The sequence below is a fragment of the Esox lucius genome, chromosome 12, assembly GCF_011004845.1.
Source record: "Esox lucius isolate fEsoLuc1 chromosome 12, fEsoLuc1.pri, whole genome shotgun sequence".
NCBI classification, from domain to species: Eukaryota; Metazoa; Chordata; class Actinopteri; order Esociformes; family Esocidae; genus Esox; species Esox lucius.
The window spans coordinates 12,456,658-12,597,385 of NC_047580.1; the positions used below are offsets into that span (position 1 = coordinate 12,456,658).

The 140,728-nt window shown below is 42.3% G+C and overlaps 2 protein-coding genes across 4 annotated transcripts; both read right to left on the reverse strand.

Moving 5' to 3' along the window:
* Positions 1–7,866: 7,866 nt before the first annotated feature.
* LOC105008888 (deoxynucleoside triphosphate triphosphohydrolase SAMHD1) lies at positions 7,867–70,702 on the reverse strand. 2 transcript variants are annotated; one of them, XM_034296154.1, is made up of 15 exons: positions 70,482–70,702; positions 69,168–69,202; positions 68,211–68,371; positions 67,868–67,983; positions 67,245–67,315; positions 66,279–66,434; positions 65,736–65,836; positions 64,088–64,196; positions 63,838–63,929; positions 63,256–63,371; positions 62,883–63,013; positions 62,711–62,770; positions 62,448–62,552; positions 8,442–8,555; positions 7,867–8,244 (listed from the first exon to the last, which is right to left on the reverse strand). In XM_034296154.1, the coding sequence occupies exons 1-14, from the start codon at positions 70,486–70,488 to the stop codon at positions 8,460–8,462; spliced, it is 1,356 nt and encodes a 451-aa protein (XP_034152045.1). In that variant the 5' UTR covers positions 70,489–70,702; the 3' UTR covers positions 7,867–8,244; positions 8,442–8,459. The 2 variants fall into 2 exon arrangements, with proteins under 2 accessions (XP_034152045.1, XP_034152046.1); XM_034296155.1 differs by lacking the exons at positions 7,867–8,244; positions 8,442–8,555 and adding exons at positions 61,964–62,052; positions 62,250–62,363.
* A 41,593-nt stretch (positions 70,703–112,295) lies between these two features.
* LOC105013927 (deoxynucleoside triphosphate triphosphohydrolase SAMHD1) lies at positions 112,296–129,684 on the reverse strand. Of its 2 annotated transcripts, none has more exons than XM_029124063.2 (16): positions 129,348–129,684; positions 125,448–125,514; positions 125,134–125,206; positions 124,438–124,598; positions 124,085–124,200; positions 123,461–123,531; positions 121,476–121,664; positions 121,067–121,167; positions 116,457–116,565; positions 116,247–116,338; positions 115,984–116,099; positions 115,094–115,233; positions 114,888–114,983; positions 113,859–113,963; positions 113,625–113,762; positions 112,296–113,430 (listed from the first exon to the last, which is right to left on the reverse strand). In XM_029124063.2, exons 1-16 carry the CDS (start codon positions 129,529–129,531, stop codon positions 113,275–113,277), a joined length of 1,914 nt encoding a protein of 637 aa, XP_028979896.2. In that variant the 5' UTR covers positions 129,532–129,684; the 3' UTR covers positions 112,296–113,274. The 2 variants fall into 2 exon arrangements, with proteins under 2 accessions (XP_028979896.2, XP_028979895.2); XM_029124062.2 differs by having other exon boundaries at positions 121,470–121,664.
* Positions 129,685–140,728: the final 11,044 nt, after the last annotated feature.

Here is a 140,728-nt window from a genome sequence, read left to right on the forward strand (position 1 = left end):
ACATTCTGATTACTTTGGGTTAGATTACTTTTAGATTAATTTCATATTAAAAGGCATTGGAAAAAAAAATAGGAATAGCCTATTACCAGTTTTACACCTTTTGAGGGATCAATCAATGATGGAGTTTATATAGCTGGCAAAAGCATAATTTGCATTCCATCTTATGGGTTGTGTACAGTACCTTTGGAAAGGGTTTCTAAACCATTGCTTCCTACTTCAGTATGATTGGGCAACATCTCTACATTACACTCTAATGGTCTGTCAGATATTCAGTCATTCCAATTAATCCAATAACCCTCTGTCTTCCAGAATCTGACTTTTTATCTGAACATAACACAAAATCTAAGGATATGTTAGCCTATTATGTTATTGGTGTTCCAACCAATTCTTATTTCTGTTAAAATAATTATATTAAAAATAACATCAAACATGCCTCATGTCATAATTATTTCACACACCTATTATTTTTCAATTTTAATAGTCCAAAAGTTAACATAAATCAGCAATCCAAATACAATACTGTGGCATGCCTGCATGAAAAAATAGAGCATTAGACAGAGACTGGTACTTTATGCAATTCCTGTGTTCCTTACACTGCACAACCCCAGGCAAAATGACACTTTATAACACAATTCAACAAGGAACATGAACCCCAGCCATGTAACGCTCGGTCACGGTAACCACAGTTTTGATTCTCACTCTGTCCCAATCCCTTGAACACAACCAACCCATAACTTCAATAACCACATATATTAACTAGAATAACTAAGCATGAACACACCACATTGCTGTTTTAGAGCTGATTTCTGTTTGTCCCATAATTCTTTGCAACAATGAATAATTAGCACTTGCCCCTTCAGATCGCCCCACATAGACACCACCTGAGGGTTCAGTCGTCCCTGACAATCCCATCACTCAACACATGGTCCCTCAAATGTCCAGGCTGCCAACGCTGCCAAAAGTCCAGGCTGCCAAATGTCCAGGGGCTCACGGAAGGAGGAGAGTCACCCTGATTAGCACATGGGGTGCTGCTGTCACCCTCCTCCCCGACAGGTGGGGCAAGGGTGCAGCACCACCGTACGCCCTCGACCAGGCATGCGCACCCGGTACACCACCACTGACAGCTGGACCAATATCTCGCTGGGCCCCTGCCAATGGCTGTGAAGCTTTGGGGACACCCCCTTCTTGCTGACGGGACAATAAACCCAGACCTTGTCCCATGGCACGAATGCCTGCCCCCAGCCCCGGGTGTCATAGGCCCTTTTCTGCCACACTCCAGCATTGGCCTGGGACTTCAAGTGTAGTCATGGACCAACTGTAGGTTGATCCCTCAGTCAACAGTAGTAGTCAATCGCCGTTCCCCCACCCATCTCTGGCTCGGGTGGGGCCCCAAACACCAAGTCCATTGGTGTCCGGAGTTCATGTCCGAACATGAGGGCAGCAGGCATGCACTGACTGGACTCCTGGACGGTAGTCTGGTAGGACCACAGGACCAAGGGCAGGTGGCGGTCTTAGTCCCGCTGGTGTTGACTGGTGAGGATGGCAAGCTGGGTGGCCAGTGTACGGTTGAACTGCTTCACCAACCCGTTGCTCTGGGGGTGGAGTGGTGTCGTCTTCACTTATTCACCCGAGTCCCCGGCAAACTTCACCAAAGACCTGGGAATAAAATTTCCGCCCCTGGTCGCTGTGAAGCTCAGAGGGGACCCCAAAGTGGGCAAACATCTCCTCTTCCAGTGCACTCAGATCCGGCACTGAGTAGCCCTCTGGCCACTTTGTGAAGTTTTCCATGGCCACGAGGACATAACGATTGCCAGAGTCTGTGACCGGGAAGGGCCTGAGAATGTCCACCCCAACTCGCTCCATTGGAGCCCCCACCAAGTACTGCTGCAGTGGGGAATGGGAGCTTTGCGTTAGTCCCTTCTGAGAGGTACAGGAGTCGCAGCAGTGCACATCTAGCTCCATGTCTCATTGACAGCCAGGTCAGTAGAACCACCCCCTGAGGCGGTGGAGGGTCTTGGCATTTCTGTAGTGCCCCGACCCACTGAACCATGGACGAACTGGAGGACCTGGGAACGGAGCACACAGCACTGACACTCCTCCACCTCGGGCACCAGCGCTGACACCCCTGTCCACTCGGGGCGCCGCCCCGTCTCCAACTAGCTTTTCACCAACACCAGGGTCTCGTCTGCCTCCTGCTGTTGTCCCATCTGCTGAGGGGTCATCGGGGACCACCCCTCCTCACTGCTTGCAGTCTGGATTGCTGCCACCATTGGCGTTGAGTGGGCTCGTTCCTCTTGCCGCTGACAGTCACGCCACCTGATGCTGGATTTCAAAGTCACTCTCTTGTAGATCCTCCAGCCATCGAGCTACCTGGCCTTCCGGAATTTTTAAGTTCAGGAGCCATGTGAGTGAGGCATGGTCGGTGCGGATGAGGAAATGTCGTAGGGCCTGAACCCCAACCAGCAACTCACGTCGGGTCACACAGTAGTTATTTTCCGCCTGGCTTAAGGCGCGGCTGAAGTAGGTCATGGCATGCTCCCCCTCCCCTCCCCGCTGGGAAAGGACCGCCCCGACCCCCACATTGCTGGTGTCGGTGTCCACTATGAAGGACTGGTGGGTGGCAGGGTAGGCCAGGACTGGGGCTTCAGTAAGGGTGACCTTCAGTTGGTTGAAGGCTACACCTTAGCAGGGTCGGTGGCTATGCCGCGAGAACTGACCACATGGCCCAGGAATGTTGTCTCCCTCGTCAGCAGCCGGCACTTTGCAGGAATTAGCCGCAACCCGGCATGATGGATGGCAGTGAAGACCTCTCGCAGGTTGAAAAGGGCTCTGTTGAAGTCATTGGCGTGTACCAGCAGGTCATCAAGGTACACAACACAACGACTCCGGGGAACGTCCACCAGCACCCTCTCCATCAGCCACTCAAATGTAGCTGGTGCGTTGCAGAGTCCAAATGGCATGACGCGGAACTGCCACAGCCCTTGCCCGATAGTGAAGGCGGTCTTTGGCCTCGCTTCGGGGGCCAGCTCCACCTGCCAGTAACCGTTGCGCAGGTCGAGGGAGCTGAACCAGCTGGATCCCACGATGTAGTCGAGGGCATCATCAATTCGAGGGAGAGGGTAAGTCTTTCTTTGTGACTTTATTAAGATGTTGATAGTCCACACAGAACCGCCAGCTGCCGTCCTTCTTCCTCACCAACATGGCCGGAGCAGCCCACGGGCTGTCGGAGGGCTCAATCACTCCAGGAGCAGCCATCTTACGAACCTTATCCTCCTCCGCCTGCTGTTTACAGTGGGCCAGCCGGTGGGGGCGCAGACGGATGGGCTGGGTGGGGCCGGTCTCAATGCAATGTTGAACCAACCCTGTCGGTCTACAGTCTTTGTCTCTAACAGCAAATATATCTGTGTAATCATCGAGGAGATGTTTCAGCTGGAGCTGCCGCTGCGGGTTGAGGCCGTCGCTGCTGCGTTGCCGTAAGTCACATATGGCTTTGGTCGTCTCAGCGGAGGGAAGGACGGCAGGCACCGTGGTTGGGGCTGAGCCAGGCCGGGACTGTGCATGATCACTGGCAGTGGATGGCTTGGACGGTTGTCTGGCCTGCTGGAGCAGGGAAGCACTGTGGTTCGGAGCTTCTGGAGAGGCTGCTGTTTGACGACTGGCTCGCTGGTCTTTGGGCCTGTTCTTCTTTCCCGGACCAGACTGGAGCACCACGGCTACATGGCTACAATAATTTGTTGGTAACGTAAAGGATTACAGATACTGTTTTTACATGTAATGGATTATTTGTTACTTGTAATCCGTTAATCTATGACAGTCATATGGACATTTCCTAGGAGGAGGTGTGGACAGGGTGTGTGGGGCCTTTCAGTAATTGTCCGTTGTTCAGCATTAGTCAGCACATATGCGTTGTGTTAAGTTTCTCATGCCTATTTCCTCTCACCTACAATATTTTGCATTAAAGTGTTCATCGTTGTCTGGGGCGGCGTCACGGGCCGGTTTTGGTGTGGATGGTCAAAGGCTGGACTGCTGCTGCTCCCTTCGTCTCCTGGCTGTCAATTTGGTTTGATGTCACTCTATTGTCCTTGTACTACTGCTTTTTCTCCTCTTCCTGCCACAGCTTCTCCCTCGGCCCAGACCTGCTGTTCTGGGGCATTTATATACCCACCCTGGTAAGGGCTCGCAGCCTCAGGGATGCTTTTATGTTGTCAATGTCAATTTGCAGTGTCATAGCAAAGGATCACAGATCACAGACTGTTGTTTTGTTATTTTTTGCCCTTACCAGTTTCTCTAATCACTGTCCCTATTTTTGTTCCTTTTTGCTGAACCGTGTAAACGGAGGTGCAGTGGTCTCTTAAAAAAGAAAGGGTCAGTAAAATGTTGTATTTGTTGCCATGGAGTTTCAGAGGTTTGACTGTTCATATAGAGTCACATCTCTCGAAAACACGAAAGTGGGCTACGTGAACATGCTGGGAAGACAGCAAAAGGTTAGCAAATTGAATACTTAACTTGTAACAAAGTTTAAATTAAATATAGTGTAATATTCAAACAAATTTGTTTTGTCATTCAAGTAGGCCTAACGGTTCGTTTTATTTAATTTGTGTCGTCCGTGAATTTGTATTTAATAGAGCGAGAGGAGGAGCAGCAGAAACCAAAGAAAACGGTTGAGGAATTCAAAAGTTTCTTCACTGTGCGCAAAGGCACAACAATAACAAAGGAGAGAAAAAGGTTTTTTAAAGGTTGTGGTCTGAGCTAAAAGTGAAATCTACATGTAGATTCTTTCCTTTTTTGGTGCGAGCGGGGGGCGATTTGAGTGGAGCACGAACCAAATGCGTTGAGCGCTGAGCGATAATGAGCAGAGTGGCCTGATGTGGCTTTGAGCAGGGGAGCGGAGGGGTGAACAGTTTCGTGAGCGATGAGCTGAGATTCTCACCGCTCCACTCCGCTCATGTGCTCTGGTGTCTGCACACTGTCTCCGCTAGATCCTGGCCATAAATTCAGGACAGGGCATCTGCCTTGCTGTTTTTGGAGGCTGGACAATAGGACATAGTATAAAAAACAGGGTCCATCTGGCTTGGCACAGGTTAAGACAGATGTATGCTACAGTCCGATGGTCAGAGTAGTAAAGGATTAGCTGCTTTGCGCCCTCCTCCCAGTCTCTTCACTGTTTCTCCAAGGCAAGTTTTACCACCATCGGTTTCCTGTCACCCATGTTGTAGTTGCACTCTGCTGAGGACCTCTTCCTAGAGAAATTGGCTTGGGGGAACCGTTTAGGAGGGTTACCTTGGCGTTGGGGAGTATGGTACCCACTCCAACCTCAGAGGCCTCCACCTCCACGATGGATGGCATTAGTAGGCCTGGGTGTCGGGGCAGGGGGGCCGTGGTGACCCTTTCCTTTAACTTCCGGGAGGTGTCCATGGCTTGGGGGTTGCAGGACAACCTCAGGGCTCCACACATGAGGAGCGACTTGAGTGAGTCTGCTATTGCGCTGTAGATTCTGATGAAACGTAGATAGAAATTAACTGAGCGTGTCCCTGTTTTGCCTCGTCCCTTGCTTCGTTTGCTCTGTATCACTACGAGTGGGTGACACCCATAATGTTGCTGGTGGTGCCCTCACTCCTCATCACTTCTTTGAGACACTCATCACATACCCCCTCTTCCTCTTGTCCTGCCTACAACCCTGTGTTCCTCCTTCAGTCATGGCCTGGCAACCAATCCTGACAGGTGGTGAGTATGAACAGTACCTACGTGGAGGCTCCAGCTGCTACACCCCTGTTGGACTTTTCCAGGTCTGATTTATTTTTGTTTTTGAGGATATGTTTGATTCATGCATGTTCCCCATAGTGACAAATGATTTAATCCTTCAGGGAACAAAAGTTACAGACATCCCAATGTTTTATCATCTATCTTTTTTATATAATGTGTCTTGATAACCCACCTGTTTAAATGAAGGTAAATCAAATTATACAAATTAAAGATACATTATGACCTTCGACATTTATCATTCCTGCTTTTGATAGTGAGAACTTCTCCTTCGCCCCTTCTGTCTTTGATAATATCTTTGAGAGATGAAGACCAGAGAATTGTTATGGTAGGGCATTGAAACAGATAAGGAGCCATTGACTTGCTGATGAAAATGTATGACCTTCCCAATTTTTATTTCATATAGCTACAGATTAAACATTTTTATAAAGCTTATAGTGAATGACTGGGAGTTTCATTGAGATCAAGTCTGTAAGACCAAGTTTGTAAGATGGAGTCTGTAACAACATGAACAATCGTCTATCGAATGCTGCAATAAATCATTGATTTACTCTCACTTGAATACCGGGCAGGCATTCACTCCCTTTACTATGACATACCTAAATGAACTGTGGTTCAACCAATTGTATTTAGAAGTCACATCATTTTTGAGGTGGTGTATCTCTGAACCTAAACCGGGTCAGTCCAGGTGGGTCTCTGTTCTAGGACCATTAGGGGGCACCCTTCCTTCTGTTCTTAACATAATATCCTAAAGCCCCAGAACGTGAAGGGTATATTGCCCTGTGTAATTTTCCCTACTTTCAGGTGACATTAAACAGGCCGACTGACTCTGTCATCCCTGAAGTTCCCATAGCAGGTATTGGAACAGTAGGGTTGTTCACCCCAGAGTCCTGGCTACATTTCTAATCTGGCTCTCATATCGTTATGGCCAATCATCCCCAGGTGGTTTGTAATTGAACTGCATTTAACCCTTGTGTTATGTTAACATTTTGGCTACACTCATGATGTTAGCAGGTCAAATTGACCCAGGATATTTAATCACAAACCCATACTCACTATTGATATTTGAGCCCCCAACAAATGTGTTTGACATCCATACCCAACTCATTACTCATATAAATTATAACATTTACAAATTGTATTTTATAGTCCATTTATACCACATTTACCTCATGATGATCACTCGTTTTTTACCCCAAATATAGAAATGTATCTCTATTTGTAATGATGGACAAAATAAACCAATACTTTTTTAATGTTGTAGACAATGTTTTGCTTAATAATGTCTAGATAGTATGATCATAGTGACAACATCAATGTTTCGGGTCAAAACATGTTACACACAAATGGAAAGTTAGGGAATCATATGGAGCAGAGCTGAAAAAGTGATGATACGTCGGTTTTATGTAATTCTGCTCTGGACACATTCTAAAATCATGCTGTATTTATCACATGCTTCACCAGTGGCTTAATCTCACTGATGGAAGTATCCAATTCGCTTGGTTGTACTTTAGTCAACTCCATCCCAGCTCCATCACTGGTGCTATTTATAGTGGTACCACATTGACCTCTGCTGGACAAATAAAGTATTGCACTTGTACTGTATTAGAACAAAACACGTTTACAAAATCCCACTCAAAAGTCCTATTTTAGACATGTGACATATATACTAGCGATTGCTGCCTTAAAGATCACATCACATGTTGGCCTGAGTAGAATATATTTACATGAAATTATCAGTTTACATTGAATTATCAACCATCAATACTCAAAAGTGTCATTCTCAACTCCAACCCTCTGATCTCCTCAGATCAGTCCATCACTCACACTATTTCACTACATTGTTATTGTTTCCTTATAATAGCAATGATGGACCATGCAGACGTGGGACAGTCTGGGACTGAGCTCAAATGTGAGATATCAAACTGGACAGAGCCTGATAATGTTTTAGGTATGAAAAAGCCAAAGTAGAAGTTGTTACCCTGTCTCATAATACATTAGATGTGAAGATTAACAATGAATCTCTCTAAGAGGGAGAAAAATAACCATGAAACCAAAAAGACAACGACTGAAAACTAGCAACTGGTTATTTAGCACAATACACTCTTCAGATTCACTTTTTTTATTTAGTATTGTTTTGTTTATTGGATAATTTTTATTTCACACCATGATCAAAGAACAATTACAGTACACTCTGCACATGCAATATCTATATTCAGATTAAAATACTGTCTACCCCTACCACCAACACCTTTAATGCTTAAATCTACTTAACAAATAAAGGATAATTTCGTGCTTGTTATGAAGAACTGCATTATTCGCAGTGTTGAAAACCAAACTGTATGTACCAGATGGAACCATATTACTTAGTTCTCTAGGATTAAGTTAATGTTTAGGGCATTTTTAACATTCATCATCACTATCTAGTCGCTCGAATGGTAAATAACACAACTGCCATTCTCCTGGAGCGTTCTCATCTTCACCCTAAACAAACATACATAAACACACAAGGACGCCACAGTCAATGTTAAAGTCAGGGAAGGTTCTGCATGGCAGGTGCAGAGGATCACAGCTGGCTGGTTTAGTCTTGCCCTCTCATGTCAGCACTCAGTATAACATCACAGTTAAACAGCTGGATGTGTAAGGCAACTAAAAGAGAACAAAGTCTCAGGCTACCTGACCTGTAGTATAGGGGATTGTTAAACATCTCCTCCATCCACAATCTCTGCATCAGTCTTCTTACAGTAGACTCTGATCCACTGCTCTGAAAACCGGGCTGGCAGCAGACTGGACACCTACAGGAACAACAATGAAGTGATGTTTCCAATCCTAGATACATTCATTCATGAAAAGATGTGTAAATGCATGACAATGATGACCTGATGCTGTTGGATCGGGATGGCATGGTCTGGTTTTTTTTTACTGTAGAATCGGACATGGTCAATGGGGTTGTCATCATTCATACCCCAGTCCATCTTGAATTTCTGATGGAAACAAAGAAAGAAAAAGACATATGGATAATTTCAGTGAAGCAAGTGAAACTGTTATCTAGGCAGTGGGGAAGACTAGTACAGTAGTGTGAAGTAGAAACTCTATATGCCATCAATTAGTTCCTTTATTGAAGTGAGAAGACTGGAAACTCACATTCAAAATAAGGTCCTCTCTGACACAATCTTTTTCCTAGGGGAGAGAGGAGGAAGATGGAGGAGAGCCACATAAAATGGATCTCATTAAAAGGTCAACTAGTAAGACTTGGAAGGATGTTCTCCCTCCATACCACTGATACACACACCTCTGAGAAACTTTCAGCCTGAGTCTTTTCCAACAACTTGTAGAGGCGTCGTTTGGTGATGTTCTGCAGGATCTCTCTTGCATCTTTCAGATCATCGCTTGTTGAGTGCAGGATCTGCTCAAAAACGTGGTCTACAGGAAAGGGAAAATCGGAAATAAACAAAAGAGTGGTAAATGAGATACAAGGGATGTGGAAAGAGTTTATAAGGGAAAATTGTGCCACAATGGGCCAGACAGAACAGGCAAACACATTGTTTTGACAGCCATGACACCTGGCATAAAACCCTTACAACAAGAGGCCTGAATCATAGAACAACAGCAAGTAGACCAGAACAATAATACATGCTTTTCTATTGGGTTGAACTGACCAGTGAGTTTAGTGTAGGCTTCCATGTCCTCTATTGCTTCGGACATCTTGAATGTCCTGCCCCCTGAACCTTCAAAATGGATGTAATTGTCTGCCTTGACTAAGGCATCTGTAATCCTAATAAAAAAATATTTAACTTATAACATACAGCAGAAAAAAATAATCAGAGAAACTGTATGTGATAACATATTGTAGTGATCCGAAGAGGCGAGTGCTGATGACACATTGTTCTACACTGAAGGGGTGAAAGGATTATGGGACGATCAGAAACCAGCTCTAAAGCAGTATTGTGGTGAGTTTAATGATTCTAGTAGATACATGTGGTTATTGAAGTTATGGGTTGGTTGAGTTCAGGGGATTGGAACTGCGTGAGTTTGAAAAATGTGGTTATCGTGACAGAGCCTTACACGGCCGGGGTTCATGTTCCTTGTTGAATTGTGAAATATAGTGTGACTTTTCCTGGGGTTGTGTGGTGTGTGGAACACAGGAATTGCATAAAACACTAGTCTCTGTCTGTCTATTCTTTCGAGCAACTCACCACAATATAAAATGGAGACAATAAGCTATAAATTTAACTGTACATTAGTTCTATGGCCATGGTCACTGGGTGCTTGTAGGCTCTTCTATGGAGACAGTTGCGGGTCTGGAACATGTCGTATAGATTTGTCACTTCCTGTGAACAGAAAACATACCGGGATATCACTGTTCAGAATCAGCTTTATTTGGCAGATATGTGTACACATATGAGGAATTTGACTAGCTTACGTTCAACTATCTTACGTATATGACCAATCATAAAGTTGAATGAGATTTTGTAAAATATAGTTGTTTTTTTAATTTTTTTTTACTTTTTCTCGGTAGCAGATCTGATTCCTCCCCTCCACCTCACACACACGGGTGAACTTGAGGGAGCGATGGTAGTCAAAGTTGTTCTGGATGCCCAGGTGGTAGCTGTCCCTATGGTGAGAGGAAGAATCTGTTGATTATGTCCATTACATTTCTGATGTATACATTTTGCTTAACCAAACATAATCCTAATGACAAGACCAAGCACACTTATACTGAACTTAACATTAAATTACAGGCACTTTTATTGTTTGAGTCTAAACCTGGGGGTGGTACCATGAAGCTCCTGGGGTCAGTTTCAGACTTGCCCCCACAATAAAGGATTAGCACCCAGACAACCCAATGACAACTTCTGCTTGAACAAAGGTCTTTCCACTCTGCTGACAGGTTCTCTATCCATTACTCCAAACAATAACTTTCTGTTACAGGAGGCGAGTAGTGATATCACAACATAAATATGTTACAAGAGATTTTCTTTTTAACCCAAACATTAACCCCAGTGCTGTTTTACCTAACCTTAACCCAAACCCTAACCTGAACCCCAGTCCTGTCATACCTTACCCTAACCAAACTTTAATCTAACATTTTTAGTTTTCTTACCTTAACCCTAACCTTAACCCCAGTGCTTAACCCTAACCTTAACCTAACGTTAACCTACCTGCAACATTAAAATGCATTTATTACATACTGTAGCAACCTTGGTAAGGCCATTACTCATCCACTGATATCAGTGAACCCTGTGTGGAGCAGTGGGTAAGGCACCCCACTTTTGTCAGTAAAATGTTTGTGACATAACAGCACAGGTTTCGTTCAATAACACATGACAGTGTTTCAGCACCCAGCGTCACGTGACCAGACATGTTTCATGACAAGTGTCGGAACATTGTGTCGAACAGATCGGAACAGTATTGAGTGTGAGTGTCGAGCAGCCCATCACTTCCTGGCAGCAGTATGTTGGGGTAAGCTCTTAAGTAGGAAGGTAGGCTTTGATTTCTTTTGTTCACATTGTTTCTGTGTTTATTGAGAAGCCTGGTTTGTTAAATGAAAGCCTGGGCCCTTGTCCAGAGGGAACACGTTCTACTGTCTTCCAGTGGTTGTTTGATACAACCAAACCCCATTCAAAACCAAGCTGTTACGCAGTTATCTATAATAAATAAATGAAGCATCAACATTGTGTTTGTTCACTTAGCTTACCATTTTTTGAAATTATAATTTTTTTGTTAAATATCTGATCAGATTGAGTGACAAAAATGTGCAAAAAATTTGACATACTTTTACAGCACTGTCATAAAGTTGCACTTTATTTGAAAGTATATTACAAATAAAGTGTATTACAAAAATACCTTTATTTGATAATATCTTCATTTAACACAAATCATTATGAAAGTATTTTTTTTTATTCACTTTTACCAAGTAGGCTACTTTCATGGATAGTTTGGTAAACTTAAATAAAATCAGCAACAAAATATTGAAGTATCAATAGTGTTAAAATTGTCTAGAAGAGACATGCCTATTCTATTTTTATTCTAACTCGTATAATTTTTTTTAGGAATGCAGGAAATTAGCATAATTTAATGAAACAATTTTGGCACTGTACTGTTAAACTAACGCCAGGCTGTGTGTTGTTCAGGTCTCTGATTATAATGCGATCAACTCTTTACTCAAGGACAAACCTGGCAAAGTAGTCCCACTTGTCCACATCAATGCCGTTCCTTTTGTTGGAAACAATTTCATAGAGGAAGGACTTCTCCTCTGACCTTCCCATATATGGCCACTGTGGAGAAGAAACAGATGAATCCTTAAGTATTTATTCAAACCTTAGGCAACACACATTTGATCATATTTTCTAAATCATTTTGAAAATGTCAGTTGAACCCTGAGTAATGATTGTGCTCTTTTAATTGAATATTTAGTGTTGTTTGTACATTCTGTATGCCCAGCTATGTCACTACTAGTTTTTACCCTGTGGTCTGTGATTGGCATCTTTAGCTAGCTGCAAGAATCTGAACTTCACCAACAAAATTAGACTTGCTTAATTCATACGGGCCATACTTTTGTCTGTACTGATTGGGCTGAAATATTCTACGTTTAGCCAGGTAGAATATTCATAAGGGGCTCAGCCAAATTATCGGTATTGGCAGGTGGTTGCAAAATCATTCTGCATGGTAGATTCAAAGCTAACAGACATTCAGACCAGTATACCTTAACCAACTTAATGGCTGGCTGGCTAATTGACTGACTCTCCTCCTGGTTGAGCGGATCAGGGTCCAGGGGTCCATAAATCTGCTCCTTGATGAAGACCATGTCATCAGGAAGGACCAGGCCATGTTCTACCATCACTGGCTCCAAATTGTTCACATGCACCAGGTGGTCAAACATTTTCAAGGACGCTTTCTCATGCTGCAACACACACACACAGACACACAAACGATGGACCTACGCACATACACACCTGGCCAGGCACATTATTATGCAAAACACTGAAAGAAATATCTAAGTACATACAATGAGGGTAACAATTATTTGATCCCTTGTTGATTTTATACCTTTGCCCACTGACAAAGAAATGATCAGTCTGTAATTTTAATGGTAGGTTTATTTGAACAGTGAGAGACTGTTCAAAAATGTTATGAATTGATTTGCATTTTAATGAGTGAAATAAGTATTTGATCCCCTCTCAATCAGAAAGATTTTATACAGGTAACGAGCTGAGATTAGGAGCACACTCTTAAAGGGAGTGATCCTAATCTCAGCTTGTTACCTGTATAAAAGACACCTGTAAACAGAAGCAATTAATGAATCAGATTACAAACTCTCCACCATGACCAAAGAGCTGTCCAAAGATGTCAGGGACAAGATTGTAGACCTACACAAGGCTGGAATGGGCTACAAGACTATCGCCAAGCAGCTTGGTCTAGAAGGTGACAACAGTTGGTGCGATTATTCACAAATGGAAGAAACAGAAAAGAACTGTCAATCTCCCTTGGTCTGGGGCATCATGCATGATCTCACCTCATGGAGTTGCAATGATCATGAGATCAGTGAGGAATCAGCCCAGAACTACACAGGAGCATCTTGTCAATGATATCAAGGCAGCTGGGACCATAGTCACCAAGAAAACAATTGGTAACACACTACGCCGTGAAGGACTGAAATCCTGCAGCGCCCGCAAGGTCCCCCTGCTCAAGAAGCACATGTACAGGCCCTTCTGAATTTTGCCAATGAACATCTGAATGATTCAGAGGAGAACTAGGTGAAAGTGTTGTGGTCAGATGACACTAAATTTAAACTCTTTGGCATCAACTCAACTCGCCATGTTTTGAGGAGGAGGAATGCTGCCTATCACCCCGAGAACACCATCCCCACCCTCAAACATGGAGGTGGAAACATTATGTTTTGGAGGTGTTTTTTCTGTTAAAGGGACAAGAAAACGTCACCTGCATCAGAGGGAGGTTTGACGTGGCCATTTACCGTCAAATCTTGGGTGAGAACCTCCTTCCCTCAGCCAGGGCATTGGAAATGGGTTATGGATGGGTATTCCAGCATGACAATGACCCAAAACACACGGCCAAGGCAACAAAGGAGTGGCTCAAGAAGAAGCACATCAAGGTCCTGGAGTAGCCTAGCCTGTCTCCAGACCTTAATCCCATAGAAAATCTTTGGAGGGAGCTGAAGGTTCGAATTGCCAAACGTCAGCCTCGAAACCTTAATGACTTGGAGAAGATCTGCAAAAAGGAGTGGGACAAAATCCCTCCGGAGATGTCTCCAAACCTTGTGGCCAACTACAAGAAATATCTGTGATTGCAAACAAGGGTTTTGCCACCAAGTACTAAATCATGTTTTGCAGAGGGGTCGAATACATATTTTATTCATTAAAATGCAAATCAATAAATGTGTTTTTTTGGAATTTTTTCACTGTTCAAATGAACCTACAATTAAAATTATAGACTGATAATTTCTTTATCAGTGGGCAAATGTACAAAATCAGCAGGGGATCAAAAACATTTTCCCTCACCGTAGAGGAAAAAGGAGAGAACAGTCTTACCCTCCACTTTGATCCTGGAATAATTCTTGGGATGAACATCCCGTCAAACAAATGAGAGAAAGGACCATGACCTGGAGATTGAGAAAGGAAGATTCAAAAAGTGATAGAGGTTTGTATGTATACTGTATTGTGTGGGTCAGCTGGAATTAAAAGCATTCAATTCTGGAAGTAAGCCAAATTACAATTTATATTAAATAACTCAAACTGAATCAATTAAATTTCTAAGTAAAAGTCAAAGCGATTCATTTTAAATTGTAAATGCAGTGGTATTTTAATGCAACTACTGAACTCAATTTCAAGGAGTCAGAATCTAATTTTGCATTAAGGATTGTAAAATCAGCATAACCAATTTTACTTGGTGTAAAGATGCTGCTTGTGGTAGAACATACAGGGCCAGAACACTAAATCAGGAATTATCTTGAATGCGTGTTTTGACTCATTTAAGACCTCACTTAAGCATTGGGTACACTCAAACCAAAAAGATTCTGGACAGAAATGTCTTACCCTTATATAAATGAGCTTATTCCAGGGGAAAGAAATCCACATTTTTGTTGCATTCAGAAATGTGGGTGTGTTTGCGTGTGCGTCTCACCCAGGTCGTGACAGAGCCCAGCGATCTGAACACACAGTATTTCTCTACGGGTGATGAGGAGCTCCGGTTGTCTTTCATTCAACTCCTGGACCAGCCGACCTGCCAGGTGTCCAACCCTGAATCACACCAACACAATACCAAACAATTCAAATTATTTCACAACCTAAGAAACCTGATCAACAAAAACGGTGAAAACTTAAAACAACTGTGCCTTTTGAAAATTGGTGCAGGCTCTTCTAACCACACGAGATACATCCCAATTTCCCACAAGTGTCCTTTTGCAAAGTCCACATCATGGATTTAAAACAACACACACATGCACCTTTTCGCTACATTGTACTCAGACACCCACACTGGTTCCGTATGAGGGATACACACACCCTGCTACGTACCCTATGGAGTGTTCAAAGCGGTTGTGGGAGGCTCCAGGGAAGACAAAGTATGTTCCTCCCAGCTGCTTAATGTGGCGGAGCCTCTGGAACTGAGGGGTGTCGATGATACGGACCAGCAGAGGATGCATCTCTATGTGGCCATGGATGGAGTCATTAAACACCTATCGGAGAATAATGTGATTACTGATACTACAACTGAGTTTTCCACCTCTCTCCAATAGAAATGGTTACAACTCTATGGTTATGTGGATTGTGGAGGTCATTACACTTACATGTTAAGTATTTAAGATTTTGAAGTGGAAAGTAAATTTTTGTTACACAATATCATGATATCCAATATATGATTAATTGTGTAGAGTTTATTGAAATACATTTGCCTATGCATTTAGCCTCCAGCTGGGTCGCCTGCAATTTAGGCAGCCGCAGGAAATAACAACTGTCAATGAGTTGTGACTGTCGTAGTGACTGTCAGTGTGACTGTCAAACAACTGCAGGAAGCTGCTATAACACCTTGTTATTTCTAAAAACAATAATAATGGGAAGAAGTGCCAATAAGATGGAGGAGTGCCACTAAGATGTGTGCTCTATAATTCCATCCTCAGCAATTTCTGGGAACATGGCACGAAGTGAAACATGACATCCTTCTGCAAATGTTTGTACAGGATTCATAATTATTTATGTCATTTAAACCATCACACCTCAGGCTCCACACGTCTGAGTCATATGCACGTACCTTACAGCAATTATTCCCTTGAAATATCCGGGATTCGGTGTGGGGAGAAAACAAAAAAGAACAGGTCATTTTTTCTGTGTGTGTATTTGTCCCATACATCTACTTGAGAAAGAAGAAACTCTAATTTAACCGGAATATCCTTGATGCTGGGAATTAGTAGATCAAAAAAAGGAGTGTAGGTTGTGTTGTTGGATGGAAGGGTGATTCATGTGCTTGTGATACATACAATGAATAACAACATAAGTCACAGGCCAACTACTTCATGACATGAAAAAAGTATTGTGTAAAAATAATTATATTTATCATAATTAGGCATCAGTCATCCAAAATATTATTTTAGAGCAAGAGTAAATGGGAAGAAATGGGCTCTAAAATTCCTACACAATTATTGGCATCCATAAGTATTAGATATATTATTTGTTTTTACAGAACTTTGTTGCATTTTGGTGTCAACAAGTCTCCAAATCTACATATAGACACACATCCTCAATGCCTATAGCCAATTTGTACCTATTTTCAGGTATGGTCAAATTAAATGAAAATGGAGATCTTTGGCCACATTTGAGAGCAAAAAGTTTTGGGTCAAAAGAAGAATGTTTAAACAGACAAGATCCTTATGCTGTCTGTAAAAATGATGGCTGAGCTTTGATGTTATGAGGCTGATTTGTTACCACTCGACATTTTGGACATTGTAACACTTACCCTAATGCACTCTGAGGAGACATTTGTATTCAAGCCGGTGGATGTTGATTTATACTTTATATAAGAAGAACAATTCAGAACCCGACTCCATGCCTGCTTCTTGCTTAATATTTTGGATGTAGGTGCGCTTGACTGCCTGACAGACTAGCTAGGGTCCAGAAGTCCAAATGTCAATCAATTCATTAGTGCTTTATACATTTTACATTAAAGAGAATCTCAAAATCCTGACATTAAAATAGGAATAATATAAAATAATGTATGGGAAAAACCTACTTGATAAAAATTTACTGCAAAATACCCTGTACTTACCTGAATAATATCATGACTATTTGTATCAATCCAGTCAGTATTTGTTTTGCAGCATCATATGTGCCACACCCCAAAAATTGCATGTTCTATTAAAAATTTGATTTTGACAGAATTAACAAAATACTTGTAAAAGCAGAAACCTAAAAAATACGGAAAATGTGTACTGAATTTCAGAAATGCTGGAAAGTGCTCCGACTGGGGACTCTATTGTTCTACTGGGGGACTTCAACGCCCACGTGGGCAACGACAGTGACACCTGGAGGGGCGTGATTGGGAGGAACGGCCCCCCTGATTTGAACCTGAGCGGTGTTCAGTTATTGGACTTCTGTGCTAGTCACAGACCATGTTCAAGCATAAGGGTGTCCATCAGTGCACGTGGCACCAGGACACCCTAGGCCGTAGGTCGATGATCGACTTTGTTGTCGTTTCATCTGACCTGCGGCCGTATGTCTTGGACACTCGGGTGAAGAGAGGGGCGGAGCTGTCAAATGATCACCACCTGGTGGTGAGTTGGATCCGATGGCGGGGGAGGAAGCTGGACAGACTCGGCAGGCCCAAGAGTACTGTAAGGGTCTCCTGTCAGAGAGATCTTTAACTCCCACCACATTTTCCGTATTTTTCTGGAACGCTTTCCTGGGAAGGTGTTCCAGTCTTGTCCCACCAGGAGGGGACCCCGGGGAAGACCTAGGACACACTGGAGGGACTATGTCTCCCGGCTGGCCTGGGAACGCCTCCGTGTCCCCCCGGGAAGAGCTGGAGGAAGTGTCTGGGGAGAGGGAAGTCTGGGCATCTCTGCTTAGACAGCTGCCCCCGCGACCCGGCCCCGGATGTTGCGGAAGAAGATGTATGTATGTATGTATGTATGTATGTATGTACAGCAGTGATAAACCTAATGTAGCCACTGCCAGGAATTGATCTTTCTCCTATAGTTTTAAGACTTAAGATAATGTCAATCCAATGTCCTAAACATGCATAATATTGACCGGAACAATCATACCTTCCATTTCTCCTCGTCCTGGTCTAGATCCAATGCCAGCGGGTGTTGATTGCTAGGAGTCTTGACAAGTCACTTTTATTGTGACAGAACAGCCTTGGTAACAAAATAAAGACGTTAAAGGTGTGGGTAACACTAATGCAAAGTATTATAAAGCTGCTGGGCATTCAAGTATGTTGTCTATTAAACTGGTAACATAACTACTGCAGTTTATTGGATTTATAGGGATTACTAACAGGAAGGAGGAGTGATAAAAGACTATATGAGAGATACAGATTCCAATTTGACTAAGCTATACTTGTCACGACTCCCTCCCCTGGGGCTCCCCCTGCTGTTGCACTTGGGCTCCGGCGTTCGGCATCACCGGCCTTCTGAAGCCACTGCCCCCCCTTCCCCTCTGCATCACCAGGCACACCTGTTCATTGTTGTGTGATTAGTGTAGGACATGCATGTGTGTGAGTTAGGAGGGTTAGAGTGGTGGGTTATTGTTTGTTGGCACTGTTCTGTTTGTCGTATATTTATATATTACCTGGGAATCTTGTTTTGCCCAACATTGATTGTGCCTGCCTGATTTAGGCATCCTGCTACGCTTGCTTAGCCTTTAAATAAAGGGTCGCAAACTAGCTCCCAGAGTTCGACTACTACTTCCTCAGAAAGAATGTGACATTACTAGAATATTAGCTAGGTGTTTCCCAACTCCTGACCTCGAGTAACCTAAACAGTGCACAATTTCTGTGTAGCCCCTTAAAAGCAAACAAATGCCAAATGTCTATGCATGGATGCCTGTGAGGACAGGGAAAATGAAAGCACAAAAGGGCTGATCAGCTGATGTCTGATGAGGTGACATGCATGTACATGGATGTTTCATTTTGTGTGGCACCACATTCTCTCCTACAGGTAACTATGTTTATATATACTTTGCTGAAAAAAAGTAAGGGAACACGTAATCATCACAGTGTAACACCATGTCAATTAACCATCAGGGATATCAATCTGTCCAGTTAGGAAACATAAGCAATTGTGAATCAATGTCACCTGTTTTGGTGCAAACGAAAATGACAACACGTGCACTGGAATGGCAAAGGCAAGACAACCCCAAAAGAGGGAATGGTTTTGCAGGTGGTGGCCCCAGGCAATTGCTCTCTCCTTATCCTTCCTGACTGATTCTTCTCTAGTTTTTCATTTTGCTAGTGTCCTTGTCACTACTGGTAGCATGAAGAAGTACCTACAGCCTATTCAGGTTGCACAGGGAGTCCAGCTCCTCCAGGATGGTGCATACATACGTGCTGTTGCAAGAAAGTTTGCTGTGTCTCCCACTAAGAGCATGGAGGAGATACCAGGAGATGGGCCGTTACACAAGGAACCCTGAACAGGGGAGTAAAAGGGCATCAACCCGATAGCAGGACTGGTATCTGCTGCTTTGTATGAGGAAGAACAGGAGGAGCACTGCCAGAGCCCTACAAAATGACCTCCAGCGGGCTACTGGCGTGCATGTTTCTAACCAAATTGTCAGAAACAGACTCTATGAGGGTAGCATGAGGGCCCGACGTCCTCTAGTGGAACCTGTGCTCACTGCCCAGCACCGTGCAGCTCGATTGGCATTCACCAGAGAACACCTGAATTGGCAGGTCCGCCGTTGGTGCCGTGTTCTCTTCACAGATTAGAGCAGGTTCACACTGAGCACATGTGACAGACATGAATAAGTCTGGAGACGCTGTTGTGAACGTTATGCTGCCTGCAACATCATCCAGCATGACTGGTTTGGTGCTGGGTCAGTGATGGTCTGGGGAGCCACATCCTAGCCAACGGTACCCTGACTGCTGTTAGGTACCGAAATGAAATTCTCAGACCCATCGTTAGAACTTACACTGGTGCAGTTTGCCCTGGGTTCCTCCTGGTGCAGGAACATTTCCGGCCTCATGTGGCCAGAGTGTGTTGGCAGTTCCAGGATGACAAAGGCATTGATGCCATTAACTGGCCCTCACATTCTACAGACATGAATTCAATTGAGAACCTCTGGGACTTCATGTATCAGTGCATCTGACACGGCCAAGTAGCGCCACAGACTGTCCAGGAGCTCAGAGATGCCCTGATCCAGGTATGGGAGGAGATCTCCCAGGACGCCATCCGCTATCTCATCAGGAGCATGCCCAGACCTTGTCGGGAGTGCACACAGTCACGTGGTGGGCAAAATTCACCTGAGCCTTCTCGAAAACCGTTGCTCTCCAATGATGGGTCGTTCGCCAAAGAATGTCTCTTTTTGGTGAACGATGGGAGCCGATTCGCGAATGAAAAAGAGACGTTCATTTGAGGAGGATATATATGCAGACCGCAAGTCGGGGGCATAACTTAATATGGGGGTTCCTTAATATTATGTTACGCCCATTGGCGGTTTTCATTGTTGTGGTGTTTTTGATTTAGTGTACGCGTTTATGAAGGAAGAATTACAGGGTCAATGACGAAGATTTCGGTAAGTGCTTCCATATGACAACCTCTAGCTATAGATTTAGGGCTATTTAACGTGTTCGCTAAGATCGCTGATGCTACTAAATTCTTTGAATCTGAGATTCGAATAGCTTGCTAGTTTTAACAGAACACAGAAAACACGACAACCCTTATAGCTACGTGTAAAATTAGCTAGCTAGCTAGCTACGCGACGAGGTAGGCTGCTTGTTAGCCAGCTCTAGTCAATTAGGGCACGTTATAACTAACTAAAGATGCATGATGCACCTGTCACTATATGTAAGCAGGCAAGATCCATTCATTTTTTAGCTTCATTTACACTATGTTGTCATTATTTAGAAATGTAAACAAAATAATAATTAGTCATGGCAATCTTCTATGCAGTGGTGTAAAAAGTATTTGGCTGTGTTCAGCAGTTTTGGGAACCATGAGCTAATTTACCTAAACAGTTCATAACTAACCAATGACCTTAATTGATCATTAACACTTACATTTTAATTTTATTGATCACTGGTTAGTTTTGAACTCCCTTTACCTGGTTACCTAGATCTTAATTGGATACTTCCCTAAAGTGGTGAACTCAGCCGAACCCAGGTGAGTACTTGTACTTCGTACACCTCTACTTCGATGTGATTTTTGTGATCTTCCGTTTCAGATGCCAAGATGCGTTGTTGACGTGGGGTATGCTGTTGCCTGGGTAAATGCCAACGTAGGCTTTTCTGAGGCCTTTCTGAGACCGAGTACAAGTTGACACCCCTGAATGATGAGGAAATACAGGGTGCTTTGCAGGTGCTCAAAGAGGCCTGAAGTCTAGAGGAAGAACAAGAAGCTCTCTCCCATTCATGTTTTTGTTTAATAATTTTGAATACACTGAAACATTCATGGATGAAATAGACAAAAGAGGACTTAGTGATACTTTTGAACTTCTCTGTTAATAATCTTTGTTGATTAGGATACCTATTTGCTGTCTTTAACCCATCAGCTAATGCTGGTTTCCACACAACAAAACTTACAAGATTCAGAAAACACAATATAGTTTGATGAGGCAAAGAGACAAGAAACATTGGTTGTTTAGCAAGAGTAAACTGGAGAGTGTTTTGGAAGTGTTCACCTCGCCACACAACATAATAGGATGAAACCAAAGCCTACAGGATCTGGGCAAAGCTGAATATACAGTACACAAAGAAACATTTTAGTTTTGTCAGTGTTGGAATTTAATGTTTTGAATACAGATTTGAAAGGAGATTAAATATTTAATTGTCTAACTGGCATTTCATTTAGTATTTTTAGGTTATGCCATTAACTTCATGCTTTTGGACTACAATAATTGACTTTTAGTAATATCTGTTGTCCTCTTTAATTTGGACCTGTTCTACTTGTAATTTATGTTATTGAATCAACTTTTAGGATAAGGGTTAAATTAGACCTAAGATAATCATTTCCAAGACATGTAACACTTATATTTCTCCCAACAATGTTTTAAGTCCACAGCCACATCATTACTCGAGAATAAAAAAGTTGCTTGTTCCAGGCACCCCTGGAAAAATTTATATTTCTGTAAACAGATGTTGACCTGAACTCTATATGATGCAAATTGAAACTTGCCACCTTTCTGCAACAGGCTATAGAAAATTCAACTCTGAGATAAAGCTGTAACCTTAGTTAACTCTTCTTCCTACATTAGCACACTCAATGTAATGACATCATACCCATTTATGACATCTAGCGTCAAACTGTGTGTCAAACCAGGATGTCCCCAAACTAACCAATGGTGAACATCAGTGGGTGTAACTTAATATTCAGGAACCTGCATTTAAACTGACCAATGGCAAACATCAGTGGGCGTAACTTAATATTCAGTGAGCGTAACTATTCAGGAGCCCCCATATTAAGTAACGCCCCTGACTTGCGGTCTGCAGATATACCTTATTGGTTCATTGGGCTCTTAAATACGTTTGAGTCAATTTTTGTTAAAAGAAGACATTACAAAAGGCTTTTGCCGTAAACCCCAATTATTAAAATAAACTTGTTGTACAAAATGTAGCCCACTGTTAATTAAAAATGTTGAACAAAAATATAATTCCAAAGGAATAGCCTGAACCGTGAACCCATTAAGACATAACCCTTGACTGATATTGTAATTGGCCAATGACGAACTTCGATAAGATATTCGTAAATGTACATATAAACTTAATAATAATATTAATAATAAACTCAAAAACTTGTGAAACACTTTTGTAAAATGTTAATTCATATTACCATTTTGTAATATACACTATCTGTGAATGCGTTCAATTGTCGATTTTTTATATAGCCTAAAGACTCAGTAGCTAGGATGCCAACATGAGTGACACTCCTAAAAGATCTCACATTTTTTACAAAGAAACTAGGAAAATTCCGTATGCAGTATTTGCAAAGCAAAACTTTCAATTCGTTCTGGCTCCACCAACAATCTCCAAAAACGAAACAACTAACAGTCCTGTTGCCACAGCTGAAAGTTGCTGTTAGTGTGGTACCTGATGCTAGCAAATGCCTCTACCACAGATGAGTCAGGTACCACTGCTACAACCTCTGCAACTACATCCAGTGCATACAGTTACCAGACAAAAAAAAATAAAACTGCCACCCAGACCTCCATATGCCAGTACATGCCAAAGGCCATTACCTCATCAAAGAACAAGATGATAGATAACTAAATGGTTGCCAGAGATTTCCAACCACATCATTGTTGAGGACAAGGGATTTAGAAAATACTGTCATGTTTTAAATCCAGCTTATGTTCTTCCAAGCAGGACAACCCTATCTAACGCAATAGTTCCTCATCTGTTGATCCTTGAGCCATGTTTATAGTTTGGACAATTAGAACAAATGCCATGTTGAACTGGTAATAATAATATTACTTAGTAATTCTTCCCTTTAACCATTTACATTAAGTTAATGTGTGTTACAATATTTTGTTATTGTGTTCTATTGTGATCTGTTCAACTGTTCTTTCATTATAAAAAAATTTTCAATGGAGAGTGAAACATTTCAGTCTCCATTTCACTCTTCAGCATAATGAAGAGTTATTAACAAGATTTCTCCCTTATTTCTTTTAATGCATGGAACCTGCTAGGATTAAAGTGCATAATTTCAGTGAAAAATAAATTAACAAATATAAGTGTTATTTTCCACATCTTTACTAAGACCAACACATGTTAATATGGCCGTTTGATAATTTGGGCTGATTAGAAAAATGTGCATAATAATATTTGCAATAAAGGGTGATTAAAAAAAAGAAATATTGAACGAAGAGCCGTTTTCAGAGACAAAATGAACCATCTCTTTTAAATGAACTGGTCCAAGTGAGCTGGATCACTAAAAAGACTTGAAATTCCAATCACTATATTGCACTAATTGCCAATGATAGCTTTGTCACGTTGTATTGATCCTGGGCTTTTAATTTAGCCAATCAACGGCATTGTAACAAAAAGAAAACGTGATTATGCAATAAGTCTACCAATCATATTTGAGGTACCATGTACTGTTTCGTGAGTGCATAGGCAGAAATCCCGGGGGGGACATGACCCCCATCCTGGGGAAAACTATGATTTGTCCCCCCAGTACATAAATGTAAACATAACTATGTAATTTAAAAAAAAAAATAATAGGATGCAATGAATGCACTTGTGCTGGTTATTGACGCGTTTAAGTTGAAAAAAAATTCGCCCCGCCATTTGCCTCACAGTGGTTTGATCCACTGCCTCCCAGCACTCAGCAGTGTCACAGCCGATAGTTACTTTCATAACTCCAGTTCTATGTGTGGAACGTCGCCCATAGGGGCTTCACTCCTATTGGTTTACCCCTCTGCCAATAGGCAGTCACTGAAAATTGAAATATGCAAATCACACCTCTCATGGCCATCTGCCCCATGGCTAGAAAAGAGGTTGTCATACTCTGCTCTGTCTCCCGACATACCTTTCTTTGCAAGAAAAACAGTCAGTGACCAGTCAGGGTATGAACCCTACGCTTCACTCATAGAACTGGAGTAAAAGTAACTATCGTTCTATATCGTGAAGCTTTGCCCATAGGGGCTTCGCTCCTATTGGTTTTGGGTAAAGCAAGTGAGCCCAAGATGTACTCCCTGCTGGTCTCCTACCTTACCAACGAGAGAAGTGCCCAACAGGATGGCTCAGACGTGGAAAAACCACAACCCCGAGCCGCTTCCAACTAACTCACACGAGGCAAATACGTTTGTGCACTGATAAACAGCCCCAAATGAATGCACACACGGCACCAACCCAACCCAACTCAATCAGTTTAGAGTCAATCGGAACGACCGAGGCCAGCCAAAAGAACGTGCCGAGACCTGGACTCTACGCACAAGCAGACGCTCAAGCACACATAATACAAGCGTCTCACTAAAAACTGCATAGGCACACCGGAGCATCGGACGGAACCATGTCAAATGCAGCGTCCCAGTAGCTCAACGGACCCAACTCACACCCCAGTCTCAGCCACATTGAGCACAGAGTGAGCCAGCGTACCCGCCGCCATGTCATGCAAGTAAAACCCCCAAGACGCAGCAGCACAGATGTCCTCAACCCCACTAGGCATAGGAGTGCCACGTGACTTGTAGGCCAGATCAATCGCCTCACACAACCAGTGAGACAGACACAGTTTTGACAACGGCTGGCCCACCTTGGAGCCACTGTGACACACAAAGAGACGGTGATGGAAGAGCTCAGGATGGACTCTATGATGGCAGCGTAGAAGTGCATCATCACAGTCATTGGCAGGTTGAAAATGTTCAGCTGCTGCAGGAAGTACATCCTCTGTAGTGCTTTCTGTGTAAGAGAGGTGATGTTCTGCTCCCACTTGATGTCCGGGGCAATGCTGGTGCCCAGAAAGCAAAATGACTCCATAGAGTTGTCTGGGGAGCCACTCAGGGCGATTGGGGTGGAGGGCAGCTGGGTTTCTCCTGATCATCTCCACTGCCTTTAGGGCATTGAGCTCCAAGTTGTTCTGACTGCACTAGGACACAAGATGTTCTATCTCCCACCTGTAGGCGCACTGTCAATGAGTTGTGACTGCCGTTGTGACTGTCAAACAACTACAGGAAGCTGCTATAAGACCTCACTATTTCTAAAAACAATAATAATGGTAAGAAGTGTCAATAAGATGGAGGAGTTCCACTAAGTTGTGGGCTCTATAATTTCATCCTCAGCAATTTCTGTGAACATGGCATGAAGTGAAACATGTTGTCTTTCTGCAAATGTTTTCACAGGATTCATATTTGTTTATGTAATTTAAACTACCATACTTCAGGCTCATCATAAAACCACCACACGTCTGGGTCATATGATTTTTGCCTTCTATAATCCTTTACTCTATTTCTGTGTAGGGAGAAAACAAAAAAGAACAGGTAATTTTTTCTGTGTGCGTATTTTTCCCATACATCTACTTGAGAAAGAAGAAACTGTAATTTCACCTGAAAATCCTTGATGCTGGGAGTTAGCAGATCAAAAAAAGGAGTTAGGTTGTGTTGTTAAATGGGAAGAAATGAGCTCTAAAATTCCTACATGGATTGGCATCCATAAGCATCAGATTATTTTATTTTTTTACAGAACTTTCTTGCATTTTGGTGTCATGTACATTTAGACACACATCCTCAATGCCTATCATCCTCAGTGCCTATAGCCAATTTGTAATTATTTTCAGGTATGGTTAGATTAAATGAAAATGGAGATCTTTGGCCTCATTTGAGAGCAGAAAGTTTTGGGTCTAAAGAAGAATGTATATACTGTGGTGGATCCACCGGGTGCCAGTGAACCACCTGAGCACCGTGGCCGAGGTATCGTAGGTACTCTGATGGGGGCAAAGTGAGAACACCTGTTGTCCCTGCTGATTGCCTTTTTCCCAATATAAGAAGGTAGCCGGTCACATGCGCGGCAGGGAGGGTGAAACACTTCAGGAGGCAGATGGCAACAGCAGGACGGAGGTGGATAACTCATTGGAGGGACGGTGACAAGAAGACGTTAGAAAAGGTAGCTTAACAGTGTCTAGAGAAGACAGCTGGGCAGAGGAGCGCCCTCAAGCCTATTTCTTGTATGGTAACAGACTTTGGTTGTTTATTTTTCCTTTGCAATGGGTCCTTAATACAAAGTGCTACTGTGGTCTCTTCATTCACTTGGACATTTTGGACATTTTAACACTTAGCCTAATGCACAGTGAGGAGAAAATTGTATTCAAGCTGATGGATGTTGATTTATACTTTATATAAGAACAATTCAGGACCCCTGCTTTATGCCTGTTTCTTGCTTAATTTTTTTGTGGTGGATTTACAGTGGATAAAAAGTCTACACACCCCTGTTAAAATGCCAGGTTCTTGTGATGTAAAAGAATGAGACAAAGAAATCATGTCAGAACTTTTTCCACCTTTAATGTGAACAATTCAATTGAAAAACAAACTGAAATCTTTGAGGGGGAAATTAAAAACTTCCAATAACCTGGTTGCATAAGTGTGCACATCCTTAAACTAATACTTTGTTGAAGCACCTTTTGACTTTATTACAGCACTCAGTCTTTTTGGGTAGGAGTCTATTAGCATCGCACATCTTGACGTGGCAATATTTGCCCACTCTTTTTTGCAAAAGTGCTCCAAATCCGTCAGATTGCAAGGATATCTCATGTGCACAGCCCTCTTCAGATCACCCCACAGATGTTCAATTGGATTCAGGTCTGGGCTCTGGCTGGGTCATTCCAAAATGTTAATCCCCTTCTGGTGAAGCCATGCTTTTGTGGATTTGGATATGTGTTTTGGGTTGTTGTCGTGCTGAAAGGTAAACTTCATCTTCAGCTTTCTAACGGACACCTGAATATTCTTTGCCAAAATTGCCTGGTATTTGGAACTGTTCATAATTCCCTCCACCCTGACTAAGGCCCTGGTTCCACCTGAAGTAAAACAGCCCCTAAGCATGATGCTGCAACCACCATGCTTCACTGTGGGTATTGTGTTCTTTGGGTGATGTGCAGTGTTGTTCTTGCGCCAAACATACCTTTTGGAATTATGGCTAAAAAGTTCAATCTTGGTTTCATCAGACCATAACACATTTTCCCACATGCTTTTTGGGGGACTTGATGTTTGGTTTTGTAAACTTCAGACAGGCTTGGATGTTTTTCTTTATAAGAAAAGGCTTCCGTCTTGCTCCCCTACTCCATAGCCCATTCATATAAAGAATATGGGAGATTGCTGTCACATGTAGCACACAGCCAGTACTTGCCAGAAATTCCTGTAGTTCCTCTGAGATACAACTAAGAACATGTCAGAAAAATCCTACAAGAAAAGCTGAACTTTATTTGTGATTAATCAGAGTCACTATGATGGCAGGTGTGTAATGACTTCTATTTAACATGAGTTTGAATGTGATTGATTTCAGAACACAGCCACATCCCCAGTTATAAGAGTGTGTGCACACATATGCAACCAAGTTATTGTAAGGTTTTTATTCTTCATTTTTTCCCCTTGAAGATTTCAGTTTGTTTTTCAATTGAATTGTTCACATTATAGGTGACATTAAGAGTGGAAAAAGTTCTGACATCATTTATCTTTGTCTCATTCTTTTACATCACAAGAGCCTGACATTTTAACAGGGGTGTGTAGACCTTTTATATCCATTGTAGGTGCGCTGGACTGCCTGATAGACTAGCTAGGGTACAGAAGTCCAAAGGTCAATTATTATAAATTGTGCATTGAAGAGAATGAGGAATCCCAAAATCCTGACCGTAAAATAGGGATAATATTAAATAATGTATGGATCCACTGCCACAGGGTGTTGGTTGGGTCTGTGTACATGAGTATAATTCCTTGTCTGGTAAAAACGAAACAAGCAGAATCAAGAAACACGTTTGTTTATCCGTTATTTCGTTTCATTGACTTATTTTATTATCTTGTTTTTTACACATATACCATAAACCGACTTGATATTTAGATTTCTCTCACGTGGGTGGAGCGAAATGTAAAATGCCTGTCATTGGCCAAATGGGTCCAGGTGCAAATGGACATGGACACATGTCTTGGACACTCTGGTGAAGAGAGGGGCGGAGCTGTCAACTGATCACCACCTGGTGGTGAGTTGGATCCGATGGCGGGGGAGAAAGCTGGACAGACTCGGCAGGCCCAAGCATACTGTAAGGGTCTGCTGGGAACTTCTGGCCAAGTCTCCTGTCTCCTGTCAGATCTTTAACTCCCACCTTCGGCAGAGCGTCGACTGGATGCTCCCGAGGGAGGCTGAAGATATTGAGTCCGAGTGGACCATGTTCTCCACCGCCATTGTCGAAGAGGCCGCACGGAGCTATGGCCGTAAGGTCTCCGGTGCCTGTCGAAGCGGCAATCCCCGAACCCGGTGGTGGACACCGGAAGTAAGGGATGCCATCAAGCTGAAGAAGGAGTCCTATCAGGCCTGGTTGGCTTGTGGGACTCCTGAGGCAGCTGACGGGTACCGACAGGCCAAGTGGACTGCAGCCCGGGTGGTTGTGGAGGCAAAAACCTGGGCCTGGGAGGAGTTCGGTGAGGCCATGGAGAAGGACTGGCCTCGAAGAGATTCTGGCAAACCGTCCGGCGCCTCAGGAGATAGAAACAGTGCTCTACCAACGCTGTTTACAGTAGAGGTGGGCAGCGATTGACCTCAACTGGGGATGTCGTCAGGTGGTGGAAGGAGTACTTCAAGGATCTCAATCCCGCCGTCACGTCTTCCATTGAGGAAGCAGAGGATGAGGGCTCAGAGGTGGACTCGTCCATCACCCGGGCTGAAGTCACCGAGGTAGTCAAGAAACTCCTCGGTGGCAAGGCACCAGGGGTGGATGAGAACCGCCCTGAGTACCTCAAGTCTCTGGATGTTGTGGGGCTGTCTTGGTTGACACGCCTGTGCAACATCGCGTGGCGGTTGGGGGCAGTGCCTCTGGGATGGCAGACCGGGGTGGTGGTCCCTCTTTTTAAGAAGGGGGACCGGAGGGTGTGTTCCAACTATAGGGGGATCACATTTCTCAGCCTCCCCGGGAAAGTCTAAGCCAGGGTACTGTAGAGGAGAATACGGCCAATAGTAGAACCTCGGATTCAGGAGGAACAGTGTGGTTTCCGTCCGGGCCGTGGAACACTGGACCAGCTCTATACCCTCTACGGGGTGTTGGAGGGTTCATGGGAGTTTGCCCAACCAATCCACGTGTGTTTTGTGGATTTGGAGAAGGCATTCGACTGTGTCCCTTGCGGCATCCTGTGGAGAGTGCTTCGGGAATATGGGGTCCTGGGTCCTTTGCTAAGGGCAGTCAGGTCCCTGTACGACCGAAGCAGGAGCTTGGTCCGCATTACCGGCAGTAAGTCAGACTTGTTCCCAGTGCATGTTGGACTCTGGCAGGTCTGCCCTTTGTCGCCGGTTCTGTTCGTAATTTTTATGGACAGAATTTCTAGGCGCAGCCAGGGGCCGGAGGGTGTCAGGTTTGGGGACCACACGATTTTGTCTCTGCTCTTTGCGGATGATGTTGTCATGTTGGCCCCTTCAAGCCAGGACCTTCAGCATGCACTGGGACGGTTTGCAGCCAAGTGTGAAGCGGTGGGGATGAAAATTAGTACCTCCAAATCCGAGGCCATGGTCCTCAGTCGGAAAAGGGTGGCTTGCCCACTTCAGGTTGGTGGAGAGTGCCTGCCTCAAGTGGAGGAGTTTAAGTATCTAGGGATCTTGTTCACGAGTGAGGGAAGGATGGAACGGGAGATTGACAGACAGATCGGTGCAGCTTCTACAGTAATGCGGTCGATGTATCGGTCTGTCGTGGTGAAGAAAGAGCTGAGCCGCAACGTGAAGCTCTCGATTTACCTGTCAATCTACGTTCCTACTCTCACCTATGGTCATGAGCTTTGGGTCATGACCGAAAGGACAAGATCCCGGATACAGGCGGCCGAAATGAGCTTTCTCCGCAGGGTGGGGGGGCAATCCCTTAGGGTGAAAAGCTCGGTCACCCGGGAGGAGCTCAGATTAGAGCCGCTGCTCCTCCATATCGAGAGGGGTCAGCTGAGGTGCCTTGGGCATCTGTTTCGGATGCCTCCGGAACGCCTTCCTGGGAAGGTGTTCCGGGCCTGTCACACCGGGAGGAGACCCCGGGGAAGACTTAGGACACGCTGGAGGGACTATGTCTCCCGGCTGGCCTTGGAACGCCTCGGTGTCCCCCCGGAAGAGCTGGAGGAAGTGTCTGGGGAGAGGGAAGTCTGGGCATCTCTGCTTAGACTGCTGCCCTCGCGACCCGGCCCCAGATAAGCAGAAGAAAATGATGATGATGATGATGATTTATTTTCATATGTAGATAACAACCAAAAGAGTTTGGTTTATAGCCGTTATGACCCAAAATCCAATGTAAAATTGTTTCTCGTTTATTGTGTCAAAACAAAAAATTTATTAACAGAAAACAAGTTTTTCTGTACGTGTGAATAAATACATACTTTGATTTAATGTTTATTCAAATTGCAATGTATGTTTATACTGATTAAGATCATAGGACTGCTGGCAATATACACTGATCAGCCATAATATTATGACCACCAACAGGTGGATAAAACTGATAATCTCATTATAATGGCACCTGTCAGTGGGTGGAATATATTAGGCAGCAAGAGAACATTCTGTCCTCAAAGTAAACCCCTTCAATGTAAATGGACTAATAGAATTTCAGCCATATCTGTCCTCCCACCACAACTGAACTGTACTGACTGTCAGTTTAACCATTGCATGCAAAATCCAGCCAAGCTCCCCTTATCCCCCCAAAAAAACAAATAATATTAATACAGAAACTACAGCACATTGAAAGAGTATGGTAATAACTGTGGTTTGGGATTGTTTCTGTTTTTTATGGAGGGGGTATATCCATTGTAAAATACAGGGCCCTGGTGAAACAAAACCCTCATCTACTATTTTAATGATTCAGAGGTATACTGTACACACAATAATCCCAATTAATCATGTAATATGTTATGTGTAATAACAGTAGATTTCTATGTTAGCGAGTCACACTAAAGACTGGAAGGCACAGCTGGAAAGACAAGACTCAGCTTTCAGCAGACACCCTGGATACCCAGATAGGGCCTTCCGTTCTTGTATAAGACTGAATTTAATTAAGTAACTGAAGTACCCCAGATATAGAGTACTTCCATTCATGGAGTTGATGTGTTAAAAGCAGGAAAAATGGGCAAGTGTAAGGATCTGAGCAACTTTGATAAGGGCCAAATTGTGAAGGCCAGATGTCTGGGTCAGGGCATCTCCAAAACTGCAGCCCTTGTGGGGTGTTCCTGGTCTGCAGTGGTCAGTACCTACCAAAAGGTGGTCCAAGGAAGGAAAATGGTGAACCGGCATTAGGGTCATGGGCGGCCAAGACTCATTGATGCACGTGGGGAGCGAAAGCTGGCCCATGTGGTCTGAGACAAGCTACTATGGCTCTAATTGCTCAAAAGGTTAAAGCTGGTACTAAAAGAAAGGTGTCAGAAAACACTGTGCATCGCAATTTGTTGCGTATGGGGCCGTGTAGCCACAGAGCACTCAGGGTGCCCATGCTGACCCTTGTCCACTGCTGAAAGCGCCTAAATGGTTCAGGAATGGTTTTGAGGACCTTCAGGTGGTCTAGTGGAGTGCATGCCTTGACAGGACAGGGCTGGTTTCAGGGCAAAAGGGGGAGCTACACAATATAAGGCAGGTGATATGTTACTAAGTTATTGGTTATCGGTGCGACAATGAAACAATCACTAACTATCAGAATGTAATGAGTGTCTCCCCTCAAAGTCTGGTTCCTTTATAGGTTTCTTCCTAGATTCCAACCACACTAGGGAGTTTTACAGTGCATCAACCTTTTTGTTTGCTCTTTGGGTTTAGGCCAGGTATCTGTAACCAGGATAAATCCGGGACAGTTAAAACGAGCCCAGGTACAGCAATAGATTTGATCTCTGGATTACACATGAGCAATCAGTCAGATAGAACTAAGCAGGTAAGGGTTGGGGTAATGGTATGTGAAGGAAATATCACTGCATGCTACAAGGCAACTGCAGTACTGAGCAGAAGCAAATAAAATGATCCCTTTTGCTCACAGATTTAATAGGGCTCAATAGGTAAAGTAGTCCTTTTTAGGAAAATATGTTTGATTTGGTCTAACTGAGAGGGGAGGGTAGTACACATGTCTGTAGTAAAGCACTAGGATAAGACCTCAATTGGCAGCATAGATATTAAAGAACAAGTAGGATTTATTTGTGTTGGTATTGGTTGGAAGCACTTTTAGCTATCAAATCACTTTTATTCAAGTACAGCTGGTAAGACTAAGTAAAGAAAGAGAAAATCATCTGAACTACGTCTAAGCTTTAAAGTTGGCCAATGACAGGCATTTCACATTGAAACCCACTCTCTTTACAGAAACGAAACATTAAACCGATTAATGTTATTAGAAAAAGGCAGATATAATGAAAATCTATTTGTTTTCTCGTTATTCCGTTTTTGTAGTAAAACGAATAACGAGAATACAGAAATGCATCAGGTTGGTGACAGATCCGTTAAAATCGGAAATATAAACAATGAAACATCTCCAGAAAAACGTGTTTTCTGCTAATTCATTTTTCGTTTCGATACAATAAATGAGAAACGATTTGACATTGGACATATCCGCTATAAACCAAACTATTTTGGTTGTTATCTACATGAAAAAATAAATCGAAAAAGGAATTATCCTTTTGCACCTGGACCCAACTGAATAGTCAGAACTACTCGTTCCTTCAAAGTCGTTTCCCTCTTCTTAATTCGATTAAAATATTATCTATCAATTACATTTTATTCAAATGTATAAACTTACAATAAACTTACTTTTTATTGACCTATCAAGCAAAGGTGAACTGACGAGGAGTTCACCCTTCTACCTTGATTCATCTACTTTTTAATAATTGATCTACTGATATCTATGAATATGTTAATGCAAAAATTCTGTAATGTATGGAAATTAAGGAACGAAAATAATACATAATTAATTTGTCAAAATGTATCATAAAACAATTTGCTATTAGCAATTATGCTACTGTAAAAATAAAGGCTTTGCTAAAAACCAACTTGATATAATTGAACTGCCAAATCTCCTGTACTTACCTGAATAATATCATTACTATTTATATCAATCCAATCAGTATTTGTTTTGCAGCATCACGTGTGCCACACCCCAAAAATGCCTGTCATCCGCCAAATGTATAGTCAGCACTACTCGTTCCTTCAAAGTCGCAGTTTCCCCCTTTTTAATTCGATTAAAATATTATCTATCAATTACATTTAATTCAAATGTATAAACTTACAATAAACGTACTTTTTATTGACCTAGCAAGAAAAGGGTGTTACTTTAAACAGAACTGTCGAGTTCACCATTCTAACTTGATTCATCTACTTTTTAATAGTTGATCTACTGATATCTATGAATATGTTAATACAAAAATGCTGTAATGTATGGAAATTAAGGAACGAAATAAATAATTAATTTGCCCAAATGTATCATACATCAATTTGCTTTTAGCAATTATGCTACTGTAAAAAAAAGGCTTTGCTAAAAACCTACTTGTTAAAATGTAACTGCAAAATACCCTGTACTTACCTGAATAATATCATTACTATTTTTATCAATCCAGTCAGTATTTGTTTTGCAGCATCACGTGTGCCACACCCCAAAAATGCCTGTCATCCGCCAAATGTATAGTCAGCACTACTCGTTCCTTCAAAGTCGCAGTTTCCCCCTTTTTAATTCGATTAAAATATTATCTATCAATTACATTTTATTCAAATGTATAAACTTACAATAAACTTACTGTTTATTGACCTATCAAGCAAAGGGTGAACTGACGAGGAGTTCACACATCTACCTTGATTCATCTACTTTTTAATAATTGATCTACTGATATCTATGAATATGTTAATGCAAAAATTCTGTAATGTATGGAAATTAAGGAACGAAAATAATACATAATTAATTTGTCAAAATGTATCATAAAACAATTTGCTATTAGCAATTATGCTACTGTAAAAATAAAGGCTTTGCTAAAAACCTACTTGTTAAAATGTAACTGCAAAATACCCTGTACTTACCTGAATAATATCATTACTATTTTTATCAATCCAGTCAGTATTTGTTTTGCAGCATCACGTGTGCCACACCCCAAAAATGCCTGTCATCCGCCAAATGTATAGTCAGCACTACTCGTTCCTTCAAAGTCGCAGTTTCCCCCTTTTTAATTCGATTAAAATATTATTTATCAATTACATTTTATTCAAATAAACTTACAACAAACTTACTTTTTATTGACCTAGCAAGAAAAGGGTGTTACTTTAAACAGAACTGTCGAGTTCACCATTCTAACTTGATTAATCTACTTTTTAATAGTTGATCTACTGATATCTATGAATATGTTAATACAAAAATGCTGTAATGTATGGAAATTAAGGAACGAAATGAATAAATAATTGATTTGCCCAAATCTATCATACATCAATTTGCTTTTAGCAATTATGCTACTGTAAAAATAAAGGCTTTTCTAAAAACCTACTTGATAAAATGTAACTGCAAAATACCCTGTCCTTACCTGAATAATATCATTACTATTTTTATCAATCCAGTCAGTATTTGTTTTGCCGCATCATATGTGCCACACCCCAAAAATCGCATGTTCTATTAAAAATTAGATTTTGACAGCATTAACAAAATACTTGTAAAAACAGAAACCTAAAATAATATGGAAAATGTGTACTGAATTTCAGAAATAATAAAACAGAATAAAGCAGTGATAAACCTAAAAAAGCGACTACCAGCAATTGATCTTTCTCCTATAGTTATAAGACTTCTTAAGATAATGTCCATCAAATGTCCTAAATCAAGCATAACATTGACCAGAACAATCATACCTTCCTTTTCTCCTCGTCCCGGTCTGGATCCACTGCCACTATAAGTTAGAAAATCCATCAGTACATTGGTATGATCGTAAAAAAAAGTAATACGCAAAACATGAAACGCATGCGTGAAATAAGATCTGTGAACGTACAAACACTCGTTTGTTACGATGACAGCATCTAAAATACAGCATCACAATCTGTAACCGAAACCTTTCCGGGAAGAGTGCTTGTATAGCAAGCAGAGGCAGAAAATCAGGGTAACTGGAAATATGTATCCAGAAAGATTTCAATTTAAAAGTCTCTTATTTTTTCATGAATGCATAGTGAATACTGATTTTCATGTGCGTAACTGCTCTTAGTGCATAGGTTTCATGTGTAATAAAAATCACTCAAACTTTTAGAAATGTTATTATTGTGTAGGCCTACAAACTTGTTGTGGTCCCAAATACTCAAACAGCATTGGTTTATTCGGTCTTGTTTTTCCCCCTGGGTTGTTGCTGTAAAATGAAAATTTAAAATACTGCATAACTAAAACGAAATGTTAAGCAATTACTACAGAAGTTCCAGGCCACAAACAGCCATCTTAAATAGTATGGACAGAACACAGCAATTAAACAGCACATGCCAGACTAATATTTAAAGAATATCTTGACCTAAATAACTTCATTATATTTTGCAGCTCTGAAGGATATTCTATGCAGTGGTATACTGTGTCCTTGTCATTTTCACACAATTATTTTTACCGAACGCCTGAATGCTTGATAGCCTACTGGTGTAAGGTTGTTAAGCAGTCTTAAAAAAACAGCTATGGACTTTTATTTTGAACATGATATCCGGAATGGCAAGCTATGGTTGAACACTGGGCTAGCGGTCCAACTAAAATGTTGCTATCTCTACAGTTTCGAATAGGTCTTATCTTTACGGATGCCAGATTACTGAAAAAAGTTTGTAAACGACGTAAAGTAAGAATTTCACGTGTGGAAAGTCTTAAAAGGGTGTTTGTACGTTCACAGATTTAATTTCACGCTTACGTTTCATGTTTTACGTCTGACATTTTTTACGATCATACCAATTTACGAATGTATTTTCTTACCATCCTAACAATACGTATGCTTAACCTTTTGGCAGATATCTAACTCCGTATGCCACAGGGTGTTGGTTGGGTCCGTGTTCGTGAGTATAATTCCTTGTCCCGTCAAAACGAAACAAGCAGAATCAAGAAACACCTTTGTTTATCCGTTATTTCGTTTTTTTACAAAAACGGAAAAACTAATTTTGACTTGTTATTTTATTATCTTGTTTTTTACACCTAAACCATATAACGACTTGATATTTCAATTTTTTTTCACGTGGGTGGAGCGAAATGTGAAATGCCTGTCATTGGCCAAGTGTATAGTCAGCACTACTTGTTCCTTCAAAGTCGCAGTTTCCCCCTCACATCATACTTTGTCAGTACCACAGAGTTTCATGTATCAAAATAGTTTTTTCCCACTCACCTACACACCATCCCCCACACATTTAAGGGGACATTTTAATAGGAAAAAAGCAATACACACTACATAAAAAATATAATATCTCTGTCAAGTTCCATAGGTAGTGTCAATGGAGAGCATTCTTCAAGTCATTCCACACATATTCAATTGGATTTAGGACCACTCAAGGATATTTAACTTTTTATTCCTTTTAACTTTGAGTCCCGGTGGTCACCAATCCTGTTCCTGGAGGAGAGCATGGAGGTGAAACTATAGGAGATGGGCCGTTACACAAGGAGAGTTGGACAGAGCTGGAGAAGGGCATCAACCCATTAGCAGGACCGGTATCTGCTCCATTGTGTGAGGAGGAACAGGAGGAGCACTGTCAGAGCCCTACAAAATGACCTCCAGCAGGCTACTTGTGTGCATCTTTCTGACCACCATGACCGGTTTGGCGATGTGTCAGTAATGGTTTGGGGAGGCATATAATTGGAGGGTCGCACAGGCAACGGGACCCTGACTGTTGTTAGGTACCGGGATGATATCCTCAGACCCATCGTCAGACCTTACACTGGTGCAGTTTGCCCTGGGTTTCTCCTGGTGCAGGACAATACCCCGTCTCATGTGGCCAGTTTTGCCTTATATTGTTGATTTTTGTCCTCTAAATATTCGTCCTCTAAATTACTATGCAGTGCAACACTGTAAACCCGCAAACTGATGAATTAAAAAAACATTTGATACAAACAAATGACAAAAGTAATTCAGTTGTATATTATTAGACCAAATACACATTAATTTAAGCTGATTGTAACTTAATTCACAGCTATGTCTCCTATAAATGAAACAGAGAACATTTAAATAAAATAATATAGACAGCATCTCACCATTCCCCCCAAAGAAGGAAAATTGAAGGAGTAAGGTAGCATGTGCAACCGGGATGCAGACATAGCAGCAATGAGGTCCCTGAGGTAGACGTGTATATGTAACAACTGAAAAATACAAGTACAACAGCAATTCTAATTCTAAAAACTAAATAAAATCAAATGAAACCAGTGGACTGAAAATAAACAGTAGACTGAAAATGTATAAATTACTACGTTGTGTGTGGACAAGATTTGTCCAGTTGAGGGTTGTGTGTGTATGTGGGGAGGGGTTATACATTTGTCCACTTTAGGGTTGTGTGTGAGCGGGCTATAGTCAGTTTGTTTCCGGGGGCATGTTCATGAGGCCTACTGCTGTAGGAAAGAAACAGTTCTTGTGGCGAGAGGTTTTGTTCCCTGATAGACCTCAACCTTCTGCCAGAGGGGAGAGTTCTGAACAGTCCATTTCCAGAGTGAGAGGGATCAGCCCCAATCTTTGCCACTCAGCTGCTGCAGGAAGTACATCCTCTGCAATGCTTTTTGTGTAACAGAGGTGATGTTCAGCTCCAAGTTGTTCTGACTGCACCAGGACACCAGATGGTCTATCTCCCATCTGAAGGCGCACTCATCTCCATCAGAAATAAGTCTGATGAAGGTGGTGTCATCCGCCTACTTCAGGAGCTTGACAGAGTGGTGACTGGAGGTGCAGCTGTTGGTGTACAGGGAGAAGAGTAATTGCAGTTGCTCTAGTAGTGGATTGGTGATGGTTTTGAGGTGAGACAGCACAAGGCGCTCAAATGACTTCATGACCACAGAGGTCAGGGCGACAGGTCTGTAGTCATAAAGTCCTGTGATCCTTGACTTTTTGGGGACTCGGATGATGATGGAGGATTTGAAACAGGCCGGAATGCAGCATGTCTCCAGTGAGGTGTAAAAATGCTGGGTGGATGGAGAGATACCGTCAGGCCCAGCTGCTTTGCAACGGTTCTGTCTCTGGAGTCAACTGTTAACGTCCCTCTCCAGGATTGAAAGTGCCACTGTAGTGGCAGAGGTGGGGATGATTGAGATGGGTGATTGTGTAAGGGCCCTGAAGGTGGGGAGGCAGGTGTTGATGGCTGGACACACAGGAAGAAGATATATTCTCAGAACTGCCCTTTTATCTTCCAAAGCTGCAGTACACTAATCATTTTGGTCGTTGGCAAGTTGCAGGTGATTAATGGTGTAGTGGGATTTAGACTTCTAGTTGGTAATCTGTTGAATGTCTATCCAAACAGAAGCAGAGTTTTTGGCTGAGAACTGTTTTAATAGCTCTCCACACAGGCACATGACTTCCTTCACTGCCTTACCAAAGCTGTATTTTGCCTCTCTATACCTGTCTCTGTCCCCGCTCCTGAACGCCTATTCTTTTTCCAAACGGAGTCTTCTGAGTTTGGCAGTGAACCAGGGTTGGTCATTGTTGTAACTCACCCTGGTTCATGTTGGTACACAGCTGTCGTCATAGAAGCTGATGTATGAAGTAACAGCATCAGTGTACTCATCCAGACTTTTAGTGGCAGACCTAAAAATGTCTCAGTCAGTGCATGCCAGACATGCACACAGATCCTATATTGCTTCACTGCTCCACTTCTTTGACTTTGCACTACAGGCTTAGAAAGTTTTAGTTTTTGCCTGTATTAGATAGATCATGACTGATCTGAGAGTCCCAGCACAGCGTAATAGGCATTGTTGATTGTAGTGTAGCAGTGATCCAAAGAGTTCGTTTCTCTGGTAGGGATTTTAATAAACTTTATATTTTGGGTGTCTCCTTGAACTGCCACCTTAACGTGGTGGAGGGGTTTGAGTACCTGAGTGACCCTAGGAGCTATGTTGTCTGGGGCTATATGCCCCTGGTAGGGTCTCCCAGGGCAAACAGGTCCTAGGCGACGGGTCAGACTAAGAGCGGTTCAAAACACCCCTTAATGATGAAAATTTTCTTGAGTTCCGTGACGTCGCCCGGTATGACGCAGCCGGGGCCCCACCCTGGAGCCAGGCCCGGGGTTGGGGCTCGTACGCGAGCGCCTGGTGGCCGGGCCTTTCCCCATGGGGCCCGGCCGGGCTCAGCCCGAACGAGCGACGGGGGGCCGCCTTCCCGTGGGCTCACCACCCACAAGATTGACCATAAGGGGTCGGTGCAGAGAGGATCGGGCGGCAGTCGAAGGCGGGGGCCTAGACGACCCAATCTCTGGACACGGAAACTAGCTCTAGGGACGTGGAACGTCACCTCGCTGGCGGGGAAGGAGCCTGAGATCGTGCGTGAGGTTGAGAGGTTCCGACTAGAGGTGGTCGGGATCACCTCTACGCACGGCTTGGGCTCTGGAACCACACTCCTTGAGAGAGGATGGACTCTTCACCACTCTGGAGTTGCCCATGGTGAGAGGCGGCGGGCTGGTGTGGGTTTGCTTATAGCTCCCCAGCTCTGCCGCCATGTGTTGGAGTTTACCCCGGTGAACGAGAGGGTCGTTTCCCTGCGCCTACGGATCGGGGATAGGTCTCTCACTGTTGTTTGTGCCTACGGGCCGAACGGCAGTGCAGAGTACCCAACCTTCTTGGAGTCTCTGGGAGGGGTGCTGGAAAGTGCTCCGACTGGGGACTCTATCGTTCTACTGGGGGACTTCAACGCCCACGTGGGCAACGACAGTGACACCTGGAGGTGTGTGATTGGGAGGAACGGCCCCCCTGATCTGAACCCGAGCGGTGTTCAGTTATTGGACTTCTGTGCTAGTCACAGTTTGTCCATAACGAACACCATGTTCAAGCATAAGGGTGTCCATCAGTGCACATGGCACCAGGACACCCTAGGCCGCAGGTCGATGATTGACTTTGTTGTCGTTTCATCTGACCTGCGGCCGTATGTCTTGGACACTCGGGTGAAGGTAAGGCCCGGTACTACCTTAATGGACAAAAATGAATGGGCATGCATTGTACATTGACGCTCTACCCTCCCAAAAAAAAAGCTGCCTGTTTAGGCTAGTTTTACTAACTTGGTGTACAGCCCTCCTGCCAAAACTGCAGTTCATGAAAATTCCACTAGAGGGACTCTAGCTCCACCGAACTCAAACTGGAGGAGAATCAGGGTTTCTAGAGTTGGGCAGCTGAGGTGACCGTCGTTTATATTGCCCGTGTACAGTTGTACTGCCCAATTGTACGCCCAATGGGTCTGCCCATTCTATTCGGTCATGGACCCCCGAAGTCAAAAATTTTGACATTTACTAGGCAAATGTACAAATTATACCGCCCAATTGTACATCTTATGAGAACACCCATAGACTTCGGTCAGAGAACCCTGGAGTCAAAATTTTGACTTTTACTAGGCAAATGTACAAATTATACCGCCCAAATGTACATCCTATTAAAACATCCATAGACTTCGGTCAGATGACCCTGGAGTCAAAATTTTGACTTTTACTAGGCAAATGTACAAATTATACCGCCCAAATGTACATCCTATTAAAACACCCATAGACTTCGGTCAGATGACCCTGGAGTCAAAATTTTGACTTTTACTAGGCAAATGTACAAATTATACCGCCCAAATGTACATCCTATGAAAACATCCATAGACTTCGGTCAGATGACCCCGGGGTCAAAATTTTGACTTTTACTAGGCAAATGTACAAATTATACTGCCCAAATGTACAACATATCAGACCACCCATATGCTGTTGTCCGAGACCCCCAAAGTCAAAATTTTGACTTTTACTAGGCAAATGTACAAGTTATACGTCCCAATTGTACAACATATCAGACCACCCATATGCTGTTGTCCGAGACCCCCAAAGTCAAAATTTTGACTTTTACTAGGCAAATGTACAAGTTATACTGCCCAATTGTACAACATATCAGACCACCCATATGCTGTTGTCCGAGACCCCCAAAGTCAAAATTTTGACTTTTACTAGGCAAATGTACAAGTTATACTGCCCAATTGTACAACTAATGAGACTACCCATACGCTTTGGTCCGAGACCCCCGGAGTCAACATTTTTACATTTACTGTGCAAATGTACCTATAATACTTCTCAATTGTGTGCCCGATGGGATCACCCATAATACTCTTCACTCCATACTCCCCCATTCCAAATTATGACATTTACTGGGCAAATGTACTTAGAATACTTCCCAATTGTACACCCAATTGTACTTATAATACCGCCTAATTGTACATGAGAAGGAGACATCTTAAAGACATGGGAGTTGGATTTTACAAGTGTACATGAAGAAGCAAATGTATTACACATTATTATTAAGCATTTTAAGCCTTTTCTACATTGTACAATTGGGCAGTATTTCCTACCCATTCATTTACATTGCAAATGTACACGAGTCAGTAAGGATAAGTCCTGTACATTTGCAATGTATTTGAATGGGTAGGAAATACTACCCAACTGTACATGAGAAGGAGACAGTCTGGACAGGGTGCAGAGTGATAAAGGAGGCACTGTGTCATAGAGGGAGGCATGGACTGATGGAAGAGGGGTAGAGAGAGATATTGGAAGCACAGGGTCATAGAGGAGGTGTGGAATGATGGAGGTGGTCCCCATGGATATAGGAGGCGCAGTGTTATTGAGGAGGCATGGACTGATGGAGGGGTGGAGATCAGGAGGATGGGCAGAGTGATATAGTAGGCGCATGGTCATAGAGGAGGTGCGGTATGGTGGGGAGATCAGGAGGAGGTATGTAGTGCTATAGGAAGAGCGGAGTCACAGAATGATGGAGGACTAATGAAGTGATGGATGAGGGGCAGAGGCGAGCAGCAATAGAGGTGTAGACAAGAGGTAGAGTAGATGAAGAGCAAAGTTAGAGTTCCCCTGATGCACCACATCGAAAATGGCTTGTCTGTGAGGGATAAAGGTCAAAATAGGTTTGGGGGACGGGGTCACACATGACATCTGGTGGACGCAGGACGAGGCCACCCTGTGATAAACATATCCGAAGGACAGCTCTTTACGACACTCGGAAACACTTTAAAGGCTGTGTTGAGTAGCCAATGTATTGTCAATGGGATGACCTGTAACACATTTCGGGGGTCAGAGGTGACTTCCTGTGGACGCAGGAGGCTACAGATCGTACCAGGTAGACTAGGCCCACCCCCGATGAACATATCCGAAGCACAGCTCTTTACGACACTCGGAAACCCGTTAAAGCTTGAGTTGAAATTTGAGGAGTAGGCAATGTATTGTCAATGGGAGAGAGCAAAGTGTACAATTGCTGAATACAAATTGTACAATTGCAGAATGAAAAACTGCACACAGCTGGCATAACTGTGTGGATGATTCATCACCCCATTCCCCCGATGGAGCACGTCGAAAACGGTGTGTCTATGAGCGTCCTACGGGCCGCAATATGTCAAAAACACATAAATCACTACTACACAGGATGTGTTTCGGGCCTAGTCTACGTCCATTGCCTGCGTATTACATTGCCGGTGGCAATGTATTATACATGGGAGGCCTGTAACACATTTCGGGGGTCACAAACGGCTTCCTGTGGACGCAGGAGGCTACAGATCGTACCAGGTAGACTAGGCACACCCCCGATGAACATATCCGAAGCACAGCTCTTTACGACACTCGGAAACCCGTTAAAGCTTGAGGTGAAATTTGAGGAGTAGGCAATGTATTGTCTATGGGATGACTTGCAAAAAGTTTCGGGGGTCAGAGGTGACTTCCTGTGGACGCAGGAGGCTACAGATCGTACCAGGTAGACTAGGCCCACCCCCGATGAACATATCCGAAGCACAGCTCTTTACGACACTCGGAAACCCGTTAAAGCTTGAGGTGAAATTTGAGGAGTAGGCAATGTATTGTCAATGGGAGAGAGCAAAGTGTACAATTGCTGAATACAAATTGTACAATTGCAGAATGAAAAACTGCACACAGCTGGCATAACTGTGTGGATGATTCATCACCCCATTCCCCGATGGAGCACGTCGAAAACGGTGTGTCTATGAGCGTCCTACGGGCCGCAATATGTCAAAAACACATAAATCACTACTACACAGGATGTGTTTCGGGCCTAGTCTACGTCCATTGCCTGCGTATTACATTGCCGGTGGCAATGTATTATACATGGGAGGCCTGTAACACATTTCGGGGGTCACAAACGGCTTCCTGTGGACGCAGGAGGCTACAGATCGTACCAGGTAGACTAGGCACACCCCCGATGAACATATCCGAAGCACAGCTCTTTCCGACACTCGGAAACCCGTTAAAGCTTGAGGTGAAATTTGAGGAGTAGGCAATGTATTGTCTATGGGATGACTTGCAAAAAGTTTCGGGGGTCAGAGGTGACTTCCTGTGGACGCAGGAGGCTACAGATCGTACCAGGTAGACTAGGCCCACCCCCGATGAACATATCCGAAGCACAGCTCTTTACGACACTCGGAAACCCGTTAAAGCTTGAGGTGAAATTTGAGGAGTAGGCAATGTATTGTCAATGGGAGAGAGCAAAGTGTACAATTGCTGAATACAAATTGTACAATTGCAGAATGAAAAACTGCACACAGCTGGCATAACTGTGTGGATGATTCATCACCCCATTCCCCCGATGGAGCACGTCGAAAACGGTGTGTCTATGAGCGTCCTACGGGCCGCAATATGTCAAAAACACATAAATCACTACTACACAGGATGTGTTTCGGGCCTAGTCTACGTCCATTGCCTGCGTATTACATTGCCGGTGGCAATGTATTATACATGGGAGGCCTGTAACACATTTCGGGGGTCACAAACGGCTTCCTGTGGACGCAGGAGGCTACAGATCGTACCAGGTAGACTAGGCACACCCCCGATGAACATATCCGAAGCACAGCTCTTTCCGACACTCGGAAACCCGTTAAAGCTTGAGGTGAAATTTGAGGAGTAGGCAATGTATTGTCTATGGGATGACTTGCAAAAAGTTTCGGGGGTCAGAGGTGACTTCCTGTGGACGCAGGAGGCTACAGATCGTACCAGGTAGACTAGGCCCACCCCCGATGAACATATCCGAAGCACAGCTCTTTACGACACTCGGAAACCCGTTAAAGCTTGAGGTGAAATTTGAGGAGTAGGCAATGTATTGTCAATGGGAGAGAGCAAAGTGTACAATTGCTGAATACAAATTGTACAATTGCAGAATGAAAAACTGCACACAGCTGGCATAACTGTGTGGATGATTCATCACCCCATTCCCCCGATGGAGCACGTCGAAAACGGTGTGTCTATGAGCGACCTACAGGCCGCAATATGTCAAAAACACATAAATCACTACTACACAGGATGTGTTTCGGGCCTTGTTTACATCCAGGGCCTGCGTAATACATTGCCAGTGGCAATGTATTACACAGCAAATGTACAGTCCAAGAAAAACACAACAAGAGTACACCGTCCACAAGCAATGTTCATAAAAGGGGAGAACATACCTCATACCTGTTAGGGGTTCCCCTCTGTGCATTGCAAATGTACAGGAGTTACCTTAACTGACTCTTGTACATTTGCAATGTATTTGAATGGGTAAGAAATACTGCCCAATTGTACATTTAAGAAAAGGCTTAAAATGCTTAATAATAATGTGCAACACATTTGTTTCTTGATGTACACTTGGAAAATCCAACTCCCATGCCTTTAAGATGTCTCCTTCAAATGTACAATTGGGCAGTATTTCCTACCCATTCATTTACATTGCAAATGTACAAGTGTCAGTAAGGACAAGTCCTGTACATTTGCAATGTAAATGAATGGGTAGGAAATACTGCCCAATTGTACATTGAAGAAAAGCCTTAAAATGCATAATAATAATGTGCAACACATTTGTTTCTTGATGTACACTTGGAAAATCCAACTCCCATGCCTTTAAGATGTTTCCTTCAAATGTACAATTGGGCAGTATTTCCTACCCATTCATTTACATTGCAAATGTACACGAGTAGGTAAGGACAAGTCCTGTACATTTGCAATGTAAATGAATGGGTAGGAAATACTGCCCAATTGTACATTGAAGAAAAGGCTTAAAATGCTTAATAATTATGTGCAACACATTTGTTTCTTGATGTACACTTGGAAAATCCAACTCCCATGCCTTTAAGATGTTTCCTTCAAATGTACAATTGGGCAGTATTTCCTACCCATTCATTTACATTGCAAATGTACACGAGTAGGTAAGGACATGTCCTGTACATTTGCAATGTAAATGAATGGGTAGGAAATACTGCCCAATTGTACATTGAAGAAAAGGCTTAAAATGCTTAATAATTATGTTCAACACATTTGTTTCTTGATGTACACTTGGAAAATCCAACTCCCATGCCTTTAAGATGTTTCCTTCAAATGTACAATTGGGCAGTATTTCCTACCCATTCATTTACATTGCAAATGTACACGAGTAGGTAAGGACATGTCCTGTACATTTGCAATGTAAATGAATGGGTAGGAAATACTGCCCAATTGTACATTGAAAAAAAGCCTTAAAATGCATAATAATAATGTGCAACACATTTGTTTCTTGATGTACACTTGGAAAATCCAACTCCCTTGCCTTTAAGATGTTTCCTTCAAATGTACAATTGGGCAGTATTTCCTACCCATTCATTTACATTGCAAATGTACACGAGTAGGTAAGGACATGTCCTGTACATTTGCAATGTAAATGAATGGGTAGGAAATACTGCCCAATTGTACATTGAAAAAAAGCCTTAAAATGGATAATAATAATGTGCAACACATTTGTTTCTTGATGTACACTTGGAAAATCCAACTCCCATGCCTTTAAGATGTTTCCTTCAAATGTACAATTGGGCAGTATTTCCTACCCATTCATTTACATTGCAAATGTACAGGAGTTGGCCTACCTGAGTTTTTTTCTATGTAAATTTGTCCTGTTAATGTCAAGAAATGGACAGGGGAAGTATGTACAAATGTGTTCTATGGGGTAATCACATTAGGTGCACAATTGGGAAGTATTCTAAGTACATTTGCCCAGTACATTTCAAAATTTGGACAGGGGGAGTATGGAGTGAAGTGTATTATGGGTATATCCATTGGGCATACAATTGGGATGTATTGCATGTACATTTGCCCAGTAATAATCACAAATTTTGACTGGGGAAGTATGTCCTGATGTGTATTATGGGGAATCCCATTGGGCGTACAATTGGGAAGTATTGCGTGTACATTTGCCCATTAAATTACAAATTTGGACTGGGGGAGTATGGAGTGAAGTGTATTATGGGTAATTCCATTGGGCGTACATTTGGCAAGTATATTATGTACATTTGCCATGTATTGTTCAAAATTTGGACTGGGGGAGTATGTTCCCATGTGTTCTATTGATAATCCAATTTTGTGTACATTTGCAATGTATTACACTGCCACCGGCAATGTAATACACTGAAAATGTACATTTCCCCAGTAAATTTCAAAATTTGGACTGGGGGAGTATGGAGTGAAGTGTATTATGGGTAATTCCATTAGGCGTACATTTGGCAAGTATATTATGTACATTTGCCAAGTATTGTTCAAAATTTGGACTGGGGGAGTATGTTCCCATGTGTTCTATTGATAATCCAATTTTGTGTACATTTGCAATGTATTACACAGCCACCGGCAATGTAATACACTGGATATGTACATTTGCCCAGTAAATGTCAAAATTTGGACTGGGGGAAGTATGGAGTGAAGTGTATTATGGGTAATTCCATTAGGCGTACATTTGGCAAGTATATTATGTACATTTGCCAAGTATTGTTCAAAATTTGGACTGGGGGAGTATGTTCCCATGTGTTCTATTGATAATCCAATTTTGTGTACGTTTGCAATGTATTACACTGCCACCGGCAATGTAATACACTGAAAATGTACATTTGCCCGGTAAATTTCAAAATTTGGACTGGGGGAGTATGCAGTGAAGTGTATTATGGGTAATTCCATTAGGCGTACATTTGGCAAGTATATTATGTACATTTGCCAAGTATTGTTCAAAATTTGGACTGGGGGAGTATGTTCCCATGTGTTCTATTGATAATCCAATTTTGTGTACATTTGCAATGTATTACACAGCCACCGGCAATGTAATACACTGGATATGTACATTTGCCCAGTAAATTTCAAAATTTGGACTGGGGGAGTATGGAGTGAAGTGTATTATGGGTAATTCCATTAGGCGTACATTTGGCAAGTATATTATGTACATTTGCCAAGTATTGTTCAAAATTTGGACTGGGGGAGTATGTGTACATTTGCAATGTATTACACTGCCACCGGCAATGTAATACACTGCATATGGACAGTTGTCATACCATGTATCTGGTTATCTATTTCACTGTTTCTGGATGTACCCCTGTACTGAGAAACATCCTGTGTAGCAGTGATTGTAGTGTAAACCTCCTAATTTGCACTTGGGGGAGTTTGGACCTAAGTGTATGGGTAATCCCATTGGGCGTACAATTGGGAAGTACAGCATGTACATTTGCCCAGTATTGTTCAAAATATGGACCGGGGGGGCATGTTCCCATGTGTTCTATTGATAATCCCATTGTGCGTACAATTGGGAAGTATTACATGTACATTTGCCCAGTAAATTACAAAATTGGACCGGGGGAGTATGTCCTAATATGTAGTATGGGGAATCCCATTGGGCGTACAATTGGAAAGTATCGCGTGTACATTTGGCAAGTAAATTACAAATTTCGACCGGTGGGAGTATGCACCGATGTGTATTATGGGGATTCCCATTGGGCGTACAATTGAGAAGTATCGCGTGTACACTTGGCCAGTATTTTACAAATTTGGACCCTCGGAGCATGTACTGACGCGTATCATGGGGAATCCCATCGGGCGTACATTTGCAATGTATTACATTGGCGCCGGCAATGCATTGCGCGGCTCAGGCCGGCGTACATTTGCCACGCAATCCCGGCATTAGGCTAGTACGGTCGCACGCCACCTGGTGGAATTGTCCGGTAGCGCGGTTTTTGGCACTTTTCGGAAAAAAAATCATATCTCGGGCCCCGGGGGCCCCAGAGACGCGCCGTTTCGACTTTGGCGGACTGGAAGACCGTACGGATTTTACCAGGGGGGCGGCCTATTTTTAGCGCGAAAAAAAAGGGGGGGTACACCAAGTACGGGAGGCTAGTATTTTTTCAGGCCTTTTGCGCGGCTGGCGCCGACGACGTCCCTTCGTGTAGAGAGGGGCGGAGCTGTCAACTGATCACCACCTGGTGGTGAGTTGGATCCGATGGCGGGGGAGGAAGCTGGACAGACTCGGCAGGCCCAAGCGTACTGTAAGGGTCTGCTGGGAACATCTGGCCGAGTCTCCTGTCAGAGAGATCTTTAACTCCCACCTCCGGCAGAGCTTCAACTGGATCCCGAGGGAGGCTGGAGATATTGAGTCCGAGTGGACCATGTTCTCCACCGCCATTGTCGAAGCGGCCGCTCGGAGCTGTGGCCGCAAGGTCTCCGGTGCCTGTCGAGGCGGCAATCCCCGAACCCGGTGGTGGACACCGGAAGTAAGGGATGCCGTCAAGCTGAAGAAGGAGTCCTATCAGGCCTGGTTGGCTTGTGGGACTCCTGAGGCAGCTGACGGGTACCGTATGGACAGAATTTCTAGGCGCAGCCAGGGGCCGGAGGGTGTCAGGTTTGGGGACCACACGATTTCGTCTTTGCTCTTTGCGGATGATGTTGTCGTGTTGGCCCCTTCAAACCAGGACCTTCAGCATGCGCTGGGACGGTTTGCAGCCGAGTGTGAAGTGGTGGGGATGAGAATCAGTACCTCCAAATCCGAGGCCATGGTCCTCAGTCGGAAAAGGGTGGCTTGCCCACTTCAGGTTGGTGGAGAGTGCTTGCCTCAAGTGGAGGAGTTTAAGTATCTAGGGATCTTGTTCACGAGTGAGGGAAGGATGGAACGGGAGATTGACAGACGGATCGGTGCAGCTTCTGCAGTAATGTGGTCGATGTATCGGTCTGTCGTGGTGAAGAAAGAGCTGAGCCTTCAAGGCGAAGCTCTCGATTTACCGGTCAATCTACGTTCCTACTCTCACCTATGGTCATGAGCTTTGGGTCATGACCGAAAGGACAAGATCCCGGATACAGGCGGCCGAAATGAGCTTTCTCCGCATTGTGGCTTGGCGATCCCTTAGAGATAGGGTGAGAAGCTCGGTCACCCGGGAGGAGCTTGGAGTAGAGCCGCTGCTCCTCCACATCGAGAGGGGTCAGCTGAGGTGCCTTGGGCATCTGTTTCGGATGCCTCCGGAACGCCTTCCTGGGAAGGTGTTCCGGTCCCGTCCCACCGGGAGGAGACCCCGGGGAAGACCTAGGACACGCTGGAGGGACTATGTCTCCCGGCTGGCCTGGGAACGCCTCGGTGTCCCCCCGGAAGAGCTGGAGGAAGTGTCTGGGGAGAGGGAAGTCTGGGCATCTCTGCTTAGACTGCTGCCCCCGCAACCCGGCCCCCGATGAAGCGGAAGAAGATGGCTTCCATGGCTTAGGCAGGGTTGGGTAGGTAACTTTTTAACTGTAAACTATTACAGTTACAAGTTACCTCGCCACATTCGTAATCAGTAATGTAACTTTTTGATTACTCAAACTCAGTAACAATCTGATTACTTTGGATTAGATTACTTTTAGATTAATTTCATATTAAAAGGCATTGGAAAAAAAATAGGAATAGCCTATTAACAGTTTTACACTTTTTGAGGGATCAATCAATGTTGGAGTTTATATAGCTGGCCAAAAACATAATTTGCATTCCATCTTATGGGTTGTGTACAGTACCTTTGGAAAGGGTTTCTAATCCATTGCTTCCTACTTCAGTATGATTGGGCAACATCTCTACATTACACTCTAACGGTCTGTCATTCCAATAAATCCAATAACCCTCGGTCTTCCAGAATCTGACTTTTTATCTGAACATAACACTAAATCTAAGGATATGTTAGCCTATTATGTTATTGGTGTTCCAACCAACCAAAACTGGAGAAAATTAAACTAGCGCTTCTTCTGTCAATCATCTGGTTATAAGGGCACCCTTTGTGCGCATGATGATCACACAACTCAGGCACACAATTCTTATTTCTGTTAAAATAATGAATTTTAAAAATAACATCAAACAAGCCAAAATTATTTCACACACCTATTATTTTTAAATTTTAGTAGTCCAAAAGTTAACATAAATCAGTAAACCCAATACAATATTGTGGCAAGCCTGCATTAAAAAATAGATATTTAGACAGAGACAGGTACTTTATGCAATTCCTGTGTTCCTTACACTGCACAACCCCAGGCAAAGTGCCACTTTATTACCCAATTCAACAAGGAACATGAACCCCGGCCATGTAAGGCTCGGTCACGGTAACCACAGTTTTAATTCTCACTCTGTCCCAATCCCCTGAACACAACCAACCAATAACTTCAATAACCACATATATTAACTAGAATAACTAAGCATGAACACACCACATTGCTGTTTTAGAGCTGATTTCTGTTTGTCCCATAATCCTTTGCAACAATGAATAATTAGCACTTGCCCCTTCAGATCGCCCCACATAGCCACCACCTGAGGGTTCAGTCGTCCCCGACAACCCCATCCCTCAACACATGGTCCCTCAAATATCCAGGCTGCCGACGCTGGCGAGCAGGCCGCTTGGGGCTCACGGAAGGAGAAGAGTCACCCTGATTAGCACATGGGGTGCTGCTGTCACCCTCCTCCCCGACAGGTGGGGCAAGGGTGCAGCACCACCGTACGCCCTCGACCAGGCATGCGCACCCGGTTCACCACCACTGACAGCCGGACCAATATCTCGCTGGGCCCCTGCCAATGGCTGTGAAGCTTTGGGGACACCCCCTTCTTGCTGACGGGACAATAAACCCAGACCTTGTCCCATGGCACGCATGCCTGCCCGCAGCCCCGGGTGTCATAGGCCCTTTTCTGCCACACTCCAGCGTTGGCCTGGGACTTCAAGTGTAGTCATGGACCAACTGTAGGCGATCCCTCAGTCAACAGTAGTAGTCAATCGCCGTTCCCCCACCAATCTCTGGCTCGGGTGGGGCCCCAAACACCAAGTCCATTGGTGTCCGGAGTTCATGTCCGAACATGAGGGCAGCAGGCATGCACTGACTGGACTCCTGGACGGTAGTCTGGTAGGACCACAGGACCAAGGGCAGGTGGCGGTCTTAGTCCCGCTGGTGTTGACTGGTGAGGATGGCAAGCTGGGTGGCCAGCGTACGGTTGAAGTGCTCCACCAACCCGTCGCTCTGGGGGTGGAGTGGTGTCGTCTTCACTTATTCACCCGAGTCCCCGGCAAACTTCACCGAAGACCTGGGAATAAAATTTCCGTCGCTGTGAAGCTCAGAGGGGTCCCCAAAGTGGGCGAACATCTCCTCTTCCAGTGCACTCAGATCCGGCACTGAGTAGCCCTCTGGCCACTTTGTGAAGTTTTCCATGGCCACGAGGACATAACGGTTGCCAGAGTCTGTGACCGGGAAGGGCCCAAGAATGTCCACCCCAACTCGCTCCATTGGAGCCCCCACCAAGTACTGCTGCAGTGGGGCATGGGAGCTTTGCGTTAGTCCCTTCTGAGAGGTGCAGGAGTCGCAGCAGTGCACATCTAGCTCCATGTCTCGTTGACAGCCAGGTCAGTAGAACCGCCCCCTGAGGCGGTGGAGGGTCTTGGCATTTCTGTAGTGCCCCGCCCCCACTGAGCCATGGATGAACTGGAGGACCTGGGAATGTCACAAATGGCTTTGGTCGTCACAGCGGAGGGAAGGACGGCAGGCACCGTGGTTGGGGCTGAGGCAGGCTGGGACTGTGCAGGGTCACTGGCAGTGGATGGCTTGGACGGTTGTCTGGCCTGCTGGAGCAGTGAAGCACAGTGGTTTGGTAATTGTCCGTTGTTCAGCATTAGTCAGCACATATGCGTTGTGTTAAGTTTCTCATGCCTATTTCCTCTCACCTCCAATATTTTGCATTAAAGTATTCATCATTGTCTGGGACGATGTTGTTTGAGGCGGCGTCACAGGGCCGGTTTTGGAGGTTTTTGTCCGGACGGTCAACAGCTGGACTGCTGCTGCACCCTTCGTCTCCTGGCTGTCAATTTGGTTTGATGTCACTCTATTGTCCTTGTACTACTGCTTTTTCTCCTCTTCCTGCCACAGCTTCTCCTTCGGCCCAGAGCTGCTGTTCTGGGGCATTTATATACCCACCTGGTAAGGGCTCGCAGCCTCAGGGAGGCTTTTATGTTGTCAATGTCAATTTGCAGTGTCATAGCAAAGGATCACAGATCACAGACTGTTGTTTTGTTATTTTTTGCCCTTACCAGTTTCTCTTATCACTGTCCCTATTTTTGTTCCTTTTTCCTGAACCGTGTAAATAGAGGTGCAGTGGTCTTTTAAAAAGAAAGGGTCAGTAAAATGTTTTATTTGTTGCCATGGAGTTTCAGAGGTTTGACTGTTCATAGAGAGGCTATATAAACATTTTAAAATGTAGAACAATGTAAATGATTAGGGGTACTGGATAAGGTACAGATAATGTAATTTAGTATTCCCACCTCCTCATACCCATTTATGTTTGCTTGGTTCCCTGCTTGCTCCCTTTTGTTTCACCAGTTCTCCTAAGACTGTCAAGGCCTCATCTTTATTGCTATCCTCAATTTTAGATCTTACATTGTGTTCATTAATACTCAAGGCTAGTACTATAGCTAGAATTGCACATGTGGTCCGAGGACACTGAGCTGCCTGAATGTTTTCAAACCTGTCTTGTCCATGACACGTGTTTTCTCCTCCTGTTCAGCTTACTTAATTATTAAAGGCCACATGATTTTCTTAGGTCTTGAACACAGACAATAACTAAAGGCTAAATGATAGGCCCTTAACTAGAAACAAATGTATTTCATGTTGTATTGTTCTTTATTATTCTGAATTTATAAAAGGAACAGTGAGTCACAGCTCATTTCATCGTGTGCATACAGGACATCATTGTGGGCATGAGGCGTATGTCTGTGTCAACAGGGAGACTACACCACTACCTGCACTGTAGGACTAACGTGTCAACCCAATTTAATATTCACAGAAGGACAAGAGAGGGGTGTTCATTTTCTTCACTCAGATTTAAGAAATACTGAAATGACTACCTTGGAAAGATCACTAATTGAATGTGGTCTCTCATAAATATAATTAGCCAGCAGCACAGCACCATGCATCCCTTTGCTGGTTTGCCTTTGTAGCTAAGCAGGGTGGTTGCTGTTCAGTTTCTCGATTGAACACCAAATTGTTGCGGGGGAAGTGGTGTTGACTGATGAAAAGACATTGTGGCCCATCTTCACTCTGGTATAATGATTAAAGGGTAGGCACAGCGAAATGCACTGCATTTCACTTTTACTCAATTGAATCTACATTTGAACCCAGCCAGATATAACTAGTATGAAAAACAATAGCATTGCCATGTCTGTGGAGGCTTATCTGAAAATCCAATCATGCAACTTTGGTCTGAATCACTCAGTTTGGATATTGCTTGGAAGACCTGACGTCACTCCATTGTTTCATTTTAATACATCCAATGATATGCTTTTCATATTTTCACTTCTTCCTCTAATTTGTATCTGTACAGTCCATTACCTTTTATTCCCAGGTTAAGCAAACAACTGAAATTGGAAACTGAAAATTCCCATTACCCTCACTGCCTTACAGAAACAATTGTTAAATATTCTCTCTGATCATTGCACATGTACAATTTTTTCTTAATTTTAGCATCTCCACATTGTTCATTTGCACATTTTATACCCCAGTCTCTCTGCCATGCACAGTCATTTGCACTTTATCACTTTAGGTGATTTGTAACAGTGAGGTGATGGATGGTGTCGTCATCTCCCGCGTTTCTCGGTTTCTCAGTCATTCATGAACTCACCCCGGACTCAATCATTGTCTTGTCTCCCATTATCATGCACACCATGTCCCAATCATCCCATCAGTCAGTGTTTAAATGTTTCTCATCGCCTCCCCACAGTTGTTGGTTATTGTTGCTGGTATGTCACGCGTAGCTGGTGAGTATTTCCGTTTTGCTGTTATGTCAGCACTCTACGTCATATCAGTTTATGTTTTGCATTCATTGTTTGTTTGATTAAAATCCACTACTTGAATACAATTCTGCCTGTGACTGGTTCCTCTACTTGACCACCACGATACAGAATAACTGACCTAAAGAAAGGAACCGGCAGGATTTGAAAAACCCTGCCGTGATCACTATGGAAACCTACCAGTGGCCATGGGAGAAGCCGGAGACGCCAGAGGAGGAATACCGGCGCCTCTGTGCATATTTTGGCTACTCCCCTCCAATGTTGCAGACGAGAGATGAGTCCGCCTGGAACGGGGATTGAGATTCAGACTACCTCTCGTCGGATGATTCAGAGTCGGAGTACGACACGCTGGATGAGGATTTACTGGAGGGGGTGTTAATGTGGGACCCCATTTGGTGCCAGCTAGTACCAGCTTGGTGGTGGTGGTGTCAAGGTCCCAGCACGATCCCCAAACCAGGTCTGTGGCCTGCCTCCATGCCTCAGTCTGCCGCACCCTGGTAGATAACCCCAGGGTGCGGCAGACTTTTGGGGCGGCCTCCACGATGCCTTGTGGACTTCACACAGCCTCCACGATGCCTTGTGGACTGGACGGGCAGTCGGCTGGCCATACGCCGAACCAAACTGGCTCTGCGGCCTTTCTGCTGCCCCAGTCCCTGCTCCACCCCCTGCTGCCCAGGGGCCGCAGCCAGCACCTGAGCATGTGGACGACTGTCCGCCGCCGCCTCAACCTGCAGCACCCTCTCCTGCCCTGAAGCCACTGCCTGAGCCTATTATCGGTGCCTGCAGCGCTCCCTGATGTCCGGGAGTTGCCGGATCAGCCGTCTGATCAGCGTATTCATGTTCTGCTGTCTCTCCAGGATGCGTGGCGGCCGCTCCGCCCCCTCACCCCGTCCAGGCCGCTCGACCCCCTTGCCCCGTCCTGGCCCCCGCCGCATAGTGCTGGAAGACCTGCTGGAACAACACCTCAGCGACCTGCAGACCTGAAGGAGGAAATGAAAGGACTTGGAAAACCATGATCATGGTATAGCTATCAGACAGGGGAAGGTCCATGAGGAAGTCTACAGATATGGAAGTCTACAGATATGGAAGTCTACAGATATGGAAGTCTACAGATATGGAAGTCTACAGATATGGAAGTCTACAGATATGTGACCAAAGTCACAGAGACACTGGAAGAGGGTGGAGTTACCTGCAAGTGGCACTTGGGAAGATTTTGTCTAAACACACACCAAGCATGACCTGATGCATCTCATGACATCTTGCGCCAAGCCAGTCCACCAGTATTTGTCCTCAAGTGTGTAGCTTATCTGGACTTAGGTTCGCCCTGTGGGACAGCCAATGGGCAGACCGATGGTCTCTTCACTGGGGCCGTTGAACCACCCATCAACTGCCTACACCACTGTGCCTACAACCCAACCTGCTGGAATGATGTGTCTGCCAGAGCATGTGAGCGGAGTTGAGCGGGAGCAAGCGGGGAGCGGGCGGATTTTGGACAGAGCGCAGAGCAGCATTTTTAAAAGGACGGAGCGAGCGCCCAATTTCCCTAACCATGCTTAGTCGGGCCTGACCCAGAATCCATCTGTGTCTTGCAAAGTCATCAACACACAGTAAAACAGACAGTAGACAGTAGACATAATGGAGTTCAAAAAGTACTTAAAAAAATAAAATGAAATGTCATACAGGTGTAGTATTAAAATAAAACGAACTAACAATGATAATGTGGTACAAGAAAACGAATGTGGAGACATCGTTTTTGTAAGTAAAGATTCATTTTGGAATCTGAAAAGACACATCTCTCGAAAACATGAAAGTGGGCTACGTGAACACGCTGGGAAGACAGCAAAAGGTTAGCAAATTGAATACTTAACTTGTAACAAAGTTTAAAATAAATATAGTGTAATATTCAAACAAATTTGTTTTGTCATTCAAGTAGGCCTAACGGTTCGTTTTATTTAATTTGGGTCATCCGTGAATTTGTATTGAATAGAGCGAGAGGAGGAGCAGCAGAACCCAAAGAAAACGGTTTGAGGAATTCAAAAGTTTCTTTACTGTGCGCAAAGGCCCAACAATAACAAAGGAGAGAAAAAGAGAGCTGGATGTAGCATTTTTTTTATGTTGTGGTCTGAGCTAAAAGTGAGATATACGTGTAGATATTTTCCTTTTTTGGTGCGAGCGGGGGGCGATTTGAGTGGAGCGCGAAGCAAATGCGTTGAGCGCTGAACGATAATGAGCGGATTGGCCTGATGTGGCTTTGAGCGGGGGAGTGGAGGGGTGAACAGTTCCGTGAGCGATGAGCTGAGATTCTCACCGCTCCACTCCGCTCATGTGCTCTGGTGTCTGCACACTGTCTCCGCTAGATCCTGGCCATAAATTCAGGACAGGGCATCTGCCTTGCTGTTTTTGGAGGCTGGACAATAGGACATAGTATAAAAAACAGGGTCCATCTGGCTTGGCACAGGTTAAGACAGATGTATGCTACGGTCCAATGGTCAGAGTAGTAAAGGATTAGCTGCTTTGCGCCCTCCTCCCAGTCTCTTCACTGTTTCTCCAGGGCAAGTTTTACCACCATCGGTTTCCTGTCACCCATGTTGTAGTTGCACTCTGCTGAGGACCTCTTGCTAGAGAAATTGGCTTGGGGGAACCGTTTAGGAGGGTTACCTTGGCATTGGGAGAGTATGGTATCCACTCCAACCTCAGAGGCCTCCACCTCCACGATGAATGGCATTAGCGGGCCTGGGTGTCGGGGCAGGGGGGCCGTGGTGACCCTTTCCTTTAACTTCTGGGAGGTGTCCATGGCTTGGGGGTTGCAGGACAACTTCAGGGCTGTCCTGTAACCCCCAAGAGGAGTGACATGAGGAGCAACTTGAGTGAGTCTCCTATTGTGCTGTAGATATTGATGAAACATAGATAGAAATTAACTGAGCGTGTCCCTGTTTTGCCTCGTCCCTTGCTGCGTTTGCTCTGTATCACTGCGAGTGGGTGACACCCATAATGTTGCTGGTGGTGCCCTCACTTCTCATCACTTCTTTGAGACACTCATCACATACCCCCTCTTCCTCTTGTCCTGCCTACAACCCTGTGTTCCTCCTTCAGTCATGGCCTGGCAACCAATCCTGACTGGTGTTGAGTATGAACAGTACCTACGTGGAGGCTCCAGCTGCTACACCCCTGATGGACTTTTCCAGGTCTGATTTATTTTTGTTTTTGAGGATATGTTTGATTCATGCATGTTCCCCATAGTGACAAATGATTTAATCCTTCAGGGAACAAAAGTAACAGACATCCCAATGTTTAATCATCTATCTTTTTTATATAATGTGTCTTAATTACCCACCTGTTTAAATGAAGGTAAATCAAATTATACAAATCCAATTAAAGATACATTATGACCTTCGACATTTATCATTCCTGCTTTTGATAGTGAGAACTTCTCCTTCGCCCCTTCTGTCTTTGATAATATCTTTGAGAGATGAAGACCAGAGAATTGTTATGGTAGGGCATTGAAACAGAAAAGGAGCCATTCACTTGCTGATGAAAATGTATGACCTTCCCATTTTTATTTCATATAGCTACAGATTAAACATTTTTAGAAAGCTTATAGTGGGTGACTGGGAGTTTCATTGAGATCAAGTCTCTAAGACCAAGTTTGTAAGATGGAGTCTGTAACAACATGAACAATCATCTATCGAATGCTGCAATAAATCATTGATTTACTCTCTCACTTGACTACCGGGCAGGCATTCACTCCCTTTACTATGACATACCTAAATGAACTGTGGTTCAACCAATTGTATTTTGAAGTCACATCATTTTTGAGGTGGTGTATCTCTGAAGCTAAACAGGGTCAGTCCAGGTGGGTCTCTGTTCAGGAGACCAGATGCTGGTGGATGTGGTGTTCTAGGACCATTAGGGGGGACCCTTCCTTCTGTTTTTAACATAATATCCCAAAGCCCCAGAACGTGAAGGGTATATTGCCCTGTGTAATTTTCCTAACTTTCAGGTGTCATATTAAACAGGTCTACTGACTCTCTGTCATCCCTGAAGTTCCCATAGCAGGTATTGGAACAGTAGGGTTGTTCTCCCCAGTGTCCAGGCTACATTTATAATCTGGCTCTTATATCATTATTGCCAATCATCCCCAGGTGGTTTATAATTAAACTGCATTTAACCCTTGTGTTATGTTAACATTTTGGTTACACTCATGATGTTAGCAGGTCAAATTGACCCAGGATATTTAATCACAACCCCATACTCACTATTGATATTTGAGCCCCCAACAAATGTGTTTGACATCCATACCCAACTCATTACTCATATAAATTATAACATTTACACATTTTATTTTATAGTCCATTCATACCACATTTACCTCATGATGATCACTCGTTTTTTACCCCAAATATAGAAATGTATCTCTATTTGTAATGATGGACAAAATTAACCAATACTTTTTTAATGTTGTAGACAATGTTTTGCTTAATAATGTCTAGATAGTATGATCATAGTGACAACATCAATGTTTCGGGTCAAAACATGTTACACACAAATGGAAAGTTAGGGAATCAAATGGAGCAGAGCTGATAAGTGATGATACGTCGGTTTTATGTAATTCTGCTCTGGACACATTCTAAAATCATGCTGTATTTGTCACATGCTTCACCAGTGGCTCAATCTCACTGATGGAAGTATCCAATTCGCTTGGTTGTACTTTAGTCAACTCCATCCCAGCTCCATCACTGGTGCTATTTATAGTGGTACCACATTGACCTCTGCTGGACAAATAAAGTATTGCACTTGTACTGTATTAGAACAAAACATGTTTACAAAATCCCACTCAAAAGTCCTATTTTAGACATGTGACATATATACTAGCGATAGCTGCCTTAAAGATCACATCACATGTTGGCCTGTGTAGAATATAATTACATGAAATTATCGGTTTACTTTCGATTTATCAAACATCAATACTCAAAAGTGTCATTCTCAACTCCAACCCTCTGATCTCCTCAGATCAGTCCATCACTCACACTATTTCACTACATTGTTATTGTTTCCTTTTAATAGCAATGATGGACCATGCAGACGTGGGACAGTCTGGGACTGAGCTCAAATGTGAGGTATCAAACTGGACAGGGCCTGATCATGTTTTAGGTATGGAAAATCCAAAGTAGAAGTTATTATATCTAAATGTTAAAAGTTAAATGTAATGTTATATCTAAATCTAAATGTTAAATCTTAATGTTAAATATATATCTACATGTTAAATCTAAATCTAGATGTTAAATATACACTCACCTAAAGGATTATTAGGAACACCTGTTCAATTTCTCAATAATGCATTTATCTAATCAACCAATCACATGGCAGTTGCTTCAATGCATTTAGGGGTGTGGTCCTGGTCAAGACAATCTCCTGAACTCCAAACTGAATGTCAGAATGGGAAAGAAAGGTGATTTAAGCAATTTAGAGCGTGGCATGGTTGTTGGTGCCAGACGGGCCGGTCTGAGTATTTCACAATCTGCTCAGTTACTGGGATTTTCACGCACAACCATTTCTAGGGTTTACAAAGAATGGTGTGAAAAAGGGAAAAACATCCAGTATGCGGCAGTCCTGTGGGCGAAAATGCCTTGTTGATGCTAGAGGTCAGAGGAGAATGGGCTGACTGATTCAAGCTGATAGAAGAGCAACTTTGACTGAAATAACCACTTGTTATAACCAAGGTATGCAGTAAAGCATTTGTGAAGCCACAACACGCACAACCTTGAGGCAGATTGGCTACAACAGCAGAAGACCCCACCGGGTACCACTCATCTCCACTACAAATAGGAAAAAGAGGCTACAATTTGCACAAGCTCACCAAAATTGGACAGTTGAAGACTGGAAGAATGTTGCCTGGTCTGATGAGTCTCGATTTCTTTTGAGACATTCAGATGTTAGAGTCAGTATTTGGCGTAAACAGAATGAAAACATGGGTATCGTTTAATTGGGCATTGTTTAAATGCCATGGCCTACCTGAGCATTGTTTCTGACCATGTCCATCCATTTATGACCACCATGTACCCATCCTCTGATGGCTACTTCCAGCAAGATAATGCCCCATGTCACAAAGCTTGAATCATTTCAAATTGGTTTCTTGAACATGAAATGGCCCCACAGTCACCAGATCTCAACCCAATAGAGCATCTTTGGGATGTGGTGGAACGGGAGCTTCGTGCCCTGGATATGCATCCCACAAATCTCCATCAACTGCAAGATGCTATCCTATCAATATGGGCCAACATTTCTAAAGAATGCTTTCAGCACCTTGTTGAATCAATGCCACGTAGAATTAAGGCAGTTCTGAAGGCAAAAGGGGGTCAAACACAGTATTAGTATGGTGTTCCTAATAATCCTTTAGGTGAGTGTATATACTAGCAATAGCTGCCTTTAAGATCACATCACATGTTGGCCTGAGTAGTGATAAATCAATTTACATTGAATTATCAACCATCAATACTCAAGTGTCATTCTCAACTCCAACCCTCTGATCTCCACAGATCAGTCCATCTTTCACACTATTTCACTACATTGTTATTGTTTCCTTATAATAGCAATGATGGACCATGCAGACGTGGGACAGTCTGGGACTGAGCTCAAATGTGAGATATGAAACGGGACAGGGCCTGATCATGTTTTAGGTATGAAAAAGCCAAAGTAGAAGTTATTACCCTGTCTCATAATACATTAGATGTGAAGATTAACAATGAATCTCTCTAAGAGGGAGCAAAATAACCATGCAACCAAAAAGACAACGACTGAAAACTAGCAACTAGTTATATAGCACAATACACTCTTCAGATTCACTTTTTTTATTTAGTATTGTTTTGTTTATTGGATAATTTTTATTTCACACCATGATCAAAGAACAATTACAGTACACTCTGCACATGCAATATCTATATTCAGATTAAAATACCGTCTACCCCTACCACCAACACCTTTAATGCTTAAATCTACTTAACAAATAAAGGATAATTTTGAGCTTGTTATGAAGAACTGCATTATTCGCAGTGTTAAAAACCAAACTGTATGTACCAGATGGAACCAAATTCCTTAATTAGTTCTCTAGGATTAAGTTAGTGTTCAGGGCAACACCTCAACGCTATTTTTAACATTCATCATCACTATCTAGTAGCTCGAATGGTAAATAACACAACTGCCATTCTCCTGGAGCGTTCTCATCTTCACCCTAAACAAACATACATAAACACACAAGGACGCCACAGTCAATGTTAAAGTCAGGGAAGGTTCTGCATGGCAGGTGCAGAGGATCACAGCTGGCTGGTTTAGTCTTGCCCTCACAGGTCAGCACTCAGCATAACATCACAGTTAAACAGCTGGATATACAAGGCAACTAAAAGAGAACAAAGTCTCAGGCTACCTGACCTGTAGTATAGGGGATTGTTAAACATCTCCTCCCTCCACAATCTCTGCATCAGTCTTCTTACAGTAGACTCTGATCCACTGCTCTGAAAACCGGTCTGGCAGCAGACTGGACACCTACAGGAACAACAATGAAGTGATGTTTCCAATCCTAGATGAATTCATTCATGAAAAGATGTGTAAATGCATGACAATGATGACCTGATGCTGTTGGATCTGGAAGGCATGGTTTGGGTTTCGTTTATTGAAGAAACGGACATGGTCAATGGGGTTGTCATCATTCATACCCCAGTCCATCTTGAATTTCTGATGGAAACAAAGAAAGAAAAAGACATATGGATAATTTCAGTGAAGCAAGTGAAACTGTCATCCAGGCAGTGGGGAAGACTAGTACAGTAGTGTGAAGTAGAAACTATATGCCATCAATTATTTACTTTATTGAAGCGAGAAAACTGGAAACTCACATTCAAAATAAGGTCCTCTTTGACACAATTTTCTCTCTGACACAACTCCTCCAATTTTTCCTAGGGGAGAGAGGAGGAAGATGGAGGAAAGCCACATGAAATGGATCTCATTAAAAGGTCAACTAGTAAGATTTGGAAGGATGTTCTCCCTCCATACCACTGATACACACACCTCTGAGATACTTTCAGCCTGAGTCGTTTCCAACAACTTGTAGAGGCGTCGTTTGGTGATGTTCTGCAGGATCTCTCTTGCATCTTTCAGATCATCGCTTGTTGAGTGCAGGATCTGCTCAAAAACGTGGTCTACAGGAAAGGGAAGGAACATCGGAAATAAACAAAAGAGTGGTAAATGAGATACAAGGGATGTGGAAAGAGTTTATAAGGGAAAATTGTGCCACAATGGGCCAGACAGAACAGGCAAACCCATTTTTTTTTGACAGTCATGACACCTGGCATAAAACCCTGACAACAAGAGGCTTGAATCATAGAACAACAGCAAGTAGACCAGAACAATAATACATGCTTTTCTATTGGGTTGAACTGACCAGTGAGTTTAGTGTAGGCTTCCATGTCCTCTATTGCTTCGGACATCTTGAATGTCCTGCCCCCTGAACCTTCAAAATGGATGTGATTGTCTGCCTTGACAAAGGCATCTGTAATCCTAATAAAAAAAGATTTAACTTATAACATACAGCAGAAAAAAATAAGAAAGAAAAACTCTATGCGATAACATATTGTAGTGATCCGAAGAGGCGAGTGCTAATGACACATTGTTCTACACTGAAGGGGTGCAAAGGATTATGGGACGATCAGAAACCAGCTCTAAAGCAGTATTGTGGTGAGTTTAATTATTCTAGTAGATACATGTGGTTATTGAAGTTATGGGTTGGTTGAGTTCAGGGGATTGGAACTGCGTGAGTTTGAAAAATTTGGTTACCGTGACAGAGCCTTACACGGCCGGGGTTCATGTTCCTTGTTGACTTGAGATATAAAGTGTGATTTTTCCTGGGGTTGTGCAGTATAAGGAACACAGGAATTGCATAAAACACTAGACTCTGTCTGACTATTCTTTTGAGCAACTCACCACAATATAAAATGGAGAAAATAAGCTAAATATTTAACTGTACATTAGTTCTATGGCCTTCGTCACTGGGTGCTTGTAGGCTCTTCTATGGAGACAGTTGCGGGTTTGGAACATGTCGTACAGATTAGTCACTTCCTGTGAACAGAAAACATACAGGGATATCACTGTTCAGAATCAGCTTTATTTGGCAGATATGTGTACACATATGAGGAATTTGACTAGCTTACGTATATGACCAATCATAAAGTTGAATGAGATTTTGTAAAATATAGTTTTTTTTTGTTTTTTTTTACTTTGTCTCGGTAACAGATCTGATTCCTCCCCTCCACCTCACACACACGGGTGAACTTGAGGGAGCGATGGTAGTCAAAGTTGTTCTGGATGCCCAGGTGGTAGCTGTCCCTATGGTGAGAGGAAGAATGTGATGATTATGTCCATTACATTTCTGATGTATACATTTTGCTTAACCAAACATAATCCTAATGACAAGACCAAGCACAATTATACTGAACTTATCATTAAAATACTGGCAACTTTCATTGTTTGAGTCTACACCTGGGGGTGGTACCATGAAGCTCCTGGGGTCAGTTTCAGACTTGCCCCCACCATAAAGGTCTAGCACCCAAACAACCCAATGACAGCTTCTGCTTGAACAAAGGTCTTTCCACTCTGCTGACAGGTTCTCTATCCATTACTCCAAACAATAACTTTCTGTAACAGGAGGCGAGTAGTGATATCACAACATAAATATGTTACAAGAGATTTTCTTTTTAACCCAAACATTAACCCCAGTACTGTCTTACCTAACCTTAACCCAAACCTTAACCTGAACCCCAGTGCTGTCATACCTTACCCTAACCAAACTTTTTTAGTTTTCTTACCTAAACCCTAACCTTAACCCCAGTGCTTAACCATAATCTTAACCTAACGTTAACCTACCTGCAACATTAAAATGCATTTATTACATACTGTAGCAACCTTGGTAAGGCCAATACTAATCCACTGATATCAGTGAACCCTGTGTGGAGCAGTGGGTAGGGCACCCCACTTTTGTCAGTAAAATGTTTGTGACATAACAGCATGGGTTTCGTTCAATAACACATGACAGTGTTTCAGCACCCAGCGTCACGTGACCAGACATGTTTCATAACAAGTGTCGGAACATTGTGTCGAACAGATCGGAAACAGTATTGAGTGTGAGTGTCGAGCAGCCCGGCATCACTACCATGGCAGCAGTTTGTTGAGGTAAGCTCTTAAGTAGGAAGGTAGGCTTTGATTTCTTTTGATCACATTGTTTCATTGTTTATTGAGAAGCCTGGTTTGTTAAATGAAAGCCTGGGCCTTTGTCCAGAGAGAACACCTTCTACTGTCTTCCAGTGTTTGTTTGTTGCACCAAAACCCCACTCAAAACCAAGCTGTTACGCAGTTTTCTATAATAAATAAATGAAGTATCAACATTGTGTTTGTTCACTTAGCTTACCATTTTTTAAATTTAAAATCTTAAATATCTGATAAGGTTGAGTGACAAAAATATGCAAAAAAACTGGACATACTTTTACAGCACTGTGATGAAGTTGCACTTTATTTGAAAGTATATTACTTAAAAAATACCTTTATTTGATAATATCTTTATTTGACACAAATCATAATGAAAGTTTTTTTTTTTTTTTTACCAAATAGGCTACTTTCATGGAAAGTTTGGTAAACTTTAATAAAATCAGCAACAAAATATTAAAGTATCAATAGTGTTAAAATCGTCTAGAAGAGACAGAACTAATATTTAGTTTTTTTAGGAATGCAGGAGATTTGCATTATATAATAAAACTATTTTGGCGCTGTACTGTTAAACTAACGCCAGGCTATGTGTTGTTCAAGTCTCTGATTATAGTTTGCAATAACTGATATTAGTTAAAGAGATCAACTCTTAACTCAAGGACATACCTGGCAAAGTAGTCCCACTTGTCCACATCAATGCCGTTCCTCTTGTTGGAAACTATCTCATAGAGGAAGGATTTCCCAACTGGCCTGCCCTCATATTGCCACTGTGGAGAGGAAACAGATGAATCCTTAAGTATTTATTCAACCCTTAGAAAACACACATTTGATCATATTTTCTAAATCATTTTGAAAATGTCAGTTGAACCCTGAGTAATGATTGTGCTCATTTAAATGAGAATTTTGTGTTGTTTGTACATTCTGTATGCCTAGCTATGTCGCTACTAGTTTTTACCCTGTGGTCTGTGATTGGCAATTTTAGCTAGCTGCAAGAATCCGAACTTCACCAACAAAATTAGACTTGTTAAATTCATACAGGCCATACTTTTGTCTGTAATGATTGGCCTGAAATATTCTACGTTTAGTCAGGTAGAATATTCATAAGGGGCTCAGCCAAATTATCGGTATTGGCAGGTGGTTGCAAAATCATTCTGCATGGTAGATTCAAAGCTAACAGACATTCAGACCAGTATACCTTGACTGACTCACCTCCTGGTTGTGTGCATTAGTGTCCACGGGTCCATAAATCAGCTCCTTGATAAAGACCAGGTCATCAGGAAGGACCAGGCCATGTTCTACCATCACTGGCTTCAAATTGTTCACACGCACCAGGTAGTCAAACATGTCCAAGGACGCCTTCTCATGCTGCAACACACACAAACACAAACACACACACGATGGACCTACGCACATACACACCTGGCCACGCACATTATTATGCAGAACATTGAAGTACATACAATGAGGGAAAAAATAATTTAATCCCCTGCTGATTTTGTATGTTTGCCCACTAACAAAGAAATGATCAGTCTATAATAAAGGGAGTGCTCCTAATCTCAGCTTGTTACCTGTATAAAAGACACCTGTAAACAGAGGCAATCAATCAATCAGATTCCACCATGGCTGTTAAGGGGACAAGACAACTTCACTGCATCAGAGAGAGGATTGACGGGGCCATTTACCGTCAAATCTTCAGCGAGGGCATTGGAAATGGGTCATGGATGGGTATTCCAGCATGACAATGACCAAAAACACACGGCCAAGGCAACAAAGGAGTGGCTCAAGAAGAAGCACATTAAGGACCTGAAGTGGCCTAGCCAGTCTCCAGACCTTAATCCCACAGAAAATGGTTCGAGTTGCCAAACGTCAGCCTCGAAACCTTAATGACTTGGAGAAGATCTGCGAAGATGTATGGGACAAAATCCCTTCAGAGATGTCTACAAACCTTGTGGCCTACTACAAGAAATGTCTGACATCTGTGATTGCCAACAAGGGTTTTGCCAAAAAAATAATCAATAAATAAGATTTTTGACATGCGTTTTTCACTGTTCAAATGAACCTACAATAAATATTTTAGACTGATAATTTCTTTGTCAGTGGGCAAATGTACAAAATCAGCAGGGGATCAAAAACATTTTCTCTCACTGTAGAGGAAAAAGGAGAGAACAGTCTTACCCTCCACTTTGATCCTGGAAATATTTCTGGGATGAACATCCCGTCAAACAAATGGGAGAAAGGACCATGACCTGGAGATTGAGAAAGGAAGATTCAAAAAGTGATAGAGGTTTGTATGTATACTGTATTGTGTGGGTCAGCTGGAATTAAAAGCATTCAATTCTGGAAGTAAGCCAAATTACAATTTAAATTAAATAACTCAAACTGAATCAATTGGATTTCTAAGTAGAAGTCAAAGCGGTTCTTTTTAAATTGTAAATGCAGTGGTATTTAAATGCAACTACTGAACTCAATTTCAAGGAGTCAGAATCTCATTTTGCATTAAGGATTGTAAAATCAGCATAACCTTGATTAAGTACATTTACAAATACAGACAATTTTACTCGGTGTAAAGATGCTGCTTGTGGTAGAGCATACAGGGCCAGAATACACTAAATCAGGAATGATCTTGAATGCATGTTTTGAGTCATGTAAGACCTCACTTTTGGAATTGGGCAGACTCAAACCAGACAGATTCTGGACGGAAATGTCTTGCCCATATATACAGTAGCTTATTCCAGGGGAAAGAAATCCACATTTTTGTTGCATTCAGAAATGTGGGTGTGTTTGCGTGTGCGTCTCACCCAGGTCGTGACAGAGCCCAGCGATCTGAACACACAGGATGTCTCTACGGGTGATGAGGAGCTCCGGTTGTCTTTCATTCAACTCCAGGATCAGCCGACCTGCCAGGTGTCCAACCCTGAATCACACCAACACAATACCAACCAATTAAAACTATTTCACAACCTAAAAAACCTGATCAACAAAAACAGTGAACACTTAAAACAACCAATTTTTAAATTGGTGCAGGCTCTTCTAACCACACTGGATTTAAAACCACACACACACACACACCTTTTCGCTACATTGTACTCAGACACCCACACTGGTTCCGTATGAGGTGTACACACACACCCTGCTACGTACCCTATGGAGTGTTCAAAGCGGTTGTGGGAGGCTCCAGGGAAGACAAAGTATGTTCCTCCCAGCTGCTTAATGTGGCGGAGCCTCTGGAACTGAGGGGTGTCGATGATACGGACCAGCAGAGGATGCATCTCTATGTGGCCATGGATGGGGTCATTAAACACCTACCGGAGAATAATGTGATTACTGATACTATGACTGAGTTTTCCACCTCTCTCCAATAGAAATGGTTACAACTCTATGGTTATGTGGATTGTGGAGGTCATTACACTTACATGTTAAGTATTTAAGATTTTGAAGTGGAAAGCACATTTTTGCTACACAATTTCATGATATCCAATTAGTGATTAAGACTCTTCTTCATCACAGCAGAAACTGGACAGTTAATGTTGACATATGCCTATTCTATTTTTATTCTAACTGATATCTGTATTTCTGATCATAAGTTTGTGTTTTTATCTATTAGAAGGGCCAATTAGAATATTTATCTAGCATGAATAATGTAGGCCAAGGCTATAAACAGTTGATCATTTTGCTCTATAATCCTGTAGTAACCTACTCCCGACCAAAAGTGTGAGTGAGATGCTGGAGTTGTGTAGAGTTTATTGAAATACATTTGCCTATGCATTTAGCCTCGAGCGGGGTCGCCTGCAATTTGGGCAGCCGCAGGAAATAACAACTGTCAATGAGTTGTGACTGTTGTAGTGACTGTCAGTGTGACTGTCAAACAAGTGCAGGAAGCTGCAATAACACCTTGCTATTTATAAAAATAATTATAATGGGAAGAAGTGCCAATAAGATGGAGGAGTACCACTAAGATGTGGGCTCTATAATTTCATCCTCAGCAATTTCTGAGAAACATGACACCCTTCTGCAAATGTTTGTACAGGATTCATATTTATTTATGTCATTTAAACCACCACACCTCAGGCTCCACGCGTCTGAGTCACATGCACGTACCTTACAGTTATCATTCCCTTGAAATATCCTTCGCTCTATTTCGGTGTGGGGAGAAAACAAAAAAGAACAGGTCATCTTTTCTGTGTGTGTATCTGTCCCATACATCTACTTGAGAAAGAAGAAACTGTAATTTCACTGGAAAATCCTTGATGCTGGGAGTTAGTAGATCAAAAAAAGGAGTGTAGGTTGTGTTGTTGGATGGAAGGGTGGTTAATGTGCTTGTGATACATACAATGAATAACAACATAAGTCACAGGCCAACTACTTCATGACATGAAAAAAGTATTGTGTAAAAGTAATTATATTTGTCATAATTAGGTATCAGTCATCCAAATATTATTTTAGAGCAACAGTAAATGGGAAGAAATGGGCTCTAAAATTCCTACACAATTATTGGCATCCATAAGTATTAGATATATTATTTGTTTTTACAGAACTTTGTTGCATTTTAGTGTCAACTAGTCTCCAAATCTACATATAGACACACATCATCAATGCCTATAGCCAATTTGTACCTATTTTCAGGTATGGTCAAATTAAATGAAAATGGAGATCTTTGGCCACATTTGAGAGCAAAAAGTTTTGGGTCAAAAGAAGAATGTTTAAACAGATAAGATTCTTATACTGTCTGTATAAATGATGGCTGAGCTTTGATGTTATGAAGCTGATTTGTTACCACTCGACATTTTGGACATTGTAACACTTAACTTAATGCACTCTGAGGAGATAGACATTTGTATTCAAGCCGATGGATGTTGATTTATACTTTATTTAAGAAGAACAATTCAGAACCCCGACTCCATGCCTGCTTCTTACTTAATATTTTGGATGTAGGTGCACTTGACTGCCTGACAGACTAGCTAGGGCCCAGAAGTCCAAATGTCAATCAATTCAGTAGTGCTTAATACATTTTACATTGAAGAGAATCCCAAAATCCTGATATTAAAATAGGAATAATATAAATAATGTATGGAAATAGTTTTACTGCAAAATACCCTGTACTTACCTGAATAATATCATGACTATTTTTATCAATCCAGTCAGTATTTGTTTTACAGCATCAAGTGTGCCACACCCCAAAAATGGCAAGTTCTATTAAAACTTTTGATTTTGACAGAATTAACAAAATACTTGGAAAAGCAGAAACCAAAAAAATACGGAAAATGTGTACTGAAATAATAAAACAGAATACAGCTGTGATAAACGTAATGAAGCCACTGCCAGGAATTGATCTTTCTCCTATAGTTTTAAGACTTAAGATAATGTCAATCCAATGTCCTAAATCATGCATAATATTGACCAGAACAATCATACCTTCCATTTCTCCTCTTCCTGGTCTAGATCCAATGCCAGCGGGTGTTGATTGCTAGGAGTCTTGTGTGATAGAACAGCCTTGGTAACAAAATAAAGACGTTAAAGGTGTGGGTAACACTAATGCAAAGTATTATAAAGCTGCTGGGCATTCAAGTATGTTGTCTATTAAACTGGTAACATAACTACTGCAGTTTCTTGGATTTATAGGGATTACTAACAAGAAGGAGGAGTGATAAAAGACTATATGAGAGATACAGATTCCAATTTGACTAAGCTATACTTCCTCCCCTGGTGCTCCCCCTGCTCTAGCGTCTGGGCTCCGGCGGTCAGCGTCACCGGCCTTCTGAAGCCACTGACCCCCCTTCCCCTCTGCATCACCAGGCGCACCTGTTCATTGTTGTGTAATTAGTGTAGGACATGCATGTGTGAGTTAGGAGGGTTAGAGTGGTGGGTTATTGTTTGTTGGCACTGTTCTGTTTGTCGTATATTTATATATTTACTGAGAATCTTGTTTTGCCCAGCATTGATTGTGCCTGCCTGATTTAGCCACCCTCCTACGCTTGTCACGTCCTACCTCCCTTGTGGTGCCTTGTTTTGGTTTATCCCGGTTGTCGGGGCAACGATTTAGGGGTGTGGTGTCACTCCTTGGAGTAGAGCCAGCACCAGCTGTTCCCAATCATCTATCACGCACCTGTTCCTGCTTGACTAGTTATCTGTGACTACAGGATTCCACCAGACGACTATCACCAGCTCGTTTACCGACCCCCGTGTTTGCCTACGACTACTCTGCACCTGCTCCTGCCCTCAAACCAACCCCTCTCCATCCCCAATCTTCCCCGCTCACAATACATTTGTTTTGTTGCACCTCACTCGTCCGGTCTGCGTTTGGGTTCCTTCCAGTGCTGACAACACTTGCTTAGCCTTCAAATAAAGGGTCGCAAACTAGCTCCCAGCGTTCGACTACTACTTCCTCATAAAGAATGTGACATTACTAGAATATTCGCTAGGTGTTTCCCAACTCCTGACCTCAAGTAGCCAAAACATTGCACAGTGTTTGTGTAGCCCCTGAAAAACAAACTTGATTCAATTCAGTTAGGGTGTGATGTTTAACTGAATCAGCTGTGCTTGTCTAAAACTAAAACAAAACTAACATTTTGGGAAAATGCCAAATGTCTATGCATGGATGCCTGTGAGGACAGGGAAAATGAAAGCACAAAAGGGCTGATCAGCTGATGTCTGATGAGGTGACATGCATGTACATGGGTGTTTCCTTTTGTGTGGCACCACATTCTCTCCTACAGGTATTCCAGAGCTGTATATTCCTTGCTGAAAAAAATGAAGGGAACATGTAGTCATAACAGTATATCACCAAGTCCATTAAACTTCCAAGAAATGAATCTGTCCAGTTAGGAAGCATAAGCGATTGTGAATTATTGTCATCTGTTTTGGTGCAAATGAAAGTGACAACACAAGCACTGGAGAGGCAACAGCAAGACAAACCCGAAAATGGGAATGGTTTTGTAGGTGGTGGCCACAGACAATTGCCCTCTACTTATCCTCCCTGACTGATTCTTTTCTAGATTCTCATTTTGCTAGTCTCCTTGTCACTACTGGTAGCACGAAGAAGTACCTACAGCCCATTCAGGTTGCACAGGCAGTCCAACTCCTCCAGGATGGCACATCTATACATGCTATTGCAAAAAGGTTTGCTGTGTCTCCCAGTGTTTGCTGTGTCTCCCAGTACAGTAGTAAGAGCATGGAGGAGATACCAGGAGATGGGCCGTGACACAAGGATTGCTGGACAGGGCCATAGAAGGGCACACAAAATGTCCTCCAGCAGGCTACTGGTGTGCATGTTTCTGACCAAACAGTCACATCGTTGCCCCAGCTGTTGTTGATGTATAAACGTATTCCTCCTCCCTTTGTTTTGCCCGAAGGTTCTGTGTCACCAGGCAATTGCAGCGCTGAGTCAGGTATAAATCCATACAACCACGTGGCCGTTGTTATGGTAATTCCATCGATCGACACTCTTAAAGGAGTAAGAAACAGAGACAAAGTTCTCTTGGCACATTCTAACAGTTTTATTAATATTTGCAAATATGAGAGACGCGTCAAACGCTTACATACATAATCATCCGAGGAGTCTCTAACTCCATACATGAACAATCCGTATTTATTTCAAATGTTAGAAGGGGTGTGGTAAGTTGTTGCCATCTGTCTTGTGTAACCTTTACCCAAAGGGCGGGCTGTCCCCCCACCTTATCCTTCTCAACTCCTGAGGAGACACAATCAACAGGGACACTAAAGGGTTATACAGATTTACGAGTACCCCGCTAATCCACCAGGTCAAGGATGCTGGTCAAGGATGTCCCCCTAGGACAAATACCAGATTCCTCTCAGCATCTTTAACTAGTAACTGTAGATATATTGATTGTATAAGTTAGTGAACTGTTGTAAGCTGTTGTAAGCAATGAAGCAAAATATTAATTGTTTGTAATATGAGCTAAAACGGAAGGTGCAAGTAGGAGAACAGGAAACCATGTTCAAGCAGTTGCTGGGGAGAGAAAGATTTAGTATGTCTGTCTTTTGAGAAACAGGACACAGGTTAGAGGCACACACACATAGTCGGACAGACAACACAGAAACCGCAAGGGGGGCAAGGGGATACTTGCAGTTATCCTATAAGGAATAGAACTGGGATTGGGCCAAGGACACACTTGCTTTGTTAACTTAACGCCTCTATCTTTTGGGCGTAGTTGAAGTATAAATGCTGTTTTGACTGTTGATCCTTAGACATTGTGCGGCGTCACTTGTCTCCGGAAACTTCTGTAATAAATGGATATACGTTACGATAATTGACCTAACTCCTGGTGTTTTTTTCTCCTTTCCAACAAACCAACTCGGGGAAGTGTTGACTTCAACATAACTCATTCATTCTCACATCCAAACAATGGGACTCAGTCCTTTAAACAGTAAAAATGCATCAGGTTTCAGAATTTCCACAACACTGTGAAACAGTAGGTTGAAGAGATATCTCTGTTTTTTCCCAACAGCAAGTGAAGTTCATCCAATATTGCTATATGATCGCACATTGGCAAGGACTATTCCTGGTAGCGGCATCTGTAATTTGCGGCACCTTGAGCGTACAAGTACCCCAGCTCGTTTACCTCACTGTCACCACTTTACTGCTTGACAAAGTGCAGATGTAGCTTTGACCACAGTAATTCAACAGACGTTATGAGAAAATCCTGGAATAAAGACACATGAGGTATTTGCCTGTTGTTTATGATCTCTTAAAAAAAACATCCAAGAACTTTTCCAGAAAAATGATTAGACATATAAAATTAGACAAAAAAATTTGCCCCCACCAACCAAGGCAGCCATCTGTCGCGCGATCTTGAGTAGAATCTAGTTCTTTTGATGATTTCTCCCTCACTACCTCACCCTTCTATTTTTGTTTATAAAACACCCACCAGGGCCCTGAATACATCCTCGTCATTCCCGCCCTGTGCCTCTACCTGTTACAAGACACATACCTAGATTGCATAGATGTATTCAAGAATACTGCTTATCTGTTGATGAAGGGATATATTTGATCAGATATTATGTATCAGTGTATTTCACTTAACCTAAAGTGCAGGGGTTCAGCCCTGTCTGATTCTAGATTAAACCATATTAGTCCCTGAGGGCCCCAGCCCAATTCAACCCCTGACTACATTAGCACTGTTACCATTTTTGTAGAAACTTTCAAAAGGCCCATACCTTCAATATTTTGCATGAAAGTGTTTATTGTTATAATGGACAGAGACACAGGGAATGGATACATAACAAGTGTTCATTGCCCAGAAAAGCATTTTATAAAGATAAAGACCAGAGAAACTGTGTAAAAACTCAGAACTGAAAGGCACTACAGGGCTGGTTGGGTTGGCATTATCAGGGGCAGCGTCACGGGCCGGTTTTGGAGGTATTGGTGCGGACGGTCAAAAGCTGGACTGCTGCTTCACCCTTCGTCTCCTGGCTGTCAATTTGGTTTGATGTCACTCTATTGTCCTTGTACTACTGCTTTTTCTCCTAGACAGGAACTTTTCTGGCTACAACTTTCAGTTGCTATGTTATAGTAAGCCTAAAATGTAACTGTTTGCAGTTATACTTTGACTATTTCTGGTGTATTTCTGAAGTACAAATCCATGCATGCTGTTTAGGGTAATACAGGCTAGATCGCAACCACTTGGACATACTGACAGCAGGCTAATGTGTAGCTCTGAGGGGACGTGGATAAAGACACAGCCTTCCACACAGGAGACCCAGGTATGAATCCAGTGAGGGCAACAACATTCATCATGTCTAATTGCATGCTGGCTGAGTTAGCCTTTTCTGGTCGGTCTATGTTTGGTTTAGGCTATACGTTTCATCTTGTCTAGTGCTTGTTTTTTTATGTTTGAGTTCTTTTCATTAAATATCCTCCTCTCAGTGAATGTGTCCTGCCTACGCTTCAAAGTATTATTATCACTGGTCAAACAAAGCCTCAGTGTATGATTTTATCATTTTATCATATGTGTTTATTATTACAATCAAAAATCAACTACCACTTTAATCATTTTAGACCTACCATGTGTTCAATTATCTGTTACAAACATGTATTTATAATGCAATTTTTTTAATCTATTTTTCTTTGCGAAAGTAAAACTTACAGCGTATTCCGTGGTTGGCTAGAACTCCGCTGCCAGTAGTTCAAACGAACGATAAAACTGACCGAGTCAGTCGTTCACAGGTCTTTTTTACTTATGCAAAGGCAGCGGCTCTGTGCATGTTTTCATCGGTTTTATTGTCATGACATCAATAATCAACTAACTATATAAATTATTATAGTCCACGTTCAATTATCAGTTATAAACACGTCTTTATGATGTTCCTGCCATGATCTATTTTTTTCTGTGAATGTACAAACATTTTGATCGAAGAACTGAGCTGGAGGACCGGGTATGCAGCAAGTGATCATGTTGTAGAAATCCGCTGTCGAATGAAGGATACAATTGAACAAATCTCTACACTTGTTGTTCACTAAAAAGATTAATTCAAAAGGAACGAATCATTCACGAACTGCACATCACTAGCTAGAGTACACATCAGGTCCGAGGACACTGAGCTGCCTGAATATGTTTTCACACCTGACTTGTCCATGACACGTGTTTTCTCCTCTCGTTCAGCATCTCTTTGCTGGTTTGCCTTTGAAGCTAAGCAGGCTGGTTGCTGTTCAGTGTCTGGATTGAACACCAAATCGGTTTGGTGGAAGTGGTGTTGACTAATGAAAAGCCTTTGTTGCCTGTCTTCCGTCTGGTATAATGATTAAAGGGTAGGCACAGCGAAATGCACTGCACTTCACTTTTACACCAGGATCATGGTATAGGTATCAGACGGGGGAAAGTCTGTGAGGAAGTCTACAGATATGTAAGTCTACAGATGTATGTGACCAAAGTCACTGAGGCTCTGGAAGAGGGTGGAGTGACCTGCAGGTGGCAGTCGAGGAGATTTTGTCTAAACACACCTCAAGCATGACCTGATGCATCTCATGATTTCTTGCGCCAAGCCAGGCCACCAGTATTTCTCCTCAAGTGTGTAGGTCATCTGGACTTAGGTGCGCCCTGTGGGACAGCCAATGGGCAGACAGATGGTCTCTTCTCTGGGGCCGTCGAACCCCCCATCAACTGCCCACACTACTGGGCCTACAACCCAGCATGCTGGAATGATGTGTCTGCACACTGTCTCCGCTAGATCCTGGCCATAATTTCAGGACAGGGCATCTGCCTTGGTGTTTTTGGAACCTGGACAATAGGACATAGTATAAAAAACAGGGTCCATCTGGCTTGGCACAGGTTAAGACAGATGTATGCTACGGTCCAATGGTCAGAGTAGTAAAGGATTAGCTGCTTTGCACCCTCCTCCCAGTCTCTTCACTGTTTCTCCAGGGCAAGTTTTACCACCATCGGTTTCCTGTCACCCATGTTGTAGTTGCACTCTGCTGAGGACCTCTTGCTAGAGAAATTGGCTTGGGGGAACCGTTTAGGAGGGTTACCTTGGCATTGGGAGAGTATGGTATCCACTCCAACCTCAGAGGCCTCCACCTCCACGATGAATGGCATTAGCGGGCCTGGGTGTCGGGGCAGGGGGGCCGTGGTGACCCTTTCCTTTAACTTCTGGGAGGTGTCCATGGCTTGGGGGTTGCAGGACAACTTCAGGGCTGTCCTGTAACCCCCAAGAGGAGTGACATGAGGAGCAACTTGAGTGAGTCTCCTATTGTGCTGTAGATTTTGATGAAACATAGATAGAAATTAACTGAGCGTGTCCCTGTTTTGCCTCGTCCCTTGCTTCGTTTGCTCTGTATCCCTACGAGTGGGTGACACCCATAATGTTGCTGGTGGTGCCCTATCTTCTCATCACTTCTTTGCCTCATCACTTCTTTGAGAAACTCATCACAGAACCCCCTCTTCCTCTTGTCCTGCCTACAACCCTGTGTTCCTCCTTCAGTCATGGCCTGGCAACCAATCCTGACATGTGGTGAGTATGAACAGTACCTACGTGGAGGCTCCAGCTGCTACACACCTGTTGGACTTTTACAGGTCTGATTATATTAGTTTTTGAGGTTATGTTTGATTCATGCATGTTCCCCATAGTGACAAATGATTTAATCCTTCAGGGAACAAAAGTTACAGAGATCCCAATGTTTTATCATCTAACTTTTTATATAATGTCTTAATGACCTACCTGTTTAAATGAAGGTAAATCAAATTATACAAATCCAATTAAAGATACATTATGACCTTCGACATTTATCATTCCTGCTTTTGATAGTGAGAAAACTTCTCCTTCGCCCCTTCTGTCTTTGATAATACCTTTGAGAGATGGAGAGACCAGAGAATTGTTATGGTAGGGCATTGAAACAGAAAAGGAGCCATTGACTTGCTGATGAAACTGTATGACCTTCCCAATTTTTATTTAATTTAGCTACAGATTAAAAACTGTTAGAAAGCTTATGGTGGATGACTGTGTGAGGTCTTCCCGTCGCTCCCGGTCCGACTCCTCCCCGCCACGCTCCGCACCTGCCACCAGTTCACTTCCCAGCACGCATGAACGCACCCAACACTCCAGATCCCAATCACCTGAATACTGAACGCCTGTGCCCTGTTAACCCCTCTATTTAGCCCGTGCTCTACCTCCCCTCCAGTGTGAGGTATTGTTCCCAGTGGACCTGCCAAGTAATCTATCGCGCGCTCTCATTACGTTGTTGATTCCCAGCCTGTTGTGTTCTCTACCCTCTTGTCCCGTCCTCTCTCCTCGTTTACAGTATCCTGCATCTTGACCTGTTCGTCGGCCCCGTCGTGTCTCTCCCTGCCTACCCTACCTGTGTAGTTTCCTGTTTCGGACTGCCTTCCCGGAATACCGACCTCCCTGCTTGTCCCTGGATATCCTTACCGTCTCTCCCAGCCTGTACTGTAGCCTCCGCTGATTGATCACCCGGCTTCCTGACCTGCTGGCTTGCTTCTCGGTTTCACGTCTCTGCTCCTCCCTGCCTGTGCCTTCGCCCTCAAGGACTGATCTTCTGGTTTCCGACTCTCTGCCTGGCTTTATCGTTTGTGTGCTAGCCTACTCCCTTGTGCGACGAAAAATAAATCTACCATAGCACTCTTGCAATTGGACCCACACAACTCTGGTCCTGGTGTTCATTACAGACTGGAAGTTTCTTTGAGATCAAGTCTGTAAGACCAAGTTTGTAAGATGGAGTCTGTAACATGAACAATCCTCTATCGAATGCTGCAATAAATCATTGATTTACTCTCTCACTTTACTACCGGGTACATCATCATTTCCCCACAATACGAACGGATTAATTTTAACAATACATATGTGTTATGACTGTTCAATTCATAGGCATTCACTCCCTTTACTATGACATACCTAAATGAACTGTGGTTCAACCAATTGTCTTTAGACGTCACATCATTTTTGAGCTGGCTCACTTCTGAAGCTAAACAGGGTCAGTCCAGGTGGGTCTCTGTTCAGGAGACCAGATGCTGGTGGATGTGGTGTTCTAGGACCATTAGGGGGCACCCTTCCTACTGTTTTTAACATAATATCCTAAAGCCCCAGAACGTGTAGGGTACATTGCCCTGTAATTGTCACCTAAAGGTGACAACTTTCAGGTGTCATATTAAACAGGTCTACTGACTCCCTGTCATCCCTGAAGTTCCCATGGCAGGTATTAGAACAGTAGGGTTGTTCACCCCAGAGTCCTGGCTACATTTCTAATCTGGCTCTCATATTGTTATGGTCAATCATCCCCAGTTTCCAATTGTTTTATAATTGAAACAACTACAATTAGATGTAGAAACAGATATACGTCAGTTTTCTGTTGTGGACACATTCGTTAATCAGTGACAAAAAGTCAGTTTTATTTTATTCTGTTATTCTGCCAGTAGTTTAATCTCACAGATGAAGTATCCAAGTTGCTTGGTTGTACTTTAGTCAACTCCAGGCCTGCTACATCACTGGTGGTATTTATAGTAGTCACACATTGACCTCTGCAGAACAAATATAGTAGTGCATTTGAACCGTGTTAGCACACGTTTACAAAATCCCACAAAAAAGACCTATTTTAGACATGTGACATATATAATAGTGATAGTTGCCTTTAAGATCACATCACATGTTGGCCTTAGTAGAATATAATTATATTTAATTATCGGTGTACATTGAATTATCAATCATCAATACGCACAAGTGTCATTCTCCACTCCAACCCTCTGATCTCCTCAGATCAGTCCATCATTCACACTATTTCACTACATTGTTACTGTTTCCTTTTAATAGCAATGATGGACCATGCAGACGTGGGACAGTCTGTGACTGAGCTCAAATGTGACATATCAAACTGGACAGGGCCTGATCATGTTTTAGGTATAAAAAAAGCCAAAATAGAAGTTGTTACCCTGTCTTGTAAAATATTACATATGAAGATTAACAATGAGTCTCTTTAAGAGGAAACAAAATAAACATGCAACCAAAAAAACATCAACTGAAAAACAACAATTGGTTATTTAGCACAATACATTAATTTAAGATTAACTTTTTGTTTAGTAGTGTTTTGTTTATTGGAGAATGTTAATGGGCTATCACAATATCAGATACGCGATTATCGTGGACTAAAGAATTCCCGGTAACAATATAATTGCAGTATCTATAGAAAATTATAAGAAAGAAAATGCTATCAGTCAAATTCTACTTCTACTTCGTTTAATGTGTTTTTTTTTTCTCTTTTTTGGCCAATATATTACACTAAAAATACATGTGTATGGAGGTGGAGAGAGTCTGTAACAATAACTGTACACATTAAAAACTAAAAGAATACAAAAAGAACTAATACACTTAATGGAGAGTGAAAAGGCAACCAGATGAACTGATAAACAAAAGATCCACAAGGCCTAACACAGAGAGGAGTTAACACAGAGAAAGATAGTGAATAGGCTACAAAAACGTGTTACTTTAAACGCTAGTGTATAGGTCCAGACTTGTAGTTTAAGCACATGCATTGTTTGTCCATGAATAAGCTATGGAAAAAACGAGAGGTGTTTTTGGAAAAATACAATGTCCTTTTAACCATGTGAATAGGCTACAAAAACCGCACGTCTTTGCGGATCTCTCCCGGGGGTTCTAGTGGGGTTAACGAGTTGATTTCAAAGCCAATGCATAGGTCCAGTCTCCTTGTTTGAGCACATGCATTGTTTGTCTATAGGTGACATGAATAAGGTATAGAAAAAAACTGCTTTTGTCTCGCATCGTGAATATGATATTATCATGTGTGTATTATTAACATGATATCAATATCTCATTTTTTAAATATCACAGTTATCGTCAATACAGATATATCGCGACACCCCTAGTTCACACCACGATGAAAGAACAGTTACACTACACACTGTATATGAAATATCTATATCCAGATTCCCTTCACCAGAGATGTATAAAGACACCTGTCAATCTTCGTAACTAACTGTTGTTATGGAAATGTTTAACTAAGGTACATTTGAGAAATGTCTGTCTTTCTATTGGCTGGTATGTAAATCTTTACTTTGATTGTGACACACATGTCTGTATAATATCAGAGGATTATTAGGTATTTGGGCCATGTCCTCCTGCCTAGACAAAGAAGGGTGTCAGTCCTTGGGGGGAAGTAAGATCAGTTGGATCTTTAGGTAAACACAACAGTAAACATTATGGCAGGAAGGATAAGGTGGGGGAGGACAGCGTTTAACTTGTGTGATAGGACAAAGGGAATGTGTTTTATTGACATGAGACAGATGGGCAGCATCTTACCACACCCCTTTTCCTCCCTTATATACTGTTGAATTACCTGTATAGAGTTAGAGACTCCTTGGATGATTATGTTTGTAAGCGTTTGACGAGTCTCTCTTATTTGCAAATAATAATAATAAACTGTTCATTGTGCCAAGAGAATTTTGTCTCTGTTTCTTACTCCTGTAAGAGTGTCGATCGATGGAATTACCATCACAATTTGAGAGCTCGTCCTCGGTTACTGATCCTGGGGTCTCGTCCTTAAATTATTGCGGGTTATCCGTGCACGGCCCCAGCTTGAATGATTTTTGGGATTCCTCAGTACAGGTACCCAGGCTTAAATTTAGTACTAAGGAGGTTAGAGCACAATACAGTTGTGGTTGGACCGCGAGGGTTAAAATCTGCAGTTGAGGTTAGACCTTATCGATAAATCTGCAGCAAAAGTCGGACTTTTTGAGAAATTGGATCTCTGTCGATCTACAGTAAAGGGTAAATTGAGAATATGGGCCGTGACAGAACCTACTGAAACGATAAATAAATAAATGAATGAATTGGTTACCTGAGGTTTATGGTGTTTGGACATGTGAACAAATGTTTCTTTGAGTGTTTTTAGGTTTTCCAGTGACTGGCGTTTTCGTTCGGTGACGGGTGCGCGGTCTGCTGGGCTGATTGGAGGTATATGGCCGAGTTGTCGTATGGAAGTTTCAGAAGGTATACTATGGGGTTGTTTGGAAGGCGTAGGCTACGGTATGTTGAACGTGGTGACTGATGGAAGCTTTGGGAAAGTTTGTGTGGAGTCTATTGATCTGTGTTGTATTCTTTTTTTTGCTCAGGTTAGATGGATCGTTCTCCTCTGATCGCCCGTCACACCCCCGCGGAGTTCAGTCGACCGATCGGACATGGTCCCATCCTGCCCGGCGACACTGCATCGTTGGAGTCGAGCAGTCGACGTAGCCAACCCCACTGGAGGCCAAGCTCTATGGACCTTTTCGTTGTTCGAGTCAAGAAAAGTTCCAAAAGTGGGGAGTTGTACAAACCAGTTTTACACATCCGTAATCTCCGGTGTTTGCAGCGATTGAGACCAAAGAAGACTACAGACCTGGGGTTGAGGAAGAGACTGTGCTAACCGCTAAGTTTCAATTTATGAAGCTACCACTAGACATTCGACTGGACATTGGATTTGGGAAGATACCAGTGCGAATCAAGACATCGGCTGTTTAGATGTATTGTTGCCGCGAGCATGGAGACCGTTATGGCTGCCTCTTTGGCCTTGCCACGAGCGATCCAACAGGAACACGCAGGAACGCTGAACCGCCTGAGGGGTGGTGCTGACGGTCAGACAGGAGACGGACCAGAGGGAGCATCGACTGGTGAGATCATTGCTTAATACAGCTTTCACATGCTTTAGTAAACTATGTGGTTGGTTTTTGTATGTCAGATTTGATGGTTTTGTGGAAGTTGATAGTTATTTTATAGGTATTTTAGTTATAGCTCCTGTGGTTAGAAATGTTGTTTTGTTCCATGTCCTGACAACCATTCCTATGCAGCTAACCTATTGCGTTGCAATTTCGTGTAGGATATTAAGCAGTTGAACTGCGGCAGTTGGACTGCTGGAAAATCTATTTATGCAATTGAGGTTGGACCTCATTCTTTAAATATCAGTGCATGTAGAAGGGAGTAGGGATTGTGTCACGGCTTCGGGGTTTGGATGGACAAGGAGGAGCAGGAGAAGGCGTGGTGGAAGGATCTTTTAATGGTATCCTTACGAACAAATACAAGATGTGTATATATAGTTGACGAAGCGTCGTACAGCTCTTTTGGCAGTCAGAGACAATCACACACAAAGACAGGGGGAGCAGAGGGAACATATATACCGGGGGGGAAACAGCGATGATGAGGAACAGGTGCATTAAACGAGACACAGGTGAAATGTATAATGAGACGGTGGTGTCAGAAAGCCGGTGACGTCGACCGCTGGGGCCCGCCCGCTGCAGGGGGAGGTGAACCAGCAGAGGTCGCAGTTGTCACAGTACCCCCCCCCGACGCGCGGCTGACACCGGCCTCGGGGCCGACCCGGGGGGCGCGGAGCAGGGCGATCCGGCCGACGCTGATGGAAGTCGCGGACAAGGACGGGAGCCAGGACGTCCTTCACCGGAACCCAGCTCCGCTCCTCCGGGCCGTACCCCTCCCACTCCACGAGGTACTGGAGGCCCCCCGCCCGGCGCCTCGAGTCGATGATGGAGCGGACAGAGTACGCCGGGGCCCCCTCGATGTCCAGAGGGGGAGGGGGAACCTCCCGCACCTCACACCCCTGAAGGGGACCATCCACCACCGGCCTGAGGAGAGACACATGGAACGAGGGGTTAATACGGTAGTCGGGGGGAAGGCGTAACCGATATGTTACCTCGTTGACTCTCCTCAGGACTTTAAAGGGCCCCACAAACCGCGGGTCCAGTTCCCATACCACCGGTGCCACGATGCATGACTCCGGGAGCACGGGAGCATCATCCACTGGCCTCTCCTCCGTGTCATGCTGGCGGGACAGCGCGTCAGCCCCGACGTTCTTACTCCCCGGCCTGTAGGTGAGAGTAAACACAAACCGGGTGAAGAACATAGCCCACCTTGCCTGGCGAGGGGTCAGCCTCCTCGCTGCCCGCATGTACTCCAGGTTCCGGTGGTCAGTCCAGACGAGGAAAGGGTGTTTAGCCCCCTCTAACCAGTGCCTCCACGCCGACAGAGCTCGAACCACGGCCAGCAGCTCACGATCACCAATGTCGTAGTTCCGCTCCGCCGCACTGAGCTTCTGGGAGAAGAAGGCACAGGGACGGAGCGTGTTACGACACCCCGTCCGCTGGGAGAGGATGGCACCGAGCCCACAATCGGACGCGTCCACCTCCACGATGAACTGGAGCGACGGGTCGGGATGGGCCAGGACCGCAGCGGTGGTGAAACGGTGTTTCAGTTCCACAAACGCCCGCTCCGCGTCCACGGTCCACCGCAACCGGGTCGCCCCCCCCCTTCAGAAGGGAGGTGATCAGAGCCATGACCTGGCTAAAGCCCCGGATAAACCTCCTGTAGTAATTAGAGAAGCCTAAGAAGCGTTGCACGTCCTTAACCGTGGTTGGGGTCGGCCAATTACGCACGGCGTCAATGTGAGGCTCCTCCATAGCCACACCTGTGCTGGAAAAGCGATATCCCAGGAAGGACACAGACGACTGGAAAAACAGACACTTCTCGGCTTTTACGTATAGGTCATGCTCCAGCAGTCGAGCCAGCACTCTGCGCACTAACGAGACATGTTTGGCGCGGGTGGCAGTGAATATCAAGATGTCATCAATATACACTACCACTCCTTCGCACAACAAGTCCCGGAATACGTCGTTGACGAAGGACTGGAAGACTGAAGGAGCATTCATCAACCCGTACGGCATCACTAAATACTCGTAATGGCCAGATGTGGTACTAAAAGCGGTTTTCCACTCGTCTCCTTCCCGGATACGCACCAGGTTATAGGCACTCCTGAGGTCTAATTTAGTGAAAAAGCGGGCCCCGTGCATCCTCTCCACCTCCGCAGAGATCAAAGGGAGAGGGTAGCGGAACGGAATGGTGATCTTGTTCAGCGCCCGGTAATCGATGCACGGGCGCAAACCACCGTCCTTCTTTTTCACAAAAAAGAAACTCGAGGAGACCTGTGACTTGGAGGGCCTAATGTAGCCCTGTTCCAACGCTTCCGTAACGTAGGCGTTCATAGTCTCCGTTTCGGTGCGGGACAGTGGATACACGTGACCCTTCGGGAGTGCGGCTCCGTCAACGAGGTCTATCGCACAATCCCCCAGCCGGTGTGGTGGCAACACAGCAGCCTTGGCTTTGGAGAAAACCGTAGCCAAGTCCCTGTATTCAGGGGGAATGGGCACGGCGGGCGCACTGTCTGGACTCTCCACCGAGGTCGAGCCAACGGAAACACCCAAACACCTACCCTGGCACTTCCGCGACCACCCCGACAGACGTCGACTAGACCAGGAGATGACGGGGTCATGTAGGGATAACCAGGGGAAACCTAAAACGACTGGGAATGTGGGTGAGTCGATTACGTGAAAGGATATGGTTTCACTGTGTCGGTTGTCGGTAACCAGGAGGAGGGGAACAGTGCAACTCGTGACCAGACCTGACCCTAGTGGCCGGCTGTCTAGAGCTCTCACGGGCAGGGGGGTGTCGAGGGCCTGGAGGGGTATGCGTGACCGCAGGGCAAAAGACCTATCCATGAAATTTCCGGCTGCGCCTGAGTCTACCAGCGCCTTACACCGGGAAAGCAGCGGAAAGCCGGGGAACCTAACAGGGACAGTGCACATAGAGAGGGAAGAGGTTAGTGGCGAATGTGCATGTGCTACCTGGGGTGATGCGGAAGTGCCCTGCCTGTCACCTCTTGACTCGGGGAGGGAGGTGCGGTGCGGCGCGGTTGTACGGCCTCGTTTCCTCTTGGAGGCACTCCGCACCTCTCCTCCCCTACACCTGCCCGACAGCGCAGCCGCCCCCAGGTCCATGGGGACGGCGGCGTCTGGTTGGCAGGGTGGAACGGCCGGGCCTCTTCCGGGACGTCCTCGGGCAGCTAGCAGGTTGTCGAGACGGATGGACATGTCCGCCAGTTGGTCAAAGGAGAGGGACACGTCTCGACAAGCCAGCTCCCTCCGGACGTCCTCGCGAAGGCTACACCGGTAGTGGTCGATCTGAGCCCGCTCGTTCCACCCCGATCCCGCTGCCAGGGTCCGGAACTCCTGAGCGAACTCCTGCGCCGATCTCGTCTCCTGCCGTAAGTGGAACAGTCGTTCACCCGCCTCTCTCCCTTCGTGAGGATGGTCAAACACGACTCGGAAGCGGCGGGTGAACTCGGCGTAGCTGCCCTGGGTGGGCTGCTCGATGTTCCAAACGGCGGTGGCCCACTCCAGGGCTTTCCCAGACAGGCAGGAGACGAGTGAAGAGATCTTCTGGGCTTCGGTCGGCGCAGGATGCATCGCCTGGAGCGCGATGTCCAGTTGCAGCAGGAAACCCTGGCAGCGGTCCGCCGCCCCGTCGTAGGCCCTGGGCAGCGGAATGGGCATCGCTCCCATGCTGGGCGATGCGGCTTGGGGAGGTGGAGAGACGGCCGGTGCTGCGGGGTTCCACTGGCTCAGCTCTAGGCGCTGCACCGCTTTCAACACAGTGTCCATCGCGGCGCCTAGGCTGGCCAGCAAGGTTGAGTGTACTTTTACCGCCTCCGCAACACCGGCCTCGCCTGTGGCTCCTTGTTGCTCCATATCCTTGTTGTCTTCTGGGTGTGTGATTCTGTCACGGCTTCGGGGTTTGGATGGACAAGGAGGAGCAGGAGAAGGCGTGGTGGAAGGATCTTTTAATGGTATCCTTACGAACAAATACAAGATGTGTATATATAGTTGACGAAGCGTCGTACAGCTCTTTTGGCAGTCAGAGACAATCACACACAAAGACAGGGGGAGCAGAGGGAACATATATACCGGGGGGGAAACAGCGATGATGAGGAACAGGTGCATTAAACGAGACACAGGTGAAATGTATAATGAGACGGTGGTGTCAGAAAGCCGGTGACGTCGACCGCTGGGGCCCGCCCGCTGCAGGGGGAGGTGAACCAGCAGAGGTCGCAGTTGTCACAGATTGCTCCTGTAAATTGCCAACATTGTTGGTCAGTGTTAAGAATTTCACGTGTTTCAGAGTTTCTGAAGAAGGACGAGGCTCCGGTCCAAATTGAAATTTAGCACAAAGATTTATTAATATGAATTGATAAGTCAAAATACATGAAATACACTGCAGCGGTCAAATATTTGCTCAACCCTCGAGCTTCCACAAAATATTCGCCCCGAATAAAGATCGAACATTGGTTTTAATACTCCCGCCACAGGGGCGATTACTTTTCACTCTCGTGAGTAAAACCCATCCTTGTTGGCTCTTCGTTGGCATGGTGACATGTTGGACGAATCTCTTGGTTTTCGCCATCCAATGAGGAAGGACGTGCTCTCACTCTCGGTCATAGATCAACAGGTTATTTGCATACAGGTGTGAAATCTTAACCAGGTTACAGTAATTTACATTCTATTGTCCTAACCTAGACTAGAACATCAGGGGGCTGGAGACAGAAGGTCTCTTTGTGCTGTACAGGAGGCAGTTTCATTTGTATGTTAATTGTGGGGTTTTAATCCTGTCTCCCATTTATGGTGTGAAAATAACTATAAATGTCACTGAGAATAAGATCATTACCTAAACAGAAATATGACAAATGTAAACATCAATTATTGTAGACCAGTTGTAAAAATACTTCATGGTAGATTGCTGGAAAGGAATGTAAACAAGTTGTAAAGAATAGAGTACACCATGATTTGTACAAGAGATTCAGTTTCTTCTCCGACCTCGCTATCTGACTCCTCATATAGTCAGTTGTGAACCATTTCTTTGTAGACCGGTGTAACAGGACGTAAAAATCTGATGTATATTCCAAGGTGTTGTCCTTCATAGCTCCAATGCAGCTGTTGTTGTCTTCATTCCAGCTGCTTTATCAGCCAGGCCAGGAGAATCTGTGTGTTCTCAAGATGACCAGTTTTAGCCAAAGGCTCCATAGCTGCAGGCTTTGAACTCCGAAGCCCTCCTGTAGAGTGTGTCGTAGATCTGCAGGTTCCTCTCTCATGCTACCTGGACAGCAGATGAGATGTTACCTGGTATGGACCCAACCAGCGTAGCATGATGTTGTGGAGTTGGTCTTTCTGCGCCCCTGTAAACGTTGTCCCGAACCGGCGCTTTCCTTCGCTCCCATCTGCTCGGTTGGAGGCTGTCTTCTCCATCTCATGGCAGAATCGTCAGGACTAGGATTAGTCCAGCTCACAGGAACCCAGGACCTCTCTGTAGATGTGCGGCGCCTCAGTGTAGACTCTGCTTGTAGCTGAAGACCAGTCTGTGTGTATGTGAGTGTGTGTTTGTGTGTCCATCTTATCTCTGCCCACCTGCCTATTGTCCTTTAAGCCAAGCTCAGTCTCTGTGGGCTCCAACCAGTCGAATTGTTTTCAAATGTCCGGTACCTGAAGTGTGAATCATCCTTGAGAAGATTAGTTGTAACTGCACAGTACACCATCACAAATAGGTCCATTACATTAGCTTGTAACTCAGTTCCATCAAAAACTCAAAACCGTATTCCCAATGTCTTTCTTCTTCCTTTGACTAAATAGATTAGATCAGTTGTAAACAGTAACAGTATCATTAAAACATTAACATTTCTGGTGCTTCTGTTCTGCTAGTGTAGCAAAACAACAATTCCACTCTTTTCTATAGTTAGTTTACCAACCAACAAATAACAACAGTACATCATTTCTCATTTCCAGTCACTGTTTCAATTACTCATCAGCTAAGATAGTTTGTTTACATTGAAGTATCACTCTCAAAGAGTAGTTCATGGACAATTCTCAGTTCACCTATATAATTTACATCTGATTGTGTTGAATCAGAACTACAATCGAATTCACCATTGTTTCACTTAAATGATAAAAATAAAAACAATGAAGAGGTATTGAATATGTAAATAAACCTGGAATTAGAATAGCCAATTTGATGTCCCCATTGAGTCTGTTTCTCTCCTTAATAGCTCAAACAAGACAAAGACCTATTTCGAACAGCCCCCCCACCCATTTCACTGGTTTTGTGTCAGTGAGTTAGGCACGCCATGGGGTCTGTACCTCTCTTTAAGCAGAATTACTTTGTCAGTATAAACATGTAACGAATAACCAAATGTGCTCCCTGCACCTTTTTACCTACTTATTCCATAGTGGATGAGATTAAAAGGATTACTTCTAATCAAATATCAAATACCTGAACAATCCCATCAAATTAGTTATTTTGCTAAACCATTTCAAAATGGTAAGATGTATTCTACTCAACCATAACCATGTTAGATTTTGTATGAAACAAACTCTTCAGAAAACCGAATTAGATAAACTGTGAACGGACATTAAGGGATGTAGATTTTTTCAGCAACCAATTTTCTGCTATAACTATGAAACAAAAACAAAATTCTTCATGTAACTCTCTAAATACCTATTTAAATCCCTTTGAACTCTAAGTTCAACTCTTTTTCATTATAGACAATTATTTCTTATCTTCCCCCCTTTGCTTTCACAATCCAAGTGAAAGCAACAATCATTCAGTAAAAATGTTCTAATCGCATATTGAACAAAAACAAATGAAAATGACAAAAAACTTTATGTAAATCAGAAAATAAAACAAATATGCCACACGTTCGCTTGTGTGAAGGAACCCAGAAAACCTACAGGCCAAATTAGCATATACACATTTTGCATTTCCACAGGCAACAGCTAAACGAATTTGAGACTATACAAACATCAAGAGTCAATTTACCTCCTAACGTCTAGGGCATTTTCTCAACTCCAGATGTATGTCTATGTTTTTCAAATTAGTGGCGGACAGCCAAAATCGCTACTTTCATGCATAGGTCATGCAAAGACATAAAATTTGTTCTAGCAATTAACAATGTTGGATGACTTAAGGTCTCTACCCTTAAAACAATTTGATTCAAAATCATAAATGTCAAACTCAAAGCTATTGAGAGGAAAATGTTTTTAGCTTCCACTTATTGTTTGATTATCCCAAAACTGAATATGCTTGTGTTGGTGAAATTACCATAGATGAGACCAGACTGAACACTTGAATGTAACCCTTAGTAATAGGCGATTTTGATTTAACCCCCCTTCCTGAAGCTCTGGGCTCCACACATTTATTATTGTCATTAAAAAGGCCAAATGTTTGTTTATGGTCCTCAGTCTATACTATCAATTTAGCCTACAATGTTTGTTAACCGATGATTTTGAGTTAGTGTCCAACCCATCTTGTATTTTTGCAGATTGTAATGCATTATCTACATGACAATTAAACATTGGGGTGGAAATTAAGAAAACTCGTAAGAATGGTAATGTAGACAGAAACCAGATGCATGACGTCAACAAAATCAAGGTACAATAAGTAATCCAAAGGAAACTCAATGTAGGCCTTAAACACCTCCACATCTATACCACATTGGTCATCAGTTAATTCACCATTTTAGAATTTACTCCATTTACGAGTATCAGGCATTGGTTTGAAAACACCAGTATTATCCCAGATATAATTGTAAATAAAAGTGAAACTATATTAATTAACCAAACTCAAATCAGCATTTAATATACATTTACTTTTGATTGTGGGGAGTAAACTCGGTTTATTACCCTTTTAAGATTTATGACTATATTGGATTCAAATTCAGTCCTCTTGGGACACAGCGTGTCTCCTTAATGTTCAAGTTTATCACCATGTGGATAAACTTCATTCTACCACTTATTCAATATATGAGAGTGAAAATAATACGTTAACCATGAGACTATTTTACCAGATTAGAAAATCATTGTACCAAATTCTAATTCATCACTAGGTTTCAGACGTACCCACTTGTGCTAGCGAACAGCTCAGCATGCAACAGTCAGGTACCACGTGGTAGGCCTTGATTAAGGCATACCTACTTTTCCGTGAGACCCCCCTTGGGGCCTTACGGTTTTACACATTATCATCAACGCCTATATAACATTCAAATGTTTCTTGAACTACATGTAGTATTTAATTAAATAAGCTTGGCTATTACCGAGGAAGGTGATCAGGTTTCCTTGATAAGTTCCAGCTTCATGTTGAGGTAGATAAAGTTTAACTATATACAGGAGCACTCAACTTCTCCATCTCGCAGTCCAACTGCCTAAAATCCTGTACTAATCGCAACGCAATAGGCTAGCTGCAAGGGAATGGTTGTCAGGACATGGAACAAAACGACATCATTCTAATTACAGGTGCTTATAACTAAAATACTCCAAAAATAACCTATAGTTTCCACACTTTCTCAAATCCCTCTATCAACTTCCACAAAACCCTCAAATCTGACATACAAAACCCAACCACATAGTTTACTAAAGCATATGAAAATTGTACTTTCCCAAAGCTTCCATCAGTCACCACTTTCTACATTCCGTAGCCTACACCTTCCAAACAACTTAATATTACGCCTTCTGCAACTTTCATACGTTACCACGTCCATCTGCCTCCAAACAGCCTGCCAGGCCGCGCATCCGTCACCGAAAGGAAACGCCAGTCACCGGAAAACCTGATAAAACTCAAAAGAACACTTGTTCACATGTCCAAACAACTAAACACTTACTTTGTCGCCAAAGACGTACCACAACTCTTTCCCAACATCAAACGCATCAAAGATATTTACACAATTTACACTCCAAGTACACCCCAACACTAGTATTGAAACTGGTTTCGGCTGAAGTTACTATTTTTTCCTATATTCTTCTTCAAATTTTTCGAAAATCCTATTCTTCCAGTCTTCTGTCATTTTGTTTGGGAATAACTCTAGGGGCTGCTTGTCCACCATTTGCTATCCTAGACTGTGATCAGTAAGTGTTTTGAAACTAAAGATAATAAAAATCAATGAGACCAGAAAGTTCTTAGAATAACAAGTACAATTTGAAACAAAAATGTAAAATGAATCTATTGTGAGTTTTATTATGATTTCTCTTTTCTTATTAGAAGTTGCTAAATAAAATGTAATATATGAAACTAGGGAGTTCTAAAAATTACAAATAAATTCTAAACAGAAGCAGAAGAAATTAACCTATTGTGGAAATCTAGAAAATAAATTTAAAACAAAACGTAAAATTGATCTAACTTGGATATTTTAAACGAGCATGAATCTATGTTGAGATAAAAATTTGCTTAAAGAAATGAATGAAACTAGAACATTTATGTAAATAAGGAAAGGAAGCTAAAGGCCATGTACTAATTCAAGGAGGATTCAAATTTTATGCAAATCTTAGTTTGGTGCCTGATTTCACTTCTCTCTGTTACTTTTCCTGGTCTGATGTTCTAATGTTCACACTGATGGGGATCAGGGGATTCTGTCTACAAATCCCAAGGGAGATTTATTTAATTTTCGCTTCTTTAACTACTAGTCGTTTTAACATTAGAGTATTTCCTATTTGGATTGTAATATTTATTTTAGTTGGTAAAGATCGAACATTGGTTTTAATACTCCCGCCACAGGGGCGGTTACTTTTCACTCTCGTGAGTAAAACCCATCCTTGTTGGCTCTTCGTTGGCATGGTGACATGTTGGACGAATCTCTTGGTTTTCGCCATCCAATGAGGAAGGACGTGCTCTCACTCTCGGTCATAGATCAACAGGTTATTTGCATACAGGTGTGAAATCTTAACCAGGTTACAGTAATTTACATTCTATTGTCCTAACCTAGACTAGAACATCAGGGGGCTGGAGACAGAAGGTCTCTTTGTGCTGTATAGGAGGCAGTTTCATTTGTATGTTAATTGTGGGGTTTTAATCCTGTCTCCCATTTATGGTGTGAAAATAACTATAAATGTCACTGAGAATAAGATCATTACCTAAACAGAAATATGACAAATGTAAACATCAATTATTGTAGACCAGTTGTAAAAATACTTCATGGTAGATTGCTGGAAAGGAATGTAAACAAGTTGTAAAGAATAGAGTACACCATGATTTGTACAAGAGATTCAGTTTCTTCTCCGACCTCGCTATCTGACTCCTCATATAGTCAGTTGTGAACCATTTCTTTGTAGACCGGTGTAACAGGACATAAAAATCTGATGTATATTCCAAGGTGTTGTCCTTCATAGCTCCAATGCAGCTGTTGTTGTCTTCATTCCAGCTGCTTTATCAGCCAGGCCAGGAGAATCTGTGTGTTCTCAAGATGACCAGTTTTAGCCAAAGGCTCCATAGCTGCAGGCTTTGAACTCCGAAGCCCTCCTGTAGAGTGTGTCGTAGATCTGCAGGTTCCTCTCTCTGCTACCTGGACAGCAGATGAGATGTTACCTGGTATGGACCCAACCAGCGTAGCATGATGTTGTGGAGTTGGTCTTTCTGCGCCCCTGTAAACGTTGTCCCGAACCGGCGCTTTCCTTCGCTCCCATCTGCTCGGTTGGAGGCTGTCTTCTCCATCTCATGGCAGAATCGTCAGGACTAGGATTAGTCCAGCTCACAGGAACCCAGGACCTCTCTGTAGATGTGCGGCGCCTCAGTGTAGACTCTGCTTGTAGCTGAAGACCAGTCTGTGTGTATGTGAGTGTGTGTTTGTGTGTCCATCTTATCTCTGCCCACCTGCCTCTTGTCCTTTAAGCCAAGCTCAGTCTCTGTGGGCTCCAACCAGTCGAATTGTTTTCAAATGTCCGGTACCTGAAGTGTGAATCATCCTTGAGAAGATTAGTTGTAACTGCACAGTACACCATCACAAATAGGTCCATTACATTAGCTTGTAACTCAGTTCCATCAAAAACTCAAAACCGTATTCCCAATGTCTTTCTTCTTCCTTTGACTAAATAGATTAGATCAGTTGTAAACAGTAACAGTATCATTAAAACATTAACATTTCTGGTGCTTCTGTTCTGCTAGTGTAGCAAAACAACAATTCCACTCTTTTCTATAGTTAGTTTACCAACCAACAAATAACAACAGTACATCATTTCTCATTTCCAGTCACTGTTACAATTACTCATCAGCTAAGATAGTTTGTTTACATTGAAGTATCACTCTCAAAGAGTAGTTCATGGACAATTCTCAGTTCACCTATATAATTTACATCTGATTGTGTTGAATCAGAACTACAATCGAATTCACCATTGTTTCACTTAAATGATAAAAATAAAAACAATGAAGAGGTATTGAATATGTAAATAAACCTGGAATTAGAATAGCCAATTTGATGTCCCCATTGAGTCTGTTTCTCTCCTTAATAGCTCAAACAAGACAAAGACCTATTTCGAACAGCCCCCCCACCCATTTCACTGGTTTTGTGTCAGTGAGTTAGGCACGCCATGGGGTCTGTACCTCTCTTTAAGCAGAATTACTTTGTCAGTATAAACATGTAACGAATAACCAAATGTGCTCCCTGCACCTTTTTACCTACTTATTCCATAGTGGATGAGATTAAAAGGATTACTTCTAATCAAATATCAAATACCTGAACAATCCCATCAAATTAGTTATTTTGCTAAACCATTTCAAAATGGTAAGATGTATTCTACTCAACCATAACCATGTTAGATTTTGTATGAAACAAACTCTTCAGAAAACCGAATTAGATAAACTGTGAACGGACATTAAGGGATGTAGATTTTTTCAGCAACCAATTTTCTGCTATAACTATGAAACAAAAACAAAATTCTTCATGTAACTCTCTAAATACCTATTTAAATCCCTTTGAACTCTAAGTTCAACTCTTTTTCATTATAGACAATTATTTCTTATCTTCCCCCCTTTGCTTTCACAATCCAAGTGAAAGCAACAATCATTCAGTAAAAATGTTCTAATCGCATATTGAACAAAAACAAATGAAAATGACAAAAAACTTTATGTAAATCAGAAAATAAAACAAATATGCCACACGTTCGCTTGTGTGAAGGAACCCAGAAAACCTACAGGCCAAATTAGCATATACACATTTTGCATTTCCACAGGCAACAGCTAAACGAATTTGAGACTATACAAACATCAAGAGTCAATTTACCTCCTAACGTCTAGGGCATTTTCTCAACTCCAGATGTATGTCTATGTTTTTCAAATTAGTGGCGGACAGCCAAAATCGCTACTTTCATGCATAGGTCATGCAAAGACATAAAATTTGTTCTAGCAATTAACAATGTTGGATGACTTAAGGTCTCTACCCTTAAAACAATTTGATTCAAAATCATAAATGTCAAACTCAAAGCTATTGAGAGGAAAATGTTTTTAGCTTCCACTTATTGTTTGATTATCCCAAAACTGAATATGCTTGTGTTGGTGAAATTACCATAGATGAGACCAGACTGAACACTTGAATGTAACCCTTAGTAATAGGCGATTTTGATTTAACCCCCCTTCCTGAAGCTCTGGGCTCCACACATTTATTATTGTCATTAAAAAGGCCAAATGTTTGTTTATGGTCCTCAGTCTATACTATCAATTTAGCCTACAATGTTTGTTAACCGATGATTTTGAGTTAGTGTCCAACCCATCTTGTATTTTTGCAGATTGTAATGCATTATCTACATGACAATTAAACATTGGGGTGGAAATTAAGAAAACTCGTAAGAATGGTAATGTAGACAGAAACCAGATGCATGACGTCAACAAAATCAAGGTACAATAAGTAATCCAAAGGAAACTCAATGTAGGCCTTAAACACCTCCACATCTATACCACATTGGTCATCAGTTAATTCACCATTTTAGAATTTACTCCATTTACGAGTATCAGGCATTGGTTTGAAAACACCAGTATTATCCCAGATATAATTGTAAATAAAAGTGAAACTATATTAATTAACCAAACTCAAATCAGCATTTAATATACATTTACTTTTGATTGTGGGGAGTAAACTCGGTTTATTACCCTTTTAAGATTTATGACTATATTGGATTCAAATTCAGTCCTCTTGGGACACAGCGTGTCTCCTTAATGTTCAAGTTTATCACCATGTGGATAAACTTCATTCTACCACTTATTCAATATATGAGAGTGAAAATAATACGTTAACCATGAGACTATTTTACCAGATTAGAAAATCATTGTACCAAATTCTAATTCATCACTAGGTTTCAGACGTACCCACTTGTGCTAGCGAACAGCTCAGCATGCAACAGTCAGGTACCACGTGGTAGGCCTTGATTAAGGCATACCTACTTTTCCGTGAGACCCCCCTTGGGGCCTTACGGTTTTACACATTATCATCAACGCCTATATAACATTCAAATGTTTCTTGAACTACATGTAGTATTTAATTAAATAAGCTTGGCTATTACCGAGGAAGGTGATCAGGTTTCCTTGATAAGTTCCAGCTTCATGTTGAGGTAGATAAAGTTTAACTATATACAGGAGCACTCAACTTCTCCATCTCGCAGTCCAACTGCCTAAAATCCTGTACTAATCGCAACGCAATAGGCTAGCTGCAAGGGAATGGTTGTCAGGACATGGAACAAAACGACATCATTCTAATTACAGGTGCTTATAACTAAAATACTCCAAAAATAACCTATAGTTTCCACACTTTCTCAAATCCCTCTATCAACTTCCACAAAACCCTCAAATCTGACATACAAAACCCAACCACATAGTTTACTAAAGCATATGAAAATTGTACTTTCCCAAAGCTTCCATCAGTCACCACTTTCTACATTCCGTAGCCTACACCTTCCAAACAACTTAATATTACGCCTTCTGCAACTTTCATACGTTACCACGTCCATCTGCCTCCAAACAGCCTGCCAGGCCCGCATCCGTCACCGAAAGGAAACGCCAGTCACCGGAAAACCTGATAAAACTCAAAAGAACACTTGTTCACATGTCCAAACAACTAAACACTTACTTTGTCGCCAAAGACGTACCACAACGCTTTCCCAACATCAAACGCATCAAAGATATTTACACAATTTACACTCCAAGTACACCCCAACACTAGTATTGAAACTGGTTTCGGCTGAAGTTACTATTTTTTCCTATATTCTTCTTCAAATTTTTCGAAAATCCTATTCTTCCAGTCTTCTGTCATTTTGTTTGGGAATAACTCTAGGGGCTGCTTGTCCACCATTTGCTATCCTAGACTGTGATCAGTAAGTGTTTTGAAACTAAAGATAATAAAAATCAATGAGACCAGAAAGTTCTTAGAATAACAAGTACAATTTGAAACAAAAATGTAAAATGAATCTATTGTGAGTTTTATTATGATTTCTCTTTTCTTATTAGAAGTTGCTAAATAAAATGTAATATATGAAACTAGGGAGTTCTAAAAAATTACAAATAAATTCTAAACAGAAGCAGAAGAAATTAACCTATTGTGGAAATCTAGAAAATAAATTTAAAACAAAACGTAAAATTGATCTAACTTGGATATTTTAAACGAGCATGAATCTATGTTGAGATAAAAATTTGCTTAAAGAAATGAATGAAACTAGAACATTTATGTAAATAAGGAAAGGAAGCTAAAGGCCATGTACTAATTCAAGGAGGATTCAAATTTTATGCAAATCTTAGTTTGGTGCCTGATTTCACTTCTCTCTGTTACTTTTCCTGGTCTGATGTTCTAATGTTCACACTGATGGGGATCAGGGGATTCTGTCTACAAATCCCAAGGGAGATTTATTTAATTTTCGCTTCTTTAACTACTAGTCGTTTTAACATTAGAGTATTTCCTATTTGGATTGTAATATTTATTTTAGTTGGTAAAGATCGAACATTGGTTTTAATACTCCCGCCACAGGGGCGGTTACTTTTCACTCTCGTGAGTAAAACCCATCCTTGTTGGCTCTTCGTTGGCATGGTGACATGTTGGACGAATCTCTTGGTTTTCGCCATCCAATGAGGAAGGACGTGCTCTCACTCTCGGTCATAGATCAACAGGTTATTTGCATACAGGTGTGAAATCTTAACCAGGTTACAGTAATTTACATTCTATTGTCCTAACCTAGACTAGAACATCAGGGGGCTGGAGACAGAAGGTCTCTTTGTGCTGTATAGGAGGCAGTTTCATTTGTATGTTAATTGTGGGGTTTTAATCCTGTCTCCCATTTATGGTGTGAAAATAACTATAAATGTCACTGAGAATAAGATCATTACCTAAACAGAAATATGACAAATGTAAACATCAATTATTGTAGACCAGTTGTAAAAATACTTCATGGTAGATTGCTGGAAAGGAATGTAAACAAGTTGTAAAGAATAGAGTACACCATGATTTGTACAAGAGATTCAGTTTCTTCTCCGACCTCGCTATCTGACTCCTCATATAGTCAGTTGTGAACCATTTCTTTGTAGACCGGTGTAACAGGACATAAAAATCTGATGTATATTCCAAGGTGTTGTCCTTCATAGCTCCAATGCAGCTGTTGTTGTCTTCATTCCAGCTGCTTTATCAGCCAGGCCAGGAGAATCTGTGTGTTCTCAAGATGACCAGTTTTAGCCAAAGGCTCCATAGCTGCAGGCTTTGAACTCCGAAGCCCTCCTGTAGAGTGTGTCGTAGATCTGCAGGTTCCTCTCTCTGCTACCTGGACAGCAGATGAGATGTTACCTGGTATGGACCCAACCAGCGTAGCATGATGTTGTGGAGTTGGTCTTTCTGCGCCCCTGTAAACGTTGTCCCGAACCGGCGCTTTCCTTCGCTCCCATCTGCTCGGTTGGAGGCTGTCTTCTCCATCTCATGGCAGAATCGTCAGGACTAGGATTAGTCCAGCTCACAGGAACCCAGGACCTCTCTGTAGATGTGCGGCGCCTCAGTGTAGACTCTGCTTGTAGCTGAAGACCAGTCTGTGTGTATGTGAGTGTGTGTTTGTGTGTCCATCTTATCTCTGCCCACCTGCCTCTTGTCCTTTAAGCCAAGCTCAGTCTCTGTGGGCTCCAACCAGTCGAATTGTTTTCAAATGTCCGGTACCTGAAGTGTGAATCATCCTTGAGAAGATTAGTTGTAACTGCACAGTACACCATCACAAATAGGTCCATTACATTAGCTTGTAACTCAGTTCCATCAAAAACTCAAAACCGTATTCCCAATGTCTTTCTTCTTCCTTTGACTAAATAGATTAGATCAGTTGTAAACAGTAACAGTATCATTAAAACATTAACATTTCTGGTGCTTCTGTTCTGCTAGTGTAGCAAAACAACAATTCCACTCTTTTCTATAGTTAGTTTACCAACCAACAAATAACAACAGTACATCATTTCTCATTTCCAGTCACTGTTACAATTACTCATCAGCTAAGATAGTTTGTTTACATTGAAGTATCACTCTCAAAGAGTAGTTCATGGACAATTCTCAGTTCACCTATATAATTTACATCTGATTGTGTTGAATCAGAACTACAATCGAATTCACCATTGTTTCACTTAAATGATAAAAATAAAAACAATGAAGAGGTATTGAATATGTAAATAAACCTGGAATTAGAATAGCCAATTTGATGTCCCCATTGAGTCTGTTTCTCTCCTTAATAGCTCAAACAAGACAAAGACCTATTTCGAACAGCCCCCCCACCCATTTCACTGGTTTTGTGTCAGTGAGTTAGGCACGCCATGGGGTCTGTACCTCTCTTTAAGCAGAATTACTTTGTCAGTATAAACATGTAACGAATAACCAAATGTGCTCCCTGCACCTTTTTACCTACTTATTCCATAGTGGATGAGATTAAAAGGATTACTTCTAATCAAATATCAAATACCTGAACAATCCCATCAAATTAGTTATTTTGCTAAACCATTTCAAAATGGTAAGATGTATTCTACTCAACCATAACCATGTTAGATTTTGTATGAAACAAACTCTTCAGAAAACCGAATTAGATAAACTGTGAACGGACATTAAGGGATGTAGATTTTTTCAGCAACCAATTTTCTGCTATAACTATGAAACAAAAACAAAATTCTTCATGTAACTCTCTAAATACCTATTTAAATCCCTTTGAACTCTAAGTTCAACTCTTTTTCATTATAGACAATTATTTCTTATCTTCCCCCCTTTGCTTTCACAATCCAAGTGAAAGCAACAATCATTCAGTAAAAATGTTCTAATCGCATATTGAACAAAAACAAATGAAAATGACAAAAAACTTTATGTAAATCAGAAAATAAAACAAATATGCCACACGTTCGCTTGTGTGAAGGAACCCAGAAAACCTACAGGCCAAATTAGCATATACACATTTTGCATTTCCACAGGCAACAGCTAAACGAATTTGAGACTATACAAACATCAAGAGTCAATTTACCTCCTAACGTCTAGGGCATTTTCTCAACTCCAGATGTATGTCTATGTTTTTCAAATTAGTGGCGGACAGCCAAAATCGCTACTTTCATGCATAGGTCATGCAAAGACATAAAATTTGTTCTAGCAATTAACAATGTTGGATGACTTAAGGTCTCTACCCTTAAAACAATTTGATTCAAAATCATAAATGTCAAACCCAAAGCTATTGAGAGGAAAATGTTTTTAGCTTCCACTTATTGTTTGATTATCCCAAAACTGAATATGCTTGTGTTGGTGAAATTACCATAGATGAGACCAGACTGAACACTTGAATGTAACCCTTAGTAATAGGCGATTTTGATTTAACCCCCCTTCCTGAAGCTCTGGGCTCCACACATTTATTATTGTCATTAAAAAGGCCAAATGTTTGTTTATGGTCCTCAGTCTATACTATCAATTTAGCCTACAATGTTTGTTAACCGATGATTTTGAGTTAGTGTCCAACCCATCTTGTATTTTTGCAGATTGTAATGCATTATCTACATGACAATTAAACATTGGGGTGGAAATTAAGAAAACTCGTAAGAATGGTAATGTAGACAGAAACCAGATGCATGACGTCAACAAAATCAAGGTACAATAAGTAATCCAAAGGAAACTCAATGTAGGCCTTAAACACCTCCACATCTATACCACATTGGTCATCAGTTAATTCACCATTTTAGAATTTACTCCATTTACGAGTATCAGGCATTGGTTTGAAAACACCAGTATTATCCCAGATATAATTGTAAATAAAAGTGAAACTATATTAATTAACCAAACTCAAATCAGCATTTAATATACATTTACTTTTGATTGTGGGGAGTAAACTCGGTTTATTACCCTTTTAAGATTTATGACTATATTGGATTCAAATTCAGTCCTCTTGGGACACAGCGTGTCTCCTTAATGTTCAAGTTTATCACCATGTGGATAAACTTCATTCTACCACTTATTCAATATATGAGAGTGAAAATAATACGTTAACCATGAGACTATTTTACCAGATTAGAAAATCATTGTACCAAATTCTAATTCATCACTAGGTTTCAGACGTACCCACTTGTGCTAGCGAACAGCTCAGCATGCAACAGTCAGGTACCACGTGGTAGGCCTTGATTAAGGCATACCTACTTTTCCGTGAGACCCCCCTTGGGGCCTTACGGTTTTACACATTATCATCAACGCCTATATAACATTCAAATGTTTCTTGAACTACATGTAGTATTTAATTAAATAAGCTTGGCTATTACCGAGGAAGGTGATCAGGTTTCCTTGATAAGTTCCAGCTTCATGTTGAGGTAGATAAAGTTTAACTATATACAGGAGCACTCAACTTCTCCATCTCGCAGTCCAACTGCCTAAAATCCTGTACTAATCGCAACGCAATAGGCTAGCTGCAAGGGAATGGTTGTCAGGACATGGAACAAAACGACATCATTCTAATTACAGGTGCTTATAACTAAAATACTCCAAAAATAACCTATAGTTTCCACACTTTCTCAAATCCCTCTATCAACTTCCACAAAACCCTCAAATCTGACATACAAAACCCAACCACATAGTTTACTAAAGCATATGAAAATTGTACTTTCCCAAAGCTTCCATCAGTCACCACTTTCTACATTCCGTAGCCTACACCTTCCAAACAACTTAATATTACGCCTTCTGCAACTTTCATACGTTACCACGTCCATCTGCCTCCAAACAGCCTGCCAGGCCCGCATCCGTCACCGAAAGGAAACGCCAGTCACCGGAAAACCTGATAAAACTCAAAAGAACACTTGTTCACATGTCCAAACAACTAAACACTTACTTTGTCGCCAAAGACGTACCACAACGCTTTCCCAACATCAAACGCATCAAAGATATTTACACAATTTACACTCCAAGTACACCCCAACACTAGTATTGAAACTGGTTTCGGCTGAAGTTACTATTTTTTCCTATATTCTTCTTCAAATTTTTCGAAAATCCTATTCTTCCAGTCTTCTGTCATTTTGTTTGGGAATAACTCTAGGGGCTGCTTGTCCACCATTTGCTATCCTAGACTGTGATCAGTAAGTGTTTTGAAACTAAAGATAATAAAAATCAATGAGACCAGAAAGTTCTTAGAATAACAAGTACAATTTGAAACAAAAATGTAAAATGAATCTATTGTGAGTTTTATTATGATTTCTCTTTTCTTATTAGAAGTTGCTAAATAAAATGTAATATATGAAACTAGGGAGTTCTAAAAAATTACAAATAAATTCTAAACAGAAGCAGAAGAAATTAACCTATTGTGGAAATCTAGAAAATAAATTTAAAACAAAACGTAAAATTGATCTAACTTGGATATTTTAAACGAGCATGAATCTATGTTGAGATAAAAATTTGCTTAAAGAAATGAATGAAACTAGAACATTTATGTAAATAAGGAAAGGAAGCTAAAGGCCATGTACTAATTCAAGGAGGATTCAAATTTTATGCAAATCTTAGTTTGGTGCCTGATTTCACTTCTCTCTGTTACTTTTCCTGGTCTGATGTTCTAATGTTCACACTGATGGGGATCAGGGGATTCTGTCTACAAATCCCAAGGGAGATTTATTTAATTTTCGCTTCTTTAACTACTAGTCGTTTTAACATTAGAGTATTTCCTATTTGGATTGTAATATTTATTTTAGTTGGTAAAGATCGAACATTGGTTTTAATACTCCCGCCACAGGGGCGGTTACTTTTCACTCTCGTGAGTAAAACCCATCCTTGTTGGCTCTTCGTTGGCATGGTGACATGTTGGACGAATCTCTTGGTTTTCGCCATCCAATGAGGAAGGACGTGCTCTCACTCTCGGTCATAGATCAACAGGTTATTTGCATACAGGTGTGAAATCTTAACCAGGTTACAGTAATTTACATTCTATTGTCCTAACCTAGACTAGAACATCAGGGGGCTGGAGACAGAAGGTCTCTTTGTGCTGTATAGGAGGCAGTTTCATTTGTATGTTAATTGTGGGGTTTTAATCCTGTCTCTCTATCTGAGCCAGGTGTAAAGTCTGAGTGAGTGTGGCTGAGTGTAATGTAAACTTTTTATGGTTATTGTATTCAATCATATTTCCCTAACCTGGCTGCAGCATACAATTTAATAAAACAAAAACATAAGAATACATGGTTATTAAATTAGCATTATTTAAACTACATTTATCTCAACATCAGCTTATGGTTTAAATCAGTAGTTATGCTACTAAAGTTGTGTATGCGCGCGCCAAGTGTGTTTGTCCTGTATGTGATTGTGGCCCGAGTCACGGGCATTTGTCATTATCTGTTTGTGGTCAACACCTAGTAAATGCATTTGTCCATTTTGGTATTCCTTGTGCACGAGGGTTCCGATTGGCTGCATTGTGTGTTCCTTGGTGGAATATATGTGTATTTGTTCAAGGTTGTTGTAACCCTGGAAGTTTTGAAATCACAAGATTTTGCGTTGTTTGGTGTCCACTGGGGCGTATACAAAAATAATGTCCAAAATTTAATAAATGGGATAGATTGTAATTGGTATAATAATGCTTCTCTAATTTGGTTAAATGTGGTCTTGTGGTTTCGTAATGAGGGGTTACAATAGTGTTTTCTCTCTCCTTGTATGGAGTAGAGTGGCCAAAGTTTTTAATAAGATAACACGCTGCTTTCTATGAAGATTGGATTTGCGGCCAATATAGTCATAGCCTGCAAATGAGGGCAAAATAGCCAAAGCCCGTTTATTCCCCAAATAGCCAAAGCCCGTTTATTCCCTGAATAAATAAACCGTAATATTAGATGTCCGGTTTTAAATGTTGATTTGGGTTTGGTTAAATTATGGGTTTATACATTGTATTTACAATGATACCCAGGTTAATACTTGCATGTTCAAATCTACACCTGCTGCTCGTTACTGGCGTTTAAATTCTAGCCTGGTGAACTGTCAAATGGGGTAGATTGATGTAACAGTGTTTAAGGCCTACATTGAGTTTTCCTTTGAATTACTTATTGTACTTTGATTTTAGTGACGTCATACGTCTGTTTTCTGTTGACTTGTTGTGTAGATAAAGATAAGCAATTTTTTTATGAAATGCAGAACTATAGGATGGTTTGGACACCACATCTAAATCTTCAGTTAACGAACAATGTAGGCTAAATTGATGGTATAGTCTGAGGACCATAAACAAACATTTGGCCTTGTTAATGGATCACCATAAATCTGTGGAGCTCAGAGCTTCAGGAAGGGTGGGCAGGTCCACTGGGATGGCTTCTGCCACCCTTAAAATAATATCAAGGTAGCCTATTCCTGAGGGTTAAATTCCAGTTTTCAGACTGGTCTCATCTATGGTAATTTTACCAACACAAGCATATTCAGTTTTGGGATAGTCAAACATTACGTGGACGCTACATGCATTTTCCTCTCACTAGCTTTAATGTTGAACTTCTTGATTTTGTAACCATGTGTAGTAAGGGTGAAGACCTTCAGTCATCCAACATTGTTAATTGCTAGAACACATTTGTTGTCATTGCATGACATATCCATGAAAGTAGCGATTTTGGCTGATCGCCACTATTTTTAATACCATAGACATACATCTAAAGTTGAGAAATTCCCTAGACTTTAGGAGGTAAATTGAGTCATGATGTTTGTTTGGTCTCAATGTAGATTGGCCATTGCCTCTGCAAATGTTAATTTGGGAGTTCCTAAACACGAGCGACCGTGTGGCACAGTTGTTTTTTGATTTTCTTTGTGAATGTTTTTATCAATCAATCAATCAAATTTATTTATAAAGCCCTTTTTACAACAGCAGTTTTCACAAAGTGCTTTACAGAGACACCCGGCCTTAAACCCCAAGGAGCTATTTCATGTTTTTATAATTTTCATTTGTTTTGGTTGCATATTCAGTTTGCATCATTTTCCTGGATGAATGTTAGATTCCTCCCATCTATCGATTTTCTTTTCATGTCCGTTCTATAATGGTTCTGCTTTCAAGCTTGGAGTCATTCTCTGTTGGTACTTAAAGAAATTAAATAGGTACTTAAAGAAATTATGTGAATAATCTAGTTTTTTGTTTCCATAGTGTTTGTCTAATTGGGTATTCTATTTTAATTTCTGTCCTAGTAGGCAATCATTGGAATGTTAATGGTTGCCAAAATGTTTAGGCATGTTGTCAATGTAACTGTGTACTTTGACAGTATTACCTGATGTAAACTTAGGCTACAGTTTGGATGACAGTTACTGTATTGAAAATGCACAAGGCTGCATTTCTATGGCATATATCAGTTTCAACAGTACTATTTAAATACAGATAAACAAATATTATATTTGTTTATCTGTATATTCGAATACATATTTGATAACCTGCAAAATTGGCAGAGTTTCCCACTTACAAAGCATGTAGAAGTCTGTAATTCTTATCATAGGTCCCTGCTAACAAGGACATTTGTGACATTCCCTTAAGGTCTAATACAGGTACTGAAGGTCACAGCCTGTTCCGGACGATCTAGGTACATTCATAACGTTCCCCTAAGGTCTTTTGGAGGTACTGAATGTCACAGCCTTTTCGGGATGTTAGAGGTACATTCATAACATTCCCTTAAGGTCTTTCAGACGTACTGAATGTCACCGCCTTTTCAGGGCATTACAGGTACATTCATAACGTTCCTCTAAGGTCTTTCAGAGGTATTGATTGTCACAGCCTTTTTTGAGGATGTTACAGGTACATTCATTACGTTCCATTAAGGTCTTTCAGAGGTACTGAATGTCACAGCCTTTTCAGGACATTACAGGTACATTCAAAACGTTCCCTTAAGGTCTTATAGAGGTACTGAATGTCACAGACTTTTCTGGACGTTACAGGTACATTCGTAACGTTCCCCTAAGGTCTTTCATAGGTACTGAATGTCACAGACTTTTCTGGACGTTACAGGTACATTCGTAACGTTCCCCAAAGGTCATTCATAGGTACTGAATGTCACAGCCTTTTCGGGATGTTACAGGTACATTCATAACGTTCCCTTAAGGTCTTATATAGGTACTGAATGTCACAGACTTTTCTGGACGTTACAGGTACATTCGTAACGTTCCACTAAGGTCTTTCATAGGTACTGAATGTCACAGACTTTTCTGGACATTACAGGTACATTCGTAAAGTTCCATTAAGGTCTTTCATAGGTACTGAATGTCACAGACTTTTCAGGGCATTACAGGTACATTCATAACATTCCCTTAAGGTCTTTCAGAGGTACTGAATGTCACTGCCTTTTCAGGGCTTTACAGGTACATTCATAACATTCCCATAAGGTCTTTCATAGGTACTGAATGTCAGACTTTTCTGGACGTTACAGGTACATTCATAACGTTCCCCTAAGGTCTTTCAGAGGTATTGAATGTCACAGACTTTTCTGGACGTTACAGGTACATTCACAACGTTCCCTTAAGGTCTTTTGGAGGTACTGAATGTCACAGCCTTTTCGGGATGTTACAGGTACATTCATAACGTTCCCCTAAGGTCTTTCAGAGGTTCTGAATGTCACCGCCTTTTCAGGGCATTACAGGTACATTCATAACGTTCCCTTAAGGTCTTTCGGAGGTACTGAATGTCACAGCCTTTTCAGGAAATTACAGGTACATTAATAACTTTCCCTTAAGGTCTTATAGAGGTACTGAATGTCACAGACTTTTCTGGACGTTACAGGTACATTCGTAACGTTCCCCTAAGGTCTTTCATAGGTACTGAATGTCACAGACTTTTCTGGACGTTACAGGTACATTCACAACATTCCCTTAAGGTCTTTCGGAGGTACTGAATGTCACAGCCTTTTCAGGACATTACAGGTACATTCATAACGTTCCCTTAAGGTCTTATAGAGGTACTGAATGTCACAGACTTTTCTGGACGTTACAGGTACATTCGTAACGTTCCCCTAAGGTCTTTCATAGGTACTGAATGTCACAGCCTTTTCGGGATGTTACAGGTACATTCATAACGTTCCCTTAAGGTCTTTCAGAGGTACTGAATGTCACAGCCTTTTCTATTTTAATTTCTGTCCTAGTAGGCAATCATTGGAATGTTAATGGTTGCCAAAATGTTTAGGCATGCTGTCAATGTAACTGTATACTTTGACAGTATTACCTGATATAAAACTAGGCTACAGTTTGGATGACAGTTACTGTATTGAAAATGCACAAGGCTGTATTTCTATGGCATATCAGTTTCAACAGTACTATTTACATACAGATAAACAAACATTATATTTGTTTATCTGTATATTCAAATAAATATTTGATAACCTGCAAAATCGGCAGAGTTTCCCACTTACAAAGCATGTAGAAGTCTGTAATTCTTATCATAGGTCCCTGCTAACAAGGAACGTAACTGAGACATTTGTGACATTCCCTTAAGGTCTAATACAGGTACTGAAGGTCACAGCCTGTTCCGGACGATCTAGGTACATTCATAACGTTCCCCTAAGGTCTTTCAGAGGTACTGAATGTCACAGACCTTTCTGGACGTTACAGGTACATTCATTACGTTCCCCTAAGGTCTTTCATACGTACTGAATGTCACAGCCTTTTCTGGACGTTACAGGTACATTCATAACGTTCCCTTAAGGTCTTTTGGAGGTACTGAATGTCACAGCCTTTTCGGGATGTTACAGGTACATTCATAACGTTCCCTTAAGGTCTTTCAGAGGTACTGAATGTCACCGCCTTTTCAGGGCATTACAGGTACATTCATAACGTTCCCTTAAGGTCTTTCGGAGGTACTGAATGTCACAGCCTTTTCAGGAAATTACAGGTACATTCATAACTTTCCCTTAAGGTCTTATAGAGGTACTGAATGTCACAGCCTTTTCGGGATGTTACAGGTACATTCATAACGTTCCCTTAAGGTCTTTCAGAGGTACTGAATGTCACAGCCTTTTCTATTTTAATTTCTGTCCTAGTAGGCAATCATTGGAATGTTAATGGTTGCCAAAATGTTTAGGCATGCTGTCAATGTAACTGTATACTTTGACAGTATTACCTGATATAAAACTAGGCTACAGTTTGGATGACAGTTACTGTATTGAAAATGCACAAGGCTGTATTTCTATGGCATATCAGTTTCAACAGTACTATTTACATACAGATAAACAAACATTATATTTGTTTATCTGTATATTCAAATAAATATTTGATAACCTGCAAAATCGGCAGAGTTTCCCACTTACAAAGCATGTAGAAGTCTGTAATTCTTATCATAGGTCCCTGCTAACAAGGAACGTAACTGAGACATTTGTGACATTCCCTTAAGGTCTAATACAGGTACTGAAGGTCACAGCCTGTTCCGGACGATCTAGGTACATTCATAACGTTCCCCTAAGGTCTTTCAGAGGTACTGAATGTCACAGACCTTTCTGGACGTTACAGGTACATTCATTACGTTCCCCTAAGGTCTTTCATACGTACTGAATGTCACAGCCTTTTCTGGACGTTACAGGTACATTCATAACGTTCCCTTAAGGTCTTTTGGAGGTACTGAATGTCACAGCCTTTTCGGGATGTTACAGGTACATTCATAACGTTCCCTTAAGGTCTTTCAGAGGTACTGAATGTCACCGCCTTTTCAGGGCATTACAGGTACATTCATAACGTTCCCCTAAGGTCTTTCATAGGTTCTAAATGTCACAGACTCCTGGGCATTGGCGTCGTTAGCTCTGGATATTTTATGAATAGCCCCGGATCTCAATTTTACCAAAAATTTATAATATCACCTGATCTATTCATCTGTAATTCCAACCGCACATTATGGTACATCGGTCTAAGTCATGAATGTATTATGATCCTTGCGACACCTCTGTTCCCGGGTATAGCTCCTGCGATGGAAACGTGGCTTTAAATCATGACGAACAAGCAATTTCTTACCACTGCTACAGTACAGAATATTTTTCGAAAGAACGCATCAGCGTAAGGTCTAACTATGGGTCTGAGGATTTCATCCCGGTACCTAAAAGCAGTCAGGGTACTGTTGGCTAGCACGACCCTCCAAGGATGACTCCACAGACCGTTACTGATCCACCACCAATGACAGACCTGCCAATTCTGGTCTTCTCTTGCAAATGCCAATCGAGCTGCACGATGCTGGGCTGTGAGCACAGGTCCAACAAGAGGACATTGGACCCTCATGGAGTCATGCATGTCCACCATGTTATGGACATTTTGAACTAAGGTACATTTGAGAAATGTCTGTCTCTCTATTGGCTGGTATGTAAATCTTTACTTTGATTGTGACACACATGTCTGTATAATATCAGAGGATTATTAGGTATTTGGGCCATGTCCTCCTGCCTAGACAAAGAAGGGTGTCAGTCCTTTCTGTTCCTTAGGAATGTAGGAGAGGGGGATCGGGTATTTGTCCTAGGGGGGCATCCTCTGACCGGCACCAGTAGATTATAGGGTTAATCGTAAATCTGCCCATCTGTATAACCCTTTAGTGTCTCTGTTGTTTGTCCAGATGCGTAAGTTTCCCTCAAGTGTTGAGAAAGTTAATCCCTTGTGTCAAGCCCAGGACATGTGATAGAACAAAGGGCATGTGTTTGATTGACATGAGACCGATGGGCTTACCACACCCCTTTTTCTATGTAATAAATACGGATTGTTCATGTATGGAGTTAGAGACTCCTCGGACGATTATGTTGGTAAGCGTTTGACGCGTCTCTCTCATTTCCAAATGATTTAATAAAACTGTTAAATTGTGCCAAGAGTATTTCGTATCTACTTCCTTCTTAAAGAGTACTGATCGATGAAATTGCCATCACATTAACCAGATGGGGGAAGACAACATGTCCCTTGTGCCAAGCCCAGGACATGTGATAGAACAAAGGGCATGTGTTTGATTGACATGAGACAGATGAGCTGCATCTTACCACACCCCTTTTTCTATGTAATAAATATGGATTGTGCATGTCTGAGACTCCTTGGACGATTATGTTGGTAAGCGTTTGATGCGTCTCTCTTATTTGCAAATAATAAATGAACTGTTAATTTGTGCCAAGAGTATTTCGTCTCTGTACTTCATAAAGAGTTCTGATCAATAAAAATACCATCACAACCAGTAGCCCGCTGGAGGTCATTTTGTAGGGCTCTGGCAGTGCTCCTTCTGTTCCTACTCGCACAAAGGAGCAGATACTGGTCCCTCTGCTGGTTTGATGCCCTTTTGCGGGTGTGTACAGCTCTCCTTGTGTAACGGCCCATCTCCTGGTATCTCCTCCATGCCCTTGAGACTGTTCTGGGAGATACAGCAAACCTTATTGTGACGGCACGTATGGATGTGCCATCCTGGATGAGCTGGACTACTTGTGCAACCTAAATGGGCTGCAGGTACCGCCTCATGCCAGTAGTGACAAGGACAGTAGACAAAATGAAAAACTAGATCAGAATTAAAAGGATAAGGAGCGAGCAATTGTCTTTGGCCACCACCAGAAGAAACATTACCTTTTTGAGGGTTGTCTTGCTGTTGCCTCTCCAGGGCACCGGTTGTCACTTTCATTTGCACCAAAACAGGTGACATTGATTCACAATCGCTTATGCTTCCTAAATGGACAGATTGATATCCCTGAAGTTTAATTGACTGTAATGAATGGGGTGATGTGTTGCGGAGCAAGGAACCAGGTGCAGGCAGGAGTAGTCGGTGATGAGTTTTTAATAAAACAAACAAACACCCAGCACAAAAAACACCATGAAAGAAAAGGGCTGACTAACACAGCAAAAGTACAGACAGACAGGTACAAATTACTTACATATAACAGCAACACACAAGACATCCAAACACGACAATAACAATGATCCACAATGTGGGGAGCAGAAGGGAAACATTTAAACACATACAAACGAAATCAATTGGGACCTGTTATGAATGATTGAAGACATGTGACAGTCCGGGATGTGTTCATATGTGTTGGAAACTGAGAATGTACGACACGGTGGCGCTGCTGCTCACCGTACCATGACAGTATCCCCCCCCATGACGAACCCCAGCCCAAGGGAGGGGGGGCGGAGCAGCGCAGAACCCGCACCAGCACAGACCCGCCGAGGGGGCGGAACAGCCGAGACTAACCAGGGGGGCGGAGCCGTCAGAACAGGCCGGAGAGGCAGAGCCGGCGGAGGACCAGGAGCTGGCGGAGGACCAGGAGCCGGCGGAGGACCAGGAGCCGGCGGAGGACCAGGAGCCGGCGGAGGATCAGGAGCCGGGAGAGCCGACGGAGGGTCGGTAGACGGAAGAGCCGAATGAGGGTCAGTAGCCGGAAGAGCTGACGAAGGGGCCAGGACAGGATAGGGCGCCAGGGTAGCCGGGACAGGAGAGGGAGGTGGCGGCCAGACCCCGGCAAGCTCACATGACGGCAAACACGACAATAACAATGGGAGGGGAAACATTTAAACACATACAAACGATATCAATTGGGACCTGGTATGAATGATTGAAGACGTGACAGTCCGGGATGTGTTCGAATGTGTTGGAAAATGAGAATGTACGGCACGGTGGCGCTGCTGTTTACCATACCATGACATAGACATGTTATACTGTGATCATTACATGATTTTTTGAGCACAGTAATATCAAAAGTAATATGGAAACAATGATATGAATAACAATACAATATAATGAACAAAACCAACATTTGGTAGACTATTGTAGGAGTTACTGAAAGGCACAGCCCTGTGGTGTCCATCTTTTTGAAAAAAATTTCATCTGAACAGTATGCACCACATGGTGTCCTTCAGCTTGGGGAGTTTGATACCAAAAGTGAAAGGAGGAAATAATTGGATAAATACCTTACATTCTGACAGTTACGTAATGAGAGGCGCAGTGATTAAATCCCTCCTAACTCCTCACACCAAAACCGCCTAAAGACACACATTCTATGCATCTTTAAAGCTGCTGGCTTGAATGTCACATACTCCCTGGAGCTGTTCTTTCATATTCTTTTTCATCATACTCGCTGGCTGGTCAAAGCAACGTGAGCATGTTGATATGGAACAGGTATAGGTTTTTCTTTGAATGCCAATACAACATGGGTTGAAAGAGGAATATATTTTCAGCGCTTTTACTTTCATAACAGATTTTGGGCCTCGTATTGTCGTTCTGCAGCAGGCGTTTATATGGAGCATAGAATCACTATATAATCACAGAATTGAATCGTAATACATTTCTGAAACATTTATACATTTACAAAAATACTATCTTATCATAACCAATTGTTCTTACAAAAGCAAGTTAATGTCCCTTTTGCATAAGCCTGAAAGTCTTAATATCTAACTTGTAAAGCCCCAGAGCTAACTCAGGCAGCTGAGTACATTTCAGTTAGACAACTTCCATTTTATATTTCCACCTTAAACTGAAGATTCAAGGCGAATATACAAATCCCAGATCTGTGCCCATAGATTTCTACTAAATCATAAAGAGAATAAAACTCATGTAGAGATATTTTTGCAGAGAAGATGGTTGTATTTCACAGATGTGGCCAGTTACATTCTGCATAGCAAACATTTTAAATGGTTAAAACTCTCTCTTCCATTAAAAGTGCTCAACTTAAATCAATAATCTCTGATGAACAGGCTGTGGGATGACATTTATTTTAATTCTTTTTCAATATCATTAATCAGATTCCCAAATGATCCAAAACCATAGGCAGATAGGCAAGTATGTTAGCAGGGTACATGGAAAATAATATATAACTTAAATCACACCAAAAAAAACCCACACCAATTAAAAATATAGTTCAGACACTAAACCTAAATTACAAAACCAAAACAAACATAAAATCTCAACTGCATGCATAATATGTGAATAAAATATCACAACAATCAATAAATATACATTCAGCTATGCAAGTATATCAATGTAAAGCAATCATGATTGTTTGTGTTCGGTTTCAGAGTAACTCTCACCAGGATAGACAGATGTAACAGATGTTGCCAGGCTAACAGATCAATGTATAGTCTCCAAAGCCAGGAGAAATTTAACAGTGTGAAGAGTATGTTGACACACTTCTCTTACGATAAAACACCACAACAAGATAACAAACCTAAAACATAAGTTTGAAATAGCACTAGCTAAAATAATATAAAAACCTATATATATATATATATATTATATGGAAAATCTGAATCAGACCCCTGAGTGAAGTAATGTCTCGTGGACCAACAGACACAGATAAAAGGGCCAACCTGGCTAGTTAAGGTTTGGTAGGGAGCTAGCTGATCATAAACAGGGTTCAGGGCAACGTATTTGCATAATTGTTTTAGCTCCACTGGCATTATGTAACAGTCATCTTCGCCATCTGGTGGACAAAGTGTTCCACTACTCATCCTGGTCCAGGGGAGAAACAGGGTTTAAGTGCTTTTGTTCCAAACCATCATGACCACCAATAATTAAGCTAATCAACATGACTTGCATTAGCTGAATCCAGGGTGTCAGTGTGGGGCTGGAAAAAAACCTTGCATTCCCTGTAGATCTATGAAAACAATTTTGGATGAACACTGCCATTGAAAGCAAATGGAGGGGACCCTCTTCTGTATATCGTCTTCCTCTTCCCCCTAAAAGAGTCTGTGCCTGGCTGTTTTCTGTCCACCATTAAATGCAGCCCTGCTTCCTCCTGCCTGGTTTTCTTCTTTGATGTTCTCCTCACTATCATTATTTATGGCCCAGCTTGGCTTAAGGGGGGTGAGCTCGGGTGCAATCACGTCTCCGTCCTAAAGAAACGTCAGATACAAACCCACAAGATGTGTGTACAATGGTCAATTTTAACCTTGTGTGAGGTGCATGTGAGAGTCATAGTCAGCAGATTTGGACAGGCACCATTTCATCTTCCCCATGATGTTAAACGTACAATTTTGATCTGAAGCAATACATCAATGTAAGAGAACAAGGTCTCAGGCAACCTGACCTGAGGTTTGGAGAAGTTCATGTCCATGCACCACTGGACAAAGTTCTTCTTAGCTGCCTCCAGACTCCTGTCATCTGTCTTTTTACAGTAGACCCTGATCAGTTGCTCAGCAAACCTTTCCGGCAGCAGCCTGGACACCTAAAATAAAAACAAAGTTTTTTTCCGATGTTTCCAGTTTCCAAAAAGGATTGATTGTTTCTTAAAACTGTTTAAGGAGTGCACTGCAGTGGGGACCTGGTGCTTGCGGATCTGGTAGGCATTGGTTATGTCGTCTTTACAGTAGAAACGCACGTTGTTGACTGGATTCTTCTCCTTCATACCCCAGTCCATGTTGATGATCTGAAGGAGAGAAAGACGGAGGTTGAGAGCTGAAGAAGCAAAGAAAAACCATAAAACTGAGAATAACAGTACATGAGCCAAAGGTGACCAGAGAATTCTCTGTAGATGAGGCAGGAGAGGTGGAAGACATTGTGGCCCGCGCTGCGACCAGCTCCATCCTCTCAAACAAAGTACATAGAACTGTGCACCCCAAGAAGTCCACTGTTTTCAAGTACTCAAACTATCTGTTGAAATCGACGTGGACTAGCACAACAGGAATCCAGAAACAGAACAGAGCCTGCGCAGCTTCATCTACCAATTAGGACCACTACAGTATATAAATCCACCATAAATAGACTGTATATACCAGTCGTCTACAATCACCAAGCAGTGTGGAGTCTGAGGATTCGGCAGAAAGCAAAATGCCTATGACTAAACAAACAAAAACATTATCTGGTACAGACACTAATGTGATATGTTGCTTGTCTGAGCATTTTCTGATAATGCATAAGATCAAACTGAAAGTCTGCTCTGTTAATAAGTTGATGAGCCAAATTAAAAAGTTGTTAACCAAGCTTTTTGTTTCACTTTTTTTTTTAAATAACTGTTTAATGTACAAATCTCAAATTAACCTAATTATGCTTATATACCAACCTTATATAAAATATTTGTATTAATCATGTGTTGGTCTGAAGCGTTCCTTGCAAAAAAACAAAATGCTTGAAGAAATTGGATTTAGAAATTCAGAAATTAGATGAATTTGCCAATTTAATATTCATAACAATAGCTATAGTTACAGTTGACTAAGAGATCTCACTCAACACTGTGCTCAAAAAGATGAATGTGTTAATCAACAAAATAATTCCGAAATAATTAAAAAGCCACCACAATTATTAGAAACATTTCCAAGAGGCTGTAGTTAAAAATGAAGGACCAGACACTTACGTTGACAACAAAGTCTTCGGGTTTCAGAGTGACGCCCTGGTGTTCGCTCTGAGGCCTGGACCTCGCCACCATGCCTGCCCAGACCAGGAGCTCTTTCTGAGGTAGAGAACAGGAGGATGAATGACAGACACACAATATGGATCTCATTCAAAGATCACCTTGTAAGCCATGGAAGGATGTTCTCCCTCCAGCCCACCGACACACACCTGTGAGACTTCCACGGGTTTCTCAGCCTGAGTCTGTCCCACACACTTGTAGAGGCGTCGGCAAATTATGTTCTGCAGGATATTTCTGGCCTCAGCCAGCTCAGCGGAAGACGAGTACAGGATCTGCTCAAACACGTGGTCTATAGGAAAGAGAAAGAGGAAAAGAGGAGAGGAACGGGTGGGGAAGGAGAGGCAAGGAATGTGGACAGAAGTTCATCATGAAAATAGGTCCTACATTGCTCAGTTGGTGGAGCGTGGAACTCCAGGGCTGTGCGGGTTTGAATTCCACAGGGTCCAGGATAAAAATGTATCCACTCTACTTTTATTCCCTCTGGATAATAGTATTTGTGTAAATGTAAATGACTACCAACCCTGGAATTGACTACATGGACAAGAAAAATGCAGAATGTGCCAGAGAGAACCGGTCTGGCAAACCAAGTCTGTTTGGCCAACAGTGACACCTGGCATTAAACCTTGAAATGGAGAGATTTGAACATGACCGCATGTAGAAGAGACAACAACCATTCAAACCTTGTGAACACAAGGCCGATTTAAACTACGGGCGGGTTGGTCACATGATGTCAGGGTATATGCACAACTATTTCATTCAATGCTGAAATTCAACTGGCCAAGAACTGTACACTGATCATTCATGTCAGCCCCTGCAGCTGCAGAGATACCCTTGATATAACCTGCATCAAGCCTCACCACATAACATCCGTCAGCATTTCTCTTCAAGATCACATGGGCTCAAACTATTTGTGTTGGGATTTGAAATTATGTTGCAGCGGTTTCCCAGTGTGGAGCTGACAAATTGTATTCTGCCCCGGGTGTCTTTGGCCATTCAAGTACTACAAAAATGTGTGCAGAGTTGAAAAGGTTGAACTGACCCGTGAGTTTAGTGTAGGCCTCCATGTCTTCGATCGCGCCGGAGATGGTGAACATCTTTCCATTTGAACCTTGAATTTGAATGTAGGGGTCTGCCTTAACAAAGGCCTCTGTAATCCTTACAAAAGAACCAAAATAAAACAATTATTTAACATAAAAGAACATAGCATACAGCAGAAAAGCCCCTAAAATTTCTCAAAACCTGTAAGTTAGAAAATCTAAAATTATTTTAAAATAGAATGCAAGATGAGATGAGACTACTTACATGGTTTCAATGATATTGCCGACCTTGTGCTGGTAGGCTCTTCTATGAAGGCAGTTTCGCGTGTGGAACATGTCATACAAATTACCTACTTCCTGTATGCAAATAACACACATGGATAGAACTGCTCAACTAGACAAATCACAAAGTGGAAGAATTAAAAGTTAAATACAAAATGTGAAGTGAAATCAAAGGCCAAGCAGAAGCCTTTACTTTGTCTCGGGTACAGATGAGCTTCTTCCCATCCACCTCACACACACGGGCGAACTTGAGAAAGCGACAGTAGTCAAAATTGTTCTGAATACCCAGGTGGTAGCAGTCCCTATGGGGACAGAATGAGAAACTGTTTGTTTTTTCTGATCGGTTTTTAATGTATGCATTTTGTTAAAAAAAAAATTATCTGCTGAAATACTCTAGGTGCTTTTCAGTGGCTGGTCATTATATGACACTCAATTGTTCCTCCACTGCTTCACACACATTTCAGACAGAGAAGAAATATGCCTATTTCTTAATACTTTTGGCACATTTTGGCATGAGGTAGACTTGCTGTATTCTACCCATTTTGCTATGGGACAATAAATTATTTTGTTTAACACATTTGTCATGGAGATTAAGTAAAGAAATAAAGATTGCAATGGGGTGTGGATATTTATTTCTTCAGTAACGGCATGTATTTGTCAATTCTAAGCCACCAATCAGAAAATGTAGATGACTATGCAAATAATGGAGTGACTGACATAAAAGACCTAGGAATTTATTTTCTATGTGGAAGCCAGTTGAATTGCAACAACAGCAGCAGCTCCCACTCAGACCCACTCGCCCTTCAAACGAGGTGAAGTTTGTATTATAATGGACATTTGGTGGATGGTTCTCTTACTTTCCAGGATGAACCGAATATCGACTGAATGTTTCATTATAAAACAGCTTGCTAACACAACCCCAAGCTTGCTAACACAACAGCCAATGAAAATTATACCTGATGTCCTTGTTTCATACACAAAAAGAATGGTCTACTGAAAGGTAAGTTTCCCAAAGTGCACCCATTTCCCAAATAATACTCTAGGGGTTCTATGTACAGTGAGGGAAAAATGTATTTGATCACCTGCTGATTTTGTACATTTGCCCACTGACAAAGAAATGATCAGTCTATAGTTTTAATGGTAGGTATATCTGAACAGTGAGAGACAGAATAACAGAAAAATCCAGAAAAACGCATGTTATAAAAAAAATATATATAAATTGATTTGCATCCCTGATGATGAGAGGGGTCTGTTTAGAGAGGATTTGCCAAAGTATGTGGTCATTTGTGAGTTTGCATCAATCAAACATCATAAGGCAATGGTTTGTGATCCACCAGAGGATGCTCATAGAATTCCTCCCACCTTATTCACCATTCCTTAACCCAATTGAGGAGTTATTTTCAGCATGGAGGTGGAAGGTGTACGATCGTCAGCCACACATACAGATGACCCTGCTGGCTGCAATGCATGCAGCATGTGAGGACATCACAGTAGACACCTGCAGAGGATGGATAAGGCATTCCAAAAGATTCTTTCAACGCTACATTGCAAGGGAAAATATCCGGTGTGATGTGGATGAGAATATGTGAGCCGACAGACAGGAACATCTGGATGTGTAGAGACAGCCCTACAACAGTGCTTCGGGCAAAGTTGTGCCTTAGGGGAGTTTCCTGTGTTTCTTTCTAATTTAGTTTTTTTTTTTTCTTTGTGCCCCTTGTCTTTTTCTTACTGTAAATTATTTTCTTTTTTTCCTTTTATCATAGGTACAAAAATCCAGAAAATCACATTGTATGATTTTAATTAATGAATTTGCATTTCATTGCATGACATAAGTATTTGATCACCTACCAACCAGTAAGAATTCCAGCTCTCACAGACCTGTTAGTTTTTCTTTAAGAAGCCCTCCTGTTCTCCACTCATTACCTGTATTAAACTGCACCTGTTTGAACTCGTTACCTGTATAAAAGACACCTGTCCACACACTCAGTCAAACAGACTCCAACCTCTCCACAATGGCCAAGACCAGAGAGCTGTGTAAGGACATCAGGGATAAAATTGTAGACCTGCACAAGGCTGGGATGGGCTACAGGACAATAGGCAAGCAGCTTGGTGAGAAGGCAACAACTGTTGGCGCAATTATTAGAAAATGGAAGAAGTTCAAGATGATGGTCAATCTCCCTCGGTCTGGGGCTCCATGTGAGATCTCACCTCGTGGGGCATCAATGATCATGAGGAAGGTGAGGGATCAGCCCAGAATTACACGGCAGGACCTGGTCAATGACCTGAAGAGAGCTGGGACCACAGTCTCAAAAGAAAACCATTAGTAACACATTACGCTGTCATGGATTAAAATCCTGCAGCGCACGCAAGGTCGGCCTGCTCAAGCCAGCGCATGTCCAGGCCCGTCTGAAGTTTGCCAATGACCATCTGAATGATCCAGAGGAGGAATGGGAGAAGGTCATGTGGTCTGATGAGACAAAAATTGAGCTTTTTGGTCTAAACTCCACTTGCCGTGTTTGGAGGAAGAAGGAGGAGTACAACCCCAAGAACACCATCCCAATCGTGAAGCATGGAGGTGGAAACATCATTCTTTGGCGATGCTTTTCTGCAAAGGGGACAGGACGACTGCACCATATTGAGGGGAGGATGGATGGGGCCATGTATCGCGAGATCTTGGCCAACAACCTTCCCTCAGTAAGAGCATTGAAGATGGGTCGTGGCTCGGTCTTCCAGCATGACAACAACCCAAAACACACAGCCAGGGCAATTAAGGAGTGGCTCCGTTAGAAGCATCTCAAGGTCCTGGAGTGGCCTAGCCAGTCTCCAGACCTGAACCCAATAGAAAATCTTTGGAGGGAGCTGAAAGTCCGTATTGCCCAGCGACAGCCCTGAAACCTGAAGGATCTCGAGAAGGTCTGTATGGAGGAGTGGGCCAAAATCCCTGCTGCAGTGTGTGCAAACCTGGTCAAGAACTACAGGAAACGTATCATTTCTGTAATTGCAAACAAAGGTTTCTGTACCAAATATTAACTTCTGCTTTTCTGGTGTATCAAATACTTATGTAATGCAATAAAATACAAATGACTTATTACTTAAAAATCATACAATGTGATTTTCTGGATATTTGTTTTAGATTCCGTCACTCATAGTTGAAGAGTACCTATGATAAAAATACAGACTTCTACATGCTTTGTAAGTGGGAAACACTGCCGATTTTGCAGGTTATCAAATATTTGTTTGTATGTAAATAGTACTGTTGAAACTGATATATGCCATAGAAATGCAGCCTTGTGCATTTTCAATACAGTAACTGTCATCCAAACTGTAGCCTAAGTTTACATCAGGTAATACTGTCAAAGTACACAGTTACATTGACAACATGCCTAAACATTTTGACAACCTTGTTCGTGAACAATGACTCAATGACTTATCATTCTGATGACACTGACATGATCATTGGCATGAATATTTCATTTTGAGAGATGTACTAAGGATTTTTAGTGACTGACTAGCTTTATAAACATATCTATTGTATATTGCAGTTTGTACAAATTGTTCTGAGAAATGCACTTATTGTTTTGCACGTTAGGGATGATGTGAAAAACGCACCAAAGCGACTGAGAAAAACTCTAATGTGCTTCTTCTTGAGCCATTCCTGTTGCCTTGGCTGTGTGTTTTGGGTCATTGTCATGCTGGAATACCCCATCCATGACCCATTTTCAATGCCCTGGCTGAGGGAAGGAGGTTCTCACCCAAGATTTGACGGTACATGGCCCTGTCCATCGTCCCTTTGATGCAGTAAAGTTGTCCTGTCCCCTTAGCCGAAAAACACCCCGAAGCATAATGTTTCCACCTCAATGTTTGATGGTGGGGATGGTGTTCTTGGGGTCATAGGCAGTATTCCTCTTCCTCCAAACACGGAAACTTGAGTTGATGCCAAAGAGCTAGATTTTGGTCTCATCTGACCACAACACATTCACCCAGTTCTCCTCTGTATCATTCAGATGTTCATTGGCAAACTTCATATGAGCCTGTACATGTGCTTTCTTGAGCAGGGGGACCTTGCAGGCACTGCAGGATTTCAGTCCTTCACGACAGTGCGTTACCAATTGTTTTCTTGGTGACTATGGTCCCAGCTGCCTTGAGATCATTGACAAGATCCTCCCGTGTAGTTCTGGGCTGATTCATCACCATTCTCATGATCATTGCAACTCCACAAGGTGAGATCTTGCATGGAGCCCCAGACCAAGGGAGATTGACAGTTCTTTTGTGTTTCTAGCATTTGCAAATATGCTTCTCACCAAGCTGCTTGGTGATGGTCTTGTAGCCCATTCCAGCCTTGTGTAGGTCTACAATAATGTCCCTAACATCCTTGGACAGCTCTTTGGTCTTGGCCATGGTGGAGAGTTTGGAATCTGATTGATTGATTGCTTCTATGGACAGGTGTCTTTTATACAGGTAACAAGCTGAGATTAGGATCACTCCCTTAAAGAGTGTGCTCCTTATCTCAGCTCGTTACCTGTACACAATCTTTCTGATTGAGAGGGGATCAAATACTTATTTCACTCATTAAAATGCAAATCTATTAATAACATTTTTGACATGCATTTTTCTGGATTTCTTTGTTGTTATTCTGTCTCTCACTGTTCAAATAAACCTACCAATAAAATGATAGACTGATAATTTATTTGTCAGTGGGCAAACATACAAAATCAGCAGGGGATCAAATATTTTTTTCCCTCACTGTATCATTGCAATAACTGATTACAGTTAAAGAGATCAACTCTTAACTCAGGGACGAACCTGGCAAAGTAGTCCCACTTGTCCACATCAATGCCGTTCCTTTTGTTGGAAACAATCTCATAGAGGAAGGACTTCTCCTCTGGCCTGCCCTCATATTGCCACTGTGGAGAGGAAACAGATGAATCTTAAGTTTGTATTCAATCCTTAGGCAAAAACATTTGATGATCATATTTTCAAAGTCATTTTGAAAACATCGATTGAAGCCTGATTAATGATTGTGCATATTTAATTAAGTATTTAGTGTTGTGTGTACATTCTGTAGAGCTAGCTAGGTTGCTACTAGCTTTTACCCTGTGGTCTGTGAAGTATACAGGCCATACTTTTGACTGTGATCTTAGCAGGTGGTTGCTAAATCATTCTGCATGGTAGATACAAAGCTAACAGACATTCAAACCGGGTATACCTTTACCGGCTGGCTGTCGGTCTGTCCAATTAACTGACTCCACTGGTTAAGCGTATCAGTGTCCAGGGGTCCAGCGATCTGCTCCTTAATGAAGACCAGGTCATCAGGAAGGACCAGGCCATGTTCCTTCATCACCGACTCCAAATTGTTCACTTGCACCAGGTGATCAAACATGTCCAAGGATGCCTTCTCATGCTGCAACACACACAGACACACACACAATGGACCTATGCACATACACACCTGGCAGACACATTATTCTGCAGGACACTGAAAGAAATATGTATATAGAGGAACAAGAAACCAGGCAAGCCTAGTTCAGCCGGCCCGCAATAGAGAGTTTTGATCGTGAATGCCCTCTTAATATTCAAACCTGGGTCGCCCACCTGAAAGGCTGTGTCGTTAACCACTACACCACAGAACTGTAGATTTGCTCGGTGTCGGTATATGTGAATATTTCGTTGGACACTAATAACCACTGTGTTAAACTAAGTAACGTTTCTTAAGTTTACCTCCACCACAAATAGTATCTATGAACTGTATGACTTTTGCCACAGGCTGTTTTAAAAGCTCATTAGCCAGTAATACAGCTCTAGAAATAATTAAGAGACCACTCCTATCATCATCATCATCACCATCCGCTTATCCGGTATCGGGTTGTGGGGGCAGCAGCTCCAGCAGGGGACCCCAAAAGTCCCTTTCTCGAGCTGAAGTCGTGCAAAACTAGAAAAAAGCCCTTCATAAATGACAAGCAAAGAAAAGCCAGGCTGAAGTTTGCAAAAGACCATAAGGATTGGCCAGTAGAGCAATGGAGTAAGGTCATCTTCTCTGACGAGTCAAATTTTCAGCTTTGCCCAACACCTGGTCGTCTAATGGTTAGAAGGAGACCTGGAGAGGCCTACAAGCAGAGGCGTCACTAGGATCACAATACATTAGGAGTGTAACCCACCCCCCTGCCCCGCCCATGACAAAAAATACAGGGTTTTGAATGTACATGTGGCTATATCCCCAGATGCCCAGGCCTAACAACGTCACTGCCTACAAGCCACAGTGTCTTGCACCCACTGTGAAATCTGGTGGAGGATCAGCAAGACTGGAATCTGGCAGATTTGTCTTTGTTAAGGACGTATGAATCAAGCCAAGTACCAAGTTATTCTGGAAGAACCCCTGCTTCCTTCTGCTCTGACAATGTTCCACAACTCTGATAAATGTTTTTTCCAGCAGTACAATGCTCCATGCCACACAGCCAGGTCAATCAAGGTGTGGATGGAGGACCACCCGATCAAGACCCTGTCATAGCCAGCCCAATCTCCAGACCTGAACTCCATTGAAAACCTCTGGAATTTGATCAAGAGGAAGATGGATGGTCACAAGCCATCAAACAAAGCCGAGCTACTTCAATTTTTGTGCCAGGAATGGCATAAAGTCACCCAACAGCAATGTGACAGACTGGTGGAGAGCATGCCAAGATGTATGAAAGCTGTGATAAAAAAATCTGGGTTATTCCACCAAATATAGATTTCTGAAAACATTAGTATTTTGTTGTTGAAGAATGAATATGAATTTGTTTTCTTTGCATTATTTGAGGTCTGAAAACAATGCATCATTTTTGGGTTATTTTGTCCAGGAATACTGACTTTTTGTCAAGTGAAAAGACAAGAGAATCGTGTAGCCAGCGAAGTGTTTGTCTATCCTGAACAAACCCTAATATCCACCAGAACCGTTTTATTTTAGGCTTCCTTCTACGTAGCTACGTAAGGTTGTAGCCAGCAAAGTTTTTGCCTGTCCTGAACAAATCCTCAGGCATAATGTGTTTTGACAATGACGGGAGTCGAACGCGAACTGTTGTTGTTCCGTAGGCCGCGTCTCTGACCACTACGCTATTTATCAAGGGGTAGTTAGTCAGTCAGTAAGAGACATTTGCTCTTCTAGGCCGGCTCCGCTCCACGGTCCGGCAAAAATGAGAGAAAATAAGGAGAGAAAAGTCTTACCTTCCACTTTGATCCTGGATGTATTTTTGGGATGAACATCCCATCAAACATATGAGAGAAAGGACCATGACCTGGAGATTGAGAAAGGAAGATTAAAAAAGTGGTAGATTTTTTTGTGTATACTTTATTGTGTGTGTCAGTTGGAATTAAAAGCATTTAATTCTGGAAGTAAGCTGAAATTACAATTTAAATTAAATAACTCAAACAGAATAAATTTGATTTCTCAGTAAATGTCTAAGATATTCATTTTAAATGCAGGGGTGTTATAATGTAAATAACTTCCTGAACTCAATTATATCAAGGAGTCAGAATCTCATTTATCATATAGGATTGTAAAATCAGCATAACTTTGACTCATTAACTACATTTAGAAATAGAGTATTTTACTTGGTGTAAAGATGCTGCTTATAGTAGAACATACAGGGCCAGAACACTAAATCAGGAATGATCTTGAATGCGTGTTTTGACTCATTTAAGACCTCACTTACGCATTGGGCAGACTCAAACCAGACAGATTCTGGACAGAAATGTCTTACCCTTATATAAATCAGCTTATTCCAGGGGAAAGAAATCCACATTTTTGTTGCATTCAGAAATGTGGGTGTGTTTGCGTGTGCGTCTCACCCAGGTCGTGACAGAGCCCAGCGATCTGAACACACAGTATGTCTCTACGGGTGATGAGGAGCTCCGGTTGTCTTTCATTCAACTCCTGGACCAACCGACCTGCCAGGTGTCCAACCCTGAATCACACCAACACAATACCAACCAATTAAAACTATTTCACAACCTAAAAAACCTGATCAACAAAAACAGTGAACACTTAAAACAACCAATTTTTAAATTGGTGCAGGCTCTTCTAACCACACTGGTACATCCCAATTTCATGGATTTAAAACCACACACGCACCTTTTCGCTACATTGTACTCAGACACCCACACTGGTTCCATATGAGGGATACACACACCCTGCTACGTACCCGATGGAGTGTTCAAAGCGGTTGTGGGAGGCTCCAGGGAAGACAAAGTATGTTCCTCCCAGCTGCTTAATGTGGCGGAGCCTCTGGAACTGAGGGGTGTCGATGATACGGACCAGCAGAGGATGCATCTCTATGTGGCCATGGATGGGGTCATTAAACACCTGTTGGAAACAATATTACTACTACCATTACTGCTGATACTAATACTACTATATCACCCTCTCGCTGAAATAGTGGGTGCACCCCTAGTAATGTGGCGGTGGGCAGTGTCATTGGCAGCCAATTAAATTGCAACAATTCAGGAAAAACAGGCAATACAGGTCACTTGGGACAAAAATAATCCTGCCATGCTGAATAGATTTTTGCTGTGTTTAGCGGCCCTCAGGGATAAGGCTTGGGATTAGGATTAGTAGACTATGGTCATTATTTCAAGACACCTTCAAACTGCAAAGTAAAATGCTGCACTTAGGGATTTATTACAATACGATAAATTTACGGTACTGAATTTACATTTCATTGGCACTATAACAATACATTTCCTTAATACATATTAAACAGAGCTTTAAAAAACAGGAAATAAAGAACATGGTAGAAGAGCTAATATAATTCTCCCATTCATTCACCCAATTTCTGTTCCTTCCTCACTCCCACTCTCTAACGTTTGGGACCAGGTGTTAGTTGTGCTGTGTGTGTTACCTTGATGTTCTCAGCTCCTATCTGCCACAGCTTCCTCAGGCAGTGCAGAATCTGCAGCCGCATGCCAAGAGGCCTTGGGAGGGGGAGATAAAAAGGATGGGAAAGAAGAAAGTGCGTGGGTGGGTGTGTGTGTGTGTGTGCAAGCTCACATAAAACCACAATCAGATCATATTCTTGAAGGCAATTACTAAAACTCTGTCACAACAAATAAACCAAGTTTGTTACATGGTGCACATGCGGCTAAAGATTGGCAGACTTAAACCATCACACCCAAAGTCATACTGAAACCACCGAAAACAAACACACGCATGTACCTTACACCAATATCCTCCAGCTGTCTCTCTGTAAGGTATCGTAACCCCACTCCTGTTATTTGTTGCTCTGTGTGGGGAGACAAAAAGAATAGGTCATCTTACCTCAGGTCCTCTATAGCAAATGTTCTGGGTAACTTTTCCTATAGGTAGGAAAATGTACACAAAAAGATTTTGGGTAAAAGTGTCCCGTCATACAAGTTTATCTGGCTGAAACAACACTGACTCTAGCTAGCACATGCCAGAAAGGGAAGTAAGAAAGCCGGGGGGCCCCCATACATGGATGGTTTGAAGCCATTTTGATTCTGGCCTAGCATGACATCCCAGATACATTGAGGATATCCTGCATTGGTTACAATAAACAGCGCCAAAACATGCTTCGGTTTAGAGTCTTGTGGTGAGTTGTTGCATATCATTAGAAAAATGTCAACGTGACCGCAAGATTGCCGAACAGAGAACATAGTGTTCAGGATCTCAAGGCCAGCTGAGAACAAAGAGCCAACTTGGGTTAGACGGGCGGATGTTTGGTAGAGCTGCCTTGTTTCGTTGCGCTCTAGCAACTTTGTGCCTTAGTTCAGGGGCCACCTGTATTTGTATTAGAGTTTCTATCAGTATACCAAAACTCTGGACAACAAGCCTAACTAGTGTAGTTAAATAACACTTTTTCAATCAGCGTGTGAAGGGAGGTAAGAGGTCACCTAAATATGCATTATTTAACAGACAAAACTGCTGCAAACTCATATTTGGTTGTCAGTCAGGGTATACATTTCCCTACAACATGACATAATACCAGAAATATGTGAGAAAAGTTAGTGATTTGAAGAACTATGCCTACTGTTAAATGTTCCCAGCTAGGGTACTACTATTCTTTTTTTTTTTAACAGTTGTCAAGTGATCTTCATTTTAGTGTCGTAGACACTTAATTGAATGCCTGGAAAATGTAGGCCACTTGTCTGCTTTCAATCTATATTGTTGCATATTTCTGTCACTGGATGTTTTCAGATTTTCATCCAAAACAAAGTTTAAATGATAATCAAAAGATCACAAATAGCCTAAGTTCACAGGCACCCAAACTACCACAAGCAGTCACCGAAGAGGAAGGATACCTTTTCCGACATCCCCCTGTCCACACTGCTGGATCCCCAGGCATTGTCAATATCACCACCATGATTCAAACTCCCATCCACAGTGATGCAGTACTGACACAAAGATCTCCATTAGGTTTAGGCCCAGCCATAGAAATGGGCATTTGAAAACCTAAAATACTTAAATATCAATTGTTTGTGAGTCTGGTCTACCAGTTCAAGATTAGACTGTTTCAAATTGTGGGACCTTTTAATCTCTCTGCCTGCAATCCTCTTCCCAAAACCCAGCAAACCATAAGTATCTACCTTCACTCTCTTATCCAAGCACAAAATTGAGAACCCCCACCATACTTTTAACATGGTATTTTTCTTTTGCTAGCATCAGCTAAGCATTTATGTTGTGGCTACTGTAGTAGCATTTCAACTAAAACATATGATATTTGCCAAACTGGAACTAGCAAAAAAGTGCAATGCTGCATGTCTACCACAGATCTCCCCTGACTAATTGTCATGGATGAACATCCCTAGTCACAATGCTTTGATAATTAATGCATTTGTTCTCTTATTCTTTGAATTAGGGAAACATTTAAAATAGATTACAAAATGTCTCACTTTCAACATTCGATATGTTATGTCATGCCAAATATTGGCTCATTTTGGATTTCACGAGAGCTACACATTCCAGAAAAGTAGGGACAGGTAGCAATAAGAGGCCGGAAAAGTTAAATGTACAGATAAGGAACAGCTGGAGGACCAATTTGCAACTTATTATGTCAATTGGCAACATGATTGGGTATAAAAAAAGAGCCTCTCAGAGTGGCAGTGTCTCTCAGAGGTCAAGACGGGCAGAGGATCACCAATTTCCCCAATGTTGCGGCGAAAAATAGTGGAGCAATATCAGAAAGGAGTTTCTCAGAGAAAAATTGCAAAGAGTTTGAAGTTATCTACAGTGCATAATATCAACCAAAGATTCAGAGAATCTGGAACAATCTCTGTGCGTAAGGGTCAAGGCCGGAAAACCATACTGGATGCCATGATCTTCGGTCCCTCAGACGGCACTGAATCACATACAGGAATGATACTGTAATGAAATCACAACATGGGCTCAGGAATACTTCCAGAAAACATTGTCGGTGAACACAATCCACCGTGCCATTCGCCGTTGCCGGCTAAAACTCTATAGGTCAAAAAAGAAGCAGTATCTAAACAGGATCCAGAAGCGCAGGCGTTTTCTCTGGGCCAAGGATCATTTAAAATGGACTGTGGCAAAGTGGAAAAGTGTTCTGTGGTCAGACGAATAAAAATTTGAAGTTCATTTTGGAAAACTGGGACGCCATGTCATCTGGACTAAAGAGGACAAGGACAACCCAAGTTGTTATCAGCGCTCAGTTCAGAAGCCTGCATCTCTGATGGTATAGGGTTGCATGAATGCGTGTGGCATGGGCAGCCTACACATCTGGAAAGGCACCATCAATGCTGACAGTTATATCCAAGTTCTAGAACAACATATGTTCCCATCCAGATGTCGTCTCTTTCAGGGAAGACCTTGCATTTTGCCATGACATCAATTACAATGTCATGGCTGCATAGAAGAAGGATCCGGGTAATGAAATGGCCAGCCTGCAGTCCAGATCTTTCACCCATAGAAAACATTTGGCGCATCATAAAGAGAAAGGTGCGACAAAGATCTAAGACAATTGAGCAACTAGAAGCCTGTATTAGACAAGAATGGGACAACATTCCTATTCATAAACGTGAGCAACTTGTCTCCTCAGTCCCCAGACATTTGCAGTCTGTTATAAAAAGAAGAGGGGATGCCACACAGTGGTAAACATGGCCTTGTCCCAACTTTTTTGAGATGTGTTGATTGCCATGAAATTTAAAATCAACTTATTTTTCCCTTAAAGTGATACATTTTCTCAGTTTAAACATTTGATATGTCATCTGTTGTATTCTGAATAAAATATTGATATTTGAAACTTCCACATCATTGCATTCTGTTTTTATTCACAATTGTACAGTGTCCCAACTTTTTTGGAATTGGGTTTGTACTTTTATGTCAGTGCTTGATTATGGTGATCAGCCACAGTGTTGAAACCTCTAGATGCAGTCTATCATTCCGCACTCATCATTGTCTTTTGTAAACTCTAGTTGGCTGGGACTCCCTGATTTCCAGCCCACAGTGTGGTTAGGGAGGTCCCCACCCTAACCACACCGTAGCCTAAACATCATCTAGGACAAGACCTTGAAAACCTTGTGTGTGAATCAGGATTGGATAAAAGACATGCACACCCCACAGCTCTCCAGATAGAGGAGCTGATGGTTTTTTTTTTATACAGAAGCCCTTTACATAGCAGTTATTCTAGTTGTTGCATTGATCAAGAGCACAACAGCAATACCCAACAACTTTCAAAAACAAACAATTAATTCCACAGTATTGACCCCATTTGAACAGTCAACATCTTAATTCAAGCAGTTCATGCTCAAAAATCTACAAATGTCAGTGAACAAAAGCTGTAAGTGAGAGTGAGCCAAATTCTTCCACATGGAGATGAAGGCTTTATGATCTACAGTACAACAGGAAAAGATAACTTGCAGTCATTGCTCTCAAGCAGTTAGAAAGGGGGTGTAATGCCACGATTACAAGTGGACCTTGTGATTTGCTTAACTGTTTATTACATAATTTGTTTACTCGGGTTCCCTTTATTTAATATTAGGTTGTTGTTTTTTTAAACATGCAAAAAGACCATGGGTGATAGCGAAGTACAGTAGCTAACTAGCCAACAAGACATGCACAACATTGATCAGAACAATCTACCTCTGAATTTCTCCTCCCAGGCGCCAAGACCATTCAGAACCAAGTATCGGCAAGTGTCCTCCACACCCCACTGTCTGAAGTCCCCGTCCATGAACGACAGCTCAGAAAGGCGCTTCTCCGGGGTTTTCAAATTATCACTGTCAGCAGTCAGCAAATCTTCTCTGGGACGCTTTCGACTATCCATATTGATCGATGATAGAAAAGCAACAGTAAACAATATAAAGCCGGTACCTCGTGAGTAATCGACACTTTCCCGCGAAATATTGTCAAACACTAGGGCGATTAAGTATTTTCTACTACACTGGTATTATAATCGAAACCAGCCACTGTGCTTGCCGTCTTATCCTGGGCTGACAGACTGGAGGGCGGAGCGATCAAAGACCTTATTCGAGAGAGATATTCTATATTCCAAACTGACAAAGCTATGCCACAGTAGACAAAAGCAATGTGTTAGGAAATGTGCTTTTTGAATCAGAGCAATAAACTAAAACGTGTACGTGTATTAGAGGTTAAATCTGAAATCCAGAAATGCTTCACAATCTTTTAATACAATGTTAGTACTCTAATATGTAAATATTTACGCGACGTCATAGGTTAAACATTATCTGGGGGGGGCTTGATAACGGAAAACAGACGGCAATTAGAAATGGAATGGAACGTAAATGTGAACATTCCTAATTGAACAACATGCAATTCAGTTCTAGCGTAAAAAACTACAACATAACTAAAGAATTACGTGGAACAACTATAAAACCCAAGCGTTGAAAGCCTCTTCCTTCAGTTTTTCTTGAAATCTAAAAGCAATTATTTATCCCAACTACGTGAATGTATGGAACTGACATGTTTCAACTGTTGTGGAAAACCATATCCCCTAGTTAAGTGCTTTTGAATGTGGCACATGCGCAGTTTCACGCAGCACGACCTCCTGCACATGGGGAACACTCATGTAAGTGTGATCCAGGAAGCGTTTTCTGCGTGTCTTCATTCTAAACCATCTTTGAATGTTGTCTTTTGGAACTGTAATGACTCCACTTCAGCAGTAGAGGGAGACATTTATTGAGTTTGGAAAAAACACGAATAGAATATAAGAAACTTAGAGCTCGACCATCCTCGGAGGTTCATTTAGGACACAAGTAGATGTGTCCCGGTTTGCCCGGGAATGTCACGGTTTCAAGCTGGGTCTCCCGGATTCCGACAAATATCTGTAAAACACAAAAATGTCCCGGTTTCCGACATTCACTACCAAATTGTCCCGGTTTTCACCACAATCAAAAAAAATGAATTGGCCAATAATTATGATCGGAGCAAAACGAAAAGCTGCATAGAACTGCGTAGCAAAGCAACAATTCTCACCAAAGCTCAAAGCGCCTCCCGCTCCACCCACCACAAACACCCATGATGACCAAGCGTGTACATGTTCGCGTGCTTTAACGTGAGGTTACACAAGGGTCCCGGTTTGGGGGTTTGAAAATGTGGTCACCCTGTAAACCTATTGCTGGCCAATAATCTGTTAAAACGGCAAGTGGCAAAAGCTATACAGTTCATAGATGCTATTTGTGGTGTAAGTTACCTTAATAAGAAACTTTAGTCAGTTTAACACAATGATTAATGATGTCTAGCTGAGCCAATGCTTGCAATTTCCTCGTAGTTCACATGGCGTACTGGTTAGCTATTCAGCTTGTATGGACGACCGTCTAATTTTTTTTTTACAAGAGTACACTTCAGTTCTGTTAATACACGTTCTGCTGCCCACGTTATTTCAGTAAAAATGTAAAGGGTGGAATAAAAGTAGCATTTGGAGACTATATGGAAGTATTTTATTAAGAGTAAATTCGTTGGCTTAATTTGTAGGATTATCTTTGATGTTAAGTGTTTTGACCCTGGTTTGATTCCCCTCTCAGACTTGTCTATCTTCGCCTCTCAGAAATACTTAACGACTCGTTACTTTTCAGTTGTCCACAACAATATATATATCCACTCTGTAATACCATGAATCTCATATATTTAAGAGAATTATAATTGTATAATTGTTTTACGTTATATATCTTTTATACTGTTATTGTTTTCTAAAGCAAAGAGCACAAAAATAACTTATTTATTCACTCTGCTCTGCTCTATTACGCAATATATATATACTATTTTAAATTGTTTATTGAAATAAACCGATGTACTACTTTAAATTGTTTATTGAAATAAACCGATGTACTATTTTAAATTGTTTATTGAAAGAAACCTATGTCTTCACAAACATTAGCATCAGTTAAGCGAAAAGTAGCCTGATGTTCGCTTGGTGAAAGTCTGCAATTAGCCTACATAACAGTTAACTTAATCGTTGTAATCGAACAGCTATATTTCCAGTCAAATCACTGTATTTCAATTTTAATAATTATGATTAACGAAAAGAAGGATTCACTTGTGTAGCCTAATAATTAAATATAACCTACGTTATAAGAAATAACAGTTAATCTCTTCCACTTAAAACAATATTACATTTTTTATTGCAACATGTCGAAGTGTAATTACAAAAGGTATTACTTTACAAAATTAATAGGATTATAACAGTGGTGGATTTAATGTTTTTGGGACCCTAGGCAGAGACTGGTTGAGGCCCATACATCATCTATGTTTTACCTTATTGTCCTCGTCAAAACCATATTGGCAACATTGTAAACATACCTCCTTTCTCTATTGTTGAATGGAACTGCCACTTCCAAAGACACTTGCATTGCTGCCCCTTTCAGTCGAGTAAATCATTAGTTTAAAAATAATTACCTGAAGGGTACATACTGCTTTATAAACTACGACTACAGTGAAGCACAAAACACTTAGCCACTTTGTTCAAGTGTACTGTTTCTTAATGATGATCAATCAAGTACATTCATATACCTTTTTTTTCCCACTCTTCTGCACCTTTCTTTATCTGTCAGCTGGGAGGGCCACATATACCTGGATCAGACATTATATTATGTGTCATTAAACTACATTACATTACACAAGAGATTTCTTGGGGAGACGGGAGGGGGAAGAGATCAACAATGCTAATATGTCACTATCGCAGTCACCATTATTATCAACATTGGCATCATTGTAAACAAAATATATGTGATGTTAGAAAAGAAAGACATGATGGAGTTGAATTAGTGTCCTCATAACCTCTGTCTGGTGTTCATTCATGATGGTCCTTTTCATTTCAGTGACAATGATGAGTCAGTTTACAGGGAGGAGGTCAAGCACTGGGCAGCATGGTGCGCTGACAACCTGGCCCTCAACGCAAAGAAAACCAAAAAAGAAAACCAAAGAGCTCATTGTGGATTACAGGAAGTCTAAAGGCTGCAGTCACACCCCAGTCCTAATCTATGATACTGAGGTGGAGCGTGTGTCCAGCTTCAAATTCCTGGGTGTCCACATCTGAGGACCTCTACTGGACCCTCAACACCTCACCTGGTCAAAATGCCCCGTTGCGGGCGGTCCCTTGGCACTGGAATTCGATAGTGATTTCGGTAGTACATTATCACATGGGCCTGTATCTGTAGAACATTGAGACTTCAGCCTGTAGCTCCAGTACATTATCACATGGGCCTGTATCTGTAGAACATTGAGACTTCAGCCTGTAGCTCCAGTATATTATCACATGGGCCTGTATCTGTAGAACATTGAGACTTCAGCCTGTAGCTCCAGTACATTATCACATGGGCCTGTATCTGTAGAACATTGAGACTTCAGCCTGTAGCTCCAGTATATTATCACATGGGCCTGTACCTGTAGAACATTGAGACTTCAGCCTGTAGCTCCAGTATATTAAAACATGGGCTTGTATCTGTAGAACATTGAGACTTCAGCCTGTAGCTCCAGTACATTATCACATGAGCCTATATCTGTAGAACATTGAGACTTCAGCCTGTAGCTCCAGTACATTATCAAATGGGCCTGTGTCTGGAGAACATTGAGACTTCAGCCTGTAGCTCCAGTATATTATCACATGGGCCTGTACCTGTAGAACATTGAGACTTCAGCCTGTAGCTCCAGTATATTAAAACATGGGCTTGTATCTGTAGAACATTGAGACTTCAGCCTGTAGCTCCAGTACATTATCACATGAGCCTATATCTGTAGAACATTGAGACTTCAGCCTATAGCTCCAGGATATTATCACATGGGCCTGTATCTGTAGAACATTGAGACTTCAGCCTGTAGCTCCAGTACATTATCACATGGGCCTGTGTCTGGAGAACATTGAGACTTCAGCCTGTAGATCCAGTATATTATCATGTGGTCCTGTATCTGTAGAACATTATGATTTCAGCCTGTAGCTCCAGTACATTATCACATAGGCCTGTATCTGTAGAATATTATGATTTCAGCCTTTAGCTCCAGTGTATTATCATGTGGTCCAGCAGGTGCAGACAAAGTAGTTGAGGACCGAAATGTCGGTGGCTTTGTCCTCGACTGAAATCTTTAATGTATGACATGCTATGCATTATTATTCCCTAATGTAGATGTTTACAAATCTCAAGGAAAATTACACTGTATATGATGTGGAATGTGACTGGTTGAATCTGAACAGTTATAACTCTTATTACACATGGCGAGCACACTAATGTAACTAAAGACTGAATGTTTTTCATATTTTATTATTTATTCCCGAAATAATCCATTTGTTATTAACTTAAATATCTACATGAAACCCCAAGACAATAATGGGTCTATTTCAACATCTAGAGACATTATGATAAACGGTCATGGTAAAGAGGTTGACTTAGATATAATTTTAACTAAACTACCTCAAAAAAAGACTTCATGAGCGCACTCAGTCCAGGCAAAACAAATATTACAGTATATCATTAGCTACTGTCTAAAATTTCAATTTGGCTGACCTGAGCCTGACTGGAATGGAATCAGAATATACAACCGCAGTTCCAAAAATATTGGGATGATGTGTTAAATGTAGATAAATACAGAATGCAATATTGTGCAAATCATTTAAACCCTATATTCAATAGAGAATAGTACAAAAACAACATATCAAAACTGAGACATTTTATTCTTTCTTGAAAAATACATGCCCACTCTGAATTTGATGCAAGCAACATGTAAGAAATACCTTTGAGTAGTGGACTACTCCGATGGAGCTTCTAAGTGACAACGCCACCCAATTTGTCAGCGCCGAGTTTAGTGAGTTCAAAAAGAAGCATGGTTTCATCCATACCACCTCCAGTCCTCATTATTCACAGGCAAATTGTGCAGTAGAGAGAGCTGTTGGTACAGCAAAACATATGACTCAAACAACCGGATCCTTACATTGCTCTGATGTGCTACAGAGCCACACCCATCAACGCAACTGGAGCAAGTCCAGCACAAATTTTGACCAAAAGCCTGATTCAGATGACCATACCTATATTGGACAAAAACCTGGGACCCAAATGCATCAGTCCTGGAAAAGTGAAACAGGAGGACTAGAAAGCCAAATGAGCTTACCAGTTTTTCTAAACCAGGAGGCATTCCGTGAGCCCCTTACCTGAACTTCAGGCTGGACAGAGAGTGAGGGTGAAACTGGATGGGACAAAGGATGGGAAAAAGGATGGAAAACACCAGGGGTAAGCTATTTTAAGCTTCAGCCAGACAACTGTCCGCGTTGTCTCGCTATGTTACTGGCAAGCTAACCTAGAGTGACCAGACGTCTCTGATTCAAGCTGGGTGTCCCAGGTCCCGGCAAATATCTCCAAAACACTAAAATATCCCGGTTTTTGACATTCACTACCAAATTGTCCTGTTTTCACCACATTTAAAATATTAATAATAATAACACTGCAATGTTTCCACATACAAGTAGTAGCCAAACAAACAACTGCATAGAACTGCTTAGCAAAGCAACAATTCTCATCAAAGCTCAAGGGAGCGGAGAACCACACAGGACAGTGGTCACCCTTAGCTAACCAGGTATAGTCTTCATTACTAGATAGGGAAGCAACACTTCAGGATGGTTTTGCAGACACAGATTAGGCCTAGTCGAGGACTAAAAAAAACAAGCTCAATGGAGTTTTCTATTTTTTTGTCTTCAGAGGTGTAAAAGGTACCAAGTAAAAGTACTCCGCTGTGTTCACCAGTTTTGGGAAGTTCCTAAGGAAGAGCTAAACGACCAGGTAAACAGAGTTCATAACTAACCAGTGACATTTATTGATAATTTAAACTTTGTTAGCTAGCCAGCTATCCAGCCAGCCATCCTATGTTGTTATAGTTTACTTTGTAGCTCTCACATAGTCATTTCATTGTTTCTTTTATTGCTTAGATGATAACGACAATTGCTCCTGGTTCAGCTCTACATAGCACAGAAGTTCAGACAACATGGAATGATGTCCTGACGCCTCAGCATCACAATGACACAAGCACCTACAGTGGGTTTAGTCGTCAAGCAAATGCAACAAAATGCAGGCATACACAATGTGTACTGTACTTGTACTTGTTCTATTCTAACCAACAAGACAAATTGCTGTCTCTTGTTTGAAGGTTTTATTAAAGCCTAAAACTGACTGCACATACAGGAGCAATTATAACCATTGAATTAGAAACGAAAATAACATCCCATGATTTTGGGGACAGATGTTGTGGCACTCTCCTGTATTTTTGTTTTATCCCCAGTACACGACTTTTGCAGTCTGAAAAGGGGGAAGGGGTGCTTTCTACGTCAATCCTGCCATTGTATTTTGTTCAATAGTTTAATAGATTAATAGATATAATGGTAAACATCTGCATTTTCTTATTTAATACATTCGGTTTCCATTAAGACAACAGAAATATTATACATATAGCATCTACTTTATAATGTAAAGAACTATCTTTATATGCAATCATTCAAAAATGTAAATGTTTAGCGCTAATTTCATATGCAGAAATTGGATTTTTTACCTCATTCTCCTTGGTGGCTGGTATCAAAATTGTAAATACACATTGTCCAAAAAGCGTGGGCGTTCATTTTTAGAGATATGTCTCCTCTCCTGGTATATTCCCAACCATTTCTGATAAAGGTGGACTCGTTTTTTTGGATTGTAAACCGTTAGCGACACCAGGAACGGTTAGTTAGCGACACCAGCTAGCTACCTGCGTCATAAAGACGAGTCAGCTGAAAATCTAGGGAACGCTTAGTCAGCTACACAAGCTAGCTACCCACGTCATAATGATGACTCATCTGAAAATCTAGCTTACGTCATTGAGCACTATATAAGTGAGCGCACCCTTCTTAATTCTGAGTCAGAGCCGTTGAGTCGGCTGAGACCTGGGTCGCCGACTGTTCAGCCCCCAGATGTATTGTCTCTTGGTTGTAATACGCTGCCGCGATGTTTAGGGTTGCCCCCTAGGGTTAGGAATTAACACAGGTGACACCTAATGCTCCTCTCCCTTTTTTAGATAAGTAAACGAGAGCAAGGGATCGCGTACGATGGTGTCTACTGTTCGGGACAATATGTCTATAACTGGCTCGGTTCACATCTGTTCGACGGGGAAAGAGAACCCCGTGTATCCGGCACTACAGTAGGTACCGCGGCTTCCGGTGTTGGCTCAGAGTTTTCGTCACCATGGGAGCACGTCTGAGCGGGTTGCTAATCGCTCCGGTGTGGGTTTGCAGGGATGTCACGTCGAGGGAGTAGATTTTGACCCGGCTGTGTGCGTTCTTCTTTTACAGAGCCCTCTCGAATACGGAATGACATCGCGCTTCCGTCCTCTGGGCGACTGTGATTCTCGTGTGGCAGATGCGATCGCTGCTAGCCCTACCTTGAAATAGTTTAGTCCTTCCTGTGGTGATTGTGCACTTTAACGGTGCACGTCCACTGTCCCGGCGCTAATTCGCCTGCAAACGCGCAGCCTTTCCCCAGATGGCTGCTTATACGCAGAGTGGCGTATGTGGAGAGTCTTTTTCAATTGCCCTCAAACACAATCAGGACGAGGGGGACGATGAGGAAGAGTGGTACAATGCCATAGCTGCGATCAGTTCCAGGACCAAGGAACTAATTCAGGACAACGACAAGTATTGATTCTTGATCAGGTAAAAGTGGATTACAATCCACACTTTTCAATGTATGAATCAAATATGTTTTATGTAAATCTTTCCAAAATATATTCTTACGAAAATGTGCCACCGTCAACAAAAGTGGTATATTCTAACTCGGGGTAGGATGGGCAACAATCTACGGCTTTTAGTTTTGTTTAGCCTTAGAAATTCAGTAGTGTCTACGAAAAGTGTGGTATGACAACAAAAGTGCTATATGTTGACTCGAGGGAGGAGGGGCTACAATCTACGGTTTTAGTTTTTTGACATTTTTATTTTATTTTTGAGTTTAGCCTTAGAAATTCAATAAGGTCTACGAAAAGTGTGACATGACAGAAAAGTGGTATATTCTGACTCTGGAGAAGATGGTCTACCATCTACGGCTTTTAGTTTTTAGAAATTCAATAGGGTCTATGAATCGCTCCGGTGTGACATGACCAAAAAAGTGGTATATTCGGACTCGGGGAAAGATGGGCTACATATTATGGAATCTTTCCCATGTCGTGGATGCTATATGCTTTAAAAACAACAGTTCAAATATTGAAGAGCTACGAATGCAACAGGCAAAATACCGTTTACCTACACAATTGGTAATCAAACAGGGTGACGGTCGGTCAGCAGGGCGCGAAACGAAACAACAACATACTTTGTTTATGGTTAAAGGCGCCCTGCGTCCCGAGGTCAAACGATAATGCAGGTGTCCTAAGCCAAGCAGTGAGGACAGAAACCTTCCATGGAGCAGAAGGACAAAAGCTCGCTTGATCTTGATTTTCAGTATGAATACAGACCGTGAATGAGGGGCCTCAGGATCCTTCTGACTTTTTGGGTTTTAAACAGGTGTCAGAACGTTACCCGCTCCCAACTCGGGGAGGTTGTGACAAAAACAGGGTGTCGGTCGGTCGGCAGGGCGCAAAACAAAACAACAACAGACTTTGTCTATGGTTTAGGGCCCCCTGTGTCCCGAGGTCAAACGATAATGCAGGTGTCCTAAGCCAAGTTCAGGGAGGACAGAAACCTCCTGTGGAGCAGAAGGGCCAAAGCTTGCTTGATCTTAGGAGGTAGTGACAAAAAAGAACTTTGAAGAGAGAGTTCAAGAGGGCGTAAAACCGTTGACCGGTAAATAGGTGTGGTCCGTTATCTCTCACACGATTGGTTATCGAACAGGAGGGCGCGAAACGAAACAACAACAGACTTTATCTATGGTTAAGGGCCCCCTGCGTCCTGAGGTCAAACGATAACGAAGGTGTCCTAAGCCAAGTTCAGGGAGGACAGAAACCTCCCGTGGAGCAGAAAGGCAAAAGCTTGCTTGATCTTGGGAGGTAGTGAATTTTTTTTTTGGAGAGTTCAAGAGGGCGTGAAACCGTTGAACGGTACACGGGTGTGGTCCGTTTACCTCTCACGCGATTGGTTATCAAACAGGGTGTCGGTCGGTCGGCAGGGCGCGAAACGAAACAACTATAGACTTTGTCTATGGTTAAGGGCCCCCTGCGTCCTGAGGTCAAACGATAATGCAGGTGTCCTAAGCCAAGCCCAGGGAGCACAGAAACCTCCCGTGGAGCAGAAGGGCAAAAGCTTGCTTGATCTTAGGAGGTAGTGACAAAAAATAACTTTGAAGAGAGAGTTCAAGAGGGCGAGAAACAGTTGACCGGTAAATAGGTGTGGTCCATTTACCTTTCACACGATTGGTTATCGAACAGGTGTCGGTCGGTCGGCAGGGCGTGAAGTGAAACAACAATAGACTTTGTCTATGGTTTAGGGCCCCCTGCGTCTCGAGGTCAAACAATAACGAAGGTGTCCTAAGCCAAGCTCAGGGAGGACAGAAACCTCCTGTGGAGCAGAAGGGCCAAAGCTTGCTTGATCTTGGGAGGTAGTGACAAAAAAGACTTTGAAGAGAGTTCAAGAGGGCGTGAAACTGTTGACCGGTAAACGTGTGGTCCGTTTAACTCTCACACGATTGGTTATCAAACAGGGTGTTGGTCGGTCGGCAGGGCGCAAAACGAAACAACAATAGACTTTGTCTATGGTTTAGGGCCCCCGGCGTCCTGAGGTCAAACGATAATGCAGGTGTCCTAAGCCAAGCTCAGGGAGCACAGAAACCTCCTGTGGAGCAGAAGGGCCAAAGCTTGCTTGATCTTAGGAGGTAGTGACAAAAAAGACATTTGAAGAGAGAGTTTAAGAGGGCGTAAAACCGTTGACCGGTAAATAGGTGTGGTCCATTTACCTTTCACACGATTGGTTATCGAACAGGTGTCGGTCGGTCGGCAGGGCGTGAAGTGAAACAACAATAGACTTTGTCTATGGTTTAGGGCCCCCTGCGTCTCGAGGTCAAACAATAACGAAGGTGTCCTAAGCCAAGCTCAGGGAGGACAGAAACCTCCTGTGGAGCAGAAGGGCCAAAGCTTGCTTGATCTTGGGAGGTAGTGACAAAAAAGACTTTGAAGAGAGTTCAAGAGGGCGTGAAACTGTTGACCGGTAAACGTGTGGTCCGTTTAACTCTCACACGATTGGTTATCAAACAGGGTGTTGGTCGGTCGGCAGGGCGCAAAACGAAACAACAATAGACTTTGTCTATGGTTTAGGGCCCCCGGCGTCCTGAGGTCAAACGATAATGCAGGTGTCCTAAGCCAAGCTCAGGGAGCACAGAAACCTCCTGTGGAGCAGAAGGGCCAAAGCTTGCTTGATCTTAGGAGGTAGTGACAAAAAAGACATTTGAAGAGAGAGTTTAAGAGGGCGTAAAACCGTTGACCGGTAAATAGGTGTGGTCCATTTACCTTTCACACGATTGGTTATCGAACAGGTGTCGGTCGGTCGGCAGGGCGTGAAGTGAAACAACAATAGACTTTGTCTATGGTTTAGGGCCCCCTGCGTCTCGAGGTCAAACGATAATGCAGGTGTCCTAAGCCAAGCTCAGGGAGGACAGATACCTCCTGTGGAGCAGAAAGGCAAAAGCTTGCTTGATCTAAGGAGGTAGTGACAAAAAAGACATTTGAAGAGAGTTCAAGAGGGCGTAAAACCATTGACCGGTAAATAGGTGTGGTTCGTTTATCTCTCACACGATTGGTTATCGAACAGGGTGTTGGTCGGTCGGCAGGGCACGAAACGAAACAACAATAGACTTTGTCTATGGTTAATGGCCCCCTGCGTCCTGAGGTCAAACGATAATGCAGGTGTCCTAAGCCAAGCCCAGGGAGCACAGAAACCTCCCGTGGATCAGAAGGGCTAAAGCTTGCTTGATCTTGGGAGGTAGTGACAAAAAAGGTGTCCTAAGCCAAGCTCAGGGAGGACAGAAACCTCCTGTGGAGCAGAAAGGCAAAAGCTTGCTTAAACTTGGGAGGTAGTGACA

Excerpts from the sequence above, each read along its gene's own strand:
- LOC105008888 (XM_034296154.1), bottom strand. Across the intron at positions 65,837-66,278 it reads CTAATGCACACAACCAGGAG|TGGCAATATGAGGGCAGGCC; the intron begins GTGAGTCAGTCA and ends TCCTCTCCACAG. Across the intron at positions 8,556-62,447 it reads TCCAGATCCAACAGCATCAG|GTGTCCAGTCTGCTGCCAGC; the intron begins GTCATCATTGTC and ends TTGTTCCTGTAG.
- LOC105013927 (XM_029124062.2), bottom strand. The coding sequence starts at position 129,531 with ATGGATAGTCGAAAGCGTCCCAGAGAAGATTTGCTGACTGCTGACAGT. Across the intron at positions 121,665-123,460 it reads ATCCAGGATCAAAGTGGAAG|CATGAGAAGGCATCCTTGGA; the intron begins GTAAGACTTTTC and ends TGTGTGTTGCAG. Across the intron at positions 116,100-116,246 it reads GGCAATATCATTGAAACCAT|GATTACAGAGGCCTTTGTTA; the intron begins GTAAGTAGTCTC and ends TTCTTTTGTAAG.